General features: G+C 47.7%; 5 protein-coding genes and 1 long non-coding RNA gene across 7 annotated transcripts; 4 read left to right on the forward strand and 2 right to left on the reverse strand.

The window, feature by feature from the left end:
- Positions 1-4,754: 4,754 nt before the first annotated feature.
- Positions 4,755-11,567, forward strand: LOC135375781 (zinc finger protein 431-like). The gene is made up of 7 exons (XM_064608418.1): positions 4,755-4,893; positions 6,336-6,488; positions 7,843-9,142; positions 9,254-9,555; positions 10,963-11,106; positions 11,249-11,312; positions 11,420-11,567. Exons 1-7 carry the CDS (start codon positions 4,755-4,757, stop codon positions 11,565-11,567), a joined length of 2,250 nt encoding a protein of 749 aa, XP_064464488.1.
- A 2,803-nt stretch (positions 11,568-14,370) lies between these two features.
- LOC135375782 (zinc finger protein 239-like) lies at positions 14,371-15,210 on the forward strand. Its single transcript, XM_064608419.1, has one exon. It carries the CDS (start codon positions 14,371-14,373, stop codon positions 15,208-15,210), a length of 840 nt encoding a protein of 279 aa, XP_064464489.1.
- Positions 15,211-31,327: 16,117 nt separating this feature from the next.
- LOC135375799 (uncharacterized) lies at positions 31,328-31,772 on the reverse strand. The gene is made up of 2 exons (XR_010417394.1): positions 31,653-31,772; positions 31,328-31,570 (listed from the first exon to the last, which is right to left on the reverse strand). It is a non-coding gene; the product is annotated as an uncharacterized LOC135375799 (long non-coding RNA).
- A 27,482-nt stretch (positions 31,773-59,254) lies between these two features.
- Positions 59,255-60,343, reverse strand: LOC135375783 (uncharacterized). The gene has a single exon (XM_064608420.1). The coding sequence runs from the start codon at positions 60,341-60,343 to the stop codon at positions 59,255-59,257; it is 1,089 nt and encodes a 362-aa protein (XP_064464490.1).
- A 19,143-nt stretch (positions 60,344-79,486) lies between these two features.
- Positions 79,487-104,065, forward strand: LOC135375791 (NGFI-A-binding protein 1-like). 2 transcript variants are annotated; one of them, XM_064608437.1, is made up of 8 exons: positions 79,487-79,575; positions 97,715-97,852; positions 97,968-98,061; positions 98,874-98,975; positions 100,081-100,218; positions 100,646-100,747; positions 103,293-103,430; positions 103,932-104,065. In XM_064608437.1, the coding sequence occupies exons 4-8, from the start codon at positions 98,879-98,881 to the stop codon at positions 104,048-104,050; spliced, it is 594 nt and encodes a 197-aa protein (XP_064464507.1). In that variant the 5' UTR covers positions 79,487-79,575; positions 97,715-97,852; positions 97,968-98,061; positions 98,874-98,878; the 3' UTR covers positions 104,051-104,065. The 2 variants fall into 2 exon arrangements, with proteins under 2 accessions (XP_064464507.1, XP_064464506.1); XM_064608436.1 differs by lacking the exon at positions 79,487-79,575 and adding an exon at positions 96,339-96,498.
- Positions 104,066-104,888: 823 nt separating this feature from the next.
- Positions 104,889-121,544, forward strand: LOC135375765 (uncharacterized). The gene is made up of 6 exons (XM_064608405.1): positions 104,889-105,038; positions 106,512-106,613; positions 106,937-107,074; positions 108,771-108,875; positions 110,072-110,209; positions 115,070-121,544. The coding sequence occupies exons 1-6, from the start codon at positions 104,972-104,974 to the stop codon at positions 120,787-120,789; spliced, it is 6,270 nt and encodes a 2,089-aa protein (XP_064464475.1). The 5' UTR covers positions 104,889-104,971; the 3' UTR covers positions 120,790-121,544.
- Positions 121,545-135,252: the final 13,708 nt, after the last annotated feature.

Here is a 135,252-nt window from a genome sequence, read left to right on the forward strand (position 1 = left end):
CTTGCCATTACTAGAAGCATACTAGAAGCTTTAAAGTTTGTACCGATCATGTTTACATGCTTACTTACCGCCATTGAAGAAAGGAGGAAAGAGTGGTGTCCATATCGTTGCATGAGTAAAAAAAGGGATTAAATATAATGATACGCCTAAGAACGATAAAATTGCTGTCTTTAGAACCTATTTTGAAGAATTTAATTTCCAATACATTAAAATCGCGTTAATTTTTATGCACGCAACAAAACAAAAACGTGTTGATCACCTAAGTTTATTTTAATTTAATTGGTTCTTGGACGTTGAATACAGCTAAAAGTCAAGCTTGGGTTCTTTTTTATGTGTGCTATAAATAAAGATCTGATTAATCTGGAACAATGTTTCTATATTTTACGGCATTTTACAGTTAGCGCCATCCAACACCGTCGGCGGCAGCAGCATTTCGCATCTCTATGCCGGGCCGGCCGGGCCCTTGGTTGCGAAAAGTTTGAATACGGAAATGGGAAACAAAGCGCAGTTTACTTTTCTGCATGATTTGGTGCATTCAAGAGGTAGGCTGTGAATGACACGGTGACTATCGGAGCGAAAAGATGACTTTCTACTGATTGAAACCCCAGAGACTGGTTGAGTTTGTTGTCGTGTGCAAATGAAGCGCGAAACAACGAAACACTCTAACGGGCTCAGACGCGCAACCTAAAAAAGTTTGGAATCACATGAAGCCGGAGTTAGACAGGTGCTTATGCCCGACAAGGTAAGGCTTAAACCGTCGACAAAAGTTTCAAAATTACGACACATAATAAAAAATGATCAATATAACGTTGTTTATATTGCGCTATGTTACGTTAGTCAACGCTTTCATGAACACGCTACACGTGAAATTTCATGCGGATCTTTGTGACTGTGAGGATGTTCTGGAATGTCTGGGAAGTTGTCAATGAAAAAATGGTTGCAAGCAAGCGAGCTGGTGAAGATGATGCATAATGTAAAACCTCGAGACCAGGGAACACGAGACTTCGTGTTGTGTCCGTCCTTTCGTGTTCCCTAGTCTCGGAAGTTGCGTTCTTCTCTCAGGAGTCAGGGTCCCTTCGCCGCAATAATGCATTTTCTCTTTCTTTCTTTCTTTCTCTCTCTCTCTTTCTCTCTCTCTCTCTCCTGTCCTGACTTGTTGTGTCCCATGTGATGCTCTACTGAATGTCACAATGTCGCCATGTGACACTACATTCTCATGTGATTTGACATTATTGCCAGAGTGTGACAATTAAAAAGCGATTTAAAAAACTGCTGTTTGGCGGTCTATTTTAAAAAGCGATAAAACCCCAGTGCAGGGGTGCTTTGTGTGTGTGTCTTCCTTTTGTATCTCCAGCACTGGGGTTTTATCGCTTTTAAATTGTGGCAGTTATCCAGCCACAGTAACAATGACGGCAACAACGATTTTTTAAAAAAGTTTGTTATTAATATACGGTATGTACCGAGTGACATCGGCTGGGCACGTTGGCGTCACCATTCCGCAAGTCGCCTTTATTCACGCAGTGTCGTAGTTCTTATAGGTTAAGTTAGTTTAGGTTTCGTTAGTGCAAGTTAGCTTGGTTTGCAACATGAGACAGTAATTGATGTTCCGAGGCTGGAACAACATCGAAAGGACAAATACATACAAAGCCTAAAGTGCCTGAGAAATTAACGATGAAAGATGGATAAGCCACTGAAGAGGTTAGTCTGCTGTAGGACTCGAACCCAGGGCAAATCCAGAAGATGTCTGTTTTTTTATTTGTTTATGGTTTGAGTCCTGCAGCTGGCTAGCCTTTTCAGTGACCTGCATTTTTCGTCGTTACTTTCCAAATCATGTAGCAAGTTAGTACATCTCTAGGTCATAGGTTCCGTTAGTTGAGGTAATTGCGTGTAGTTTCTCATATCACGGACTGTCCGGCGGACATCTAGCCACAGCGGGTGTTGCAACATGCCCCACATGAGGAGGGTTCCATCTTTCTTGCTCATTTTCAAAATTGCTGTCAAGAGTGAACATATCGTCCCTCACCACTCCTGTGTCCCATAATAGCTGGGTCATTCCATGCCAAACGTCCCAGACATTGCGCTCGACCATCCCCGATTTCTTTCAAATAAATTGTGGTTGATTGTTCCCGTGCAGCCAATGTACTCCCAGCTTATTTTTGCAGCAAATTTTCTTTTCGCGCCATGGCCGCCTCTTGAAGATTGTGATTTTATATGTAACCTACCCGGCAAAAAAAAAAAAATCTAACAAAATAGCTTTTGCGCGAATTCCAACCAAATCTTTTCTGAGTGAAGGCAAAGCATAATACTTTCGTGCCAAGACCAGTTGAAGGTTGATGGACACTTTTTATCGAGAGTTTATGGCCCGAGAAAACTGAAAAATTTCGGGAACTTTTGGAATTTTTTAGGGAACTCCGCAATGTTTTCAGAGCTAGTTAAACTGTTCAGCTCTGTGGTGTAGGAGGCATGGAACGTGTTAAAAATATTTTGCGGCGCGCAGACTCGGAAGAGTATGCAGAAAGAAATCGTAAATTTCGGAAATATCGCTTTTTACCACATATTCAGCCGTCAATTGCGCACTGAGGTGGTCCCGATAAAAATATGAGACAAATTGCATTTCATAGTGTGCCCCTGAGTGCGGGGGTGGTCAAGTTCAAATTTTTTTTTTCGCTGCTAAAACAGAAAGTGTTTCAATGATACTGTGTAAAATAAATGTTCAAGGGGCACACAATCAAATGCAATTTGTCTCATATTTTTATCGGGACCACCTCAGTGCGCAATTGACGGCTGAATACGTGGTAAAAAGCAATATTTCAGAAATTCATGATTTCTTTCTGCGTACTCTTCCAAGTCTGCGCGCCTCAAGATATTTTTAACACGTTCTATGCCTCCTACACTGCAGAGCTGAACAGTTTAAATAGCTCTGAAAATATTGTAGAATTGCGTGGAAAAATCCAAAAGTTCCCAAAATTTTTCAGTTTTCTCGGGGCATAAACTCGCGATGAAAAGTGTCCATCAACCTTCAACTGGTCTTGGCACGAAAGTATTATGCTTTGTCTTCACTCAGAAGAGATTTGGTTGAAATTCGCGCAAACGCTATTTTGTTAGAATTTTTTTTCGCCAGGTAGCTTACATGTCAAATCACAATCTTCAAGAGGCGGCCATGACGCGAAAAAAAATTTTGCGGCAAAAATAAGCTGGGAGTACATTGGCTGCATGGGAACAATCAACCACAATTTATTTGAAAGAAATCGGGGATGGTCAAGCGCAATGTCTGGGATGTTTGGCATGGAATGACCCAGCTGTTTTTCTTTTAACCGGTGCAAGGACTAATTTTAATCGCCGATGATCCAGAGCACAGGAACATCAGTTCCCTGACAAGAACTTGAAGAACTATCCATGTGTGCCAGGATAGATGATATCCCCCTCAGCAACGTCAATTTCGCAGAGCTCATCCGAAGACTTTTGTGGGTATTTGCAGTGTTCTTGCGTAATCCGCGGTACCTCCCCAAACGCACGCGGCCTCATCTTCATGAAACTGCTGAAAACAACGTGTTATGAACGCAACGCCAGACAACATGCTCATGAATCCAGGGTGGGTCAGGGACCAAGCAATTTTGTGGGAGAGGAGGGGGACGGGAGTCTAGCTCATTGAGGGATGCGGATAGTAGGGTTCGGGAAGGTTCCTCAAAAAGTTACCACTGTGCAAAAGTACCAAGTCAAGTTACAAGTTACCAAAAAAAAGAACTTCGTTACAGTAACAAGTTACGTCGAGCATCGAGTATCATATTTCTTCAGAATGAGAAAAGTCTAAGCAAGATTCTGCCAAGAACTTCTCACTGACACCTTTTCTGTCTGAACTGGGATCCCATCCGGACATAGTCGACCCTCTGAGAAACAGTGAGTCGAAGCTTCCATCAGTACCCCGTTAATGGCAGTGATGGCCAGTATTTAACAACATGTAGTTAAACTACCTGATTGTAGTTAAAAAGTAGTTATCAACTACTTGCAGAAATGTAGTGTGCAACTACTAGTTAAACTACTATTTCGAGTAGTTAACTACAGTAGTTAGGTTACTGAAAGCGCCAACTACTTCCGATTTTCCCACAAGCTTTACGGCACTATTGTGCTTCCGACTTTTACCTCGAGCTACTTGTTTGACGAGAATGGAGGTACAGAGCAATTGTGTTTTGAATGTGTACTAAATCTTCACTTCTAATGCTTGTCTAGTGAAGCCTCATTTGCTGCGAAATAATTCTGCAACTTAGTTTATAGCGTAGGCACAGAAAGAATCCCGCCGCAGCCTTTGTATTTGACGATCGTAGCAATGGCCTGAGCCAAAGTTTATCATTGCTCGTGGCTCATATTTAGGTGTCCCAGAACACTACAAGGGATTGCAGTTCATGGACAATGTTAAGTAGTTATAGATGTAGTTAAGCTACGTTGCAGTAGTTAAAAAAGGTAGTTTTAACTACTCCCCTGAAAAGTAGTTGAACTGCTAGTTAAACTACTTAGTCGCAAAGTAGTTAGTAGTTATAGTTAAACTATTGTAGAAGTAGTTAGTGGCCATCACTGATTGGTGGTTTTCATGTTCTGTGAGCGTACGAAAACCGTCGTTGTATTTGTTTCAATCCCGGACTCAATTTTCTCTTCCCTGTAATTTATACGGGATAAGGACAGCAATAAAGAGGAAGCAAGAGGTACTTGTGCCTACGAGCCATCACCTGCCAGCCCCTTTGGAATCAGGACTCCAAGAAATGCAGCTCTCCCCAGAGTTCAGCGGTCAGCCCGTGAGGGTGAAATCAGAACCACCTGATGTAGCATCATGCCTACCAGAAGAGGGCCAGGTACATCAACAGCACTGCAAAGAGTATCCATCAGGAGGTGATGCATATGGTAAAGTCCTGGTACATTATACAGTCAAGTGGGGAATGCTTTATAGATAAAGTATGACTGTTTTGGGTTAAAGGCCTGAAACGAATTCGAGATGCAAAAAAAAAAAAAAAATGTCCGCTCTCACGGTTCCCACTGGTCCTTGAAACCCTTCAACGGTCTAGAATTTGAAAATGCAGTTTTGAAGGTTTAGAAAACCCTGGCTTTCTCACCCTTTTATTCTCGCGGAGCTGGTTGGGCAAATTCCACTTATCTGCGGTTTTGAACTATGCGTGGTTTCAAACCCACAGGCGCTAGCACTTCTTGCAATAGGAATCTAAGCATTCAAAACAAAACAATTCAAAATAAATTAATTCGCACAACGCTACCGTGTAGAAGTAAACCACACTGAAAACACACAGCCATGACTGGTGCACTCATATTATACGCGTGCCACATCTCTGCACTCTACGGTCGTAGCCGTTCCCAAACGGGATGATGGCACGCTGCTCCACGTACCGTCCATAGCTTACTGCTTCTGTGTTCTGAAGATCGATGTGCTTACGGTAGACGCGATGCAGCAGGCCGCATACAGGCAACACCGCAGAGTGTGCTGCGAGCCCTGGGAGAAGTGCCCACTCCTCCCACTAGGGGATTCGCTTGTGATGCCCCCTATAGGTGCTGCACGAGGCCCATGACCGTTCCAAGTCCAAAACCCTTTCATCCAACAGCCCTTTCCCACGCTTCATCTCCTGCACTATTGGCTGTGGAGGCTCCCCTACTTTTCGTTACTGGCGACAGGGCACACCACTAGCTGGAATATAGTTAAGAGGGCATACCAGCTCTCCGTCCCAATGTATTTCCTACGGAACAGCTTTTATGCTTTTTCTTGGTAACCACCGCTCAGATTTTGACGCGAGTGGTTTCATCATCAAGAGGAAGACGAGATGAAGATATTTACGCTACTAGATTTCTCATACATGTCGTATGTATTTTACGGCGATGTCACGACTGCGAAAAAAATACCCAATTTTTCTCCTCCCTCTTTGAACAGGTTTTATTAAACTTCTATAGCCGTTTCGAAAAAAACTTTCAATTTACTTTCACTGGAAATGTTTCAGGAATCGATAGACATCAAATTTATATGTGTATCACTTTCCGTTTTTATAAAAAAGCATGAAACGTGAGTACGGATAAATACCGTCTCAAAGCTCCGTAAACCGCGTCATTCTGTGTCGCCCTCTAGCCGTAGCACAGGAAAAACCGTGCAGAACATTTTGACCGTATCCATCCGCCGAACATGCGGCGCATATGCGCACCGTAGTGGTGGCTGTTACGAATGGTGTGGGAGTGTGGATGCTCATTTTGCAACCTACTTTCGAGTTGGGTTGGGTACAGATGGGGTCATCATGTGACTTGATGATTTGCAGTGTGGCTTACTTCTCTCCTTTCTTGTTTTACTACAGGAGTGACAGCTGGGACGCGTGACGTTAAAGAAGAACCTCGAGAGGAATCCTCGATGGAACATCCGGTTACGGAAGTGAAAACGGAGCCTTACAATGTTGCAATCTCGACAGAACAGGACCAAATGGGACACAACTGTGATTCAACATCAGAAGGTAAATACAAAATGGTCGAGGACTTTTAATCAACACCAAACTCGATAGCTTGACAAAAAGAGGGATACAACAGAAATGCATTTTAGTTTTCTGGCAGACATGCATCGACTTTCTAGCACACGCCCTGTTCTACGAAAGATTCTGAAAGTGGGCAAAGTAGACACGGAGATTCTTGATCCAGTTTTGCATCACTGTTGAACCTAAGGAAATAGAAAATGACCAAGTTGCTGTTTCCACAAAAAGGACAGATGTTTTCTGGAGAAAGCAACATGCTCCTGTATGGGCCTCGACTAGTCTTATTCTGTATGTTGTACCTGATCCCCCAGGGGTACACGACCCAAATCACGCTAGTGTATTTGCTTTCGTGATTTGGCTCTGACGACTTTTGATTTGACTGCTAACATAACTCAGAAAAGTTGTAGGTAATGCGATAATCGCAGCTCTGAATTATGAAAGCTCTCGGCGCATTTCCGGGTTGTCACCCAGAGGTTCGCGAGAGGGGGGGGGGAGTCGCCCCTTAAAGTTTTTCGTTAGCAGTTTTATAGAAAGAAAATGTCATAAAGATTAAGCCTGAAAAAAAGTTCGGCCTCATCCACAGATCGTCAAGAATGCCATTTTGTCTACCACAAAGAAAAGAAACACAGCAGCTGATATGGGCCAAAGAACATGCAAAGTGCTCTGACCATGAACACACATAGGTACACAAAAAATCGAAAATAGGTTTTCGGTTTCCCTCCGAATCACGTAATTTTGTTTCCGTTTTCATTTCGTTCCGGTTCGCCCAGAAATGAAGCTTTCTTTTTGTTTTCGGTTCAGGTTTCAGTTTTGCTCGGTTTTTGTAACCCCGCTCTTAGCTCAGTACCTTAGGAAGAAGCCCTTCAACGGAGTTGCGTCAGCTCAGGTAGCAGATCTTGAGCGGCTTCTTCAAGACACTTAAGAAAGCCTCGATCGATTACAACCATATGAGCCCACCCAGCTGAGATGTTGAATGTTCATCTTCCCAGTTGTTTCTAAGCCTCCATTACCAGGATGGTCGTGTGCCAGAGTAAGGGCCGTGCACACCTGGGCTGCCAGGCAGCATTTACCCTAAGGAGACTGGTGCACTCTAAGAAAAAAAAGCAGTTAAATTGGGAGTAATTGCAGCTTCTAGTCACCAAGAGTGCAATTAGTCCTGATGTTGCACACACACACCAACACATTAGCCATGTGCACCTCCGTACACATCCATAGACAGCCTGAAACAGCACATGTTTGCACAGTGTCACAGCGAGTCTGAAAAGTGTCCCATTACTTCTCCACCAGAATGATAAGATGGAAGAGAAGGGTCTTACGTACGACATCTGTCCCCCTGCAGTCTTACCATCTGGGAGTGACGAGAGCCACGTGTCAAAGCGTACTGACGAGAAGCCAAGCAAGTCCGATCTCTGCCAGAGCACGAGTCTGGGGTGTCACAGGCGAACATATATAAACAAGAAACCGCACAAGTGTGACCTCTGCCTGGCAGAGTTCAGCTGGATTGCGCACCTGCGACTTCACAAGCGAGCGCACACTGGCAAAAAGCCACACAAGTGCGACGGCAGCCCGTCAGAGTTGAGCCAGAGCTTCCAGCTACAGCGTCACAAAGAGAGAAACTCGGGCGAGAAGCCGTACAAGTGCCATCTCTGTCCTGCAAAGTACAGCCATAGTAGGAGCCTGAGATATCACAAGCAAACACACACGGGCAAAAAGCCACACAAGTGCGACGTCTGCCCTGCGGAGTTCATCCGGAACGATCAACTGCTGCTTCACAAGCGAACGCACACGGACGAGAAGCCATACAAGTGCGATGTCTGCCCTGCAGTGTTCAGCAGGGGCGGGAATCTACAGCAGCACATGCGGATGCACACGAGTGAGAAGCAGTACAAGTGTGACCTCTGTCCTGCAGAGTTCAGGCACAGCTCGAGCCTGTCATATCACAGGCGGACACACACGGACGAGAAGCCCTACAAGTGTGATGTCTGTCCAGCAGTGTTCAGACAGAGTGGGAACCTAAAGCAGCACAAGAGGGTACACACGGGTGAGAAGCCATACAAGTGCGATGTCTGCCCTGCAGTGTTCAGCCAGGGCAGGAACCTACAGCGGCACAAGAGGGTACACACGGGTGAGAAGCCATACAAGTGTGTTGTCTGCCCTGCGGAGTTCAGCCAGAGTGAGAGTCTACAGCTGCACAAGAGGGTACACACGGGTGAGACGCCATACAAGTGTGTTGTCTGCCCTGCGGAGTTCAGCCAGAGTGGGAGTCTACAGCTGCACAAGAGGGTACACACGGGTGAGACGCCATACAAGTGTGTTGTCTGCCCTGCGGAGTTCAGCCAGAGTGAGAGTCTACAGCTGCACAAGAGGGTACACACGGGTGAGACGCCATACAAGTGTGTTGTCTGCCCTGCGGAGTTCAGCCAGAGTGGGAGTCTACAGCTGCACAAGAGGGTACACACGGGTGAGAAGCCATGCAAGTGTGATGTCTGCCCTGCGGAGTTCAGTCAGAGAGGGCACTTACAACAGCACAAGCGGACACACACAGGCGAGAAGCCTTACAAGTGCGATCTCTGTCCTGCAAAGTTCACCCGCAACACGACCCTGAGAAAGCACAAGCAGAAGCGCACGGGCAAGGAGCCGTAGAAGTGCAATTTCTGTCCTGCAGAGTTAAACCTGGAGTAAGCACCTGCAGGTCTGTAATTGGATACACAGAGGCAAAAAGCGATAAAAGTGCGATGTCTGCCCTGCAGTGTTCAGCTAGAGAGGGACGCTAAAGCTTTACAAGTCGACACCTACGGGCACGAAGCCATGCAAGTGCGATGGGAGTTCAGCCGGGGCGGGAGCTTACAGCAGCACAAGCAGACATACACAGATGAGAAGCCGTACAAGTGCGATCTCCGTCCTGCACAGTTGAGGCACAGCCCGGGCCTGTCGAATAACAGGCAGACACACACGGGCGAGAAGACAAATGCGATGTCCACCCAGCAGTGTTCAGCCAGAGCAGGAACCTACAGCTTTGCAAGCAGTCACAAACGGTTGAAAAGCCATACAAGTGCGATCTTCTGTGCTGCAGTGTTTAGCCATAGTGTGAGCCTGTTGAATCCATCGGTTGTCATTTTGGGCTGCAGAATTGACAACCACAACGATCTGATAAGTGAGGCGTGAGGCCAGCCGCGGGCTATGAACTGTCGCAGGGGCCCACATAGCCTACTCACCATCGTGCTACTCGTTAGCGCACTCACAGGATAACATCATACTTGCCACCAAAGCCTGAGTAAATTTTATTATTGCCCATAGCTGGTCACAAGCGTAACGTCATCTGATGGGCTTGCTAATATGTGGCATGATCGAGCTCAGTAATGCGCCACGTGGGCCTTCATATCAGTCGCACACGGCTGCACTCATGGCTTATTAGATGATTGCAATCGTGAGTTCGGCAGCCTAAAATGTTGAGCTATGGTCATACAGTTGAACCTCTATATAACGAATTTGTAAATGCTGACTCTTTGTTTCGTTAAGTCGAGATATTCGTTAAATGGAACACGCTAAGTTAAACGAAGATGGCCGCCGCACTACCAGCGCCGTGCGTTCCGCAAAATGTCATTTGTCATGAAACAGGTACTAAGGTAAGAAGGGCACAAAATATCAAGCTTTATTCATTACATAATGCTAGGTAACAAGTAATTTGTGCACAGTGTCGCTCTGAGCGTTCATTACCTTCGTAACTCCGGATGAACCTCGACTGCTTTTTCCTACGCGCTCGCGTATCGAAGTTTCTTTGGTTCACTTTCATTCATGACGTCCGGAAAGAACAATAGTACGCCGCTGAAAAGAACGAGAAATGGGTACATGTCGCGTAGACGCCTGCGCCGATGGAACCTTGAACGGCAGCGGCATCATGCCCATTTTACCACCGTCAGCATTAGCGGCGCGAACAAAAAAAAAGTAATGAAAAGGCACAAAACCACAACGTACTGTCGTCGTCATCAACACAAGCATATAAGACTTCGCGAGGCGTGAGCAAAAAATGTCAGCAATGCGTGTTTTCTTGTCCGAAAACGGGTGCGAAGAGAGCCTCGCGCCGGCGCGACGCACTGTCGTGGCGCACAGCATCGGCGCACCGATTACCGGCAGAGGCGAAGCACACGTCTGCACGTTCGCGCCCCCAGCACGTGACAACCGAAGTAACCAACGAAAACTCGCGTAAAACCAACGGAGAATGAAAGTTTCTCCTCCTTTTCTTTGTGGTTAGGGGCAAAGACACGCGCAGGAGAGCCCGGGGACTTCGTTAAATAGAGGTGACCAAACGAACGTATTTCGTTAAATCGAGCTCAAAAATACATTGGCGTCTATGGGGACGCGCTCGTGCAACGGAAATTTTTCGTTAAACGGAGGATTTCGTTAAATGGACGTTCGTTATTGAGAGGTTCAACTGTATATCACCAGCGGATACACACAGGCGAGAAGCAGTACAAGTATGATCTCTGTCCTGCCGAGTTCAACAAGAGCAGGAAGCTGTGGAATCAGAGCAATAGGTGGAGACACGAGGGCGTGAAGCCGTACAAGTGCGATATCTGTCCTGCGGACCTCAGCCAGAGCAAGGGTCTGTCGTATTACGTGTGAAAACACTTGCGCAAAAAGTCCTACAAGCGTGAACTCTGTCCTGCAAGGATGAGCCATGGCACAAACCCACAGCACTGCATGCGGGCTAGAAGCTATACACCAGTGCTATATCTGCCGCGCAGAGTTCGGCCAGGTGACGAACCTGAACAATCGTAACTGGACGCACATGGCTGAGAAGCCGAATAGGTGAGCCTCCTCTGCTGTAGGGTGTGCTTAAAGAATGGATTGTGTCGTCACAAGCAGATGCGTTCGACTGAGGACCTCTATAAGTCGGATGTGTGTGTGTCCTGCAGAATTCAGCCACAGTGTGTGCCTGGGACATCACATGTAGACTCGAACAGGTGCAAGGCCATACTGGAGCATTCTCTGTGCTGCAGCCTCGAAGGACAGCACAAACCTGCAGTGTTACCAGAGGGTGTGCATGGGTGTGAAGCCATATAAACGCAACATCTGTCGTGCAGAGTTCATTCACTTGATGAACAGACACAGGCCAGAGAACAAAACAGCTGCAGGAAACCGGGGGCCTGTGGCTTCGCACGTAGCCACGAGAGACAATGAAACCATGAAAGTACAGAGGCCATGTACCCGTACATGTGAAAGAGTTTGTTCAGTTAAGTGTCAGTTCTGTTGTGTCGCATATGTCCTCGTGTCCAGGAAAAAAAGGTCCCGGAAAACCCCAACTCAAGATCATTGTTTTCATTGATGTCGATCAAGTGAACAAGTGAAACAAATACGAGACAATAATTATTTCGAGCAATCATTTTCTAAGACAGGCGAGAAATATTTAAATCTTCTCCACAGAGGAAATCAATGGACACAACTCATACATCCTGCATACATAGTTCCCAACTCGGAGAATACTTTTATTAATACCAATCGAGTGAAAACCTGAAACAAAGTCTAAACAACAATTAATTCGGGCAGTCAACTTCTAAGCAAGCAGCATGAATACACCACAGAGTCAGTTAAGAAACTTGTCTTATCTAGTTAACAAACAGGATGAACTAGTAGATTCGAACGGTAAATTGAGAGAGGAAAGACGCCGACCAATAAACCTCCCATACACTCCCATCAAGTCTATGCCTATATAAGGAAGGGGGAGATCGTCGCATGGTGATAGAACAATTTAAAGCACACGTTTTTTCATACAGGTCATATATTTTTTGTAATTGCGTTGTGATAATTCTCATGGCGTCATGGGCAGGATATTAATAGCATTCTAAACCTGACAGCATAACAGGTTTTTAAACGATAAAATGGGCACATGTATGCTTTAATGAAGTGTAGAACCACACTAGAAAACAGAACAAACAAGGAGTCATCATTGAAGAGATGGACAGATTTCGCATTTGATACCACAAGTCGTGGGAGGATGTGGTAATGGCTGAAGATAAAGCAATGTATTTAAATCAAACGAAAGAGCAAAGAATGATCTTTCTGCTCATGCAAAGAACATCACATTCGGAGATCCAAGGCCTCGGCCATGACCTTCCAAACGTGCGGGAAGAAGGCTCTCTGTTGCGTTTTCGGGATTTTTTTTCGTATACTTCTCTCTTGACCATATAAATTTCATAGCCACAGTGGAACGTGCGTCACCCACTCTGTCAGCAAAAAAAAATTTCGTTCAAATGGGACATCTTGTTCAAGAGATACAAGGTCACAAATTTGGAAAAACATTTAAGCCGCGAAATTGCGCCGGTTGCTTCGAAGCGCCGTGGACGGAGAAGAAAAGATCACAGAGACCTGTGATCAGGAACCTTTTGCATCTCTTTGTGGGTGGGATAACATATATTTTTTTCGAGAAAAAAAAAAGTGACCGGCGGGCATCATTCGATTATAAATGAAACTACCGTAGTTTGAAAATGAAGACCTTTGAAATGATTCCGTTGTATTGCATTTCATTGCATTGCATTTCGATATGTCAAACACATGGTTGTCAGAGATATGGTAGAAATTACAGAATTGAAGATGTAAGAATTTGTATGCCGAATCTACAACAGTTATAAAAATATCTGCTGTAAATATCTTCTGTAAATTAGGCTGCATTCGTGGATGCTAAATGAAAGAATTTCTGCTGCATAAGTATTGGTCATCTACAGATTCTGCAGGATTAGCACGGGCTTCGTGTTATTACGAAAGTCAAAACAACAGTTGTAGCTGGTGCTTTATTTCTAAGTTGACTATAGTTACTCTTGCCATCTGTCGCTTAGTCCTCTGACCGTAATACTTCATTTAAATTTTAACCTGTCGATTGTTTATTACGCCGTTCGAACAGAGTCTACTCTCAGGAACTTGCATGAATTGGGCTCGTCACGAAGCGCACGCTGTGGTTCCTGTTTCTTTGTGTTTTCTTTGCATTTGTGTGAAATCCACTGTCTGTTGAATTTAGTGAGGATGGCTGTTGCAAGCATCTGAGAATGAAGGATCCCTTTCGACATTGGAAAAGACTGTTCACTTTTGGGAGGGCAAATCCAGCTGAAAAAGACAATCCTTGTTATTCATTTTCTTCTTACAAAAACAGAAGTCACTCCTGACCAGGATGTCGAAGCGTAGAAGGTGTTTTCGGTTCGAAGAAAACGGTTCGGTTCTTGTCGAGCTCCTAAGTAAAAATAAATGTTTGAAACTGGTTCAGTGTCACGTGGTGTACTGAGAATTGATTGGAGCAAAAATAATCCCCAACAGAGAGAGAGACAGGGAGTACAGCTTTCAGGTGTCCCAACAATACGAAGATTTACGAAAAATTTCAGCAAAAAGGAATGAAAGACAAGGTTGTGACTGTCCTGACTCTACCTCTGGGCCTTCCGTGTCAAAGTCCGACACTTTAACTCGCAGGAAGTGCCAGAGTAAGGGGGCAAGCAACTTTAAACACGGGGCCTCAGTAGTGCACAAGGTGGGCTATTTGCGCAGTCGGAAGCGAGCAGCGTGACAGGGAATGCAGCGCGATCAAGTTTTTCCAAAAATCGTCAATCAGAGATGCGCCTGTACTGGTATGCCCTCTTAATTTCCGATTTCCGAAATTCCAGGAGCAAGAGCAAGCGCTGGTTTGCTCCACGTAAAGGACCAACCCAGAGGCATTTGTGATCAAGACTCTTCGGGTTGTACTTCTTCAGAGGCACAGTTCTACAACGCACCACTAGTCACTACGGAAGGTCGACCCGCTGAGCGACTTTCAGACCAGAGCAAGCCATGTGCACTTACATACACATTGAAAGACGTGTTTGCACAGTGTCACAGTGAGTCTGAAATGTGTGCCGTTACTTCACCACCGAATGATCAGATGGGAGATGAGAGTCTTGCGTATGACATCTGTCGCCCTGCATTCGCACCGACTGGGAGTGATGAAAGCCACGTGTCAAAGCGTACTAACAAGAAGTCATGTAAGCCCGATCTCTGTCCTGGACACCTGAGGAGGAGCCTGCGGTGCCACAAGCGAGCACAAACGGGAGACAAGCCGGACAAGAGTGGTATCTGCCCCGCGAAGCTCAGCCAGATTACGCACCGGCGGCTTCACAAGCGCACACAGACAAGCGAGAAGCTGTACAAGTGCAATGTGTGCCCTGCGGAGTTCAGTCTGAAAGGGAAACTGCAGCAGCACAAACGGACACACACAGGCGAGAAGCCATACAAGTGCGATGTCTGCCCAGCACAGTTTAGGCAGAGCACTAACCTACGGAAGCACAAGCGGATACACACAGGCGAGAAGCCATACAAGTGCGATGTCTGCCCTGCTAAGTTCAGCCAGAGCAGTAACCTAAGGCGACACAAGCGGACACACACGGGCGAGAAGCCGCACAAGTGCTGTGTTTGCCATGCTAAGTTCAGTGAAATTGTGACCCTACAGCGTCATGAACGAACACACACAGGCGAGAAGCCATACAAGTGTGATGTCTGTCCTGCTAAGTTCAGCCAGAGCAGTAACCTAAGGCGACACAAGCGGACACACACGGGCGAGAAGCCGCACAAGTGCTGTGTTTGCCATGCTAAGTTCGGTGAAATTTCGACCCTACAGCATCATGAACGGACACACACAGGAGCACCAGGAAACGATCTTATGAAGGTCATCTTGGAAGGCAATTTGTTCTGACGAACTTGATACATGACGATAAATGACGCTATCATCAGCAAATATGCGAATACGAGATGTCAATCCAGATGGAAGGTCATTAATTTAAATGAGAAATAACAGGGCGCCAATAACCGAACCCTGGAAGATTTTGGAAGTTACTCGGTCTAATCAGGGCGGGAAATCGTTAACAAACACGAACTGCTTTCTGTTACTTAAAAAGTTCCGTATCCATGTAAGAATCCATAAGGTATCCATATCCTCCTCCTTTTTCATCGTCATGCCTCTATCATTCCTGTTACTACTGTCACTCACACGCTCTTCACTTTTTTATTTATTTTATCTATTTATTTAATTACTTACCTCATATACTCGAGGGCTTTACATGATAGGTGGGAAAATAAAGCGACACAGAATTACATTTTTATGAAATTCTGTGCCGGTTTATTTCTATTATTATTAGAACTAACGACCGACTACCGGAACTACCGACATATTCATTCGACATATTCATCACTAGAGAGACTTTTGAGCACCTCAAACTTTCTTGATGTCCACCCTACTACACCCTTCCAAATACTGCCTCCGGTTCCTCCTCTAACCTGGCTTTCGTCATCTTCAGCATCCTGCTTGTTCTCATGATGAACCTGATGAAAGACTGCACTTTCTTCCTCAAGTGCCCGCTCATTTCCTTATCTGCTTTTCCCGCAATATTCTCCCGCATTTCTACCGAATTTTTATCGCCACCATGCGCATCCGCCGAATCTTTCACATCCTCAGCGACACCGTCGTTCCCCTCCATGTCCGTGTTTCCAAAACAAGGAAAATTCTCGTCGGAAATCCACGGAGTGTGAGCAGGATCAGAAGCTCCTCCCCACGCCGAAACTCTAAGGTCGGCAGGGACGTTCCGTTTCCTCTCCTTTTCTGCCGTACACTTCCCACATTCTCCTTCATAGAAGGAGAGATACCACCGTCATCTAAGGGTCTTACAGTCACACTCAGCACACCTTCGTGTAACCCCGTGGTAGAGACATTCAACGCGTGTCCCTCTCACCGTCAAAAAGCTGGGTAGTTCCCCTCTAAGCTCCATGAGAAGGAATTCCGTACCCATCTCGCAGTCCTCGTGGTCACCACTGTACTTCTCCTTCTGTGTTTGAATTACAACTCTGTATTGCCTCAGTTCCTTCTCTAAGTCTGTGTGAGGATAACCAATCGGGTACCTGAACACCGTGACCCTCTTCGTCTTTACTCCCAAATCAAAGACATCAACTTTACTCCCCCCAATCACAACCGATCCCTCCTCCTTAAGCAACCTCACTGCTTCCAAATCATTCATTACCACCTCATAATAACCGTACCTTTTATTCTGCCCACCACGAACTTTACCAGGCGCGGCAAGTTTAAATTCATCCAATACATCTTTTCCAAAGTAACGCTGAGGTGCTCGCACTTTGAACACCAACACACATTTGTTGTCGCACAATTTATCATAGCCCGTTCTCTCAAACTGAAGACACGGCTTCGCACCCTGTTATTCAACAAAACAGTTGCAGTTACAAGGAACGAACGTGAAAAAAATTAAAGGAAATAGTTCCACTAGGCCTAACAGAGCAGCGACAGTGCATGCCTTCGTATTGCCAACTGTAGGATGGGACAAATGAAAGCTTGTTCACATCACATTTCAAAAACAGTACTGCTCTCGCCCTAAAGCGAAGAGCAGTGCACGTCTTGCCACCTCGTCGTATTCATATACCGTTGTATTCTCATCAAGCAGGAGAATTACCTATGGAGGCTCTTTCGTGTATTGTCATCAAACAGCAGACCTACGTATGGAGGTAGTCCCCTTTGGACAGACACTAACTTTACGTTGCAGTCCCACAAGCTAGATAACAACATTCTCTAGGAGAGTTCGCTTTTCGTACTGAGCATATACCAAGCCAACAATCCAAACACTGAGGTGTCGCTGTGGAGTGCAGTACAGTCCTACGAGCTGGCTAGAACATGATATGCAACTCACCCTGAACGTGGCGGAGAAGACGAGTACACATCAGCCAGCGGCGAGAGCACTCCACAAGACAATACAGTGCTTCCTCACGGACAATGTTGCTACGAGGACAGCCCTGCCCTGACAGCCTGAAATATAGCTGCGTCTCCGAACTCTGGGCCACCGAATGCAGACTTGTACGTATTTGGAGTATTGTATTTAAAATACTGTATTTTAAATACAATTTGTGGTATTTTGGTACTCTACTCAATACTTTTTGTTTTGTGTATTTGTACTCCATTTAAAATACATTTTATGGTATTTTCTACTCAATACTCTAGTTACATATTTTGGATCTCCCTCTCAAACTTTCTGTGTCTCGTTTTTCCATATTCTGCTTGTTCAGTGGAAATTTCCTGAGTCCTTCAGACTTCACCCGGATATTGGCCCTTCGTGGAAGTCTCCATTTAGAGATCTTGCCCCGTGTGTACTAATCCTTGGCGAGTAAGGGTTCTATTACGTATGTGTGCCCTGACGTGGTGACGCCAAATTCTGACCTCGCACAGCAAGGACCTGCTAGAAGTTTGCTTTGTTCTAGGTTACATATACTTAGTGGAGTTACGTGGTATCTCTTTGTCATCTTTTTGGGACTTGAGTTAAGATGACTCCTACCACACAGGGACTGCTTGCGTAGTAGCCGGGGTTTAGGTGATTCATATCACATAGCGGCGACTTGCCGCATTGGCCAGTGACCGGTGACTTTCTGCGTTCAAGGTTAAATAGTATCTTAATTGTATTTCAAATACTTTTTGAAGTATTTCGTACTCTACCTTAATTATTTTTGTTTTCACGTGTACTCTATCTTAATTACATTATAACGTCAGTATTTATTATCTTATCCTAAATACAATTTTGAGTATCTTGTGCATGTCTGACCGAAAGCCAGCCGGCAACGACGGATCCAGATTTGAAAGTTGATCTCGGTAACTAATAAAGCCAATTGTTCACGCTGAACGCACGGAACAGGCAACGGTTGCATGAACTGTACGGTGGCCCGGGCGACAGTCGACAGCTCAAATATCTGGGTTACTCTACGCCACAGCAAAAGAGTAACATGACAACGCCTGAAACAGCGCTCTGCTGTTTCACACATCCCGGAAGACGGGCAACCGTCAGAGCGAGAGATGTGAAAACGGTGTAGTCGCTCACGAAGAGGACAGCGTGGGCCAACTTCCATTGAAGACTGGCACGGCGGGCGTCTAGCCAGCCCGCGGTGATTCGACGCAAAGACAGCTTCGTCGGCACCGAAGGAACTGGGGGACGAGACTCCAACTCCCGGATAGCTGTATGAAAATCGCTGACAGCCCATAACTGGATGTCAGCATCCGGAAGCTGGAGTCGCAAACGCCGTACAACGTCAACACAGGCACTGTAGTGATGAGGCAGGACTTCGGACCTAGGCCCGGACCTAAGGCTCTCAACGAACCACCTGGTAGCACATCCCAGGGAGTATACTGCACTAATGCGCACGCTGGGTGTTGGGGAGTGTGCAATGCCTCGAAATAAACGTGCGACTGAAGTGCAAGGCACTTGTCGAGCACCACTAGCAAGGCTAAGCCGCCCTGGTCACGTGTACGGTGCAAGCGGGACTTCGCGACCCACTCCACTGAACCGCCCCAGAGGAAACGGAACGCGTGCCTAGTGATGGCAGTACGAATTAGTGGTGGCGGCGTGGCAGCAACTCCCAGAAACCACAAGCGACTGTAGTACCAGGCCACTAGCAGATGAGCGCGAAAAGTGATGGGTAAATCAACAAACTTAAGCTGCCGGTGGACAGCACTGCAACGGTTAAACACTCGTGGCCAATTTACGGTAGATATGCCAGTGCAATCAAAACTAACACCAAGAATTTTGGCTTCTGGCCTCACTGGAACACAGAAAGGAGCACCGCAGGAAGGCTGGAGGTTCAGAAACAGTGCTGCACTTTTTGATCTATTCAGTGTTGCCCCTGAAATGGCTCCGTAATCCCCAAAGGCCTTCAAAACAGTCCCTAGGGAACACTCGCGAGAAAGGATCACAGAGATGTCGTCCGCGAACGCAAAGACAGGTGGGGGCATCCATTGGGCAGTGGCAATGTAACAGGAAGCGAGCACAGTCTCTCGAGTAGAGGGTCGATGGCAATGGCGTACAAGGCGGGAGAGAGAGGACACCCTTGACGGACCCCACAAGTTACGTCAAAGGGGGACGGCAGTCCGCCACCGACAGAGACAACGCTTCTAGCGCCCCTATACAACGTTTCCACATACCTGCCCCAAGCAACGGCGAACCCATATGACCTTAGCCGAAAGAACAGGTATGCGTGTCGCACACGATCAAATGCCTTGCACTGATCGAATGACGCCAGCACAGCGGGGGCATGACCACTGTTAATCCAGTTTGTATAGCCAACTGTACGATGGGACAAGTGTTAGCTTGCCCACACCACGCTTCAAAAATAGGCCACAAAACAGCAACCGCCTGAGGTCCCTCAGAAGCCTTCATTGAGATCGCAAGCACCACGTGTTTGCAAAGAAACAGATACTAATACAACAGTTAATCCAGTTGTATTGTTGACTGATTAGATGAGTCACAAAATTAGTGAGCCCATCTTATCTTCCTTATCTTTGAGCCTACCACTCCCAATATCCTTTATTTACTGATTTGCTTTATTTTCCCCAACCAAGTCAACAACTGAGGCCAGTTCTAAAACTCTGCCCCATTGCTTTTGTACTTGAGTGTAACGCTGTATCGTGTGCTTCAGAACAGCGTCAATACTCCTGTGCTTTACGGTTAACTCACCCCAAAATTCCGATAGATCTCCTCCTTGTGTTGCGGCGTTAGTATATTCTAAATTGATTTAACTAATCTGCCAATTTAAATTTAATAATACCCTCCACTACTCTGAACCCTTTACACTGCCACAGTTTCGAGAAGTTTTCTGCTCCTAACCTTAGCCGCTCCCTCCCAAGCCAAGTTCGTACGTAGTAACTGATTATATTTCTCATTCGTTCTTTACCCCAGCAGTCACCACCATGCACTACTCTACACCTGTTTACCCAAGCTTGATATGCGGTTTCGACTGCTACTAACATGTAAAATTTCTGTTGTCTTTTGGTTACTTTCCCGACATGTATTCCCACGTCTTCTTCAAATGTCAAGTTACCTAATCCAAAATATTTCTTAAAACAGGACCACAGGTACATCGGTACATTACACTCGAAGACGGCGTGCCTCACCGTTTCTATTTGACCGCAAATCTCGCAGTTCCTTCAGCTGCTTTTACCCCACCGATAAAACTTGTCCCTCACTGGTACGACCACATGCGCCATTTTCCACAGGAATGTAACTAAGAATTCTTTTCCAAGCTTCCGCTGTTATTGTAGATGGATATTTCTCTATTTCTTTCCCCCTCAGATCTCTGTATAATTCAGCGACTGAGCTTCCGCTGTACTCTCTGCTCTTGTCTAATCGTTTCAATTGCAGCAAAGTGTGCTCGAGTGCGTTCCGTCTAGGAACGCGTGCCTCGCGGTGGCAGTTTGAATCAGTGGTGTCGTCATGGCAACGACTCCTAGGAACCACAAGCCACTGTAGCACCAGGCCACTACCAGGTAAGCGGGAAAGTGATGGGCAAATCAATGAACTTAAAGGGACCATGATGATTTGCGTGAATAGCGAGTCCTCCGCAGGACAACCTTCTCATCATCCTTGACTATCGAGTAGACACATCGACCTCTAACTGTATTCAGTACAACTGGGGCGGAGTTATCGGACAAAAATAGCAGGGGGCGTGACTGCTGGATAGTTGCCTTTGAAATGGGCTTACGTCATAGCCATCTAATCCTCTCACTCAACTGCGAACGACGAGGAGGACAGACGCCGCGGGACCATGTGGGTGCATGGTTTTGGTTTGGACAACAACGACGTGGTTTATCTGCCGTGGAAATCACTCGAAATACGGCGAAAGGCAATTATCAGAAACGGAGGAAGAGATTACGCGACACACACAGCGTCTATGGATCGTTCGGTACTCAGCAGCTCGGGAAAGAGAGTGAATTGGCATCAAATGGAAGGCCGGCCACAGGCTTCCTGTAGCATCTCAAACAGACTCGAACAACGTTCTGAATACCAACTCTCGCCCAGCGACTAAGGCTGTTTAGAGATTGCTATACGTGTCCGTTTCGCCATGCAACAGTCCATGACACTGGAAAGCTGCAAGTGGGAGAAGAACACGAGGATGTGGACACTCATAGGTTATCATGGAACTTGCCATTCTCCACCCTGAAGAGGGTGTCAGAGGTCATCCAGCGACGGTAAAACTCAACTGCTCCAAGCACCGCACGCTCCCTGCAAAGAACTTTGCGGATACCGGCGTTAAATAGCAGAATCATCTCCTGCACACTGCGGCTCTGCTGCGCGTGCACTCGTCGATAGCGTGAAATCCATACTTGGTAATTGACGATGAAAGATGAAAGTCACTGAAAAGGTTAGCTGGCTGTAGGGATCGAACCCACATCTTCTAGATTACCGGTCCAGGGCTCTACCAATTGAGCTAAGCTAACACGCCTCTCCGGCGACTTTCGGGGTGCGTCATCTGAAGGGACGACAATCCAGCCACTCACTCTCACTCACCCTCCTTTCACTCTTACATTTTTTGCTCACTCATACACACATTCATACGACGGAAATCGACGCAAGCGGCACCTGTTGAACAAGAGAGAAACTGATTTCTTAGGCAATTTGAGGCTTTGTTTGTATCTGTTCCTTCTATGTTGTCCCAGCCTCAGAACATCAGTTTCTCTCTTGGTAATTGATTTCGGCTACCGAGAGCACAAAATGCCGCCTATCCCGCTGCGAGACAGGGAGGGAGTACAGACCACGAACTGTGCTCCACTCAACATCCATCATGCTATAGAGGCCTGCTACACGATGCCACAGGGCACCCGGCAACAAACATAAACTGAAAGCATGTGCTGACTCCCTGTACTCGCAGAAAGGACAGCCGGGTGACGTTATAAGAAAAAGGGAAAAACGCTCACGCAGCGGCAAAACGTCATGCGCTAAGCGCCACTGAAGACTGGCCCGACGGGCGTCCAGCCAGCCAGCAGTGGTCGTACGCCACGCTATGTGGCGCTGAATACGCGTCGAGTTCGGGGGTGGCCGATTAAGCGCAAGAAGTGCCATATAAAGGCGCCGCACAGGCCATGATGTTATATCATCATCAGGGAAAGAAGCTCGCAGGCTGCGCATTGCCACGACGTATGCCTTCAGGTGGGGAGCCACGCACTCTGAGCGCGAGCGAGTGTGTGTCAGCTCAGAAAAAAAAAAAAAAAAAACGAATGTCGGGTCCTAACAGAAAAATCAAGAAAAGATCTTCCCGGAACAGCACCGCAAGCAGTACTGCCCCGACGACCTTGTTATCGGCCGCGCGTTCAAAGAAAACAGAAAAGTCGTATTGCCAACTGTAGGATGGGACAAGCGAAAGCTTGCCCACATCACATTTCAAAAATAGTACTGCTCTCGCCCTAAAACGAAGAGCAGGAAACCAGAAAAGTGTGTATTGTCATCAAGTAGGAGAGCTACCTATGGAGGTAGTCCCCTTTGGACAGACACTAACATTACGAAAAACAGAAAACGCGGTAAAGTTTCTGAATTGTTACCGCGGCGATCACCGCTAACGCGAAATTCGGGTCCGGCGACTGCTATCATCAACGCCAGTCATTCAACTTTGCTGGTGTGACGGATGCGTTCATAATAAAAATGTTAGTCACTGCTGCACCCATAGCGGAACGCGATGACGGCGACGCCTGAGTTAACTGGTGCCGGTGACACAATTCTGTGAAATATTCTGGCTAAGATCATTCTGCCTAGGAACGCGATCATGTGAGTCCGACAACGGCGAGCCCTTTTACCACCACCATCTAGGAACGCGTGCCTTGCGGTGGCAGTTTGAATCAGTGGTGTCGTCATGGCACCGACTCCTAGGAACCACAAGTCACTGTAGTACCAGGCCACTACCAGGTAAGCGAGAAAGTGATGGGCAAATTAACGAACTTAAAGGGACCATGATGATTTCCGTGAATAGCGAGTACTCTGCAGGACAACTTTCTCATGATCCTTCACTATCGAGTACACACATCGACCTCTAACTGTATTCAGTACAACTGGGGAGGAGTTATCGGACAAAAATAGCAGGACGTGACTGCTGGATAATTGGCTTTGAAATGGGCTTACGCCATAGCTATCCAATTCTCTGAGCCAACTGTGAACGACGAGGATGAGAGACGCCGCGGGACCATGTGGGTGCATGGTTTTGATTTGGACAGCAACGACGTGGTATATCTGCCCGTCGAAATCACACGAAATACGGCGAAAGGCAAGCATCAGAAACGGAGGAAGAGATTATGCGACAGACACAGTGTCTATGGATCGTTCGGTACTCAGCAGCTCGTAAAATGTCCCAGATGTATGTCATGTATGTTCTGACGAAGAAGTTCAGAGAGAAAAACGTGTTCCGGTAACCATGCTGACAGTCAACGGCTATATTATAGTTGTCTTAGGATTTATGTCCAACCTTTCGTCGTGGAGCTTCGCTTAAAGGCAGTTACTCAAGCATTCCATCGTAGCATCATTTATTTGCGACCATGTCTCGCGATACTCGAACCAAGAATGCACAATGCGGCATAGTCCTCTCTCCGTGAGAGGAACCGTCGTAGGGCCTGTAGAAAACTCTTGCTGGACATGCCCTTGGAGAACTCGAGTTTTCTACGGGCCCTACGACGTAGTTGAAGGACGTCGCCTTTGGCATTATACCTCATTCATAGCTGCGGAACTCTACGCCATACTTTTCTTTCTGAAGTACATCGTTCCCTTCACCCCACGGAATTGGGTGGTCTTTACTGACTCAACCTCTGCGCTGCAAGCAACTGAAAATTCTGGCATAGGAGGCTCTTCCGCACCAGTGGTTATGGATGTGCTAACGTCTTACAAACTTGTCTACGATGCAGGGCACAGTGTCGTTTTCCAATGGGTTCCAGCCCATTGCTGTGTCGAAGGCAATGAACAAGCTGACAGCGCCGCCGAAGCAGCTCTCTCGTCTCGGGGACGGACGCGTATTACGCTGTTGAGAGGAGATCGGCGATCCATACTTCGACGCCTCGTGACTCCTCTGGCTACCCGCCAACGCACCGCTGACATTCTACCCCCCGCCATGCTGAGCAGAGGTGACCCAGCGCTCGCTTTCCGCATGCCAGCACATATCTCTCGGCGAGATGCCGCATCGAATGCGCCTCGTCGTGGCTTTCACAGCACAGTGGCACTACCGCTTGAGACAAGTCGCCTCTCCCCCCTGCCGCCACTGCGGTGCTGTTGAAGATCTCGAGCACATTCTTCTCCACTGCCCACATTACCAATCTTCCCGATCCCCACTCTCCGCATCCCTCAACGAGCTATACTCCCACCCCCATCTCTCACAAAATTGCTTGACCCCTGGCCCCATTCAGCTCACCAACGCTCTGCCCTCAAGGCACTCTTCGCCTTTCTGGACGCCACAAGATTTCGTCACTTATTGAGATGGGACTCATTATTTCATTCCCCACTTCACCTGCAACAACGGGGTAGAGTGTCGCCCCCTGGCGATGAAACTCCCCATCGGTCATCCCGAAATAAAGTTGCTCTTGTTTGTCTTTGAATCCTGTGTCAAAGGTTAGATACGATCTAGGTGAAATTAAAACACATTTCATGGTAAAGTATGCAAGCTTGTTTGCAAATTTTGCAGTTTGTTCTCAAAAGCCCGTCCAGGAGTCGTCAACACGTTCTGTGTATGGTGTCACGCCCAGTTCACATCGAAGGCGGGCCGTAACACCTACCGTTCCCACCCGTGGTTAATATACAATATATTTTCTGTTTGAACCATTTTAAACTTCGTATTTCACAGAGTGAATTATCTTTCTTAATTACTATCTTACTAATTACTAATTACTATCTTACTAATACAGGGGAACCAATTCGAAATGATCGTGGGATCGGTCCTTTCAAGATTCTGCAGGACAGCTCTAAAAACATGTGGTCAATTTACTCTAGATATGCCAGTGCAATTAAAAGTCACGTCAATAGTCTTGACGTCTGGTCTCACTGGAACACGTAAAGGAGCCCCGCAGGAAGGCTGCAGATTCAAAAACAGTGCTACACTTTTTTATCTTTTCAGTCTGGCCGGTAATCTTCAAACGCCTTCTAAACAGGCTCTAGGGAACACTCGCCAGAAGGTATCACAGAGATGTCATCCACGTACAGAAAGAGAAGAGGTGGGGGCATCCATTGGGCAGTTTCAGAGTAACAGGAATCCAGCACAGTCTCTCGAATAGAGTGTTGATGACGATGGCGTACAAAAGAGGACAGAGAGGGCATCCTTGACGGACCCCACAAGTTATATTAAAGGGCAGCGACAGGCCGCCAGCAACAGTGAAAACGCTCCTAGTGCCTCCTATACAACGTTTCCACATACCTTATACATACAAGCAATGGCGAACCATAACACCTTCTCCAACAGAGGTGAAACGCGCAACAGAAGAGTTGTAGCTAGGATCTTATAATCGCTCGTCAGTAAAATAATCGGGCGATAAGAACCTGGGTCCAGTTTTCGAGACTTACCTTTGCACAGGAGGAAAACAACACGAATCTGCATGCTAGGGCATAGCAACCCCTGAACAAAGCCGATGTTAAATATCCGAGTCATGCAAGAGCTTATTATGTTCTGGAAGCACTTGTAGAACTCAACTGAGAGGTCGTCGATGCCGGGGCACCTTTCCGCTCGTCATTGAGGAGACAGGCGCAAATGCTTCATTTTGGGTGAGCAACCCTGAGCCAACATGCTCCATTTGTTATGCCGGCAGCGGACACTCTCGGCTGACAACAGGCTCGTCGTGAGGTGACCCTGATAAAGGGCACCGTGCAGAGAGTCGCTTACAAAGGCCTTTCGAGACATTAAAGGAGCCGTAAACAGGCATAAAAGGTGCTCATTTCTCTGGTGTATTATTGCAACGTCGGCAGTGAAAGCTCCTCGTAATTACTAGCTTTCAAAACCAAGAGGAACTCGCATGCGGATGAAATTAGGGCCTGGCCATTTTAGCTCCCCCCTGCGCTCTAACTTCACGTGGTGGTGGTGGTGGTGGTGGTGAAAGGGCTTGCCGTTGTCGGCCTCACGTATGTGGGCAACGTCACGACTGACGCCCTGGGGAAATGTGCGTCCTGGGCCAACTTCACGTCATTTTGATGTGGCACTTTCCTCACCAATTACGGTCAAGGGTTCCACGTATAATTTTGTTCCACTTTGCGAAATGGACTAGATGAAAGGGAATCTTCTATTCAATATCAAAACAGTTACAGTCTCGTATTTAAAATCAAAGGCATTCAATTTACGTATCATACGCGCACTACGGTTTTCCGCGCAGTAGCACGCAGCACGCCGTGAGTGCGCATGGATATCCGTCACTACAGTTCCGGAATCTTAGGTAGGAGGGTGATGGGCCGTCTTCGTCATCTTCGAATGGTTCCGACGAGGGCGCTGCTGTACTTTGGTTGGAGTCACGCGGCATCGCGTCTCCAGCTCGCCTGGTACAGTGGTTAGCGTGCTCGCCATGTCACCCAGGACCATGTCACATTGTCACACGGTTCGAACCGCGTCCAACGACAACAGGCCATCTGCTGACGTTTGCTCCAGGCGAAAATGTTGGAGATATCATGACGCTCAATTTCACAACCGCGGAGCGCATACTCAAGTTCCATAGAAAACAAACGAAGCACTTCACCTTACAGCCATAGAAATCATAAGGAGAGAGGCTAGAAGAAAAGCTGGGAGAGAGAGTGATGGGGGAGAGCAAAGGTATTTGTACGGGGCCGAGACCCTCTCCCAATGTCCAAGTCCGGGAGGCGCCATGATCGACATTCTTGATTTGGCCGGATTTGCCGCCGGATTTGCCACAGCATTTCCAAATGTGAAGACACGGTGCGTTCGGTGCAATGATATCCAATCCAATGCAAGTCACTTCCGCTGGGCTCCGTGTGCCACGCCCTGTGCGAAGTGTATTTGTTTTGTCTGTCATCACCCGTGCGTTTGAATTGTTTAGGGAACGAGTGTCGTACAGTTTAAACCCTGCGCTGCGACATGAAAGAGCGGCGCAGAGATCTTGTAGGAGTCACCGTTAGTAAGACGCTAGGCCTACCGTATCGATCACGGCGGTCCACATGTTGACATACTCCTCTCCGCTGGCTTGGTTTCTAGTTATTATGTGAGCCCTATGCTCACATGTGATAATGAAGCGTGTTTATTGGCTGGTAGTTTGAAACGTCATGTTCGAAGCTCGGCCCCGCGATTGGACGGCATCAGGCTACGTAGCCATGTGACGTATGCGTGATGGAAAGAGGCGCGCTGGTTACTCATCTTTGAAAGTTCAGTTATATGGGTCACTGCGAGCTGGTATGAGCCGAACGAAATGTATATTTGCGTATTGTGACCAGAGTTTTTTTTTTTTTTTTTTTTCACAGAGTCCAATTAGATGCGAAATGCTCGGCGGCCTGGTTATGGTCGATCCCTTTAAGAAATGGAGATTAATTCGTAGTTTCTGCATTCTTCCGAGGAGATAAATGTCTTGAAGCAATTGAGACAGGAGAGAGGCCGAAACATTTGTTTTTTTTTGTTTTGTTTTTTGTATTGTTGACTGATTAGATGAGTCACAAAATTAGCGAGCCCATCTTCCTTATCTTTTAGCCCACCACTCGCTATATCCTGTTGTACAGTTTTGTATTTCTAGAACGTGTTCGCCACTCCCGACGCTTAGCCATCCGTTGGTCATGGACAGTGTTAGTGGACGAATTTCTGCCCCCTAACTACTGCGGAGCTGCTCCATTTGTTGCCAACCCTGTGTAATCACGTGCAGAATGCGTGGGATAACAAACGGGGAAACTAGCCGATGGAGAAAACAACGTCCAGCGTAAGAAGCGAGGCAACCCGTGTAATTACGTTGAGTATCTACAAACCTTCGCAACACGTGCAGAATTCAGTAGTGCTACCGGAATCGCAAGGTAAACATTGTCATATCAAACGTGAATCATATTTTATCTATGAGATTACATGCGACACCGCCATCCTTTTGCTTTCGACTAACACATATGAAGATGTTTACCACCTATGACGTCTTGAAGTGGCGTTTGTATCCTTTGCGTGCGAAATCAATAAATCGTTATTCATCGTAACAAATGTAGGCACGTATTTCCGAAGACAACAATAATCCAAAGTTGAATACACACAGTAAACAGTCATCTGCATGCTGCTCTGTGAACCAACGGGAACCGGAAATGGCAAAAACGAAACCACCCGCCATTCAATGGTCTGGTCTGTCGAGTTTCGTGATAATAATGTGACGAACGAACGACAGCACACAAGCGAGTGATGTAGTAGGAAAATATTCACTGCTTATTTGTTTAACAAACACATAGGAGATACCCACATAGTACGCCGAACTTAGATAGCAAGTGATGAATTTAGGAAAACGAACACGGCAAGTTTAGCGGAATGAAGAAGCCAACAGAACGCAACGTCTTCCATGACCAATGGATGGCAGCTGCCTTGTGGTCACGCTTTTTTTGAGCGAGTCCAACCCACCTGTTTAAAACCGAAATAAATGTCGACGATGGTGATATCACATTGTAATGGCGTATTATCAGTCAACTGCTGAACTATTGATACTCTGAAGCTGTTAATTATGTAGACAACCAGTTTAACTCCGCTTCGCAGTAAAATGGCGTAAAAGTCTACAGGGTGTCCCAGGAAACGTGTCATTGAATTATAATAAAAAAACTACGCCATCTAGAATCATGCGGTCAACAGCATTTGTTCTTATTAGGTTTTTGCCACCTCCTAATGTGAATGTCATGTACTCCAAGTTTAATTATGTAAATATTTGCGAACTGAACTCGGAAATTTGCCAAGTAAAGGTAACTTTTTTACCCCACCAATATGAAGTGCGTGCCGAATTCACTCAAATTCATGATAATTCACAGTGATACTCACGAGCTATCCCATCGGAAAAAATAGCCGAATATCATGCTTTTCGGAGCACCGGACCATAGCGCGCGACGACTTTTTGAGCGGAATCGCCCGCAGTGCGACGAAAGGAGGTTCCGAAGCCAGCCCACAGAGTGATAGTAGAAAAAGTAACAGTTCCTAAAGTTGGGAGAGGGAAAGCATTATCCCAGCGAAAGTCGGACGTGATAAGCCGTGCCTGTTTTATCTCTTTCTGCGATGTCGGGGAGGGCTGGGTTTCCAACCTCCTTTCGTCGGACTGACAAAGATTGCGCTGAAAAATTCATCGTGCGCTATTCTGTGCGACCTCCGTAGAGCATGATATTCGGCTATTTTTTCCGATGGGACAGCTTCTGAATATCCCTGTCAATTATCATTAATTTGACTAAATTAGACACGCTCTTCACATTGGTGGCGTAAAAAAGTGACCTTTACTAGGCAAATTTCCGACCTAAGCTCGCAAAAATTTACATAATTAAATTTACATTACACGACATTCACACGAGGAGGTGGCAAAAACACAGTAAGAACAAATGTCATTGACCTCATGACTCTAGGTGGTGTAGTTTTTCTGTTATAATTCAATGACAGGTTTTCTGGGACACCCTGCATAATGCGCACCCAAACAGAGATCTTCCGAGCGCGCGCGCCGGTGGCGACAGTATTTTGGAGGCGGTGCGTTTCGCTTTAGAGCCGGCGGCTGCCATAATGCCGTTCACGGATTGGCTTGGATATTGCGCTTCTAAAGCACCGTCCGTCACACTTCCGGAAAGCCCTTCCGGCTACAGCTGCTGCAATATGGCCGCCGCCTCACGTTGCCGTTGAGGAGGAAAGCACCTCCGTTCATCCGCTTTGCTCTCCCTCTTTGGCGCTCCTCCAGCTTTTCTTTTAGTCTCTCACCTTGTGATTTCTATGTGACTGGGAGGTGATGGGTTCGAATCCTACCACCGGCTGTGCTGTCTCAGTTTTTTTCCCTGTGTTTTCCGAAGCCTTTCCTGTCGGCACAGTTCCCCTTGAAGTCGGCCCAGGACGCATACTAATCCCCCTGTCCCCCCACTCCTTCCTGCTGTCCTCTCTCCGTCTGTCCACATCTGTACGCCGCTCATAGCCGCAGTTGCTCCGCGGCGCTAACAGTGAATTAAAAAAGACGGAAAGCAGAACCTAAAGGAGGAAAGTAGTGCGAGAAGAACGCGCTCCACGTCATTCTACGTCATTGGCGACATATTCAAACAAAGAAAAAGAAAAGGTAGCTAGCCCTCAGTCATTGGTCCCGCGCCGGAGGTCACGTGGGTTTTCCTCTACAATAGACTTGTTGGCAGCTTCGTACCCGTGGAGACAACGGTGCCCTACGAGGCGACGGTACGGCGGATAAGGCTCCATCTCCAGCGTCGTCGACGAGCAACCATCTTCCATAAACTCTTCGACACCCAAAAAGACCTAATAAAGCTTTGTCTCGCATTCATAATGCGCAGACGAGGTGAGTATAGACCTCTACCTGTTCACAAAACAAATGACGTCGACACAACACCGCCGCCAACTTGGTGGACTGGAACTATTTAGAAAAATAAATAAATAAGTCAAAATAAAGAAATTTTTCACAAGCCTCTACGTTTATTCCGGCGTGATAAAATGTTCGTAAGGTATCTACACGGTACACTTTGGGGACATAACATCATCGCTTAGGGCGTTCAGGATCACCGTTATTCAGAATGATATAATCCCGTTTCCAGATTTGTTCTTTTTCGAGACTTGCGCACGGCGTCTCGTGACAATCTGGATGTATACGATAATTCCGAGAAAAAGGCCCAACTCTTTCCTCATGTGTGAACCGATAAATCTATCATTTGGCACAATGATTGACGGAGAGTGTGTTACGCAGTAAAGTTGTGTTTTCAGACTGCATAGGGTACGTATAACGTGTTGTTATCTCTGCACGGCGTGCGATTGTACAGGCGCACGGGATCCGATGTAAATCAAGTTTATGCAGTCGTTAAACCCAAAAACGCAAAAACCAAAGACAAATAAACGTACTCAATATCTGCTACTTAGTACCATTTATTTCGCTCAAAAGTTCCCGCCACCTATGATCATTCAGAAAAGAAAATACCGGGTCCGTTGCTCAATACGTGCAAATTGATCATTTCGTAGTTAAGGTTTGTCGGTCAGCGATGTTGTTCATCCCACGATCCCGGAGCATTTCTTACACTGGCTTATCGCTGTGCAATGGCCGCTAGGGCACGTAATATCAATACAAGCGCAGAGATCAGTGTCACCACCACGACCTGCAAAGGGACACGAAAAAGTCGTCACAATGATGGCTACGGTAACATCTCTAATAACTCCAAACACTCCAAAAGCCCTTACGTTCAAGTTTGTGCCCTTCCGGTGCAGCTCCACTCACGATGAATGCACCTTAAAAAGAAAGGTAAATATTGAGTTTCTCACACACTCAAGTTCCCTGCTCTTCGAGCCCACACGTCAGCTGCTGCGTCACGCGCTGGCGCTTTCGACAGCTTGTTACGTGTCCTGAGCACCTGTTTGCGTGACAGTATCGTGCATCTAAACATGCTGTCGAATGACAAGGAAAGCCTTCGCGAAGAAAGCTTTCTGCTATCTTAGCGCGGGTTATATATTAAAAGAAAACAAAAAAAAAGATAGAGGAAAGGTTAGGGAATGTGTATGACGGCGTTTTTCATTCGGTTCGCCATAATTGTCCACCTAAATAAAGCTGAATCATCTTGGAGCGATCCGCTAAGAGCAAAAGATGGAAACAAAAGTCCCATGCAGTTCGGTAGCCGCCGATGTTTCCTACACTGTCTGTTCTTCTACTAGGCGTAGGACATCTTCTTCTACTGGTTATAGTAGAAGAAATTTCTGTTGGAAACGACAGCGGCTCTCGAGGTGTAGCTTTTGGGTTTATCAAACGTTCACAACATCCTATTAGATCATATTAGTGTTACCAAAGAGGAGGACGAAGACAACAGCGAAACGTAGAGGCGTCATTGTGTCCACGGAGAGATCGTTGAAACTTTCCTGGGGAAGAGAATAAAAGAGCTTGTTTGTTTGAAGTCCTCAGAAACAGTTTTGGTAAAAACCTCATTTAATCAGATACCACGATGTGTAGTTTGCACGAAACTTAAAATTGAGTTGCGCGTTTCGCATCTAAGGTTAGTTTTCTAAAACTTTGACCTGTGCGCAGACTTGTGCGTAACGCGTTACTAGTAATTGCGTTACTTGTAATCAATTACCTTTTTGGGGCTGTTGTGCTTTTGTGATGATAAATGGATGTCTGGAAAAGTCTTCTACTACTTGAGTCTCTTTTCCCATGCCCTTGTTTTTCAAAGTTAACATTGAGTCGAGATATTTCAAGTGAGGGAATTATCAACAGACCGGCGTCTTATCTCACAAACGCGGTAGACCGAACCGTGCCAGGAGCCATGGTTATGAAGTAATTAGACGTATTCGAGTGCATGACACCACATAATAGCCAAAGCATAGAACAGCACTGCTAACAGAAAACTATGCTAGTGCAGTATAGGACCGGTTATCTCTCAAATAAGTGCTTACCTGTATAGAGAGGATATTTTAGATGTGTAGACTATAGGAACTGCCATAGCTTTTATAGGACACCCCATGCAGGCGTACGTGATTCTTTTGTCCTTCGTAACACCCTGTTCCTGAAGCCTTCCAGCAAGCTTTTAATGAGATTTCTGAAAAACCATCGACGAGAATTGACTTTGCCAGAAAGCACCGTGCACGTGGCATTCATTTCCCGGTATTGAAGCTGCAGAGAGAACCCACGTACACCCGTGTTCATTGTAGCAGTCGTATAATCCCGGACACGCACGCTGCGAATGAGGCAGCTTTCACTGTCATTTAGAGTGTCAAGGTTGTGTGAGATGATGTTTCCGCAAATTATTTGGAGACCGAAAGCGCCTCTCACAGGAGATGCGTACTTCCACTGCAAGCACGTGTTCGCAGCCACATGTGCGCGTAGCATATAAAAAAAAATGACAAGGTTATGACCATGAACCAGACGGGGATTCAGAGCCTGGAAACTGTTGTGGTGCATGAATTCGCAGAATATCCAGTCAGACATGTGTTGTAGGGGACACGGCTGTCTAAAATCGGCACTCTATGGTTTATCTAATCTCAAATCTTCACGTATTGCAAGACTATATCTTTCGAGTAATAAACACGAGCAGCACATGGTCTATCTTCAAATAAAATATTGGCACAATACCTTCAAGTGCAACAAAGGTAATATGGGACCGCGAAGTACTGACAGCCGATTTTAGCTGGGGTGCGGACAAAAATCACCGGACAAACACTCACCCGACAAAACCTCACCGTTTACTTTCCTGTTCTTTTGCAACTGCTTTATTTATTATATTCGTGAGCCATATGGTCAGCTAAAATGGCTCCCGGATACAAGCTCACCGGGGGCGGAAAAAAGCACACCGCACCGTCCGCCTCTTTTTAAAATGGAACATTTATTTCCGTGGCCACAAATACGTAAAAGGCTCTCCTGACCTAACCTTGGTGAGTCTCAACGGGTGCCTATTCTACATGAACTGACCCACTCCCCAACGTGTGAAATACGTAAAAGGCTCTCCTGACCTAACCTTGGTGAGTCTCAACGGGTGCCTACTCTACATGAACTGACCCACTCCCCAACGTGTGAAATACGTAAAAGGCTCTCCTGACCTAACCTTGGCCAGTCTCAACGGGTGCATATTCTACATGAACTGACCCACTCCCCAACGTGTGAAATACGTAAAAGGCTCTCCTGACCTAACCTTGGCCAGTCTCAACGGGTGCATATTCTACATGAACTGACCCACTCCCCAACGTGTGAAATACGTAAAAGGCTCTCCTGACCTAACCTTGGTGAGTCTCAACGGGTGCCTATTCTACATGAACTGACCCACTCCCCAACGTGTGAAATACGTAAAAGGCTCTCCTGACCTAACCTTGGTGAGTCTCAACGGGTGCCTATTCTACATGAACTGACCCACTCCCCAACGTGTGAAATACGTAAAAGGCTCTCCTGACCTAACCTTGGTGAGTCTCAACGGGTGCCTATTCTACATGAACTGACCCACTCCCCAACGTGTGAAATACGTAAAAGGCTCTCCTGACCTAACCTTGGCCAGTCTCAACGGGTGCATATTCTACATGAACTGACCCACTCCCCAACGTGTGAAATACGTAAAAGGCTCTCCTGACCTAACCTTGGCCAGTCTCAACGGGTGCATATTCTACATGAACTGACCCACTCCCCAACGTGTGAAATACGTAAAAGGCTCTCCTGACCTAACCTTGGTGAGTCTCAACGGGTGCCTATTCTACATGAACTGACCCACTCCCCAACGTGTGAAATACGTAAAAGGCTCTCCTGACCTAACCTTGGTGAGTCTCAACGGGTGCCTATTCTACATGAACTGACCCACTCCCCAACGTGTGAAATACGTAAAAGGCTCTCCTGACCTAACCTTGGTGAGTCTCAACGGGTGCCTATTCTACATGAACTGACCCACTCCCCAACGTGTGAAATACGTAAAAGGCTCTCCTGACCTAACCTTGGTGAGTCTCAACGGGTGCCTATTCTACATGAACTGACCCACTCCCCAACGTGTGAAATACGTAAAAGGCTCTCCTGACCTAACCTTGGTGAGTCTCAACGGGTGCCTATTCTACATGAACTGACCCACTCCCCAACGTGTGAAATACGTAAAAGGCTCTCCTGACCTAACCTTGGTGAGTCTCAACGGGTGCCTATTCTACATGAACTGACCCACTCCCCAACGTGTGAAATACGTAAAAGGCTCTCCTGACCTAACCTTGGCCAGTCTCAACGGGTGCATATTCTACATGAACTGACCCACTCCCCAACGTGTGAAATACGTAAAAGGCTCTCCTGACCTAACCTTGGCCAGTCTCAACGGGTGCATATTCTACATGAACTGACCCACTCCCCAACGTGTGAAATACGTAAAAGGCTCTCCTGACCTAACCTTGGTGAGTCTCAACGGGTGCCTATTCTACATGAACTGACCCACTCCCCAACGTGTGAAATACGTAAAAGGCTCTCCTGACCTAACCTTGGTGAGTCTCAACGGGTGCCTATTCTACATGAACTGACCCACTCCCCAACGTGTGAAATACGTAAAAGGCTCTCCTGACCTAACCTTGGTGAGTCTCAACGGGTGCCTATTCTACATGAACTGACCCACTCCCCAACGTGTGAAATACGTAAAAGGCTCTCCTGACCTAACCTTGGCCAGTCTCAACGGGTGCATATTCTACATGAACTGACCCACTCCCCCACGTGTGAAATACGTAAAAGGCTCTCCTGACCTAACCTTGGCCAGTCTCAACGGGTGCATATTCTACATGAACTGACCCACTCCCCAACGTGTGAAATACGTAAAAGGCTCTCCTGACCTAACCTTGGTGAGTCTCAACGGGTGCCTATTCTACGTGAACTGACCCACTCCCCAACGTGTGAAATACGTAAAAGGCTCTCCTGACCTAACCTTGGTGAGTCTCAACGGGTGCCTATTCTACATGAACTGACCCACTCCCCAACGTGTGAAATACGTAAAAGGCTCTCCTGACCTAACCTTGGTGAGTCTCAACGGGTGCCTATTCTACATGAACTGACCCACTCCCCAACGTGTGAAATACGTAAAAGGCTCTCCTGACCTAACCTTGGTGAGTCTCAACGGGTGCCTATTCTACATGAACTGACCCACTCCCCAACGTGTGAAATACGTAAAAGGCTCTCCTGACCTAACCTTGGCCAGTCTCAACGGGTGCATATTCTACATGAACTGACCCACTCCCCAACGTGTGAAATACGTAAAAGGCTCTCCTGACCTAACCTTGGTGAGTCTCAACGGGTGCCTATTCTACATGAACTGACCCACTCCCCAACGTGTGAAATACGTAAAAGGCTCTCCTGACCTAACCTTGGTGAGTCTCAACGGGTGCCTATTCTACATGAACTGACCCACTCCCCAACGTGTGAAATACGTAAAAGGCTCTCCTGACCTAACCTTGGTGAGTCTCAACGGGTGCCTATTCTACATGAACTGACCCACTCCCCAACGTGTGAAATACGTAAAAGGCTCTCCTGACCTAACCTTGGTGAGTCTCAACGGGTGCCTATTCTACATGAACTGACCCACTCCCCAACGTGTGAAATACGTAAAAGGCTCTCCTGACCTAACCTTGGTGAGTCTCAACGGGTGCCTATTCTACATGAACTGACCCACTCCCCAACGTGTGAAATACGTAAAAGGCTCTCCTGACCTAACCTTGGCCAGTCTCAACGGGTGCATATTCTACATGAACTGACCCACTCCCCCAACGTGTGAAATACGTAAAAGGCTCTCCTGACCTAACCTTGGCCAGTCTCAACGGGTGCATATTCTACATGAACTGACCCACTCCCCAACGTGTGAAATACGTAAAAGGCTCTCCTGACCTAACCTTGGTGAGTCTCAACGGGTGCCTATTCTACATGAACTGACCCACTCCCCAACGTGTGAAATACGTAAAAGGCTCTCCTGACCTAACCTTGGTGAGTCTCAACGGGTGCCTATTCTACATGAACTGACCCACTCCCCAACGTGTGAAATACGTAAAAGGCTCTCCTGACCTAACCTTGGCCAGTCTCAACGGATGCATATTCTACATCAACTGACCCACTCCCCAACGTGTGAAATACGTAAAAGGCTCTCCTGACCTAACCTTGGCCAGTCTCAACGGATGCATATTCTACATCAACTGACCCACTCCCCAACGTGTGAAATACGTAAAAGGCTCTCCTGACCTAACCTTGGTGAGTCTCAACGGGTGCCTATTCTACATGAACTGACCCACTCCCCAACGTGTGAAATACGTAAAAGGCTCTCCTGACCTAACCTTGGTGAGTCTCAACGGGTGCCTATTCTACATGAACTGACCCACTCCCCAACGTGTGAAATACGTAAAAGGCTCTCCTGACCTAACCTTGGTGAGTCTCAACGGGTGCCTATTCTACATGAACTGACCCACTCCCCAACGTGTGAAATACGTAAAAGGCTCTCCTGACCTAACCTTGGCCAGTCTCGACGGGTGCATATTCTACATGAACTGACCCACTCCCCAACGTGTGAAATTCGTAAAAGGCTCTCCTGACCTAACCTTGGTGAGTCTCGACGGGTGCCTATTCTACATGAACTGACCCACTCCCCAACGTGTGAAATACGTAAAAGGCTCTCCTGACCTAACCTTGGTGAGTCTCAACGGGTGCCTATTCTACATGAACTGACCCACTCCCCAACGTGTGAAATACGTAAAAGGCTCTCCTGACCTAACCTTGGTGAGTCTCAACGGGTGCCTATTCTACATGAACTGACCCACTCCCCAACGTGTGAAATACGTAAAAGGCTCTCCTGACCTAACCTTGGTGAGTCTCAACGGGTGCCTATTCTACATGAACTGACCCACTCCCCAACGTGTGAAATACGTAAAAGGCTCTCCTGACCTAACCTTGGTGAGTCTCAACGGGTGCCTATTCTACATGAACTGACCCACTCCCCAACGTGTGAAATACGTAAAAGGCTCTCCTGACCTAACCTTGGTGAGTCTCAACGGGTGCCTATTCTACATGAACTGACCCACTCCCCAACGTGTGAAATACGTAAAAGGCTCTCCTGACCTAACCTTGGTGAGTCTCAACGGGTGCCTATTCTACATGAACTGACCCACTCCCCAACGTGTGAAATACGTAAAAGGCTCTCCTGACCTAACCTTGGCCAGTCTCAACGGGTGCATATTCTACATGAACTGACCCACTCCCCCAACGTGTGAAATACGTAAAAGGCTCTCCTGACCTAACCTTGGCCAGTCTCAACGGGTGCATATTCTACATGAACTGACCCACTCCCCAACGTGTGAAATACGTAAAAGGCTCTCCTGACCTAACCTTGGTGAGTCTCAACGGGTGCCTATTCTACATGAACTGACCCACTCCCCAACGTGTGAAATACGTAAAAGGCTCTCCTGACCTAACCTTGGTGAGTCTCAACGGGTGCCTATTCTACATGAACTGACCCACTCCCCAACGTGTGAAATACGTAAAAGGCTCTCCTGACCTAACCTTGGTGAGTCTCAACGGGTGCCTATTCTACATGAACTGACCCACTCCCCAACGTGTGAAATACGTAAAAGGCTCTCCTGACCTAACCTTGGCCAGTCTCAACGGGTGCATATTCTACATGAACTGACCCACTCCCCCACGTGTGAAATACGTAAAAGGCTCTCCTGACCTAACCTTGGCCAGTCTCAACGGGTGCATATTCTACATGAACTGACCCACTCCCCAACGTGTGAAATACGTAAAAGGCTCTCCTGACCTAACCTTGGTGAGTCTCAACGGGTGCCTATTCTACATGAACTGACCCACTCCCCAACGTGTGAAATACGTAAAAGGCTCTCCTGACCTAACCTTGGTGAGTCTCAACGGGTGCCTATTCTACATGAACTGACCCACTCCCCAACGTGTGAAATACGTAAAAGGCTCTCCTGACCTAACCTTGGTGAGTCTCAACGGGTGCCTATTCTACATGAACTGACCCACTCCCCAACGTGTGAAATACGTAAAAGGCTCTCCTGACCTAACCTTGGTGAGTCTCAACGGGTGCCTATTCTACATGAACTGACCCACTCCCCAACGTGTGAAATACGTAAAAGGCTCTCCTGACCTAACCTTGGCCAGTCTCAACGGGTGCATATTCTACATGAACTGACCCACTCCCCAACGTGTGAAATACGTAAAAGGCTCTCCTGACCTAACCTTGGTGAGTCTCAACGGGTGCCTATTCTACATGAACTGACCCACTCCCCAACGTGTGAAATACGTAAAAGGCTCTCCTGACCTAACCTAGGCCAGTCTCAACGGATGCATATTCTACATCAACTGACCCACTCCCCAACGTGTGAAATACGTAAAAGGCTCTCCTGACCTAACCTTGGTGAGTCTCAACGGGTGCCTATTCTACATGAACTGACCCACTCCCCAACGTGTGAAATACGTAAAAGGCTCTCCTGACCTAACCTTGGTGAGTCTCAACGGGTGCCTATTCTACATGAACTGACCCACTCCCCAACGTGTGAAATACGTAAAAGGCTCTCCTGACCTAACCTTGGTGAGTCTCAACGGGTGCCTATTCTACATGAACTGACCCACTCCCCAACGTGTGAAATACGTAAAAGGCTCTCCTGACCTAACCTTGGTGAGTCTCAACGGGTGCCTATTCTACATGAACTGACCCACTCCCCAACGTGTGAAATACGTAAAAGGCTCTCCTGACCTAACCTTGGTGAGTCTCAACGGGTGCCTATTCTACATGAACTGACCCACTCCCCAACGTGTGAAATACGTAAAAGGCTCTCCTGACCTAACCTTGGCCAGTCTCAACGGGTGCATATTCTACATGAACTGACCCACTCCCCAACGTGTGAAATTCGTAAAAGGCTCTCCTGACCTAACCTTGGTGAGTCTCGACGGGTGCCTATTCTACATGAACTGACCCACTCCCCAACGTGTGAAATACGTAAAAGGCTCTCCTGACCTAACCTTGGTGAGTCTCAACGGGTGCCTATTCTACATGAACTGACCCACTCCCCAACGTGTGAAATACGTAAAAGGCTCTCCTGACCTAACCTTGGTGAGTCTCAACGGGTGCCTATTCTACATGAACTGACCCACTCCCCAACGTGTGAAATACGTAAAAGGCTCTCCTGACCTAACCTTGGCCAGTCTCAACGGGTGCATATTCTACATGAACTGACCCACACCCCAACGTGTGAAATACGTAAAAGGCTCTCCTGACCTAACCTTGGTGAGTCTCGACGGGTGCCTATTCTACATGAACTGACCCACTCCCCAACGTGTGAAGTACGTAAAAGGCTCTCCTGACCTAACCTTGGTGAGTCTCAACGGGTGCCTATTCTACATGAACTGACCCACTCCCCAACGTGTGAAATACGTAAAAGGCTCTCCTGACCTAACCTTGGTGAGTCTCAACGGGTGCCTATTCTACATGAACTGACCCACTCCCCAACGTGTGAAATACGTAAAAGGCTCTCCTGACCTAACCTTGGTGAGTCTCAACGGGTGCCTATTCTACATGAACTGACCCACTCCCCAACGTGTGAAATACGTAAAAGGCTCTCCTGACCTAACCTTGGTGAGTCTCAACGGGTGCCTATTCTACATGAACTGACCCACTCCCCAACGTGTGAAATACGTAAAAGGCTCTCCTGACCTAACCTTGGCCAGTCTCAACGGGTGCATATTCTACATGAACTGACCCACACCCCAACGTGTGAAATACGTAAAAGGCTCTCCTGACCTAACCTTGGTGAGTCTCGACGGGTGCCTATTCTACATGAACTGACCCACTCCCCAACGTGTGAAGTACGTAAAAGGCTCTCCTGACCTAACCTTGGTGAGTCTCAACGGGTGCCTATTCTACATGAACTGACCCACTCCCCAACGTGTGAAATACGTAAAAGGCTCTCCTGACCTAACCTTGGTGAGTCTCAACGGGTGCCTATTCTACATGAACTGACCCACTCCCCAACGTGTGAAATACGTAAAAGGCTCTCCTGACCTAACCTTGGTGAGTCTCAACGGGTGCCTATTCTACATGAACTGACCCACTCCCCAACGTGTGAAATACGTAAAAGGCTCTCCTGACCTAACCTTGGCCAGTCTCAACGGGTGCATATTCTACATGAACTGACCCACTCCCCAACGTGTGAAATACGTAAAAGGCTCTCATGACGTAACCTTGGTGAGTCTCAACGGGTGCCTATTCTACATGAACTGACCCACTCCCCAACGTGTGAAATACGTAAAAGGCTCTCCTGACCTAACCTTGGTGAGTCTCAACGGGTGCCTATTCTACATGAACTGACCCACTCCCCAACGTGTGAAATACGTAAAAGGCTCTCCTGACCTAACCTTGGTGAGTCTCGACGGGTGCCTATTCTACATGAACTGACCCACTCCCCAACGTGTGAAATACGTAAAAGGCTCTCCTGACCTAACCTTGGTGAGTCTCAACGGGTGCCTATTCTACATGAACTGACCCACTCCCCAACGTGTGAAATACGTAAAAGGCTCTCCTGACCTAACCTTGGTGAGTCTCAACGGGTGCCTATTCTACATGAACTGACCCACTCCCCAACGTGTGAAATACGTAAAAGGCTCTCCTGACCTAACCTTGGCCAGTCTCAACGGGTGCATATTCTACATGAACTGACCCACTCCCCAACGTGTGAAATACGTAAAAGGCTCTCCTGACCTAACCTTGGCCAGTCTCAACGGGTGCATATTCTACATGAACTGACCCTCTCCCCAACGTGTGAAATACGTAAAAGGCTCTCCTGACCTAACCTTGGTGAGTCTCAACGGGTGCCTATTCTACATGAACTGACCCACTCCCCAACGTGTGAAATACGTAAAAGGCTCTCCTGACCTAACCTTGGGGAGTCTCAACGGGTGCCTATTCTACATGAACTGACCCACTCCCCAACGTGTGAAATACGTAAAAGGCTCTCCTGACCTAACCTTGGTGAGTCTCAACGGGTGCCTATTCTACATGAACTGACCCACTCCCCAACGTGTGAAATACGTAAAAGGCTCTCCTGACCTAACCTTGGCCAGTCTCAACGGGTGCATATTCTACATGAACTGACCCACTCCCCAACGTGTGAAATACGTAAAAGGCTCTCCTGACCTAACCTTGGTGAGTCTCGACGGGTGCCTATTCTACATGAACTGACCCACTCCCCAACGTGTGAAATACGTAAAAGGCTCTCCTGACCTAACCTTGGTGAGTCTCAACGGGTGCCTATTCTACATGAACTGACCCACTCCCCAACGTGTGAAATACGTAAAAGGCTCTCCTGACCTAACCTTGGTGAGTCTCAACGGGTGCCTATTCTACATGAACTGACCCACTCCCCAACGTGTGAAATACGTAAAAGGCTCTCCTGACCTAACCTTGGCCAGTCTCAACGGGTGCATATTCTACATGAACTGACCCACTCCCCAACGTGTGAAATACGTAAAAGGCTCTCCTGACCTAACCTTGGCCAGTCTCAACGGGTGCATATTCTACATGAACTGACCCACTCCCCAACGTGTGAAATACGTAAAAGGCTCTCCTGACCTAACCGTGGCCAGTCTCAACGGGTGCATATTCTACATGAACTGACCCACTCCCCAACGTGTGAAATACGTAAAAGGCTCTCCTGACCTAACCTTGGCCAGTCTCAACGGGTGCATATTCTACATGAACTGACCCACTCCCCAACGTGTGAAATACGTAAAAGGCTCTCCTGACCTAACCTTGGTCAGTCTCAACGGGTGCATATTCTACATGAACTGACCCACTCCCCAACGTGTGAAATACGTAAAAGGCTCTCCTGACCTAACCTTGGTCAGTCTCAACGGGTGCATATTCTACATGGACTGACCCACTCCCCAACGTGTGAAATACGTAAAAGGCTCTCCTGACCTAACCTTGGTCAGTCTCAACGGGTGCATATTCTACATGGACTGACCCACTCCCCAACGTGTGAAATACGTAAAAGGCTCTCCTGACCTAACCTTGGCCAGTCTCAACGGGTGCATATTGTACATGAACTGACCCACTCCCCAACGTGTGAAATACGTAAAAGGCTCTCCTGACCTAACCTTGGCCAGTCTCAGCGGGTGCATATTCTACATGAACTGACCCACTCCCCAACGTGTGAAATACGTAAAAGGCTCTCCTGACCTAACCTTGGTCAGTCTCGACGGGTGCATATTCTACATGAACTGACCCACTCCCCAACGTGTCAAATACGTAGGCCCAAGAATATAATAAATAAAGCAGTTGCAAAAGAAGAGGAAAGTAAGGCGGTGAGCTTTTGTCCACCCCCGGTGAGTTTTTGTCCGGTGAGCTTTTCTCCGCACCCCTTGGTCGAACGCTGTTCGATCGAAGGCGCTTGAATTAACGCCGCTTGGTCGAAAGCCGTTTGATCGAAAGCCGGTTGATCGGCGCCGTTTGTTCGAAGGGAGTTCAAAGCTCCATGCAATGTGTCGTCCGCACCGCTTTTTCTGTAACCTTTGACTCGAGCATACGCAGCAGGCAATCTTCTCCTCCTCCTCCTCTTTTTTTTTTTTTTGCTCTTTTCAGCCGAAGAGTTGAGACCACTGGTTATTTGCAGACATTTGTCATCCACGAACAGCACACTGGATAGAATAGTGCGAAAGAACACGGCGAACCTGTAGGACATATATTGAAGAAAATGGCCTCAGGTTGGGAGCAGCCGATAGTCTGTGCTTCTTCTGGGCTGCCCTCTCATTGCTGGCGACATATTTATTAAAAGGAATGATCTTAAATGGGATAGCCATAAGTGCGCGAAAGCCACTCGAAGTCTGTGGATGATAAGAAGGAAATTTCGCCATGGTACAACGAAAGATAATTGAGTTAACAGCCATATAAAACCGTAGTTCAAGCCTGTTTAGAGTCGCAGTCTGGGATCCCTACACATGCACGCTATCAGAAAAAATAAATAAATAAAATAAGACAAAGAAGTACAAGTATCTGCTCCCCGGCTCATATTGTTTAGGTTTCGAATGACTTCTTCGCATACATTTAAGTTGTAAGAATCAAATTTAGATTCACTTGGATATAGGCACGAAGCAAGTAAGCTAAAACTTAAGTTAAATACAAACATTAATAATACATTGTTAAAATCTGTCTATGTTCGACGCGAATAAATCATCCAAAAAATGTCATATATGTTGATTTAATTTATTTATTTTTCGAAAATATTTATTATTTGACATCAATGATTATTTGACAAAGTGTTGGGGGATTAGGGGTGAAAGACATGTATGGCATGTTTAGTCACTATCTGTCAGAGAGGAAAAACCTATCAAGTTGTCGAACGGGCTATAGGGTGAACAACCCAGGCCCTTGGACCGCTTTTTGGACGCGAAAAAGTAGGTTAGGATGAGGAATGTGTTTACGGCCAAGCAGACTACACACATTTAAATGTTCCTCAGGATAACGGCATTTACAACTGCAGCTTCGTTTTGTTGTTTTCTTTTTCTTTCTTTTGTTTCACCAACGGTCCAGGCGAAGCAACAAAAAAGTCGATCAAACGACCGCTGCCGTTTCGACCAAACGGTGTTCTATCAAATGGCTTTCGACCAAATGTCCCGCGTTCGATGGAGCGGCTTTCGACCAAACCGCGTTCGATCAAATGTCTCGGGGCCATTTTTTGTACGATGTCAGATGCGAGTAAAAGTATGTGACTGTAGCGCCTGTTTTTCGCTGGAGCAAAAGAGGACCCTCACCGCGTTCTGCAAAAAGGCATTCAGCACTTGGCTTGTCGTTTTCAGCAGACGACCACGAGAATGCAATACAGTAAATCAAGTAAGTAATAAATGTGTTTATTACTTGTCTCGTGTTTTCACCGGCCTTCATGAAAGCTTTTTCACCTGAAACACGGCACGCTGTAGAACTCTAGCTGAAGCTGGAGAACTCCTGGTGGAGGTCCTCCGAGAGCGGGAAACGGCTCGACACTTCCTACGTTTGCGTGTGAACGTTCCCCGTCATCCACTCCTCAGGAAAATTCGATGCCGCCCTGAAAGTGATTTCCATCACGTGGCGCAGAGCACACGCCACGCTCTCACCGGCTTCACACCTAGGACTGTCACACCGCTGAACGTCCACTGGTCTCTGTCTGTGCCACCCACCTTCGCACGTCTTCCCGACCTCCAGGTCCGCAGAGCTCAGGTTCCCCCTCAAGTTCTTCGAGCCCATTTTTATGCTCTCGCAGACGCGAAGTTCTCCACCTCTACCGCCGCTTACATCGATGGCGCATCTCGAAATGGCAAGTCCGCGATAGCATTTGTCATCCCCGACGAAGGCGTAGTTCAAGGACGTCGCCTTTGGCATTGTACATCATCCACAGCTGCGGAACTCTACGCCATACTTTACTTTTTGCAGCACATCCTTCCATCACCCCCCCCCCCCCCCGGAATCGGGTGGTCTTTACTGACTCAGCATCTGCGCTGCAAGCAATTGAAAATTCTGCCATCTGAGGCTCCTCCGCGCCGTTGGTTATGGATGTGTTAACCGCTTACAAACTTGTCTACGAAGCAGGACATAGGCTCGCTCTCCAACCCCATTCGCTCCCGCCCATTGCGGTGTCGAAGGCAATGAACTGGCGGACAGCGCCGCCGAAGCAGCTCTCTCGTCTCGGACACGGACGCGTATTGCACTGCTGAGAGGCGATCGGCGGTCCATACTTCGACGCCTCGTGACTCCTCTGGCTACCCGCCAACGGACCGCCGACATACTAACCCCGCCATGCTGAGCAGAGTTGACCCAGCGCTCGCTTTCCGCATGTCAGCACATATCTCTCGTCAAGACGCCGCATTAGTTCATCGAATGCGCCTCGACGTGGCCTTCACAGCACAGTGGTACCGCTTGAGACACGTTAACTCTCCCCACTGCAGTCACTGCGGTGCTGTTGAAGATGTCGAGCACATTCTTCTCCATTGCCCACATTACCACCCTTCCCGCTCCGTACTCTCCGCCTCCTTCAACGAGCTAGACTCCCGTCTCCTTCACAGAATTGCTTGGCCCCTGGCCGCATCCAGCTCATCGACGCTCTGTCCTCAAGGCTCTCTTCGCCTTTTTGGACGCCACAGGACTTCGACCATCTTTGTAACGGGACCCATTCCTTCATTCCCTGCTTCACCTCCAGCAATGGGGTAGAGTATCGCCCCCGGCGATGAAACTCCCCACCCATAATCCTGAAATAAAGTTGTTGTTGTTGTTTTCACCTGAAACGGGTATCTCACACCGTTCTCTTCAACCGTGTACGATGAGGGTAAGCTCGCATTCATGTAGCAAAACTACTGCCGATGAACCGGTTAAACCAGGACCGAAAAAGTAACGGTTCCAATCCCTATAAATGCTTCGACCGCTTTTTTTGTGTCTTTGTCTCTGAGCCGAGCTATAGGTGAAAAATTGGCGGTCTCCGTGTTGGTGCAACGAGGGTTAAAGCACGATATCAACTTGTAAGAAAATGCTGGAGTAATTTTAAATTGAGGGTTTACGGTTTGCAGATTTGGGTCAAATGTTGAAGGAGAACTGCAATGAGTTATCATGTAATGCTAGAGGAGAGGACAACGCGCTGTGCGGTTTGGCGTAAAGGGCTGTTTATACTCCGACGTAACGTCGACGAGCGAGCGCGTGCAACGAGGTTGAGTGCCGTCGGCCGCTGTTGGAGTGTTTGGTTGTGCCTACTAGCGCAGCGTCTCTGCCAGCGCTGCTAGCTAATGGCTAATTTCCGCCTACTAGGGCAGCGTGCTGCTTTGGTAGGGGTGGCAATCATAAGGTCGAAATTCATCGGGCCGAATCATCATAAGGCCGAAACTCAAAAGGCCGAAAAATCAAAAACATCGAACAATCATAAGGCCGAAATAATAATAATAGCGAACAAGCAGAAGGGCGAAAATTCAGAAACCCGAATTACCGAAAGGTCTAAAAATAAGGGACCCAAGATACGAAAACTGTTATTCCAACTGCGATAAAATATTAGCTCGGACAGACTTGTTGGCAATTAATACAGCAAATAAATCATTTCACCCAAATTCGCGTTAATTAACGTACTTTCGATCACTTAGGCGGAAAACAAAAAGGAAAAGTGAACATATGAACCACTGTATTACACCATGGCAATCACGTTCAGCCTCAGGTCACCAAATGTATAGAGCGACACCATCTTCTCTACAATTCATTCAGTGGGTGATACAGGTCATTCACTGCCATTCACCCACCTTTCTTTTTCTAGTGAACATGTTATAGATAGGGTTCCGCGCTTTCGGTTTTTATTTTTGGCCGGATTCGACGTATGTTTCTCGATTTTCACGAAATCGGCGTTTTTCGATGTTTTTCCTGACGTATACATGGTTTACCCGACAGTTGTGGGCGAATAGAAATCACCAATGTAATTTTCGCACGGCGCATACTCAACATAGCGTTGTTCGCTGCGGTGACGTTTTACGGCTAACTAAAACGTAAGCGGACAGTTTTCACAACCATCTTATTTCTGTATGGTTTTCTGATCTGCATTAACAACTTGCTCGGCATGTGCAGCAATTTATAGCAAAAGGGCAAGTGTGCAGGCCAGCTGTACATAGTGAAAAAACTTTGAGAACGTGTCGTGTCGTCCTTCCTCTGTCTGTTTCTCGGCCGCCATCTATCTCTGTCATGTCCTGGAATGTACCCCTGTATCCGGTGGTTTTCGATTAAACCCGAATGAGGGAAAATTTACCCGGCGTATGTTTTTCGGTGTTTTTCGATTACAACCGAAAACGCGGAACTCTTGTTATAGATTATTGTTTTTTTTTCTCTCTCTCTTTTTCTCTAGTGAGTTTATTTGCGAGCACGGAATGCTATGCATTCCAATTATTTGATTTCTAATAACACAGCCGCAAAACTGTTTCATAATCTTATGAAAAGAACAATCCCCTTCAGTTGTGGGGTGCTCACCCTAGGTGTTCTGTCTCTTTGGCCTTGTTATTTTGGGCCCTCTGATTGTTCGGTGTTCTGATTTTCGGCCTTTTGACTTTCGGTCTTCTGATTACTCGGCCTTACGACTTTTCGGCCTTTTGGCTTTCGGCATTATGATAGTTCTGCATTATGATTCTTCGGCTCGGCCTTCGAATTATGAGTTGACCTCTCATGTCATCTACACATCACGCCACCCTCATCATCTTATATTTGTTTTTACTTCATCTTTGTGATACATTTTGATTTAGGAATAGCAAGCCGACCTTCGGTCAAGCTGACCTTTCCGAAATAAACGTATACCCCCCCCCCTCTCTTCGGCCTTTTGGCTTTCGGCCTTCTGATAATTCGGCGTTATGATATTCGGTGTTTTGGTAGACAACCTGCTGCCGCCGCATCGCTGCTCTCGCTGGGCAGCACTGGCAGCAGGTCATGAGATGCTGGGGAACCGGACGTTTCGGTGCACGGACAACTCGGTGCGCATTCTATTCGGCGGTGCAAAAGGAAAAGAAAAATTACAGCAGAGGATATACTGTTTTCTCCGTTCCGTATTCACCATTAAGCCACCAGAATTAAGCACGCCTTCGCTGATGCCTTTCACGGATGCGTGCCTTTATTACACAAAAATCACGTTTTCTTTGCCTATATTACTGTGTTGTTCCGTGCACTTATCTCATTGAAAAAGCGCTTCGAATGCAGGGGCCTGTTGTTTTCGCATGCTATGTATCATGTCTGGTGACACAAATGGGGATGGTAAACATCAAATTTCTGCGTCATGTTTCAAACTACGAGCATGACTCATTAATAGTAAAATAATTCATAACACATTCACATGTGCTCAAGCATAGAAACATAGGACTCACGTGGTAGTGGGTTATGTCGGTAAACGTGGAGCGTGAGTGTAATAATCGTGGGCATTTATTGCTCATTCATTTACTTCCAAAAATATATTTAATAGTTGAGCAGCAGACTGATTTAACTAGCGAAAATTTCGCGTGCCTGACAAGAGCAAAAGCGTGTAAAAATAATCGGTATACGAAATACTGTGAGGGTAATATCGGGCTTTGTGATAGGTAGACTAATCCACCCACAGATTTTAACCCTGACTTCGCGAAATGCGTATAAGCCCTGTGGTCGTTAAAAATTTTGGGCCGCGTTTTTTATTTTTATTTTGCAATAGTATGTAGTATATGATGGGACGTTGAGAAGAGAGTTATCAGTGTATTCTGTCGGATGACTCCACAGCTATCTTGTACATGTATGACTGCATATTCTGCGAACGCATGCGCCACCACAGTTTCCAGGATCATGGTCAGGCTGGTTCATGGTCATAACCTCGTCATCTTTTTCTTTTTTTTCATACTCCACGGGCACATGTGGCTGCGAACGCGTGCTTGCAGAGGAAATACGCATCTCCTGTGAGAGGCGCTTTCGGTCTCCAAATAATTGTCGGAAACAACATCTCGCACAACCTTGACACTCTAAATGACAGTGAAAGCTGCCTCATTCGCACGTGCCTGTCCGCGATTATACCACTGCTACGATGAACACGGGTGTACGGGGGTTCTCTCTGAAGCTAAAATACCGGGAAATGAATGCCACGTGCACGGTGCTTTCTGGCAAAGTCAATTCTCGTCGATGGTTTTTCAGAAATCTCATTAAATACTTACTGGAAGGCTTCACGAATAGGGATTTACGAAGGACAAAAGAATCACGTACGCCTGCATGGAGTGTCCTATAAAAGCTATGACAGTTCCTATAGTCTACACATCTGAAATATTATCCCTGCAGGTAAGCACTTCTTTGAGAGATAACCGGTCTGTATACTTCCTATACTGCACTAGCATAGTTTTCTGTTAGCAGTGCTGTTCTATGTGGTGTCATGCAATTGAATACGTCTAATCACTTCATAACCATGGCTGCTGACACGGTTCTGTCTACCGCGTTTGTGACATCAGACGTCGGTCTCTTGAAAATTCCCTCCCTCGAAATATCTCGACTCAAAGTTGACTTTGCAAAACGAGGGTATGGGAAAAAAGACTCAAGTAGTGGTAGACTTTTCGAGACGTCCATTTATCATCACAAAAGCTGAGCACAACAGCCCAAAAGCGTTTTTTCGATGTCAACGTAGGTCAAGGTTTTAGAACCCTAACCTTAGATGCGAAACGCGCAACTCAATTTGAAGTGAGACAATTGATGTTCTGAGGCTGGAACACATAGAAAGGACAAATACTTTGTATGTGGGCTTTGTATGTATTTGTCCTTTCTATGTGTAATCCAGAAGATGTGGATTCGAGTCTTACAGCTGGCTAACCTTTTCAGTGACTTCCATCTTTAATCATTAATTTTAAGTTTCGTGCAAACTGCACATCGTGGTATCTTAGGAAACGAGGTCTTTACCAAAGCTGTTTCGGAGGACTTTCTGACAACTAAGCTCTTGTTTCTCTTCCCCAGGAAAGTTTCAACGATCTCTCCGCGGACACTATGACGCCTCTACGTTTCGCTGTTGTCTTCGTCCTCCTCTTTGGTAACACTAATAGAATCTAATAGGATGTTGTGAACGCTTGAACAAACCAAAAGCTACACTTGGAGAGTCGTGGTCATTTCCAACCGACATTTCTTCTACTAACCCGTAGAAGATGTCCTTCGCCTAGTAGAAGAACAGACAGTGTAGGAAACATCGGCGGCTACCGAAATGCATGGGACTTTTGTTTCCATCTTTTACTCTTAGCGGATCGCTCCAGGATGATTCAGCTTTATTTAGGTGGACAATTATGGCGAACCGAATGAAAAACGCCGTCATCCAAACTCCGAAACCTTTCCTCTTTTTTTTTTTTTTCATTTAATATATAACCCGCGCTAAGATAGCAGAAAGGTTTCTTCGCGAAGGCTTTCCTTGTCATTCGGTAGAAGCATGAGATTGTCACGCAAACAGGTGTTCAGAACACGTAACAAGCTGTCGAAAGCGCGTGACGCAACAGCTCACGTGGTGGGCTCGAATAGCGGGAAACTTGAGAGTGTGAGAAACTCAACATTTACTTTTCGTTTTAAGGTGCATTCGTCGTGACTGGAGCTACGCCGGAAGGGCACGAGCTTGAACGTAAGCACTTTTGGAGTTATTAGCGATGTTACCGTAGCCATCATTGTGACGACTCTTTCGTGTCCCTTTATAGGTCGTGACAGTGACACTGATCTCTGCGCTTGTATTGGTATTACGTGCCCTAGCGGTCATTGCACAGTGGTGACCCAGTGTAAGAAATGCTCCGAGGTCGTGGGATGAACAACATGGCTGACCGACAACCCTTATGTACGAAATGATCAATTTGCACGTGTTAAGTAACGGACCCTGACATTCTCTTTTCGGAACATGATCATAGGTGGCGGGATCTTTTGAGGGAAATAAATTGTACTAAGCAGCAGACATTGCGTACGTTCATTTGTCTTTCGATTTTTCTGTTTTGGGGTTTAACGATTGCGTGAGCTCTGTTTACATCGGATTCCTTGCGCCTGCACAACTGCACGCCGTGCAGCGATAACAACACGTTGCGTATCATATGCAGAGTGAAAACAGAACTTTACTGCGTAACACACTCCCCATCAACCATTTTGCCGAATGATAGATTTATCCGTTCACACACGAGAAAAGAGTTGCACCTTTTTCTAGCAACAAAGGTACATCCAGATTGTCATGGAAAGGCGTGCGCAAGTCTCGAAAAAGAACAAATCTGGAAAGAGGACGACATCATTCTGAACAACGGTGATCATGAGCATCCTAAGCGATGACGTTATGTCTTGGAGTTGGAGTTGGACGGACTAAAAATAATTATGTCTTGAAAGTGTACCCTGTAGGTCTTTACGAGCATTTATCACCTCGGATTATACGTATAAGCTTATAAAAAATCAGTATCATTTTTTCTTTGTTTTGCTGTAACACTTGCAGTCCACCAACTTGGCAGCGCTGTTGACGTCATCGTTGACATCAGCATGACGTCATTTATTTTGCGAACAGGGAGAGGTCTGTTCTCATCTCGTCTGCGCATTATGAATGCGACGCAATGGTTTATTATGTTTCTTTGTGGTGCTGAAGAGCTTATGAAAGACGGTTGCTCGTTGACGACGCTGGGGCGCCTTACCCAACGTACCGTCACCTCGTAACAGAGCATCAAGCCAAATTTTTTCCCGGTTCGGTTCCTGTTCAGCTCCAGGAGGACACAGACATCGGTTCCAAGCCGGTTCAATGCAAAAGTTATATGCTGTGAAAACCCGTGTTTCCACAACCTCGGGGTGTCAGTCCGTCCGTTCCGTCGCCGAGGAAGACACAGCAAGCAAAGAGGTTCTTACAACAACCGATAATTTATTTCATACCTTACTGAATAAACGTTTGGAAAGTTTCGAAAGCTTTGTCTGTCTTCATGTGTCCTAGCTTGGTGGTCGTAAAGCTGTGACAAGAACGCGTGTCCACAGCAAAACGAAATATATAGAGCGCGGTTGTCCGACGTTGCCTCCATCGATGCGGGCGACCAGCTATGTGTTACCGTTTGGATTGGAGACTCGGGTTGCAAAAAAATATGTCGCATGAGCCGGTCACTTTTGGAACAGGTTAGGGCAGTTAAGCCTTTAAAGGAGCGAAGAACTGTAGCTCCTCTAAAATCTAGCTAAATCCAAGTCTAGCTAAATTGCCGGTGCCACGTTGTTATCGTACGCTTCACAATTCTGCATGCAAGTTCCTACGCAATACTAATGTTTCGTAGACAAAATGTGACAAAACGAAGAGCGCACTCTTTTCTCATCCAAGTGCAACTACGACCACCGCCATCCCCATACCCCTATACGCTATGACGTCAAGTGAAGAACTTGTAGAATCCAATCAGACGTCGACGCGGAAGTACACACGACGTCGTCTGCTTTGGTACGACGTACGGTCGAAAAGAATGCGTGAACATACCGAACTGCGGACGATTTGGTATACTATACGCTGAGCATGTGTGTGCGCGGAGAGAAAATGTGGAACAGTGCAGCTATTCTCTTTGTCTCTTATTTTATAACATTCCTGCACAGCTTCTGGCCGCCATCGTTCATGTTTCTAAGTTTGTTTCTTACGTTGATGTTTCTACGACGTAGTGCTTGCTCAAAGTGCCGGACGAGCTCGCGCGATTTATACTTGCTTTTCTACTTCGTTCTCCGCTGCTTCAGCGTCAGTTTTCATTTAAAGAATAATAATCTGTTCGAGTGGTGTATGTTACATGTCCTAAAAATGCTTTCTAGAAACCCGTTTATGGGTCCCGCGCTGCATGTTTTCGCTCAGCAGTAACATTTCAAACAGCAATTAAGGTGAAGAATTGAAACCGTACCACGATATAACAAAGGCAAGATAAATACAGACAAGCTAACTACATTATGCGCCTCCTGTTATTAAATCATAGTGCCATGATGTTACACGTAAGGTATGACTGCGTCCTCCTCCTGCCAGCGTCTTGAGTAGCAGAACTGGTGCGCTAACAAGGCAGACGGCAGTGAGTTGCCGTCATGACCTGCAATTTTTTCAACGCCCTATCCGTGGACTTTCTTGTCCACGCTATGTAAGCAGCAAGGTCACCCTAACGTTGTTAAAAAAAAAGGCCGTATATTGGAAACCTTGATGGTTTTACAGACTTCTGCAATAGAACTATCCTTTTTCACGCAAAGTCCGAGGTTGTTTGCAAAATGCTCCTTCCTTACTGCGGTATAGGAATTCTTGATATGAATCGAAACACAATGTTGCACATTAGCTTGCAGAATGGAAATCTTGAGACAACACAGTTTTATCTCGCACATCTATCCATTAACGATAGAAATAGATACTTTCAAACTCCGTTGCACTTGGGTGAAGATCAGAGTTGTGCCTAACTCGTTACAAGTAACCCGTTACTGGGTAACGGTTACCTTTTCTGGTAACAAAGTAACGATTCCGTTACTTTTTAAAAAATGGTAATAGTAACGGAATCAGTTACAAAAATTGGTAACTGGTTACTGACTTTACTCGTTCCTCTTCTTCAGCGCGGGGGAGCACATTTCGGCACACCGTATGGCGCAATGCGTGCAGACTTGACCTACGTGACCCACGACCACGTATTATTGCAGTCCCTCGCTGGATGTGTTGTTGTCTTTTCTCTTGTTTCCGTAATCTCCGACCGTCACCGCGCGATTCGACTTCCAGCATTGTCTTGTCTTTGCTAAGCTTCTGAGCGCCCTAAATTATGACGCAGCCCGCTCGTGTGTTTTGGGAACCGGTGGTGATCGGTGGCACGAAAACCGGTGCTTTTTTTGTGTGTGTGTGTTTTCATAATCTCCGATCACCCCCGCTTCGGAAAGAAGGGAGAAGGTCCAGGCAAACTGATATAGACTCATGGTAATGGGCCGAGAGACACTGAACATGAATTCGGGTATCAGCTTCTTCTGAAGTGTAATTCCTCATTAATAAAGAGTTGAAGGCAAGTGACGGCATATTTGTTTGCTCCTTCAAATAAGCGGCGGTAACATAAAAGTAACCCGTTACCTGTGAGTAACGAGAACCCGTTACTTTTGTATGTTGGTAACGAGTAACGTATCTAGTTATCTTTTTCTGAAGTAACGGGTAACGGTATTTAGTTCCATTTTTTTGGTAACGGGCACAAGTCTGGTGAAGATGCAGAGACTGTGAAGCTACTTTTTCCTCTTTATCCCTCAGTGAATATTCTCGATTTTGAGCAATACGCTCCGATGGATAGATGTGCAAAGTTTGATCATTTGGAGGCCATGAAGTTGTTACTCCTACGCACTCGAATGTGTGACGCACATCACATCAGACTGAACACAGCGCTTCATGTGGCTTCGAGCTCTGGAAACCTTAAAGCTGTGACGTTTCTTCTACCTCACACAAATGCGCACATGTTTAACTACGAAGGAGAAACGGGCTTTGACGTTCCTTGGACAAGTTCGGAATATCTGTCGAGTTCGGATTCCAACGTTGTGAGGTGTCTCATCCCACACTCGATCGTGAACTCACCTGAAACGTTCGGCTCATTACCGTTGTACATCTGGGCGCAAGGTGGTGAAAGGGAAGGGATAAAAACTCTATGGCCTTATTTGCGACGCAGTAGTCCGAGGCATGCACGGAGGATCAGTAGAACCTCCGTGATTGCGTGGATGGACAGGGATTTCCAAGGAGAAATTTGGTGTCTCAAACATCTCTTGCTCCATTTAGATGTCATCGCTGGTGATCGTTGGTGCAGCAAACTGCTACATGATGTGGCCAAGCGCAAGCTATGCGCGATAAAAAAGTAAATTATATTAATTACATGAAGTTGTTACTGCCGCATTTAAATCTCAGTGAGCAGGATTATGTAGAATGTAGCGCAGCAAATAATGAGTGAGTGATTGAGGTTTTTCTGGCGCATGAGCGACTACGGCTATTATGCGCCAAGACAATGATAAAATGTTATCTATTTAAAAAGGGGAATAAATCAGTTAAAATTTAGTTTAAAGGTACTTGATGCACCCAACATCATTTAAAAAATTGTATACACAATTAAAAGTAACCAGGGGTTCATCACCCAGCAAAAGTGCGGGATGGAAGGGAATGTTATATTTATAAAAGACGGGAAAGTGGCGGCGACGGTGAGCTTCGTGCAGTGGGCACATTATCAGAATATGCAGAACAGAAAGCGGTTCCCTGCAAGGCACACACTGGGGTGGATCCTCCTCCCGTAAAAGGAATCCGTGTGTCATGTAGGTGTGGCCAATACGCAACCGAGCTGACAGAATTTCGTGAAGCCGGTTGCTGAAAGCATGTGTGGGCTTGCCTATGTCATGTTTGATTAGATGGAGTTTATTAGTGTTCTGTGTGTTCCATTGTTTTTGCCATCTCTCATTAATCGTCTTTCGTATGACTGAGCGCAAGTCTTCAGCTGCCACTTCTGTAAATGCGAGGTCGCCGGACAGTGCCTCGACAGCGACCTTGTCGGCTTGCTCGTTGCCACGTATACCTACGTGACTTGGCACCCAGCAGAGTGTTAGAGAGAAACCTTTGTTTGTAATTTGGCTGAATAAATGCTGGGCCTGTTGCACAAACGGGTTCTTTTGTTTCCGTAAGCTACATATAGCTTGTAGACAGCTCAGGGAATCAATGTACACGACTGACGTATCAGTGTGAGACTGTAACACATGATTAAAAGCAAGGATCACAGCATATACCTCTGCACTGAAAATGGAAAAAGTGTTTGGCAGACGGCGAGACACAACAGACGTGCCTGTGACCATTGCACAGGAAACCTTTGAGCCCGCTTTCGAGCCATCCGTGTAAAGGGCGACATGGTCTCCAAAACTGTCCTTTAATGATAAGAACTCCTGCTGGAGCACAACTGTAGAAGTTTCTTGCTTTTTATATTTTAATAACGATGTGTCGTGTGTTGGTGGTGGTTGCCATGGGGGAGGCTTCCCACCACTTGCTACTAGAGTCACCCTGCCCTGGTCAGGGAAGCCGTAAGCTTCCATTTCCAGGGACAGTCGCGTACTAAAAGGAGGGATGACAGAAGGTCTGTTCAGAAACAGCTGCTGGAAACGGGTTTCTGTGGCACAGGCTAGGGCAGGGTGCTGCGGGTAAGATCTCACCTTCATTGCATATGTAGAGGCAAGGTAAAATCTCCGTTTTTCCAGCGACCATTCATTGCACTCTGCATACAAGCTTTCAACTGGAGGTGTTCGAAAAGCTCCCAACACCAGAGGGAGACCCTGGTGGTGAACTGGGTCTAAAATCGCCAGGGCAGACCTCCGTGCAGAGCCATAAACCAAAGACCCGTAGTCAAGCTTTGAGCGAATGACGGAAATATAAATACGACGCAGGACTTCCCGGTCTGCACACCAAGACCTGTGCGACAAGATCTTGAGTATATTTAAGGCCTTCCTTGACTTGACTTTGAGATTTTTTATGTGAGACACGAAATTGAGCTTTTGGTCAAAGATGACACCAAGAAATTTGTGTTCAGGCATGACAGTAATATCCTGGCCATTCATTCTGTGTGTGGGCTCAGGAGCGACACCCCTCACTCTTGAGAATGGAACACAAACAGTTTTCTCAGGAGAAAACTTGAAACCGTTTTTGATGGACCAGTCTGAAAGTTTGTTTATGGTGAGCTGGAGCTGTCTCTCACACCTGGAAACGCTTGTGGAAGAACAGGATATTTGAATGTCATCCACATATAAGGAGTACGTGACAGACGGTGGAATTGCATGGACGACAGAGTTCATCTTTACAATAAAGAGTGTTACGCTTAGAACAGACCCCCGCGGGACTCCATTCTCTTGTGTGAACAGGCGGGACTGTACAGTTCCCAGCTGCACCCTAAATGTTCTCCCCTGAAGAAAGTTTGCAACGCAACGGAAGAGCCGACCACGTATCCTAAAAGAGTGTAGGTCACGAAGGATGCCATACCGCCAGGCGGTATCGTACGCCTTTTCGAGGTCGAAAAAGATGGATACACAATGCTGCCTTCTGACAAAGGCCTCTCTAATAACAGTCTCCAAACGCAATAGCTGGTCTGTTGTTCAGCATGTAGTTCTAAAGCCACACTGATATCGGTCTAGGCATTCATTTTCTTCAAGGTAGTACATAAGCCTGCAGATCACCATACGTTCAAAAGTTTTTCCTAAGCAACTGGTAAGGGCAATAGGCCTGTAACTGCTTGGACTGGAAGGACTTTTCCCTGGTTTTAGCAGTGGAATGATGATCGCCTCCTTCCAGCGGGACGGGAGGCAGCCCTCATTCCAGAGAGAGTTAAAGAAGCATAGAAGAGTTTCTAGCGATGAAGGTGTTAAATGCTGCAGCATAGAGTACGTGATGCGATCTGGCCCTGGAGCTGTCTGTTTTGAAACGCTCAGTGCTCTTAAAAGTTCTGTTATGGTAAAAGGCCTATTGTAAGCGTAGTTGTCACCAGTACCACATGACAGGGTGCACTTCTCGGCAGAATCCTTGATCTTCAAGAACTCCCGTGTGTAATGAGCAGAAGAGGAAACGTTTTGGAAATGTTCACCTAAGGCGTCAGCCTGGTCTTCGATGCTCTGACACGTGCTTCCATTTATTTGCAGAAGTGGAACAGAGAAGCTCCTGTAGTCGCCTCTGATTTTTTTCAGTCTGTCCCATACAAACTTGGATGGAGTGCTACTATTTAAGGTGGATACGAAATTTTCCCAAGATTGCCGTTTCGCTTGTTGCCGTGTCCACCTTGCTTTCGCACGGGCTCTTTTAAAAGCGAGTAAGTTTGCTGAGGTTGGGTATCGTCTAAACTTACCCCATGCACGGTTCTGCTCCCGTCTGGTGTTCGCACAATCACTCGTCCACCAGGGCTTGCAGCGTCTAGGGAGACGACCTGAAGATTGCGGAATGGATTTAGTGGCTGCGTTAATAATAATGTCTGTAATAGTGTCATTTGCTTCATTAATGCCGAGTCCATGAAGTGATTCTGCTGACAGAATGGCTTCTTGTTTAAAGGAGCCCCAATCGGCAAATTGTGTTTTCCAACGGGGTGGTCGGGTAGTGAGGGTAGCTGCCAGTTGATTGAGTTTTAATACAAGAGGGAAGTGGTCGCTACTGTAAGGACTGTCGGCAACTGTCCATGAAATGCCTTGGAATACAGATTGACTACATAGTGAAATGTCAATAGCTGAGAAAGTCTGTGAAGCCGAATTGACATGTGTTGCACTCCCTGTGTTGAGAAGGCAGATTGGCAAAGATGTTAGCAGTTTCTCTAACATCCTACCTCGTGTGTCAACTTTTGAGCAACCCCACAGGGGATGGTGTGCACTAAAATCTCCAAGCAGCAGAAAAGGCTGTGGCAGCTGTCTGAGAAGGTCTTGAAGTTGCTTTTCTTCGACCTTAGCTGATGGTGGCAGGTACAGAGAACACACCGTCATCACACGGTCAGTGCAAATCTGCACTGCAACAGCCTCAAGATTTGTAGAAAGTGGGACATCTCTCGTGGGGAGTGTTCTCGCCGTGAGGATGGCCACACCTCCAGAAGCACGTGCAGCATTCGTTCGGTCTTTTCTGTATACGTTCCACCGTCGGAGGTGGCATGGATTTTCAAAGTTCAGATTAGTTTCTTGAAGACAGAAACAGACACCACTGTGTCTGTCTGATATATCATCGATGTCATCAAGATTCCCCAGAAGACCACGACAGTTCCACTGAACGATACTCTTGCAACTGGAACTCATTAGGAGTAAGCAGAAGAAGGGGATCACCAAGGACTGAAATGCAACCTGAAAACGTGAAGACCCCGTGAAATGTGGAAACATGAATGTAGAGAATCAAAGAGCTTGTATCCTTGGTGGAGGGGCCTTTTGCTGTTCTTTGCCTTTCAGACCCCGTCCTCTACCGGTGTTTTTCTTTCTCTGCTCTTTGCCCAAGGACGAAGTAGTAGTACTTGGAAGACTCGATGACGACTTCTGCGATAAGCAGTCGTCATCATCGACATTCATGTCTTGGCTTGTACTTTGGGACAGGCCCTTGGCAATCCCGTCCCAAACGGAGGGAGATACAACAACCTCCTTTGAGGCTGTGGCGGCCTCTCCCTGGGTGATTGGCTGTGTGGCCACTGGAGGAAGCACCTCTGTGACCCTCTCTTTGAGTTGGGGAGTGTGGTGTGGGGGCCCAGAGGTCTGGGTCTCCACTGAAACTCTGAGTGGTGCCACTCCCCTGCGCACCACATCAGAGAAAGTTCCTTTCTTCTGGAACTGTAGCTGGGCTCTCGCCGCTCGGTACGTGACGTTTTGCTCAAACTTTATTTTGAGAACCTGTTTCTCCTCCTGCCAGAAAGGCCAGGATCTGGAGTACGCGGGGTGGCTACCTTCACAGTTGGTGCAACGGATATCATTTGAGCATGTCTCTGACGAGTGGTCTTTGCCAGCACACCTTGCACAGACAGCCTGTCCACGACACACATGCGAACCGTGGCCAAACTTCTGGCACTTGTAGCAGCGTCTTGGATTGGGGATATATGCCCTCACATGACAGTTTAGATAGCCAGCTTTGATTGTTGATGGAAGACTGTGGAGCTTGAAAGACAGGACTACGTGTTTCGTGGGAATCTCTTTCCCATCTCTGCGCATCACGATTCGTTTTGCTGAGACTACACCCTCGTCAGCCAGCCCTTCTTCAAGCTCGGAGTCTGAGCACTCAAGTAGTTCACTCTCAGATATCACACCTCTTACGATGTTCAAACTGCGGTGAGAGGTTACGGTTACAGCTGTTTCTCGGGTGTGGGTGAGGGAATACAGTGCATTACTTTGTTTTCGATTCTCCACTTGGACTTGAATGTCACCACTGCTCAGCTTCTTGGCGCTGTAGATCTTGCAAACTACACTTTCCAATGCTTTAGCAACTGCAAATGGTGACATTTTCGAAAGTGGTTTTGTTTCGTCTTTGGAGTGTACCACGAGAAACTTTGCATACCATGGTTCAGGTTCGGGTCTGTATAGGAAAGCATTCTTATGCTCGGTGCGGGACCTTTTCAGGCTCCGATCATTGGGTGATAAAGAATTAGAAGCCATACATATAATGTAACTATTCGGTGCAAAAGTGCTGCCGCCCACCACGGAGCCCAACCAGGGGACCGCGCTTAGCGCCGTAGCAGGTACGTTCACGTTCCGAAATCTCGTGATGTGTAAGGGAAAAACCAGAATAGTATCGCTAAAATTTAACTCGCGCTCCCGCGAAGTATTCTGGCAACAACTATTTCTTACTTTTTTTGGTCGATATGTTCTCAGTGATGGGTAGTTCTGTAGGACTACTCGAATCCCAGACAGAGCGAGATCCTACTATCTCACCACCGCGTGCCACCCATGGCAGAGTTTCAGTATCTACAAAGATAAATATAAGAAAAAAGCAGAAAGAAAAAAAATAATGCATTGTACCGTGATGCCTTCCAGTTGTCGTGCTGCCATTCAAACCAATTAAAACTAGATCGGAGTGGCAGTTACTATAGCTACAGAGCATTCGTATTCTTCATTGGCTCACCAGGGGCTTGCAACATTGGACCAATATTGGCAGTTTCATTGGCGTATTACGAGACCCTTGTTGCACGGCCTATATACTGGACTAACATAACTTATATTGGCTGCCGATTTTGTACCGATATGGGACCAATGATGGCGTGCGGTTTTTAGAGTTATGTTTAGAGTTACCAAATTAAATCTTCGCAGCCATCTTGTGCTTGCACCACATCACTTTCATAACTGCTTTCATATCGTGCATTCGTGCTGCCCAAACTCGAATACGCATCGGCCATATGGGATTCCCATCAAGAGTTCTTAATTCAAGCATTAGAGTCAGTTCAAAATGCGCTTCACTACAACTAACTATTCCAGAGACGCGAGTGTCTCACGTATAAAGAAAAACCTCGACGTTGATCTTCTCTCGTCAAGACAGTTGAGAGCCAGGTTGTTCCTCTTCCATAAAATGTATCACGACACCAACGTCGCGATCGTGTCCTAGTCCCTGCTAACTAGATTTCTAAAAGCGATAAAACCAGAGTGCAGGGGTCACAGACAGACAAAACAGACGACACAAGTTCTATCGCTTCTTAACTACATTTCATCTCGTCTGAACGACATCCATGTGATTAAGCTTCCCCATTGTAATATCACTTCCTTTCGTAAAACAACTAGCGATTGGAATCTTCAGCCTGAACATGTTGCTTGTACACTCGACGCTGCTTGTTGCATAACTTAGAGGAGGACGATGGGCGACCAGGTGCGTGGGATTGCGATGAGCGCGCGGCGCCTGGCTCGAGTTGAGATTCTGGGCACTTGTTGATTAAAGCTTGTTGGGGTTAGTCATCTGGAGCCTCGGTCCGTCTGTCTCATTTACGTAACATATTTTGGTGCCGAAACCCGGGATTCGGACCGCGCTCCGGATGTCAAGCGAAGCACTCGACGGCCTACTGCGTACTCGGGCAGGAACCCGCGACGGGGTCACCCATGCCACCGAACATCTCGCCGTACTTCTGTCTCGACCGGTAAAAGTTAAGGCAGCAATTGAAGCAGACCTCCGATGCCTGATTTCCGGGAAGGCAGCCCTTGCGAAGCTGGATGCCCAGGTCATGGGTTTGATAAGTGGTGAGAGATTCGATAACGAACTGCAAGATATACTGGAGCAAGAATGGCAAATGGAACTGGCAATTTCGAAACCGAGAAGCACACTCCGCCTGGCTCACTTGCCTACCTTGCCTACTGGGACGTTCACTGTGTGGACCAGCGGAACAGTCCATCTCACTTTAGCTGGTCAGCTCGGAAGTCAAGTCTCGGTCAGGCAGCCTCCTGCTTCGCCATCTGGCGCAATTGAAGGTCAATCAAATTTGACAGAGAGTGACACAATGCAAGAACGCTCGATGTCGCGCCATCCGCACCAGTCGGACCTCACAGCAAACATTGAGGCATCTTTCGAGGAATGCGATGGGAGCGTACGGACAGCACGAACACAGAACACCAGGAAACCGCTGAGGGTCAGTGTGATGCAAAAGTATTGCCACAGGACTGCAACCTCAGTAAGCAACCAGGGAAAGACTGCACTGACTGTAAGGATTCGCTAGTTCAAACCAGGTTGTCGGAAGGCCTACCTCCCGTCTACACGAGCAACATGGCACAAAAATCGTCAAACTCCGAATGTGATTCGCACGACGTTGTACAAAGGCACCAACGATCTTCGCAGATCTTCGCTGAAAGAGACATAATCCCTCCAGCTCATTTTGAAGCCAGCTCTAAGATAGAGAGAATGTCGTCGAACGACGGCAGCAGAATCAAGGCTCAACCGGAATCTGCGGAGGATCTTGGCAGCGCATTTAGAAGCCACACCTTTGCACACAGTCGTCCACGTTTGCACGAGTCAGCAGACACCCGCATCGGTCTCCTTTATGACACTCAGCGACCCAGCGACAGCAGCCACAGACCACAGACGGTTCGCCAAGGACTACTGTACAGCACACCACACCCTGTGCCGCACCGCGAGGATGTTTCGGATGTTTTGGGGTCTTCACGTCAGACGACGACGCGGACGATTGAAATATTGCAAATCTTCGTAAACCCAGACCGTGAGGACACCTGCCTCGATCGGCCACGTCCCCAACTGACGTCACTTGGACACTGCACGGATATGATCGCCGCCACCGCGGTCACCCTGTCGGCGCGGGGGTGTGTTGCATAACTTAGAGGAGGACGATGGGCGACCAGGTGCATAGGATTGTGATGAGCGCGCGGTGCCTGGCTCGAGTTGGGATTCTGGGCACTTGTTGATTAAAGCTCGTTGGGGTTAGTCATCTGGAGCCTCGGTCCGTCTGTCTCATTTACGTAATACATTTTGGTGCCGAAACCCGGGATGTGTCGTAGCGACCGACGTGCTCGTGCGATGGCCTCTTCGAGGTTCTGTTCGTATTCCAACGCGCCGCTGAGTTCTGCGTCCAACTCGTCTTCTGGGGTTGCCTCCAAGATGGAGCGATAAAGGTCGTAGAGAGCTTGTCGTTTCGTGATGAGATATTAGAGGACAGCTTCGATGTCTTCGCCCGATGGATTGGGCTGAGCCAACAGGTCGGTCAGGCGAACCATGGTCCTTGTTAAGAAACCACGGGTTCCGCCTCGGGTTCGTTTAAGGCGTTCCATGGCTGGCTGCTGGAGCTTTCGGAGCAATCTGGCTTCGATGTGGAGGGCCTTACTCACTCGGTCTGACCCATTACGTAATAATGTATGTTTATCTGAACCTCCCTTATGACGTGTCATCGCCTTGCGCCAGATAGCTAATAGCTTTTTAATAAAAACCTGTTGTATTGTTTCCGTTTGGAAATGACCATTGTAAAGTACTTTGTTCTGAGCAGTTCTAGCCAACAAGACTAGTCCGAACGTACAATAAACAACAAGTTGTTACCTCCGGCATATGTTCGTGTGTGATATTCTCTGATGAAACCGTAGTTGTAGCCCTATGTGGCAGACCCGTCACGGCTACTTGTTTCCGATTGGAGACCCTACTGAGTCCACCTGGACCATTTGGTGTAACCATTTGGATTGAGTTGGTTAGCTAGCGTGGGACCAATTGGTAAGCCTGAGCTTGCCAGTTCTTTGTAATGGGGGGACGAATTGATTTCAACTGGTTTCAGTCCAATGGGTGACAAAACGACAACTGGAATTCCAATTGATTTGAATGGGAAAATGTCCAATTGGACCAATTCCCTTTTTTCGACTGGGAAGCTTGCCCACATCACGCTTCAAAAAGGCGGGGAAAAATTATTTCCCGGAACAGCATCGCAAGCGGTACTGCCCCGTCGACCTTTTTATCGGCCGTACCAGTCGAAGACACGGCCCACCCTGCGGCGGACCGCGTTATCAAGGGGCCCTTCTCCAAATATGAAGGACCAAAGGTGTATTGTCATCAAGTAGGAGAGCCACCTATGGAGGTAGTCCCCTTTGGACAGACACTAACTTTACGTTACAGTCCTACAAGCTAGATAACAACACTCTCTGGGAGAGTTTGCTTTTCGTACTGACCATACCAAGCGAACAATCCAAACACGGGAGAGCCGCTGCAGAGTGCGATACGGTCCTAGCGAGCTGGCTAGAACATGATATGCCACTCACCCTGAACGTGGCGGAAAAGGCGAGTAGACGTCAGCCAGCGGCGAGAGCATCCCACAAGACCATACAGTGCTTGCTCACGGACAATGTGGCTACGAAGCCCTGCCCTGACAGCCTGAAATATAGCTGCGTCTCCAAAGTATGGGCCACCGAAAGCCAGCCGGCAACGACGGATCCAAATTTGAAAGTTGATCTCGGTAATTAATAAAGCCAATTGTTTACGCTGAACGCGCGGAACAGGCAATGGTTCCAGGAACTGTACGGTGGCCCAGGCGACAGTCGACAGCTGAAATATCTGGGTTACTCTGCGCCACAGCAAAATAGGAACACGACAACGCCGGAAACAGTGCTCTGCGGTTTCACACATCCCGCAAGACGGGCAACCGACGGAGCGAGAGATGTGAAAACGGTGTAGTCGCTCGCGAAGAGGAAGAACGTCGTGGGCCAACTTCCACTGAAGACTAGCGCGGCGGGCATCTAGCCAGCCCGCAGTGATTCGACGCCAAGACAGCTTCGTCGGCACCGAAGGAACTGGGGCACCAGACTCCAACTCCCGGATAGCTGCATAAAAATCGCTGACAGCCCATAACTGGATGTCAGCGTCCGGAAGCTGGAATCGCAAACGCCGTACAACATCAACACAAGCACTGTATTGATGAGGCAGCACTTCGGACCTAGGCCGAAACCTAGGGCTCTCAACGAACCACCTGGTAGCACATCCCAGAGAGTACTGCACTAATGCGCACGCCGGGTGTTCGGGAGTGTGCAATGCCTCGAAATAAACGCGCGGCTGAAGTGCAAGGCACTTGTCGAGCACCACCGGCAAGGCTAAGCCGCCCTGGTCACGTGTACGGTGCAAGCGGGCTCTCGCGACCCACTCCACCGAACCGCCCCAGAGGAAACGGAACGCGTGCCTCGTGATGGCAGTACGGATTAGTGGTGGCGGCGTGGTAACGACTCCTAAAAACCACAAGCGACTGTAGTACCAGGCCAGTAGCAGATGAGCACGAAACGTGATGGGCAAATCAACAAACTTAAAGGGACCATGAAATGATTTTCGAGAATTCCGAGTACTCTGCAGGAAACCGTTCTCATGATCCATCACTATCGTACACACATCGACTTTTAATCGTATTCAGTACAACGGGGGCGCAGCTATCAGACAAAAATAGCAGGGCGTGACCGCTGAATATATGCCTTCGAAGTGGGCTTACGTCATCGCCATCCAATCCTCTCAGCCAACTGTGAACGACGAGGAAGACACACCCCGCCGGACCACGTGGATGCATGGTTTCGGTTTGGACAACAACGACGTCGTATATCCCCGTCGAAATCACTTGAAATATGGCGAAAGGCAAATTATCAGCAATTGAGGAAGAGGTTATGCGACACATACAGCGTCTATGGGTCGTTCGGTACGCAGCAGCTCGTAAAATGTCACCGACGAACGTATGATCTGACGAAGAAGAAGTTCAAAGAGGAAAACGTGCTCCGGTAACCATGCTGACAGTCAACGGCTATATTACATTTCTCGTAGGATTCTGTGTCAACGGTTGTTTGCATTCGTGTCTTCAAGTCAAATTAATACATATTTCATGACAAAGTATGCAAGCTTATTTGAAAATTTTGCACTTTGCTCGCAAAATCCCGTCCGCGGATCGGCAACATGTTCTGTGTATGATGTCACGGCCAGTTCGCTTCGGAGGCGGGCCGTAGCAGCTGCCGTTCACGCCTGTGGTAAATATAGAATATTTTCACTATTTGTACGATTTTCAACCTCATCTTTCACAGAGTGAATGCTTTGGTACAGGGGAACTAATTAAAAAGGTCGTGGGCGTGTCAAAAATCCTTTCATGGTCCCTTTAAGCTGCCGAAGGACAGCTCTGCAACGATTAAACACTCGTGGCCAATTTACGGTAGATATGCCAGTGCAATCAAAAATCACGTTGTAACTGTTACTGCGGCGATCACCGCAAACGCGAAATTCTGGTCTGGCGACTGTTACATATCTTCAGCGCCAGTCCTTCAACTTTGCTGGTGTGGCGGATGCGTTTATAATAAAATTGTTCGTCACGGGTGCTCGCCTAGCTGAAGGCGATGACGACGACTCATGAGTTAACTGGTGCCGGTGACACAATGCCGGCGACCATGTGAGTCCGACAACGGCAAGCCCTTTTACCACCACCGCCACCACCTTCTAGGAACTCGTGCCTTGCGGTGGCAGTTTGAATCAGTGGTGTCGGCGTGGCAACGACTCTTAGCAAACACAAGACACTGTAGCACCAGGCCACTACCAGGTAAGCCGGAAAGTGATGGGAAAATCAACGAACTTAAAGGGACCATGATGATTTCCGTGAATAGCGAGTACTCTGCAGGACAACTTTCTCATCCTCCTTCACTACCGAGTAGACACATCGACCTCTAACTGTATTCAGTACAACTGGGGCGGAGCTATCGGGCAAAAATTGCAGGGCGTGACTGCTGGATAATTGGCTTTGAAAAGGGCTTACGTCATAGCTATCCAATTCTCTGAGCCAACTGTGAACGACGAGGATGACCGCGGGACCATGTGGGTGCGTGGTTTTGGTTAGTGCAACAACGACGTGGTATATCTGCCGTCGAAATCACTCGAAATACGGCGAAAGGCAAATATCAGAACCGGAGGAAGAGATTATGCGACACACACAGCGTCTATGAATCGTTCGGTACTCAGCAGCTCGTGAAATGTCACCGACGTATGCATGTATATCCTGACGAAGAAGTAGTTCAGGGAGAGAAATGTGCTACAGTAACCATGCTGACATTTAGGGGCTGCATTATAGGGTGTTTTCACATGACGTCAAACAAACGCGTTTGGCTGCCATAGTGGTGGTCACTTTTTCGGCGCAGCTGCCGGTATAATCTAACATTTGCTCGAAAACGATGCCTTGAATGGTGTTTGTGAAATCCGGGAGCGTCCGTACCCTTCTTTTATCCCGAAGACACTTCGTCATTGTCGTTCTCATATTTTCTTTTATGAAAACTATGGTTCTCGCATTGAAAAATAGCGCACTTTGTCATGTTTCAATGCCGCTAGCACAAAAAGTGACCACCAGTGGGAGGAGCTTACGAGCATGCACGTCACTGCGACGTCACAATGTCACATAGATGAAAACTTGCCGCATTTGTCTTAGGATTTATGTGCAATCGTTCGTCGGGGAGCTTCGCTGAAAGGCAGGAACTCAAGCATTCCATCGCAGCATCACGTATTTGCGACCATGTCTCGCGGTATTCGAACCAAGAATGCACAATGCGGCAGGCCTCTCTCCGTGAGAGGAACCATCGTAGGGCCTGTAGAAAACGCTTGCTGGAAATGTCCTCGGACAGCTCGAGTTTTCTACTGGACCTACGACGAAGTTGAAAGGGACTCTGACCAGAAGTTCGACAAATATTTCGTTTGCATCTATTACGAAGGTATAATATGCCTCCAAGCCACACGCGAAATATTTTGGCTGTGCGCGGCGGCAAAGTTTGCCAAACGGCGAGCTGAAAACCGGCTTCGCTTTTCCTCCTCAACTCGCGCAATCGGGGCCGAAATCTAGCCTCTTTGTAGTGGACATCCTCCAATTTCCGTGTGCGTGACGAAAGCACGAGGTCCACGTTTCATTGGGCGCCCGGACCGGAAGTTCTGTTGTTAGTGAGTTTGTGAGAGCGCCGGCATCCGTTCGGAAAGCGATCTTCAATATGGACGTCGAAGGAAGAAATGCGGAGACTTCGAGCCCCGAACTCCTTTCTGACAATTCTGCGATCGAGAAGAAAATTGTGCGTGCTGAACACCTCGGTAGGCTTTCGAAACGTCGCCGATGCGATGCCGCGAATGCAAGACGAAGTAAGAGCTCTACGAACATCGGTCACAGATGGAGCAAACAGCATGAGTCGCCTGTCTTCAGGTAAGCGATGAGCTTTTTAACGCACACTGTGATCGAACACGTAAACGTTCTCTGAAATTTCGTGTTCTGATATTTAATGTGCACTTGCTGTTCATGGTGCTGGTGTGGCTGGTGTGTCATAATGCCGAAGGAGATCGAATACTTTTGCTGCCAGGAGCTCGAAAACACTGCCGAATGACTACAGTATGAGTGCATTACAACTCACGAAGATTTCCAACTTCTATGCTTCAATATGACTGTCCTGAAGGTCGCATATTGAACTCCGTGGGCAGCGCGAACCCATGAGCGACTATATTCACAAGTAAGTCACATGTGTCCTTGTCGAACGATGTTAAAATTTGGGCGCCCAAAACTGGTTTGGTCCTGCATTAAAGTAGTTAAAAACTCCAGTACAGGGCGCAGCACGTAAAAAGACTGTGCAGTACACAACTCTGAACTGGAGAAAACCAATAGTTTGTAATTGTCAGTGTGCTGTGTCCTGAGTCACGTTTTTATGTATTGCCCTGTGCATAAGGTTTTAGCGTAGGTTTTTAGCGATATTGAGTGTTCTTGATTGTCGATTCAGTGAAAAGTAAAACAATGTTGGTTTCGAAAAGACCACAGCATGTGTAGTAATGTACAGGGTGTGGGCAGGTAAACTGCAGTTGCTCTCAGGTACATGTAGAAATGGCACTGCACACACACTGTACTGTAACCGGTTACCTATTTGCCTAAACTATATTTTATGTACATCTGTGTAGACGATGCAGGTACACTGCGTATCGCCAGTTTGCAAGGTGAGTATGGCACAAGCTTGGGAAAAACAAGAGCATGGTCATCCCAGCCTGTGCAGTGAAGAGAGTCTGGCAAGCCTTTCCCACAGAAAATGCCACAGGCTTCAAGTACCCAAGATCCTAACTGGAGGTACCTCTTCGCACAGCTCGTCTATCGCGTTTAAAATAATTCAGCATCTGTATTTGGGATGATTTATAGCTCTCAGGATGATGCATGGTTCATGAGTTCAATATGTTGTGTTGAAACACAACACTAGTCCTTTTTAATGAGTCTTGCGGAACGATAGATGAGCACTCCTTTCGTGACATTGTGTACCATTGCTACAGTGAACAATTTCTTGAGCAAGACTGATGAACGAACGAAAAACAGAGTCTGTCTTCCAAATATGTATGTTCCTTGTAACTTCCGTATTTGTTAAGTGACCCATGTTGATGTCCCCCCTCATGTAATGCCTGTGAGGGCCTTTGAGATATATTCATAAATAAATAAATATCAAAATCGGAAAAAGATGTAACACCTATCCTCTCTTTGTGTGAATGATACATAAACATTTTCAGAAGATCCATGACTTGAAAACCCGAGACGAGGTAGGGACGATAACAGACAAACACAAACACGGTGTTTGTGTTTGTCTGTTATTGTCCCTACTTCGTCTCGGGTTTTCAAGTCATGGATCGTCACCACCAGCTCACTTGCTACCTAACTTTCCTTTCGTTATCATTCTCAGAAGATTTGTACATAGTCACACTTTGCCTCATTTTGCCTCATTTTGCCCAAAGCCTAGTTCCACCTCTTACATCATCTCCACATCTTCACTCCCCAAAGCAGTACAAGGCTAAAGTAATTCAGCTACTACATAAAAAGAAGGAGGGGGAGGAAAACAAAAGCTGGCACATCTAAAATTCGAAAAAACCCTGGTGCTTTCACCGGGCTACTCACGGCTCAGTCCTGGATCAGATCCCAATGGAAAACAGCTTTTCTGAGCCTCAGTGATAGATTCCCTTGATTGCACTGACTGTGAGGCACAACTCATTGGCTTGGTGGCAAGTGGGCTTGCGTCTGATAGTACAATTTGGAATAAAGGGAGCAAGGAACAGCTCTCTACGGTCTTAAGAAGGATATCAACATTACCTGTCAAGGTACAACATTTCATGTTGCTTTCAGTAAGCTCACAAAATTAACTGATTACGTTAAAAAATTACTAAGAAAAGTGATTGAATACTAGTAACGCAATTACTAGTAACCCGTTATGTACAACTCTGCTAGAAGCGTACTAGAAACTTTAAAGTTTGTACCGATAATGTTTACATGCTTACTTATCGCCATTGAAGAAAGGAGGAAAGAGTGGTGTCGATATCGTTGCATGAGTAAAAAAAAAAGAGAATGAAATATAATGGTACGCCTGAGAACAATAAAATTGCTGTTTCTGTAACGTATCTTGAAGAATTCCAGATGTAATTGAACTCGCGTTATTTTTCGTGTACGCAACAAAACAAAAACGTGTTGATCACGGCGGTTAACGTAGTCTGCTATAGCGATGTGCTGGATTAAATAAATAGCGCGAGTTCAGTGATATCGGGAAATAAATTCAATATACGTGCTAGAAAACGTATCATCATATTTTATTCCCTTTTCGTTACCCATGCAACGACATCGGCACCATTTTTTTCCTTTCCTCTGTGGCGGCGGTACGTGTTTTTAGTATATGTCATTAATTAGAAGCAGCCTTTAATTTTCGCTTCGAGGCATTAGAAATGTGGTGCTCTGTCAATGTAAACGATATTCGGATCTTCAGTGTTTCCATACCAGGGATGCATAGGGATGTACTTGAAGGAGAAAGTGGGTCAAAGTGTAATCACTTGGCCGGCAAAACGCTTCGAAATATAACCGTTTTTGTGTGTGTGTGTGTTTTTTTTTTTTTTTTTTCAAATGGCGTCCACTTCGAAGTCAGAGTGGGCTTGGCCAGGGCATTGTGGGTAAAACTGGGACCACTTTGAAAGTCAGAGTAGCAGTGATTTCCCCAGAAATTCACTGCTGGGTGGGGGTATGGTTGGTGAAGGTTGCGCTTACGGAATTTTTTTTTAGACACGAAAAGACTCATGACATAATGGTGACGTATTTGCACAGCGTTCCCGCTTTATTTGTACATGTTATTACGTTAGAACACAGTACATTAGAATATAGATTCACAATGAACGGCGTTTCAACATTAAGATGCATAATCGCACGACCGACAATGCAAGAGGACTAACACCATGTCTCATGAATCTCACTGAATACCTAATGAACCAAATGTGAAAACCTGCACAAACAAAACAAAAAAGCAGAATACCCTGCTTGATTGAGTTGGGCGCAAATGGTTCTTGATGATCCACATTGAGTTTGCGTGCCCGCACGCATTTTTGCTCGTATATGCGCGTAATATATGCATTGAACAGTCACTTTCAAATGATTTTGGACAAATGCATGGAACGATCATCTGCATGACTGTGGTCGTACAGCATAAGTGGTTGATATGGGTGGGGTTACGTGAGAAATCTCAGGGGGGGTTGCAAAAATGCAGGGGGGGTTGAGGGAAATCCCTGCAGAGTAGGTTACACTGGGTCCATTTGGCAGTATCACATCAGGAACGCTCAAGAGGAAAATGAAGGGAATCCAATCCAATCCATGTATTCGTATCATTCCAACGATTTCAGCGTTGCGTCGGTTGCATGGAGCAATGCAATGCAGCTGCTGTACCCGCCTAGCATCGTATCCCAATTTCCGTGTAGGTGCTGAAACTTAATGCCTCGTCACGAAACCGCCATCCGTAGTTGCAACAGAGAAGGCATTCCACGAATTGCGTAGTGGAAAGGAGGGAGACAACGGGGCACGTTTGTGAGAAAGTGACACCATGCAGCAGTTAGATGTATGCAGGGGCATTTGCCACTCGTCACGCCAGCATTGAATTAGAGCAACATTAGAGCAAGGTCGCTTTGTAAGGGTAGTTGGTCAGTAGGAGTGTTGATTTCCCTGTAGTCAACGCAGTCAATAGTCGAATAGCGTGATATGCATGAAGGATGGTCGTTAATATATGAAATTGAAGGGACCAAGAACTGCACCCTGTGGAACACCCGAAAGGACAGGAACAGTTGAAGGACAGACAACGGAAGAGACTGGAAACGAAAGCTTGGAAAGAAATTCAGTTCTGCAATGGTCGATATACGGGTCGAGAGCGATTTCGTACACAAGTCTCGGGTGAGCCACCATATGGAAGGCTTTGCGGAAATCTAAGAAGACGGCCTCGGTCTGATGGTTATCATCAGCTTGGGTAAAGACGTCATCAACGAAACAACGCAGTTGCGTTTCGCAAGAAAAGTACTTTTCGAAAACCGTGCTGCAGCGGGTGGAAAAACTATTTTTCCTCAAGCAACTTGACTAAGCTCGAGAAGTTAATGTGTTTGCGAATTTTGCATGCGATGACAGTGATAAAAATGGAGCCATACCCAGTAAACCAGATACATCCAGTAAATGTCCGTAAGGTATCTCGCCTGGGACGTTTGGATATCCAGTGGAGTTTGCCACAGATCCGTTTTACGTCCATGCGATATCCCAGCGACTAGCATTTCTGCCGTGTTTGTAGATCCACTGAGAGTCCTGCGACGTCTGTCATGGAAATTGAGATATGTATTTTGTAATACTATATATGATAATGTAAAAATTTTGTGCATCATATATTCAGTGTTTGTAGAGTGCGTAGAGACCACTGCAACTGTGTACCAGCAAATAATATTTATTGTGTGTTTTTAACCATTTCGTACTAGTCTTCCCATTTGGGAACAAAAACATTACCTTAGCCTAACAGGATTCATCACAGTACAGCAACACCGTGGGACCTGCCAGCATAAGTGCCAAACCCTGCCCCCCTCACTTGGACCACTTGGGAAAACCCGCGGTAACCTCTATTTGCGAGCTGGATGGAACATATACTGAAATACAAATCATTACACACACGTTCGGTAGCGGTAGCATGAGGTAAATCATTTGTAAAGGTGACGAGGATGTATCTTCGCACTTCCTGTGTTTCTGTATCAACTCACAGTATACCTAACAACATTTCTGGCATCCTTTCCTATCAACTACTGTGTTTTTAATTCAGGTTACTGTCTCTATAAGAACAAACAAATCTTTCCTGGATATCCCATAGACATCCCTAGGATCTGCAGGCTGCCTGCCATGGGACATTCAAACATCCAGAGCGCGATATCCTTCCAACATACCGGGGACATCTGTTGTTTACTGGAGTAAGCCCAAAACGCAATGAAATTGTGCGATGTCCCATAGATATCCTGTGAATGTCAAGATATTCAGGACGTTCGCGACCTTGTAGGGATGTGACGGGGATATTAATGGTTTGCTGGGTAGTTGTTAACGTACTGATTGTTACCGGACTTGACGACTGTCACAGGGAAACAAGTTTCGCGAGTTTTTCTTTAAACATTTTTGTTTAAACAAGTTAATTTAGAGAAGAGGAGTTATAAAAATGGCACTGGTTCGGCAGGCCATGACAGCTCGGGGATTCCAAAATTTCCCGCCACGAGATGTTTTGTAAGACGCGTTCGAGTAAAGACCTTGGACACTTCGACGCAACAATGTATGTGTACTCGGGTCGTTCTCGATCCCCTGCGGCGAGACGAGGCATCCCATTTAGGGTGTTTTCGTACCAGAGTTGTACGTAACGCGTTACTAGTAATTGCGTTACAAGTAATCAGTTACTTTTTCAGTATTCTTTCAACGTAATCAGTTAGTTTTGTGAGCGAGTAATTTTCCAAGTAATCTGACTACAATTTTCAGTAATCGATTACTTTTTGAACTAATAATTATAATTGGGGGATTACGTCGCGAGATAACTGAGATCAAGAGCGACGCCACAGCGGTCGGTCTGTTGATTACTTTTGCCCATCTGAGGGTTCTTTAACGTGCGATGAAAGCTCATCACACGGCACCCCGTATTTAACGTCCCTCGCGGAAGATCTAAGCAACTTGTACCCTGCCACTAACTTGCTGGCGTCCTCGGCCTACTTTTTTAGCCTTCTGTCAACAATGGCAACCATTTTCAGCAGGCCAACCTGTTCTTCTGTGCCACCACGAGTAAGCTCATTTCGTCCGAAAAAATGTTCGGAGGTTCTGGGCTTTCGGTTAATCTGGGCACGCGAGTGGCAGTGACCCATATCCCCCAAATGCTCTTTTCATCCGAGCGCCCAGAACCACCGAAAGCGGGATACTTGAAAGGACACGCTTCCCCCGTTTGTCACGAAGAGGAGGAAGGGTGAGCAGTTTTTGGGTGTGCGGGAATCCAATCCTGCAACTGAGTCAGAAGTGAAGTTTGCAAAGGAGAGACTATTGATATCGATCGCGTTCAAGAAATGATCCGATCCGAACAGAGAGATATTTTCCATATGAGTGACCGGGCTCCAGGCACTGTGTAGGTCATCATAGTGGAAAGCAAATAGTAACAAACCGCCCACTTCACAAGTCTCGAAGAAGGTTACAAAAAGGACCTCCTCCTTTACTTTCCTTTTAAGCGTTCTGTTAATACAGTTCAGACGTTCAGAAAACACGCCATTAACCGGCTGAAATAACCCCTAGAAAAAGCTTGCAAACAGTATGAGTGCATGAAACCAACATATCGTCTGAACTGTCGATCTCCTCTGAAGGCGCTTGAGGTTTGTGTGTTTTCCGCCGTCCCGCTAAACGTTCCAGTCACAGAACATACCACTAACAATAGGGTTATGCCAGTATGCCAGAGAGCAAAACCTCGTGGTGGTTTACCCCCTGGGCGCTTACAGCCTATTCAGAGCAATAGGCACTGGCAAATAGTTGCTTGTGATGTGATGGGACCGTTTCCACGTAGTCCTAGAGGTAACCAGTATTTGTTTGTTGTTACTGATCATTTCACGAAATGGGTTGAGCTGTTTCCTCTCAGGACGCTGACTTCCCAGAGAGTGTGGGAAAGACTACTCGACACCTTTTCCCGGTTCGGGTTTCCTGCTCAGCTCATCACAGATAACGCTACCTACTTTACAAGTAAGGTGTTCTTAGATTCTTGCGCTGTCTTAGGCATTCGGCACAAGAAGACTTCCCCATATCACCCTCAGGCTAACATTACCGAACGTGTTAATCGGAACCTGAAAATGATGTTGGTTGCTTTTACTAGTCAGCACCACCGTGATTGGGATCTTCGCCTAGCTGAACTGGCGTTCGCTACACGGACAACAGTAAACAGATCAACAGGCTTCACCCCGGCGTTCCTGAACTTGGGATGAGAGGCACCTTTTCCAGTGGAGAATGCACTGGGCCTCCGGGATGGCAGTACCCAGCCTCCTTATTCAAGGTTCGCTGAGGAACTCCGGAGTCGACTGGACGATGCAGCTCGGACGGCTCGGGAGAATCTGGACGTCGCACGCTTGGACCAGGCTCGCCAGTACAACCGAGGTCGACGGAACCTCACCTACAGCGTCGGTGACCTCGTCCTTCGACGAGCCCACCCGCTAAGTGATGCCGCACGCGGCTTTGCAGCCTCACTTGCAGATAGGTGGGATGGCCCCTTCGAGGTAAGTGCGTGCTCCTCCGGCCTCACTTACAGGCTTCGTCGCTGTGACACTGGCGAAGAAACTGGGCCAGTACATATCTCGGACCTGAAGCCTTACCACCTCCGAGACCCGGAGAGCTCTCACGATGTGGAGATAACCTCTCAGCGTATTCCCTTTTTCTCCTCTCGGCAGATACCATGCCACGACCCTCCCGGCAGAGATCCGACGTCCTTACCGCCTGGAACCAACCCGGAACCAGTCGACGCCTAGAGCTCCTCCGGGGCCCTCTCAAGGCTCTGCGGCAACGTGGACCGTGGTCCATGAGCAACGTCCCTTAGGATGGGCATCACATGCCAGGTGGACCACCCAGGCTCGGCTGCTCAGAGGCGCTCCCTCCTCGAGGATTCCTCTTCCATTCAGAGGCCTCACATTGTCTGATCGACATCCCGCGGATCCACCTATACCCCTGACGCCCGAGGAGCAACGGATCCTTTGTCCCCAGTGTGGGGTGCCGGAAATACACGGGACCACTCATCAACGGGGAGCCCTGCACCGCTCCCGGATTCAGTCAGCCCGCTCTCCAGAGATCGCCTTATCGACAGCTCTAGATACGGTGAGGCGTCTACGACCAGATCTCCTTCGGCAAGACCCCCCGCGCATCCCGGTACCACCTGCGGACGAGGTTATCATCGAGATGCCGGACATTTCGGATGAGGACTTATGAGAAACGTCGTGGTGCAAGGTGTTGGGGTGGGGGGAGTGTGGGAGCTTATCAGCCACGTGAACTTCAATAAGCAACCGGCCTGACAGGTGCAAAACACGTAACTGGTCTGATGGCGCTACAGTCGGGGCAAGCTCCTCAAAAAGGACGGTCATTCTGGAAAGCGGGGTCACTTCTGGCTTGTACGCGATCAAGAGATCGGCGGGGTTGCCTGTACTGAAGGTAATAAACCTTTCTATTCATTGTTCATTTGACTGAGATGCGTTTTCCTTGGTCGCTGAACGGACGGGCCGACGCCCGTCACGGACGGGCCGACAGAAGACATATTGTAGGGAGAAGCAAATACCCGGGAGGTTTCAACGCAGTTCCATTATAATACCCAATCTACAAACATATTTACCTCGAACATCATCACTTAATCATCATTTCAGTAACATATCCGTCGTAAATAATACAGAGACAAGGCAAATATGGCGTCACCATTTCAAACGTTCTCCATTGGAGCATTCTACAAACGAATAACCTTCGTGTGGTTAGCGTTAACTTTAAAATTTATAATCTCCTTCGCATTACCGTCTACTTCGGACTTGTGCCTAATGCGAACTTCGTCTCGAGATTTTATCGACCAAATCGAGCACATCGACTCGCTCCAATCTTCCCTATAACGCCAGAGGAGCCACTAAGCTGTTTGCCTTCTATAGTCCAGGAATGGGTAGAACAGAGTTGGTCTGGGAAGTCAACAGGGATTGTAACAAAGATATTACGTAATATCTTCAACGCAGAAGTCTAAAGGAAAAGCCTTAAAAGGGGATCGTGTTGAATCTCGCCCTCAGTGTGAGGAAAAGTGGCAACAATATCCTCTCCTATATTAAATTTATTCCGTATTACACGATTTACTAAGATACTTCCCTCGAAGCAACCACACGCGATGACGTCATCTCTGCTTTCCCAATCATAGCATATACTATGAATGTGAGTTCACCACATTCTATACTACATTTACTTTAAATATATCATATACCAAAGCATACTATAGTATACTAGTTTACTACTTAAGCCACACATTCAACATTTACGTGCTGCTTGTACGCACTGGTGTAGCTCTATTCCTTCAGTCTTACTCTAAACCCACATTCCCACACCAGGAGGCGACACTTACTCGGACGACAAACAAAGGCGCGGTGAAGGTAACGCCAGGCTCCCACAGCTCCCCATAGAGCCCATAGTTTGAGATAATTCAGGCAACACTGGGCATGCAACCAATGAAAATGAACTATGATGCCTACCATTCGGCCAATCAGGAGTCTCTCAGTTTGGCTCGCCTTTCGGCTCCGTACTGGCTACCATCGGCTTTTACTTTTACTGGTTTTCAACGAGCCCGACGCTCGTTATTCCGTATTCCAGAACTACAAGGCAAATTTTGGACAAACAACACATTTATTTGAAACATCGTACTGACTCAATAGTCTGACACAAATATTCACCGTGCGTACAGAGGGAAATCGTTGCGTTCGTTGACCAAGTTCGAACTCGCAAAGCACACGCACACTCTACTTCCTGAAGCGAGAGACGCTCGCACGAGTGCGTACGATTTCACATTGAGCATCTCCTTTCGTTGGTCGCAGTGCGAAGGTTTCAACGAAGAGGGAAATGCTTGTCGCACGGACACCGAATCCTGTCTCCGTTGTGACTGCATTTGAAAATGCGACGGCGCTCACAAGTGTTCCTCAGGCGTCAGCTCACCACTACATTCCGGTTCTGAACTCGAGAGACTGTTCGTCCTTAGGATACTTGTGTCGGGAAACATCACAACACGCGCTGAGTTACTTTGACACACTAAGGGCCGTATTCCCAAACCACCCGCAACTTCGCCCTAAGGGCGCCCGTAGCCCAGGGACCCTTGAGGGCGAACATCCCCTCAGGGCAGCATGCGTTTCTCAAACGTAAACGTGCACGCGCTCAGCGAAGTGCTGGCCATCGGGAGGCTCGAAGGGGATTCGGCCCGATTCCTCGTAGAACGAAGCAGAAGCGCATGCGCACGACCGCGCTTCATTTCCGCTTCCGACGGCTGTCGTCTGCTACTTTGGCATCTGCTGGTGTTTGTCTTGCAAACTTCATGTCAGTATTGTGTTCAGATGTTGTATAACTCTTGGGTATTGCGAATATGAATTGTACCCATCTCATCGTCGTCTCTTTATGTGTGTATGTGTCTTGCGCTAAAATGGCAAGATTGTAACAATCACTGGATGGGCGGACAAGGGAACCCGCGATTGTCCATGCCCCTCATGATGTTGAGACGTTGGTACAATGCACAGACGACTTCGATAAGCAGTATTTTTCTTTGAATTCATATTCGTCGTACCGCTCAAGATGGTTTTTCCCATTCCCGAATTCGTCGCACTGTCGGCATAAAACCGTTATGGAATCGCTCGACGTGATTCATGAATTAAATCGCACATGTCCTCCATGTTTGTTTCGAGGCGAGCGTCCCTCAGGGAGCGCACACGGAGCTCGCGAGCTTGCTTGGCTGGCGCGCGCCCTTAGGCCGCCACTTGCAGATACGGCAGCTTTGGGAAACGAAATTCTCCTCCCTCAGGGCCGGCGCCTACATAGGGAGCCCTCAGGGTTGTCTGGGAATACGGGGGTAACAAATCTGCGACTTCTCTTTGAACAATGCGGTCATATGGTGCTCTCAACTGACATCGTCGAGACGCGAGACGACGCTGCCACTTCTCTCCCTTCTGTTCTCGTAACTTCCCGCCGGACAGGCAGCCCGCTCAAGAATGCTCTTTTGAAACTTTGCCAACCAATAGCGGAGCGCGCAATGTCCTTCGGCCAATAGGTATCAACTATGATGCCTGACGGAGCCGCGAAGATGGGGAGCTATGGGGGCCGGGTAACGCCTTATCAGCCTTCCACATAAGCCGGGATCCCGTAAGTGTCCCTCCAGACCCCGCCAGGTTGCCGATGGATATCCAACTCTTCAAGTGAACATCACTGGAAGTCCAGAGTAAGGTGAGATCCCCAATGCGTATATCTTTCACTATTATTTATGCTGTGTTGTAGCGTTTCACTGTGTGGTTTCGATTTTTTTTACTGTTCTCACTGTGTTTGTAAATTGTTCTTTACCAACTGCATAGCGTATTTTTAGAAGCGGGATTTTCTTGCGTTTATCTTCGCTGATCCTGTAACTCCTCTGCTACTCATAGTGTATTAATCTGTATCGTCACAGTAAATAACGTACGCTGCATCCGGGAGGTGGTTACTTAAAACCCCCAGGGATCACCGCGTAGCGTGCCCTTGCTTCTCCTTGGATTAATATAAAGCGTCAATCTTACCGATGGTTGCTCAGAATTCCCACCTATTTGTGCCGTCTGCCTTTTTTTACTTTTTCGGCGGATGTGTTACGGTTAATTCGAATGTTCGTCATTGATGCTAATATCCTTAAATATCTATTTAGTTCGCCCATCATTGCCCTCTTATCGTCCCGCGCGATCTGTAGCATCCGCAGTGGGGAACAGTTAATCTCACTTGCCATCCCTTCTCGTGTCAGGTGGTGTCTTTCTGAACAATTGCTGTCGGCTTTTTTCTCATAGTTCGTTAAATCAAGTGTAAGTTTAATGATGTCCTCGCTAGGAAAGGTCACCTTGGGTGGCCTGCAGGCGCCAAAAACAACTGATAAGACAAGAAGAACCCTTCAAGGCATGACGTCAAGTACCCACTCGAACCTTATCTCTCCCTTAGCGACCGTGAGGTGACTGTCCCCCGTATTCCCAACCAACGCTGAGGGCTCCCTATGTAAGCGCTAGCCCTGAGGGAGGAGAATTTCGTTTCCCAAAGCGCCCGTATCTGCAAGGGGCGCCCCAAGGGCTCGCGCCAGCCAAGTAAGCTCGCGAGCTCCCTGAGGGACGCTTGCCTCGAAGCAAACATGGAGGACATGCCCCCGTATTCCCAACCAACCCTGAGGGCTCCCTATGTAACCTCTAGCCCTGAGGGAGACGAATTTTGTTTCCCAAAGCGCCCGTATCTGCAAGGGGCGCCCTAAGGGCACGCGCCAGCCAAGTGAGCTCGCGAGCTCCCTGAGGGACGCTTGCCTCGAAGCAAACATGGAGGACATCCCCCGTATTCCCAACCAACCCTGAGGGCTCCCTATGTAACCTCTAGCCCTGAGGGAGACGAATTTTGTTTCCCAAAACGCCCGTATCTGCAAGGGGCGCCCTAAGGGTACGCGCCAGCCAAGTGAGCTCGCGAGCTCCCTGAGGGACGCTTGCCTCGAAGCAAACATGGAGGACATCCCCCGTATTCCCAACCAACCCTGAGGGCTCCCTATGTAACCTCTAGCCCTGAGCCAGACGAATTTTGTTTCCCAAAGCGCCCGTATCTGCAAGGGGCGCCCTAAGGGCACGCGCCAGCCAAGTGAGCTCGCGAGCTCCCTGAGGGACGCTTGCCTCGAAGCAAACATGGAGGACATCCCCCGTATTCCCAACCAACCCTGAGGGCTCCCTATGTAACGTCTAGCCCTGAGGGAGACGAATTTTGTTTCCCAAAGCGCCCGTATCTGCAAGGGGCGCCCTAAGGGCACGCGCCAGCCAAGTGAGCTCGCGAGCTCCCTGAGGGACGCTTGCCTCGAAGCAAACATGGAGGACATCCCCCGTATTCCCAACCAACCCTGAGGGCTCCCTATGTAACCTCTAGCCCTGAGGGAGACGAATTTTGTTTCCCAAAGCGCCCGTATCTGCAAGGGGCGCCCTAAGGGCACGCGCCATCCAAGTGAGCTCGCGAGCTCCCTGAGGGACGCTTGCCTCGAAGCAAACATGGAGGACATCCCCCGTATTCCCAACCAACCCTGAGGGCTCCCTATGTAACCTCTAGCCCTGAGGGAGACGAATTTTGTTTCCCAAAGCGCCCGTATCTGCAAGGGGCGCCCTAAGGGCACGCGCCAACCAAGTGAGCTCGCGAGCTCCCTGAGGGACGCTTGCCTCGAAGCAAACATGGAGGACATCCCCCGTATTCCCAACCAACCCTGACGGCTCCCTATGTAACCTCTAGCCCTGAGGGAGACGAATTTTGTTTCCCAAAGCGCCCGTATCTGCAAGGGGCGCCCTAAGGGCACGCGCCAGCCAAGTGAGCTCGCGAGCTCCCTGAGGGACGCTTGCCTCGAAGCAAACATGGAGGACATCCCCCGTATTCCCAACCAACCCTGAGGGCTCCCTATGTAACCTCTAGCCCTGAGGGAGACGAATTTTGTTTCCCAAAGCGCCCGTATCTGCAAGGGGCGCCCTAAGGGCACGCGCCAGCCAAGTGAGCTCGCGAGCTCCCTGAGGGACGCTTGCCTCGAAGCAAACATGGAGGACATCCCCCGTATTCCCAACCAACCCTGAGGGCTCCCTATGTAACCTCTAGCCCTGAGGGAGACGAATTTTGTTTCCCAAAGCGCCCGTATCTGCAAGGGGCGCCCTAAGGGCACGCGCCAGCCAAGTGAGCTCGCGAGCTCCCTGAGGGACGCTTGCCTCGAAGCAAACATGGAGGACATCCCCCGTATTCCCAACCAACCCTGAGGGCTCCCTATGTAACCTCTAGCCCTGAGGGAGGAGAATTTCGTTTCCCAAAGCGCCCGTATCTGCAAGGGGCGCCCCAAGGGCTCGCGCCAGCCAAGTAAGCTCGCGAGCTCCCTGAGGGACGCTTGCCTCGAAGCAAAGATGGAGGACATGAACCCGTATTCCCAACCAACCCTGAGGGCTCCCTATGTAACCTCTAGCCCTGAGGGAGACGAATTTTGTTTCCCAAAGCGCCCGTATCTGCAAGGGGCGCCCTAAGGGCACGCGCCAGCCAAGTGAGCTCGCGAGCTCCCTGAGGGACGCTTGCCTCGAAGCAAAGATGGAGGACATGAACCCGTATTCCCAACCAACCCTGAGGGCTCCCTATGTAACCTCTAGCCCTGAGGGAGACGAATTTTGTTTCCCAAAGCGCCCGTATCTGCAAGGGGCGCCCTAAGGGCACGCGCCAGCCAAGTGAGCTCGCGAGCTCCCTGAGGGACGCTTGCCTCGAAGCAAACATGGAGGACATCCCCCGTATTCCCAACCAACCCTGACGGCTCCCTATGTAACCTCTAGCCCTGAGGGAGACGAATTTTGTTTCCCAAAGCGCCCGTATCTGCAAGGGGCGCCCTAAGGGCACGCGCCAGCCAAGTGAGCTCGCGAGCTCCCTGAGGGACGCTTGCCTCGAAGCAAACATGGAGGACATCCCCCGTATTCCCAACCAACCCTGAGGGCTCCCTATGTAACCTCTAGCCCTGAGGGAGACGAATTTTGTTTCCCAAAGCGCCCGTATCTGCAAGGGGCGCCCTAAGGGCACGCGCCAGCCAAGTGAGCTCGCGAGCTCCCTGAGGGACGCTTGCCTCGAAGCAAACATGGAGGACATCCCCCGTATTCCCAACCAACCCTGAGGGCTCCCTATGTAACCTCTAGCCCTGAGGGAGACGAATTTTGTTTCCCAAAGCGCTCGTATCTGCAAGGGGCGCCCTAAGGGCACGCGCCAGCCAAGTGAGCTCGCGAGCTCCCTGAGGGACGCTTGTCTCGAAGCAAACATGGAGGACATCCCCCGTATTCCCAACCAACCCTGAGGGATCCCTATGTAACCTCTAGCCCTGAGGGAGACGAATTTTGTTTCCCAAAGCGCCCGTATCTGCAAGGGGCGCCCTAAAGGCACGCGCCAGCCAAGTGAGCTCGCGAGCTCCCTGAGGGACGCTTGCCTCGAAGCAAACATGGAGGACATCCCCCGTATTCCCAACCAACCCTGAGGGCTCCCTATGTAACCTCTAGCCCTGAGGGAGGAGAATTTCGTTTCCCAAAGCGCCCGTATCTGCAAGGGGCGCCCCAAGGGCTCGCGCCAGCCAAGTAAGCTCGCGAGCTCCCTGAGGGACGCTTGCCTCGAAGCAAACATGGAGGACATGCCCCCGTATTCCCAACCAACCCTGAGGGCTCCCTATGTAACCTCTAGCCCTGAGGGAGACGAATTTTGTTTCCCAAAGCGCCCGTATCTGCAAGGGGCGCCCTAAGGGCACGCGCCAGCCAAGTGAGCTCGCGAGCTCCCTGAGGGACGCTTGCCTCGAAGCAAACATGGAGGACATCCCCGTATTCTCAACCAACCCTGAGGGCTCCCTATGTAACCTCTAGCCCTGAGGGAGACGAATTTTGTTTCCCAAAGCGCCCGTATCTGCAAGGGGCGCCCTAAGGGCACGCGCCAGCCAAGTGAGCTCGCGAGCTCCCTGAGGGACGCTTGCCTCGAAGCAAACATGGAGGACATCCCCGTATTCCCAACCAACCCTGAGGGCTCCCTATGTAACCTCTAGCCCTGAGGGAGACGAATTTTGTTTCCCAAAGCGCCCGTATCTGCAAGGGGCGCCCTAAGGGCACGCGCCAGCCAAGTGAGCTCGCGAGCTCCCTGAGGGACGCTTGCCTCGAAGCAAACATGGAGGACATCCCCCGTATTCCCAACCAACCCTGAGGGCTCCCTATGTAACCTCTAGCCCTGAGGGAGACGAATTTTGTTTCCCAAAGCGCCCGTATCTGCAAGGGGCGCCCTAAGGGCACGCGCCAGCCAAGTGAGCTCGCGAGCTCCCTGAGGGACGCTTGCCTCGAAGCAAACATGGAGGACATCCCCGTATTCCCAACCAACCCTGAGGGCTCCCTATGTAACCTCTAGCCCTGAGGGAGACGAATTTTGTTTCCCAAAGCGCCCGTATCTGCAAGGGGCGCCCTAAGGGCACGCGCCAGCCAAGTGAGCTCGCGAGCTCCCTGAGGGACGCTTGCCTCGAAGCAAACATGGAGGACATCCCCCGTATTCCCAACCAACCCTGACGGCTCCCTATGTAACCTCTAGCCCTGAGGGAGACGAATTTTGTTTCCCAAAGCGCCCGTATCTGCAAGGGGCGCCCTAAGGGCACGCGCCAGCCAAGTGAGCTCGCGAGCTCCCTGAGGGACGCTTGCCTCGAAGCAAACATGGAGGACATCCCCCGTATTCCCAACCAACCCTGAGGGCTCCCTATGTAACCTGTAGCCCTGAGGGAGACGAATTTTGTTTCCCAAAGCGCCCGTATCTGCAAGGGGCGCCCTAAGGGCACGCGCCAGCCAAGTGAGCTCGCGAGCTCCCTGAGGGACGCTTGCCTCGAAGCAAACATGGAGGACATCCCCCGTATTCCCAACCAACCCTGACGGCTCCCTATGTAACCTCTAGCCCTGAGGGAGACGAATTTTGTTTCCCAAAGCGCCCGTATCTGCAAGGGGCGCCCTAAGGGCACGCGCCAGCCAAGTGAGCTCGCGAGCTCCCTGAGGGACGCTTGCCTCGAAGCAAACATGGAGGACATCCCCCGTATTCCCAACCAACCCTGAGGGCTCCCTATGTAACCTCTAGCCCTGAGGGAGACGAATTTTGTTTCCCAAAGCGCTCGTATCTGCAAGGGGCGCCCTAAGGGCACGCGCCAGCCAAGTGAGCTCGCGAGCTCCCTGAGGGACGCTTGTCTCGAAGCAAACATGGAGGACATCCCCCGTATTCCCAACCAACCCTGAGGGATCCCTATGTAACCTCTAGCCCTGAGGGAGACGAATTTTGTTTCCCAAAGCGCCCGTATCTGCAAGGGGCGCCCCAAGGGCTCGCGCCAGCCAAGTAAGCTCGCGAGCTCCCTGAGGGACGCTTGCCTCGAAGCAAACATGGAGGACATGCCCCCGTATTCCCAACCAACCCTGAGGGCTCCCTATGTAACCTCTAGCCCTGAGGGAGACGAATTTTGTTTCCCAAAGCGCCCGTATCTGCAAGGGGCGCCCTAAGGGCACGCGCCAGTCAAGTGAGCTCGCGAGCTCCCTGAGGGACGCTTGTCTCGAAGCAAACATGGAGGACATCCCCCGTATTCCCAACCAACCCTGAGGGCTCCCTATGTAACCTCTAGCCCTGAGGGAGACGAATTTTGTTTCCCAAAGCGCCCGTATCTGCAAGGGGCGCCCTAAGGGCACGCGCCAGCCAAGTGAGCTCGCGAGCTCCCTGAGGGACGCTTGCCTCGAAGCAAACATGGAGGACATCCCCCGTATTCCCAACCAACCCTGACGGCTCCCTATGTAACCTCTAGCCCTGAGGGAGACGAATTTTGTTTCCCAAAGCGCCCGTATCTGCAAGGGGCGCCCCAAGGGCTCGCGCCAGCCAAGTAAGCTCGCGAGCTCCCTGAGGGACGCTTGCCTCGAAGCAAACATGGAGGACATGCCCCCGTATTCCCAACCAACCCTGAGGGCTCCCTATGTAACCTCTAGCCCTGAGGGAGACGAATTTTGTTTCCCAAAGCGCCCGTATCTGCAAGGGGCGCCCTAAGGGCACGCGCCAGTCAAGTGAGCTCGCGAGCTCCCTGAGGGACGCTTGTCTCGAAGCAAACATGGAGGACATCCCCCGTATTCCCAACCAACCCTGAGGGCTCCCTATGTAACCTCTAGCCCTGAGGGAGACGAATTTTGTTTCCCAAAGCGCCCGTATCTGCAAGGGGCGCCCTAAGGGCACGCGCCAGCCAAGTGAGCTCGCGAGCTCCCTGAGGGACGCTTGCCTCGAAGCAAACATGGAGGACATCCCCCGTATTCCCAACCAACCCTGACGGCTCCCTATGTAACCTCTAGCCCTGAGGGAGACGAATTTTGTTTCCCAAAGCGCCCGTATCTGCAAGGGGCGCCCTAAGGGCACGCGCCAGCCAAGTGAGCTCGCGAGCTCCCTGAGGGACGCTTGCCTCGAAGCAAACATGGAGGACATCCCCCGTATTCCCAACCAACCCTGAGGGCTCCCTATGTAACCTCTAGCCCTGAGGGAGACGAATTTTGTTTCCCAAAGCGCCCGTATCTGCAAGGGGCGCCCTAAGGGCACGCGCCAGCCAAGTGAGCTCGCGAGCTCACTGTACGCTCCCTGAGGGACGCTCGCCTCGAAACAAACATGGATGACATGTGCATTTGTGGATCGCGTCGTGCAATTCGAGCGTTATACCCTCACGGTGGTATTGCCGTAGTGACGGTTCGACGAATTCGTGACTGGGAAAACTACCTTGTGCGGTACCACGAATATGAATCGAAAGAAAGATAAGTTGGGCGTGTGCATGAACACTACAGACTATAGTGAACATCAGGAGGGGCCACGGACAATCCTGGCTTCCCTTGTCCGCCAATTCAGTGATTGTTACAATCTGGCCGTTTAATACAACACACACACACACATAAGGAGACGATGGTGAGATGTGTACATATCATATCCGCAATATCCAACAGTTGTACAACATCTGAATACTGACATGAAGTAGCCCACCATACATGAAGTTTGCAAGTCGAACGCGAACAGAACAGGAGAGATACCAAAGTAGCAGACGACAGCCATCGGAAGCGGAAATCAAGCGCGGTCCTGCGCATGGGCTTCTGCTTCGTTCTACGAGGAATCGGGCCGAATCCCCTTCGAGCCTCCCGACGGCCAGCCCTTCGCTGAGGGTGTGCACGTTTGAGAAACGCATGCTGCCCTCAGGGGATGTTTGCCCTCAAGGGACCCTGGGCTACGGGCGCCCTGAGGGCAAAGTTGCGGGTGGTTTGGGAATACGGCCCATGTGCATCTGTGGATCGCGTCGCGCGGTTCAAGCGTTACCCTCACGTTGTTATTCCCGTAGTGACGGCGCGACGAATTCGGGACTGGGATCACCACCTTGAGCTGTACGACGTATGAATTCAAAGAAAGATACTGCTTGTCGAAGTTATGTGCGCATGAACACTACAGACTATACTGAACATCGGGAGGAGCACGGACAATCCTGGCTTCCCTTGTCCACCCACCCAGTGATTGTTACAATCTGGCCGTTTTAGTACAACACGTACACACATAGGGAGACGATGATGAGATGGGTACAAATCATATCCGCAGTACCCGAGAGTTTAACAACATCGGAGCACAATATTGACACGAAGTTCGGAAGCCAAACGCAAGCAGAACAAAAGATACCAAAGTAGCAGACGACAGCCGCCGGAAGCGGAAAGGACGCGCGGTCCTGCGCATGCGCTTTTGCCTCGTTCTACGAGGAATCGGGCCGAATCCCCTTCGAGCCTCCCTACGGCCAGCCCTTTGCTTAGCGCGTGCACGTTTACGTTCGAGAAATGCATGCTGCCCTGAGGGGATGTTCGCCCTCAAGGGACCCTGGGCTACGGGCGCCCTGAGGGAGAAGTTGCGGGTGGTTTGGGAATACGGGCCAGTGTAAGTGTTGCTCACATAGGGCACAGAGACGTTGCAATATATAATATTTTTCCCTTCTAGCTTAATTGATACCACGGAGTAAGAAGACTAGGAGATGAAACTTGACTCTCTCCCGCGACCAGAGAATGTACGAGGAGCGCGTGCTCCGCTGCCCGGCCCGCAGTGCCATCTGTTGCACGAGGACGCAGAATTTCCGAAGCATGCGGTCACGTGATACTGTCACTTGTCCGGCGGCGTGACTAAAACACGTGAAAGCACGTGAATTAAACACTAGAAAAGAAGAAGATGAAACGCTTACTCGATCATCGTGCTCCTATCGTCTGCTCAACAGAACCGAGAGGCAAGAGAATGAAATTGTTTTCCGTTGGTTTCGCTAAACAGGAAGCGCTATGTAGTTGACAAGCGCGACCTTTATTGCCAAGACAAACATCGTTCACGTTCATCAGTTTGTCTTCGTCCGTAGAAGCTAGCGTACGACTCGCGAAAAGAACTGCTTTCCCCATAGCCTTCCATGCAAAAGCGCAAAATAGAAGACAGTGCCGCCGTGCCATCTGTCGCGTAAAGTCAGCAACTGCCTTTTTTTCTCTCCCCCAACGTGACAGTCTCGCGCCGGCGCTTGCTTCTATGGGCAGTTTCACCTCCTAGCCTTCTTACTCCGTGATTGATACATATTATAATACACATTTTTATTTTTGTGCGGTTTTGAAACCTATAGCTCCCATTGATGGTCCTCTATTCGGCAGAAAAGTTTTCGTTATGTTAAACCTGTAGGGCCCTGCTGTAGGTGAGATTAACCCTCAATGACATTACTAACATGCCATTTAAAAGTCAGACTACGCACAGTTTATGAATACGTTGTGGATGCGATCTTCAATACAACGCAGCATGAATTTATGAAAACCAATTGTTGTTAAAAAGCATGCAGCAAGCCCTGTATGGAATCTTTGAGCGTAGGGTACAAAGACTGACACGTGATCGACCTGGTGTTTCAAAGAAGTGCTGAAGAAAACGGTTTGTAAGACTCGAACACTATTATACGCTCCATTGTGTGGTATTGCATTCAGCCAGATAACATAGTTGACGGGGACTATAGCCCGCATTGCGTTGACGTTTCCTTTTTTTTTATCGTAGCCAGAACTCGTTCAACCACCCGTCAACACGTGCCAACACAGCGAGGGCTCCCAGGGAGGTCACCTTCTTGCACACGGTTGTAAAGTGCAATAAGGTAAGTCCCGTCAGAGCCTCCCACTTACCAGAAACGACCAACTGACAAACGAACGCGTTGGCCGGAATCTGTTCCGGATAGTCTCACGCTAGATAAACATCTTGAACGTAGAACAGATTCCTTAAAAGGGTAGGAACACATTCATAATTCTGAAAGATGGAAGCCACTCAGAAGTTCAGAAAAGTCACTGAAGCTTTGTATGTACTTGCCCCTTCTATGTTGTTTCAGCCTCAGAACATCAATTGTCTCTTGTTTACGCTCATAATGCGTTTCACGTTGTCATGAACGCATTGTACGGCACGCCAGAATACTGCTACGAAAAGGAAAAAAGAAAGAAAAAAAAATTCTTCTTCGTGTTGTAAGCCCTCTGACACACTCCCGAGCGAAGCGGTGACGTCGAAGAGTTCAGAGTCCCTTCCATTTCGACTGGCAGCCCGGCTTTAATAGTATCCATTTATCATCAGAAAAGCACAACAGCCGAACAGCGTATTTTCAACGTCAACGTCAAAGTTTTAGAACCCTAACCTTCGATGCGAAACTCGCAACTCATTTTTCACACAAGACAATTCATGTTCTGAGGCTGGAACGCATATGTAGAAGGACAAACACATACGTGTTTAATATTTCTTTCATCATTTTTCACTTTCGTTCAAACTACACATGGCTGTATCGGAGGAAGTGAGGTTTCTACCAAAACTATTTCTGAGGACTTGAAACAAACAAGTTCTTTTATTCTCTTTCTCCAGGAAAGTTTCAACGATCTCTTCGTGGACATAATGACGCCTCTACGTTTCGCTGTTGTCTTCGTCCTCCTCTTTGGTAATACTAATATGGGATCTAATATAGGCTGTTGTGAAAGTTTGATCAAACCAAAAGCTCAGTTTCGAGAGCTGCGGTTGTTTCAAACCGACAATTATTCTACTATAGCCGGAGGAGATGTCCTAGGATAGTACAAGAAACACTAATTTATCTTGACCCTCTACACCCCCCAAATGTTCTGTGACACCCCCTACATTTTCGACCTGTGTATCCCCTGCACGGGGTGCCCTTAGGATTCTGGTTTAGATACATCACACTGATAATATGTTATAATAACGTGACTATAATAATGACGCACCCCCATTTTTTCCAACACCCCTCCACGCTTAGAATTATGCGTAAACGACTGAAAAGAACACACGGTTTTGGAAACATTGGCGGGTTCCGAACCATGGTTTTTGTCCCCGTCTTTTACCACTAGTGGATCGCTCCAGGATAATTGAGCTTTAGTTAGATTGAAGCTTGTGGCGAACCGACTGAAAAACGGCGATGTACACACCCCCTATCCTTTCCTTTTTCCTTGAACATGTCCTTCGCCCTAAGACAGCAGAAAGTTTTCTGCACGAAGGCTGTCCTCGTTATTCGGTAACACGTTTAGAGAGATGAGGTAGTCAAGTGAACAGGTGCTCAGGACGCGTAGTAAGCTGTCGAAAGCGCGTGACGTAACAGCTCACATGGTGCGATCCAAGTTGCGGGGAACTTGAGAGTGCGAGAAACTAAAAAAATTCCCTTTCTTTTTAAGGTGTATTTGTCGCCAGTGAAGCTGCACCTGAAGGACACGAGCTTGAACGTAAGGACCTTTGGAATTATTAACGATGTTACCGTATAGCCATCATTGTGAGGACGTTTCCTTTTGCAGGTCGTGACGTTGACATGGAGGTCTGCCCTTGTGTTCTGGGTATTACATGCCCTAATAACGTCCTTTGCACAAAGTACAGCGAGTGTAAGAAATGCTTCCTTCTCGGTGGATGAAAAACATGGCTGACCGGCAACCCTTAACAACGAAACGATCAATTGCACGTATATGAAATAAGAGTCCCTGGCATTCTCTTTCACCAACATGATCATGGGTGGGGGGAACTTTTGAGGGCAATAAATTGTACTAAGCAGCAGACGTTGCGTTCGTTTATTTCTCTTTCGATTTTCTGTAGGACTGCATTTACATCGGATCCCGCGCACCTGCACGCCGTGCAGCGATAACAACACATGCAGTCTGAAAACCCAACTTAACTGCGTAACACTCTCACCATCAACCATTCAGCCGAACGATACATTTATCGGTTCACAGAAGAGCGGATCCTTTTTCTAGGAGTTATCGTATACATCCAGCTTGTCACGGAAAGGGGTGCGCAAATCTCGAAAAAGAACAAATCTACTGGAAAGAGGACAATATCATATTCTGAACAACGATGATCCTGAGCGTACTAAGGGCCAGTTTTCACTTGGCGACACGGCGCATCCGTCGAGACTGACAATGTTAGGTAAGGAGTGTCTTTTATCTATTTCACAAATTGGGGTGTACGCCGGTTCATGTAGAATGTGCAGCCCTGAAGGCTGACAAAGGTTAGGTCAGGAAAATCTTCACCTGACCTAACCTTGGTCAGTCTCTACGTGTTCATATCCATTCATAAACTGATCCACTCGCGATAGTGTAAAAATCATAAAAGGCAGTCCTTACCTGACCCTGGCCAGTCTCGACGGGTGCATGTTCTACATGAACCGACCGACCCCCAGAGTGTGAAATACGTAAAAGGGTGTACAGGCCTAAACTTGGTCAGTCTCAACGGGTGCATATCCCACATGAAGTGACCCACTCGACAACGCATGAAAAATAGAGAAGGCTCTCCTAACCTACCCTTGGTCAGTCTAGACGGGTGCAACGTGAACTGACCATCTCCACGACGTCTGAAATACACAAAAAGCTCTTAAAGGCTCTACACGAACTGACCCACTACCACACGTATAACTAACGACCCAGCACACCATTAATCAGATTCCTACAGCTTGGGACAAAACTTTACGCAACACCGGTGGGCAGAATTTCTCCAATGGAGCGACAACCAAGCAGCAAGCAGGAGTAGGCACACATACTGAGAGATGGAAGGAATAGCCGGCCACCCGTTTCTTATTCGATCTCTTCGTTCTCCTATGAAGAAATGGGCAGGCGCCGTGTTCCGTAAACTTTGACCCCAAGCTGTACAACAACAGAGGATATGAAATGAATCTGCGGCAGTGCCAGGTCCCAAACAAACGATTCAACATGACTCGAAAACACACAGGAGACTAAAATAGCTGATCTGCTGACTAAATAGCTGACTAAAGAGCTGCTTTCTGTTCGGCGAGAGCCGCAGGCGGGACAGAAACACATTACCATACGTCGTTTGCACGATGTGGTGCTCACATTTCCACAATAAATGGCTTTCGAAAAGCGAAATCACACGGTGAGCAGCGCGAGAAACAAAGTCTCGCAAAACCGAAACTTTAGAGAGGATCACGTGGTGGACAGGACGTAATGGCGATTTTGACCCGAGCGACCGCTAGAGGGCGGCTATGCCAGTCTGGAAGGAAGAGCCGCTCCTTGCATTTCCTTCTTCGATGGATACTGCCCCAGCGTTAAAGAGATGTAGACGCCTGAAACTCAACTGGAACTCGAGTCCTGATCGGCGATGATGGAATAGAAGCGTCAGATGTGCTGGAGAGCTCGTGGGTCCAGGAGTAAAGATCCACCAGGACAATCACATGAACAACATCCTAAAGAAGCATTTGGTCCCTCGGATCAGTTTCCATTTTCGGTAACGAACCATACGTGTTTCAACGAGACTCGGCGCTAGCTCACAAAGCAACGATAGTGCGCAGCTGGAGCAGGGGAAGTCTCAGTGATTTGATCTAGGCACAGGAGTGATACCCATACAGTCCTCATCTCAATCACTCTTATCTGCAGAGTATAATAAGCAAGGACATGTTGCACTCCTGACTGCAGACTCCTTCGAGTCTCATTCGACGAAGGCGTGGGACAAAATGGATGACTACTACCTGCGACACATACTGTCAACTCCTTCCTGCATCGTCATCTGCGAGTGCATCCCTAACAGAGGCGATGCAGTTAACAGGTCTGATTTATTTCGAGTAAATGCATTACGTTGAGCTGAAAATATTAGAAAATACGAATTATACAACTGAGGAGTCATTATTGAGGACAATCCGGATACAGCTTCACCACGCGACACACGCAAGGCCAATCACTGCACAGATCTGAGGATAATCCAATAACGTCAAGTAAGAGGGGAGTAATTGTGGTGTCCAGTCACTCCCTCGCATAAAAAGCGTTCCCCCGAGACTGAGGACACCAGCGATAGAACGTCGGACAGCCCCATCGGCGGCTGTATCATTGCACCGTTTCTCAAGAAACCCCTTCTCCTCGCAAGGCGGGACTAGTTGTAACTGCCGTAACGAACGTTTCTCAACTGTACCTGAAGCGTCAGTCACGAGAACATTTATTCATTAATTAAGCCAGCGCTGTCTCATGTAACAAATATCACAACCACATGTAGTCTCTCATACAACACACAACTGCCTCACAGTGATCGCTCCATAGTACCGAACGATTCATAGACGCAGTGTGTGTCACATAGTCTCTTCCTCCGTTTCTGATATTTGCCTTTCGCCGTATTTCGAGTGGTTTCGACGGCAGATATACCACGTCGTTGTTGTCCGAAACAAAACCATGCACCCACATGGTCCCGCGGTCATCCTCGTCGTTCACATTTGGCTCAGAGGATTGGATAGCTGTGACGTAAGCCCTTTTCAAAGCCAATTATACAGCAGTCACGCCCTGCTATTTTTGCCCGATAACTCTGCCCCAGTTGAACTGAATACAGTTTGAGGTCGATGTATCTACTCGATAGTAAAGCATCGTGAGAACGTTGTCCTGCAGAGTATTCACTATTCACGGAAATCATCATGGTCCCTTTAAGTTCATTGATTTTCCCATCACTTTCCCGCTTACCTGGTAGTGACCTGGTGCACCAGTGTCTTGTGGTTCCTAGGAGTGGTGGTCACGCCGACACCACGGATTCAAACTGCTACCGTAAGGCACGCGTTCCTAGATGGTGGTGGTGGTGGTAAAAGGGCTTGCCGTTGTCGCCCTCACATGGTCGCGTTCCTTCCTAGGTATGATCCTAGGCAGAATATTTCACAGAATTGTGTCACCGGCACCAGTTAACTTCATGCGTCGTCGTCATCGCCTTCAGCTAGGGGAGCACCCGTGACGAACATTTTTAATTATAAACGCATCCGCCACACCAGTAAAGTTGAACGACTGGCGCTGAGGTTGTGTAACAGTCGCCAAACTCGGATCTCGCGTTTGCGGTGATCGCCGCGGTAACAGTTGCAATGTGGGTAAGCTTACACTCTTAAAAATGAACTTCACCTCATAGCACGCTCATAGCCAACCATAATCTCGAATGATATCGTTATCTGACCTGATTGGTTGAAAACGGGAGGCGTACACCTTTTTTGTGACAATTATGAACAGCATAAGTGTCACAAAAAGGCGTACCCTCCCGTTTTCAACAAATCAGGGTAGAGAACGATATCATTCGAGATGATGGTTGGCTAGGAGCGTGCTATGAGGTGAAGTTCATTTTTAAGAGTGTACACTCTTAAAAATGAACTTCACCGCATAGCACGCTCCTAGCGAACCATTATCTCGAATGTTATCGTTATCTGCCCTGATTTGTTGAAAACACGGGGCGTACGCCTTTTCTGTAACACTTATGCTGTTCATAATTGTCACAAAAAAGGCGTCCGCCCCCCTGTTTTCAACAAATCAGGGCAGATAACGATATCATTTGAGATTATCGTTGGATAGGAGCGTGCTCGGTGAAGTTCATTTTTAAGAGTGTATGTCTGCCACCTACAGTCATTCGGGTCGCCATAACTCGCAACACGTCAGGGCTGGTTGAGTTGAATGGGTCAGGAGGTCACAGCTGTATCTCACGCGTGATCGGGGCGGTTTAGCCGTGCCGGCTATCACGGAGCGCTCTCTAGCACTGCAGATCCGGGCTCTCTTTGAGGCGCTTCTCAATCCCGATCATCCAGCGTGACCACGCCCCCCTCCCTTGACTCCGCCCCCTCTCCCGGCCCCGCCTCCCCTTGGGTGCCGCGCGCCTTCACGCCCGTAAGTTCCGGTCCTACAGCTGGCTAACCTTTTCAGTGACTTTCTTCGTTTACTCCACTCTTAGAAATGAACTTCACCACATAGCACGCTCCTAGCCAACCATCACCGCGAATGACAACGTTCTCGTCATAGATTTGTTGAAAACGGGAGGAGGAGCCTAGTTTGTGCCGGCCTCTCCTGTGGTTTTAAACAAATCAGGGTCGAGAACGTTGTCATTCGGGATTATGGTTGGCTAGGAGCGTGCTATGTGGTGAAGTTCATTTCTACGAGTGTAGGGTACTTGCTCCGAAGCAACCATACGCGATGACGTCATCTCTGCTCTTGCAACCAATGCACAAAGTATGAATGTGAGTTCACTACATGCCATACAACATTTACTTAAATGTTATCATATACAGGGTGTTTCAGTTAAATCCCCGGGCTAAATAATTCGCGAACCGGTGCACCAATCGAATAACTTTCTTTTTTACAAGTATCTGTCCAATACCGCCTACAAGATGCGCACCGCGTGAATGAGCGGGAGGCGCTCATTATTTAAATAAAAATGCAAATGAGTTTCGTAAAAAAGCGTAACTTCTAAAGCAGGGCGCTGTCGGTATTAAAATGGGTACTACCCCTTTTGGGACCTTCAGTGGACACCTTTCAGAGAAAAATCTGCCACCGAAGCGGGTCATTTGTTGCAGTAATTAATTCGTTTCGGTTTACGTATTTTTGTCGCGGCTGGTCGCGGCGAAGCGCAAAAAGACGCTCTTTCACTCCCTTATCCATCAATGAATTACGTCCTTACACCAATGAATTACACCAATGAATTACGTCCTTTTGCGCTTCGCCGCGACCAGCCGCGACAAAAATACGTAAACCGAAACCAATTAATTACTGCAAGAAATGACCCGCTTCGGTGGCAGATTTTTCTCTGAAAGGTGTCCACTGAAGGTCCCAAAAGTGGTAGTACCCATTTTAATACCGACAGCGCCCTGCTTTAGAAGTTACGCTTTTTTACGAAACTCATTTGCATTTTTATTTAAATAATGAGCACCTCCCGCTCATTCACGCGGTGCGCATCTTGTAGGCGGTATTGGACAGATACTTGTAAAAAAGAAAGTTATTCGATTGGTGCACCGGTTCGCGAATTATTTAGCCCGGGGATTTAACTGAAACACCCTGTATAGTAAACTATGTCGTACTTCTATACTATACTACCCTACCAGTTAAGCGACGATTTATGATTTACGTGCTTCTTGCACTTACTGGTGTAACTCTATTCCTTCAGTGCTACTCTAAACCCACATTCCCACACCAGGAGGTGACACTTACTCGCACGACAAACAAAGGCGCGGTGAAAGATAACGCCTTATCTGCCTTCCACATAAGCAGGTTTCCCATATGCGTCGCTTCAGACTCCGCCAGGTGATCGATGGATCTCCATCTCTTCAACTGAACATCACTGGAAGTCTAAAGTGAGGTGAGGTCCCCAATACGTATATTTTTCACTATTATTTATGCTGCGTTGTAGCGATTCACTGTGTGGTTGCGATTATTTTTACTGTTCTCACTGTGTTGGTAAATTGTTTTTTATTAGCTGTATAGCGTATTTTTAGAAGCGGGATTTTCTTGCGTCTGTCTTTGCTGATCCTGCTACTCCTCTGCGACTCATTATCTATTAATCTGTATCGTCACAGTAAATAACGTACGCTGCATCCGGAAAGGTGGTTCGTTAAATTCCCCAAGCATCACCGAAGCGTGTCCTTGCTTCTCCGTCTATAAACTATAAACTAAATATAAACTATAAAGCGTCACTCTCACCGATGGTCGCTCAGAATTCCCACCTATTTGTGCCATCTGCTTTTTTTTTTCCTTTCTCGGTGGTTGTGCTGCGGTTAATTGGAACGCTCGTCATTAATGCTACCATCCCTAAATAACTGCGTACATCGCCCATCATTGTCACCTTGTCGTCTCAACACCATTTTTGTTGCATCCGCAGTGGGAAACAATCTCCCTGCGCCATCCCTTCTCGTGTCTGGTGGTGTCTTTCTGAACAATTGCTGGCGACTTTTGCTCATAGTTTGTTATATAAAGTGTAAGTTTAATTATGTCCTCGCTAGGAAAGGTCACCTTGGGTGGTCCGCAGGCAGAAAAACAACTGATAAGACGATAAGAACCCATGAAGGCATCACGTGAAGTACCCTCTCGAGCCTAGGAAAGAGATAATTATCTCTTTCCTAGTCACGGTGATGTGACTAGCTCACATAGGGCACATAGACGTTGTAATATATAATCTTTTCCCCTTCTAGCTTAATTGACACATATTATAATACACATTTTTATATTTGTGCAGTTTTGAAACCTATAGCTCCCCTTGATGGTCCTCTATTCGACAGAAAATAATTTTTTTTTGTTATGTTAAACCGGTAGGGCCCTGCTGTAGGTGAAACTAACCCTGAATGACATTACTGACATGCCATTTAAAAGTCAGACTACGGACACTTTATGAATACGTTGTGGAGGCGATCTTCAACACAACGCAGTGTCGAGCATGAATTTATGAACGCCAATCGTTGTTAGAAAGCATGCAGCAAGCCCTGTATGGAATGTGAGACAACACAGTTTACACCACACTTGTGACCACACCATGCAAGATCACCATGAGAATGTCTCGTAAGTCACATCGCACATTGCAGGTGGGCCATGGGTCCGGCGTGGGAACATCGACGACGATCGTAACTGAAGTGTTCGGCGGAGCCAGGGCACGATGAGCACAGGGTACAAAGACTGACAAGTGATCTACCTGGTGCTTGAAAAAAGTACTGAAGGAAAAGGTTTGTAAGACTCGAATACTATTATACGCTCCATTGTGTGGTATTGCATTCAGCCAGATAACATAGTTGACGAGGACCATAGCCCGCATTGCCTTGACGTTTTCTTTTACCGTAGCAGGTATTCGATCAACCACCCGTCAACACGTGCCATCACAGCGAGGGCTCCCAGGGAGGTCACCTTCTTGCACACGGTTGTAACGCGCAATAAGGTAAGTCCCGTCAGAGCCTCCCACTTACCAGAAACGACCGACTGACAAAAAAAAAAAAAAAAAAACGGAAAAAAGAAAAGTAAAAACGCGTATGCTGGAATACGTTGCGTATAATTTGACGCTAGATAAACATTTTGAACATAGAACAGATTCCTTAAAGGGACTGTCTGGACTCCAGATGTGAAGTAAATAGGCCTCATCAGATGATAGTCATTCGTGTAGTAGTTTTCTTTATTTTTTACGAATCCAAGCGGAAAATATTTTACTCGTTGGATATGTTACTCGCAAATCGTTTATTTCAAGTTACTTCGGTTATGTGACTGGTTGTTTGACATAATATTCTGAGAGATGTTCGAATATGTTTATTCGCGTCATCTTCAGCAAACTGTTTCGATCCCTGCCATCTGGGAAGTGAGAGCTTCGGCAACGCTGATTGGTTTTCGCAAGCACGTGACCTTACCGGAAATAGATGCAAACACGTCTTCGAAGGTGTCTTCAGTGATGTCACGGCTGGTTTAGTTGCGGTATTCTCAGTGCGAATTTTCCACGCGCAATTACTTTTACTTTCATATTGTTATTATTTTTTACAACTTGATGGAAAGAGAGATACATAACAAACGTAAATATATAGTGTAACACACTAGTGCGTAAATAACGCAGTATAGGCAGTACAAAGACTCGTTTCCTTCTATAGATTAACTGCAGACGGCTTCATCATTTGCAATGCTCATCTTACCTCAGATATGCGATCTTCTGAATCGCTATGTTTCCCGTGTGTGAACCACACTCTGAAAAACCTTCCTACTTTGCAGAGACGATGACGACCGTTACGACAAATAAATCAGAGCTGGAGCTTCACAAACTCCTTGAACGAGCAGTCCTTCTCTCCTACTACGACAAATTCATCGAGATAGGTGAGCCAAAACGGAACTTCATATCACCGGGCATGTCATCCAGGGACGTGACACTTTCGCCGTCAACCACGCAGCGCCAACAGGTCGGGAGTGACCGCTGCCGGGGTCATGGGTTCGAAACCATGTACCATGCGAGCAGGAGTCGCTCACGTCCTCCTCTGAGACTGTAGCCAAATACGCTCTTCCGTGCGATGAGGTTTAGTGAAAGTGAAAGTAACTCACCATATAGGAGGAATTATAAGGTGCTCCTTGAACAGAGTTCCCTTTCGAGGCAAACCCCGATGTTACTAGAATGCCTATTTCCTTTCTACGACCGCGAAGACGCAAAAGTTCCCAGTACAAAATATCGCGTGCCAAGGTTGTCTACACTGAGAGATGTGTTTATATCGACGCAGTTCGTTTGCAGAAATATGTTTCAACGACAACTTTCACCTTGGAACCGAAGACCCGCTTAAATGGGTTGTCGGGTCCGGAAGGGCGTGCATAAGATCGATGGTGTAATTTTCCGCACCGCTTTGTAGCTTCCTTTGGTGACGTTCCCCTCCCGACAACAACTTATATATTAAATAAACGGGATTTAAAAACTCGCACACTCTCAGAAGTACTGAAAAAAATCACCCCAGATATAAATAGCCTTGATCCCATAACCTTTGGGGAAATATGTTTTTCGTACGATTTTTTTTTTCATGTTAGGTTAAACACCCTACAACAGAAGTCTCAAGCCCTGAGAACAAGTACTTTATATTACTTAGAGCAGCTACTTTACAGGACACTTTGCATATTCGCAAGCTCAACGATGGTCGCGTCATGATGTAAAAAATAGGAATTAGAGGAAAATCTGTTGGAATATAGATAATTACCTCAATACTATGCACGTTGGAGTACGGATCCACATGTCAGTGCATTGACAAAACGCAAGGCGACTGTTCCGTCCACAAAAAAAAAAAAGAAAAAAGAAGAGAAAAACACCGGTCCAGATAAATAAATCTTTGATATTGAAGACGAAGGCTGCAAACAATGACACTGGTACGTCCACAACGCATGGAGTTACTTGTCTTGATAAGGCATTTGTCCACCCTAACCTCACTTACGGATTTGCCCTTAGGTGGGGACAATGTGCAGCAGCTTCGTGACTCCATCGGACACGATTTCCAGGAGTTGATCAACATGGTAGACATGGCCAGAAAGCCACCTCATGTCAAGAGGTTCAAGAAAGCACTGGCAGAGTGGAAACCAGACACAGGTAAATCGACAACCAAATTTGGAGAAAGGGCTCGATCGTCATGTACCGCGTGTTGGCACGCGTGCGCGGTACATAATGGTCGTACAGAAAGCCGGCGTTTCGTTGAACTAGGCGTCAAAGTCCGGCCTCACAAGCAGATCAGTTAACGAGCTATTTTCTGCAATCTCCGCAAGTCTTTCTAATGATTCTAATTGCGTGCACGAATCTCCTACATGGAAGCAACGATCGCGTAGGCCTTTGTGGGAACGCCCGGCTCTCCGTATATGCCTAACTTGGCAGAAGTCGAGGACAGTTAGGTAGAATTGCAAGCGGCTGCGTTCCTCTCTAAAGAACTTACTCAACCGACAGTTACGTTACCGCCACATTAGCCCTTCAGTCGTTTCCGACAATGAAAAAGTGCGTCTGAATCTAAGAATAAAAACCACAGTTGCAGCAACGTCCACTCCAGCGGATGGATCAGAAGGGGAGCTTCACAAGCTACTTCGAGGAGCGGATCTTCTCTCCTACCACGACAAGTTCATGGAGATAGGTGAGTCAGGATAGGCCGTGTCGATGCATACACGGAATACTAACGGAAGCTAGTCGTGCGTGTACAACTGCGGGCAAGAGACGGTGCCGCATGATTCAGAGCGTACCCGCGATCAATTAAGCCTGTTTGGAGAAGAGAAAGATACGGGATAAATTTAAGAAAAAGGAAATCCGCTTAGCACGCAATACATATTCTGACTCCCACCTGGTTCGTAGGAGACGCCGCGCGACATGTCGTCACTGTTAGCGTTGCGTCCAGTGTAATAATGGCGACACAGAACACAATTGTCAGGTTCTCACTGTAAAGGTCGACTTGCATTCTGAATAGTGACTCCTGGTGGACAGCTTGACAGACGAAGCAGGATTTCGAGCGACGTCAAATGTCGCTGGATTGCTTCTCTAAAGGGACGCTAAAATTCAAAATGAAGTTGCTCTCATATGAAAGTCAGCGTTTGAATTGGTGTAATGCAAACACAGTGCGCACAGCGCTAGCGCTACAGGAGAGAGCCACCAAATTGGAGTACCGACGAAATAAGCAACGCAGTTAAGATGTTTAATTGAGAAGGAAGATTTTCATTTAGGGAAGGAACCAGAAAGGTCGTCCTACTTACAGAACACCACGATGGTCGCAACAGTTACTTCCCTCTAGTTTTGAAAGCCGTACTGTTCCACAAATTGGGAGGACTGCTTTTGCATACTACTGTCTATACATGTCTATACATGAAACACGTTATACAGGATGTTTGCTGTAACGTGTCCCTAAATTATATTTAAAAAAAAAATACGGGAATGTCGCTCGCTGCATTCGTCTTTGCGGCACTTTTTTCGCCAGGGAAGACTGATTTTGTCGTATTTCAACTGCGATAAATTGAATTTTTAAAATTGATCTCGCTAATTTACCGAGTTAACCCCACGTTTTTCCAACGGAAATGGAATGCGCGTGTTCGATTTACCGCGAAACATCACTGAAGGCGTCCAGCACCACAGCGGGAACACATGAAAAAAAGAAAGAAAGAAGACATGCAAAAAGGCGCCGTTTTGGGACTCCCAAGTCGCTGGGCGCGAGTAGTTCAGCGCTATGTGGGCCGTCGTTGCTCCGCCCCCTTCACAGTCCCTCGCCGCACAAGATTTGCTGCGTCACGCCTTCAGCTTCCCCTGACGCTTCCTGTCGTTCCACGCATATCTCTTCTTGCCGAGTCCCAAAACGGTGCTTTTTGCATTTTTTTAATGTGTTCCCGCTGTGGTGCTGGATTCCTCAGCTATGTTTCGGGGTAAATCGAACATACGCTTTCCATTTGCATTGGAAAAACGTGAGGTTGACTCGGCAGATTTGCGAGATCAACTTTAAAAACTCAATTTAATGCTGTTGAAATTTGACTGGTGAAAAAAAACTGAAAAAAAAAGCTGGTGTCTTCCTCGTGAAAAAAGTGCCGCAAAGACCAATGCAATAAGCTGCATCCTTGTACAGTGTCTAGGTTATTTTATATAGTTCATAGGCACTCTATAGGAAACATTCTGTATATTTACAGTCTCCTGACCTGAACCTGACCCCATTGATGCCAGATAAAGTATTCGTAGCGGATTTTGAGCCCTGTTTGTCTTCCTGTTCTTGTGGATATTTCGTTCCCATGGAGTTGAGATGACTACAGGTGTTTTGTCGACACTCCTAAATGATGTTTATCTTTCTTTTTCTTTTTTTGGTGACCGCCACGTTTCAGTTGTTGATCTTCTATGTACAGGCCCCGACAAATATTTACGGAACACGCAGCAGGTGTATTTTCTCCTGTGCGCGACAGCCCATATCCCCAAGCAGCACAATGTACTGAAAGTCGGGTGCAATAGGGGTGGACGGGTAGGTGGAAGGCCTTGAACAGGCTTGTGAAACTAAAGAACATTGATGAAACACATACCGGCCACCCCTATTGCACTCGACTTTCAGTACATTGTGCTGCTTGGGTCAGCATGCACGTGGCACTAGTCCATAGGGACCCCCCTCCCTTTGGGAAATTCCTAGATCCGCCCCTGCTCGAAACATGGTTTGAATTGGTGTCGCTGCCGTCTCACTCCTCTCCCCCTCTGAACGAGTGAACAATCCCTCTTCCGCTTGCCGCTAGGGTGTCGCACCGAGGTGGAAATATACCGGTGGCGTTTTCCGTAAACTTTTGCGGGGCCTGTACTTCTACTCTCTCGACTAAGAACGCCGTGAGCGGCACCGAAGGCCAAGCATCGCCGACGATGGCCAAGGAACCGTCGAGAAATCACCGTGTGCAGGTGGGCTCAGCGGTTTTCTGACAGGCTGGCGTCACCACCGCGGAACTCGGTGTCTTTCCGTCGAGAAAACGATGTACGCGGGTCTCATTTTATAGCGCGGTCACCGCCATGTATCACAGTCGGCGCTACTCTTTCGGATATTTCTAGGGTTCACTCACCATTCAACGTCTACTCTCCACCCGTAGCCGCCCTTTCAGTTTGTTTTAATGTTACTTCTGTAATGCATGGAGTCACGTGTCTTGGGACCTTAACCTCCGTTTTGGAATTGTCTTTAGGCGGGGACAATGTTCAGCAGCTTCGTGACTCCGTGGGGAACGATTTCCAGGAAGTGATTGACCTCGTTGATATGGCCAGAAAGCCATATCACGTCAAGAGACTAAGGAAAGCACTGAGCCAGTGGACAGGACCGTCAGGTAAATGAAGAACCAAACGGGGAGAAAGAACTCCATCTTCCTGTATGCCGTATTGGCGTCCAGTATACCGGTGTATAATGGCACACTGAATGCCACGAAGGTATTCTTTGTTGGCTCATAAATCCAGCATTAGAAGCCAAGTAGTTGACGACCTTCTTTCTGCCATCTCCTCAATATACGTAATCGATGTAAGATCTAATTGCATGGAAGAACATTTCAAATTGAAGCAGATGATCACGTAGGTCATTTGGGGGTACCGGACTTCCGCATGCATGATTGTAAAGAAATGTAGAATTGAGAGATAGAGGTACCGACAACCTACCCACAACTGACTCGATTCTCACATGCGCTGTCGCCACATCAATCACTCTGTAGTCTTATCTCTGAGTATCGTTAAATGAAGATAGTGACAGGAGTTTCACATTATCTTACAATGAAGATTTCAATAATGATTTTGTGTGGATGTCGCTCGATGGCTTAACAGTCGACATTGGTTTACAGTCGCGGTAGCGTCCAGTGCGGCTGACGAATCAGAAGAGGAACTTCACGTATTACTTCGACTAGCGGATCTTCTCTCCTACCACGACAAGTTCATCCAACAAGGTGAGTTAAAAAAATGAAGTGTGTCTTTGTGTATCGAATACAAGCGGAATCCAGGCAGGTTGTTGCATTTGCAAAGGCGTGTGTATCTGTGGGGCCGGTGGTGGTGAAAGGCGAAATATGAGATAGAGGAGAGTATTAAGATAGAGTTAAGCCGTCATCTAACGCTGTCCCGAATGCTAGGTCTTCTTCCTGCGCTGAAGAAGCGCTAAATTTCAGCTCGTAGACCTGTGTGAGCGCGCCACAAAAATTCTTCGCTTCGCTAATTGGCAGAGGGCGCGGCATGGTGGGTGGACGCCCCCAGCCAAAACGGGCCATCGGGGTGTTTTTCATATACGTACTTTTACCATATAGCCGTGTGGATGCAACTAAACATTAAAAAGGCTAGCTCTCTATACAGTTACAATTATTATTACGAATAAATCTCCTTTGACAGATTGATAATTTCGGAATGCTGAGCTAAGACTGAAGATGTTAAGTGATGGGCTGGTTGTGTTGAAACTCTAAAATCGCCAGCGGAGGGGAACACGGAAAAAAAATGTTTAGTCCTGTCGTTTCGTACTCCCTTGTATGGTTTTTCTTGCCATTCTAAGAGTTAATTTAAGAATGCTTATTTTAGGATGGGTTTAAATGTTTGCTGCTTCCCCTGGAGAGAAAGAACGAAAAAAGACTGAAAATGCGGTCATTGGGATTGCAGAGGTTAACGATCCCTATAGTATAAGTCATCATGAAAGTATTTAATGCGAGACAAAGGCAAAAATTCGTATTCCAGGTCAGGTAGGGTCTTCTGCGTTAGGGATGTGTCTAATGTGTCTGAGCCTCTGAGGACACGTTACAGATGTTTAACCGCGGTATTGGATTTGTTCTCAGGCGAAGACAATGTGCAACAGCTTTGTGACTCAACGGACGAAGAGTTTCAGACACTTACCGAGCACGTAGGCATGGCCAGAAAGCCCCTTCACGTGAAAAGATTGAAGAACGTACTCAAACAGTGGTCAAGAAATGCAGGTAATTGAAGAAATTTTTGTTCTGAAAATGGCTACGATATCAGGTGGCCGAAAGGAACAGATGTTCTCATTGGGACAACTTTGTAACTTTTATAATTAAAAAGTTAATTATTGAAAGTTAATTAAGACATTGCCTTAGGAGTCTGTCAATGCCCCCCTAGGGAGTGCCCTTCAGCATATGCTATATTGAAATTGATTTCATCTCGGAAAAAGTCATTGATATATTTTTAAAAACTCTGTTCACACTTAGCGTGGACACCCTGTCTACATAGTAGCAAGGTGTTACGTAGCACTGTAAATCAGTTGTATTTTGCTTTACGTTTCCTTTACTTCAATTTCCGCTGTTATGCCTCTAATTATTCCTGTCGTTCTCACGAACAATCCGCGATCGACAAAAGATGTTACGGCCCCTTCGGAGCACGTACAGGTTCAGGTTATTAAAGGCATGTGCCTCAGCAAGGATTCTCAACTCGGGAGGGGAAATTTGGGAATTGAAATGGGGGAAGGACACCACGCGGCACTCACTTTCGGTTGTCACTTTGCAGGACATCTCCCTCGCCAGAGACGCACCAAGGGTAGGTCATGGCAGTTTCTAGATGCGCGTGTCTTATCGCCGCTAGCGGTAGGGTCGCTCGCGAGGAGCAATACAGCCTCAAAAAACTCGAAAGAAGCAATAAGATACCTCTGAACTGATGCGCCTATTGCTTTGGAGTTATTATGAGTAGCGGTCCCAGGGGATAGCGCCTGGGTGAACGGCAAAACGGGTGCATTGCGGTGATCGAAAAGGTGTTGAGAGCCGATCACGTAGAGAGGCACCAAGGGTGTTGCAGTCCTATGTCTCAAACCTATACGCACGACTCCCTTGTCAAGGGGGCTCTAGTGACATCAGTCATTGTGTCCTTTTATGACCGAGTGCTTCTCTGGAGCTTGCAAAAGAAATTCAGTGAAGGTAATAAAGTAAGTGAAACGGTGGCCCCAGATGTTTCCTCATCCATTTCTCATGTCAGGGGAGCAAAATCCTCAGTCCCTCCTATGGTTTCATTATCTCGTCAATGAACAGCGCGATGGCCGTAGGTTGCTATAGGTCTGGTTCCCTTAAGGACGTGGACGTCAGCCGCGAGAGATATGCACGATGGCTCACAAACCCTATTGACTGACATGTCTCCCGCATTTCAGAGCCAGCTGCGTTTCGAGATTCGCACAAACGATGTAATACGCGTCTATTGCCCTTTGTTGTGAAACTCTGTATACAGGCCCTCATCGTATCGGAGAACCTTCGCTGAAATATGAACCGCGTAACAGGGGGTCAAGTGTTACATCCCCTTCTAATTATGTTCTTCCTCTTCCTGATCCAGTATAGCTTACGTATTCCTTTATGCTAGCGAGTCCATTTTATCTTATCTTAGCTGAAAATTTAAAATCTCACTACTCGGACATATGTGCCTGTACCGCCTACATTGAACTTCCTTTGCAGCCGTAATGACGTCCATTCCTTCAAACGAGTCGGAGCGTGAAGTTCACGAACTGCTTCAGCGAGCGGATCTCCTCGCCTACTACGACAAGTTCATCGAGAAAGGTGAGCCAGAATGCGTCTTCGCGTCAACCAAATATAGCGAGCTCACAGGTACTTCTGTTGTTTTTTTAACTATTAAGATCAATATTTTTCGACGTGCTCGCTGAACGATTTTTCTGAAGTCATCCGCGGTGGATCAGTGGTATACTGCGGCCAAGTGCCTCGGATTTGAAATGGCGCGAATAATAATAAAAATAGATAAATATATCGAAAGGGCAATTTCTCTCACTCATAGAGCAGCGCCTTGCGTGGTCTACAGTGCATTTAGTAAATCGTCTTCGTGAGACTTCGAACGTGTTTAACTTACGTGTCCAACTTGACCCCAGGCGTAGACAATGTGCAGCAGCTTTTTGACTCGACGGAAGAAGAGTTCCTGGAGTTCATGGATCTTGTTGGCATGGCCGGATTCCCTTTTCACGTGATGAGGTTCCAGAACGAACTGGAACAGTGGACAGGACACCCAGGTGAGCTACACACCACTGCACTGAGGCACAGCACTCGTACCTCGTGTACTCCACCTTGGCATTCCTGCGCGGAACATAATGACTCGGGGAACGTCGATACATTTTTCTTCGTTGATTCAGAATTTACACGCTCACCATTTATTTTTTAAATCTCCGCAATGCACCTAGTGTCCTACTGACTAACGACATAGACTGAAAGAACGAACGAGCGTATGGACCGCATGATGAACACGCCTATACCCTAATGCGCTGTTCAGTTTTTTCTCAATTTACACGCTGTGTAGTACGTCGTGTGCGCAATGCAGACTAACAACGTCTATCGAGGTCTCGCAACCCGTTTAGATACGCAGATCAACAATCCACTGCTGTGTTTGTACTTACGAGAGTGGTTCCATAAGTTTCCGGCCCGAGGTAGAAAATGCGCGCAAATTTCAAAATGCGATTAAGGACGCATGGCGCCATCTGTTGGAGCGCCGGAGCACCACCCTCAACCCTCTCCGTGCTTTTGTCGGTTGGAGAGCGGCATTTCAAAAAGCCAGGGTGCACTCTTCAGTTAAAATGGAAAATATCGAGTACCGCTCTGTGATAAAATTATTGACAAAAGAGGGACTTTTGCCTAAAGAAATTAAAGCACGACTGGACAAAACTGTACAGGGAAGCGTCTCCGTCGTACACAACGGTAAAAGACTGGGCTAAGCAGTTTCGACTGGGGCGAGAGTCCATTGAAGATGATCCACGCGATGGTCATCCAGTGGAAGTGGTGACACAAGAAAAATTGTCTCTAATCGAGGAGGAAGTGTTGAGCGACAGGCGTCTGAAGGTGAAGGAAATCTCAGAAAGGCTGGGGCTTTCCAAAACAACCGTTTTTCGCATCATCGGCGAGGGCGTTCGCATGAAAGAGGTCAGTGCGAGATGGGTGCCATGACTATGACTTCTCTCGTCAGTTCAAAAGCAACAGCGCGTCGTCTGTGCCAAAGAGTTCAAAATATTGAAGTCAATTGTCACAGGGGACGAGACTATGATGCTCTACTATATGATCCCCTTTCGAAAAAGGAGTCGATGGAATGGCGCAAACCAGGAGAAGCACCCCCAAGAAAAGCCAAGGTCACACAATCCACAAAGAAGATCATGGCAACAATATTTTGGGATTGTCACGGGATCCTCCTCATCGACTTCAAAGAGAGGAACACCACAGTGAATGCGACTTATTATGCTTCACTCCTGCACCGACTGCGAGACGCCATCAAGGAAAAGAGGCGCGGCAGGTTGAGTCGAGGTGTCCGGTTGCTCCAGGACAATGCCCCTGTCCACACGGGTTCTGTTGCCAAGGCTGCACTGAAGGCTTCGGAGAAATCCACCACCCACCCTACAGTCCAAACTTGGCACCGTGTGACTACTTCCTGTTCTCAAACTTGAAGAGGGATGTCAGAGGATGGAGATTTCGAAACGATAGTGAGGTGCAAGAGGCAGTTTTCCAGCGTTTTGCGGACAAAACTTCGGACTATTTTTTCGAGGGTATAAGAATGCTGGTTGAAAGGTGTCAAAAGTGCATCGAAGTTTAGGGTGACTATGTCGAAAAGTGACATACTTGTTTCGTCTCTATGACTATTAAAAGTTGGTCGGGCCGGTAACTTATGGAACCACCCTCGTATGTACCACATAATAGCCCCCGTATTTTTTTTCTTCTTTTTTTCAGTGACAATGATGCCCATTCCGGCAAAGAAACCGAGACTATCGGAGATTCACCACCTCCTTGAACCAGCGGGTCTCCTCTCTTACTGCGAAAAATTTGAGGAAATAGGTGAGTCTAAACGATTAGCACAGCTTGCACAGCATACAACACACAGGGCGGTTGTTGGTCTGTGCAGGCTATGGTAAGTGCATACTGAAAACCCTGTCTTTCCGTTCGAGGCAAAACGCACTCTGTCGCCTCATGCCATGGAACAACCGCATGAGTCAGTCAGAAGGGAAATACGCGAGTCGTTATGGGTAATGATGATGAGTCCTTTCACTGAGTACATAGTATTCCCAAATATTAGTCTTGGTATTTTTCGAGTAACGGATACTCCCACAACATCGGGAACTTTATTTTAAGATGATGAATGGGGAGTTCCATCGCCACGTCACATACTCTACCTGGTGGAGATGTGGGAAATGAAATAATGAGCCCCTTGAGGTATAAGGATCGAAGTCCTACGGTGTCCAGAAAGGTGCAGAGAGCTTGGAGGGCAGAGCGTTGGTGGGCTGCCGATGTGGCCAGGGACCAAGCAGTTTTCTGTGGAGAGGGGAGGATGGGCGAGAGTCCGAGTGGGGGACATGGGGGTTAGTGTGCGTCCTGGGCGGACTTCAGGGGGAACTGTGGGGGACATTCGTCTGGAAAGTTTTCGGAAAACCCAGGGAAATCCTCAGACAGCACAGCCGGTGACAGGATTCCAACCCGTGTCACCTCCCAGTCTCGGCGTAGCGAAGCGATCATCCTAACCACTATGCCACGAGAGGTGGTACCAGACAGAAATATATTACAGTTTAAGACTGGAGATTTCAGAATGACCCCTATGACTAGTACACTCAAGGGGGAAAAAGGAGTGGAACAGAGATCAATAGCGGCTCCTTATAGTCCCTTAGACTGCTATTCCCTCCCCATTTTGGTCCCCTAACCCCGACGTTTAGTCCCTAGGACTGCAAATTGTTACTGACCTTCGTAAAATGACCTCCGGAATGCAACATTCTACGTAAATATGTGCTGTTGGCCAGTTTGGTGGTATAAGACTTTATAGTTGAGCCAACTTAGCGATATTCCACCTAGAGAGAGTAAGGAACTGTTAGCGCATCTTTCTTCTCAAATTGTACCCTATGTATGCCACGAGATTTTAGATCACTCCATTTTTTCTGTAACATGTACGAAGGTGGGTATAACAACCTCCTGCGACGCATTCGTATAAACTGTGTTCATAAATCCTCGGACGATTTTAACCCCAGTGCTGAAATTTCCCTTAGGCATGGACAATGTGCAGCAGCTTCGCGACTTGACTGACGAAGAGTTCCACGAGGTCATCAACCGGGTAGACATGGCCAGGAAGCCGTTTCATGTAAAGAAACTCAAGAAGGTACTCGAAGAATGGACGGGGCCCACAGGTAACCGAAAGGACACCAAATCTGGGGGAAGAGATCCATTTTCTTGCACATGGTGTTACACACACTCCACGTTCTTATTCTCTGTAGACTCACTTCAGTGCTTGACGTCATGGCGATGCGGCGGCTCTGCTATCGTGCTTGGCGGACGAAAACCGCGCGATCAGTAATTGTGTGTTTTCGGTCATTACTAAGGGCATGCCGCAAAGTGGTGTAGCCATTGCATGTCCTTCGCGGTACAGAATGGACAAATAAGTCACATACACCATGCGATTTCCTACTCCGTGTTGTCTACTAGCGACGTCTACTCCATGCGCGTGAGCGGACGCACCCTCTTGTTCACAAACTGAAGTGGGTCTATGCATTACATAATGCCAAATATATTTTCGTCTAGAGCTTGTTAGTTGATTGGCAGATCCCCTGCTAGGCTTCCAACTAGCATCTCTCGTGCGTTGTTTTCTTTCTTCGTTTTATTTCTAATCTCCCTAATTGCTGTCAAGGATTCTATCCCTGATCACAGCCAACAGTCACATATTCGCTGATGGGCAGCCCATTGGGTCAGCGTGCATAAATTTCTAGTAAGGCAGGTGATGAGCAAGTTGAGAAAGAAGCGACGTGGGGGCACTGCATGCCAGACTCACTGTGAGGCCATTACATCGGTCTTTGTGTTTTCTAAAAAGGAGCTGTAAAGTAAATGGCACGCATGTAGAACCTCTGTGCTTTCCTCAAAGCTCGTAGCTTGGACGCTTCAGATGCCTAAAGTCTCTGCTGCAAATCCTCCTGCTTTTTCAGCAATTGAATTTCAAAAATTGCTTGCCAAGCAAAGGATGCCGATTCCGCGGGCTACTCAGACGCGACAACCCTTAGTCGACTAGAACGCCGTCTACCGAAAAGGCAAGCAAACACACAAGCGAGTTCGTGGCCGTATTCGCGAGTGCAGTGCACGCCTCATCATCGAAGATGCCCTATTTGTGTTTCTCAGAATACAAGCATGTAAGCCTGGTATCCGTATGAACTATGAAGTGCTTGGATGCGAGTTTTCGGAGGCAGCAGGGCGATTCCACGCAAAATGATGCAGCGGACCTGCTCGGCCCCCACAAGACGATCCCGAATTTTTACGAATTTTTTTTAGCAGTCCCTAATAGTGCAAAACGACACACCACGAAACATTTCTTTCCAAATCTCAATGTGGCGGGTGCTGGGCACGAGCAAAGTTCGCAGCGCTGGCGAAAACCGTGCCTGGCGTGAACGGCAGCTGCGGCTCATAGAAAGCACCTAGAACTGTGCGGTTTTCTTTTGCGTATAGAGGAAGCCATGCTTTACGCAGCGTTCAAATCTTGGTTGTCGTGGCCGGAAGTTTCGCAATTTTCCTCCTGCTTCACGATTTTTTTGTGGAAAACCAAACCATTAAATTTTAATGAATATTTTTCCGTGACAGGGCCTCGAGGAATACTTCAACAGGAAAAATCGCAAGACACGTAACTTTTATAGTCATTGCAGGAAAAAAATGGGAAGTTTGCGATTTTTCCAAAATTCGCTGCAATCGAGCGTAAAACACGCAATGAAGAGGTCGGAAGACCATGCAGTTTTCCAACGCAGTTTTATAGAACGAGCCTTCCTCTACAACATATTAAAAAATCTCGCGGGTGTTTTTTCGTATACAGGAGATTTTTTTTTTTTTTGTAGTAGAGGGCATTACGACCACAGTGACCCACGTTGCATGTGTCCAGTGGGGTGCTATATTTGTTTCTTGGGCTCCTGTTTTAATCATTTTTTATTTTCAAATTTTCTCTGGTCTGGTTGGGCTTTAATGAGCAAGCAATATGCTGTGACACAGACTTCTGCGAGGTTACCATAGTCTTTCTTTCATTAGCATAATACGCGTATTGCAATCCTGGGTGGTTAAGTTAATGGCATTGTTTCCGGTGTGCACGGTGCCGGCAACGGACATTGGGGATTAGCGGGATGGCCAGGTCTAAGTAATATTTTTTGTCGTATGAGCTAAAGCCCTGTGCGGATGAACTTTTTGACATCCGCATCCTATCCGAAAGATCCGCGGCTCCCACGGCACGCAGCAATTGTTCAGTTTCTATGCTCGATATATCAGGCCAATTTTCCAGGAAATAAACGTTATTTCCCGTCAGCACAAAACAGCAAAAAAAAAAAAAAGAAAAGGAAAAAGCCAACAAAACAAGCTGTCACCAAACTTCATCCACACGGGCGACTTCCTCCTCTCTTGTTCCGACAGTGAAAACCCCTGAGCGCCATAGCTTTTGTAGCGAGCACAGGTCCTGAGCGTCCATGATGCTACCAAAGGATACACGACGGCAAGTACAGATTTAGCTTCCACGAAAGATTATACGGCACCAAGCACAGCAACACATTTTGCACCAAACGGAATAAGTAGAGTTTATTGCAAGTGAAACGCAATATCGGCGCCGAACGCGCACCTCGACTCGAGACGCCAGAGATCTCTCTCAGATGCGCTTTCGTACACCTTGTACTCTATGTTCTGTGGGAAGCAAACTGATGGCGCAATCTCGCGGTTTATCCGAGTCTGATCCCGTGCCATCCGCGTCCGATCCGCAGATCACAACATGCGTCCATATTTCATCCGAACCCAGAAGTTTCTTGCAGATATCCGCGGGTATACGCCTCCATACGCGAGTGGTGCAAGGCTTTATACAGGGTGTTCAAAATTAAGCTTTCACGAGCGCTACGCAAACACAGCGATGACAGGAAACCGGATGACAACTTTACGCTACTTGTGTAAGGTGCTGCTAATTATGTAGCACCTGTTTCTTACTCAGGGAACAGAAAAATTTGCACGAGTTTTCATTTCGCCTATTTATAAAGTGCTAGTGAAAGCTTAATTTTGAACACCCTGTATAGCTGTGAGCCTCACTGGAACCTAGGACAGCATGGACGATGAACCACCACCACGAGATTCCGTCGTTTCCAGTACTGCCATGTAAATGACTTTTTTGCACGTTCGCCTTTTCCTCTAGCGTTATAATTTGTTAGACTTTTCGTGGTTAATATTTTTGCTGAATTGTTCAGCATTTAAACGTGACAGTTAAAGGGAACTTTCATCAACTGAACATGCATCTACGCGCCTATAATATTCATACTGGTGAATTTGAAATCCACAGCGTTCAACTGGAGCCATGTTCGTTTGGTCCGGGTGGTTGTCATATTTAAAAACCAACCACAAAAAAAATCGGAAATATGAAGCGTTAAAACGGGAGCCCAAGAAACAAATATAGCACCCCACCGGGTACATGTAACGTGGGTCAGTGTGGCCGTAATACCCTCTACTACAAAAAAAAAAAAAAAAAAAAAAAATATTTTCTCCCGTATACAAAAAAAACGACCTCGAGATTTTTTATATGTTGTAGAGGAAGGCTCGTTCTATAAAACTGCCTTGGTTTCAGGCATCTCTTCGGACCTCTTCATTGTGTGTTTTACGCTCGATTGTAGCGAATTTTGTAGCATACTTCAACAAACATACATACTTCAGCATACAAAGTAGCATACTTCCTCTTTTTTTTTCCTGCAATGACTACAGGAGTTATGTGTCTAACGATTTTTCCTGTTGAAGTATTCCACGAGGCCTTGCCAGGGAAAAATATTCATTAAAATTTAATGGTTTGATTTTCCACAAAAAAATCGCGAAGTAGGAGGAAAATTGCGAAACTTCCGGCCTTTGTATACCAGCACCCATTACAGCACGACAACCGGGATTTGAACGCTGTGTAAAGCATGGTTTCCTCTATACGCAAAAGAAAACCGCACAGCTCTAGGCGCTTTGTATGAGCCGCAGCTGCCGTTCACGCCAGGCACGGTTTTCGCCAGCGTTGCGAACTTTGCTCGTGCCTAGCACCCGCCACATTGAGATTTGGGAAGAAATGTTTCGTGATGTGTCGTTTTGCACTATTAGGGACTGCTAAAAAAAATTCGTAAAAATTCGCGATAGTTTTGTGAGGGCCGAGCAGGTCCGCTGGATCATTTCGCGTGGAATCGCCCAGCAGCGATGCAGCGACACAGAGACGCGGGGAGAGAGAAAGACCAACAGAGGGAGCGGACCGCGCACATACTCGAAAACTTCTGTTGCTACACTCGTATTCTGTTCTAGCATTGCTCTGAGTTCATTAATCATTTGTACCGATCTTTTATCACAATGTTATCGTTGCTTCGTATCACATATTATCGTTTCAATATTTGATCGTTCATATCGGCTTCCTCGTGCTGTTCCCATGCTCCTATTTTTTCATTAAGAAACTCACGTTACATACATGGCATTCCCTATCCACGAGACGTCCACGTGTATTTTTTCGCGTTATTCTGGTTCTGTGTTTTCCTCGCAATAAGTGTACTAATGCTACGTTGCTTGTTTGTATCTAGTCCTTTGTACTCGCATTTGTCTACTTCTTCTGTGTCTACTTTTTGTCTACCTCTGTCTTCTTGCAAGGATATGATATTGTCCATGGCTATAAGGCAGCCGCACACCTTCCACCCCACTGTCTCCTGCTATATGTCCGATGAAACAAACCCTGTTCCCGTGAAATGACCGTCGTGGTCTCCAGAGTCAAATAAGGAAATAAGCAGAGGTATCGATAAACACTGAAAACTCAAAGGCGCTAGACAACAACCTAAAACATAGCGGCGACGACACATCATTGCTGCTTTTATTATACAACATGATCCCAGAGCAAAAAACAAGAGCCCCTGTAGCCATTGTTGCTTCGCGGCGCAAACACGGAAAAACGAGAGTCGCAGTCTAGATACATTACCGCACTTGATCTGTTTCTTGTATTCCAATTAGTGTTGCTTAGGTTCCTAAATTCCTCGTTAAAATTACAGGAATTTCTCGCTTCATCTCCAAGGACATGGCTTCGACACCTGAATTTGATCTCGACTTGGAAAGGTCGCCACAGTGGGAAGACGTCAGGAAGGAAATACACGAAGCCATTGCGGAGGAAGACGAGGCTTGTGTTCTAAAGTGCCTGGATGCTGCACCTGCTTTGAAACTTTGGCTGGATCCTGTTAAAAAAAAGTCAGCTCGTTACAGAGCTGTTAAAATGAAAGCCGTCCGTATACATGGCCTCTTAGTCTCGCGTGGATGTGGACTCAAGAACGACAAAGAAGCATCGTATTATCGATATCTGACAGGCGTTCATCGAGCTGAAATTCGACGGCAACGATACTACACCAAAGAATGCAAAGAATCCTACATCTATTACTTGAAAAGCAAATCAAGGAGCCACGTCAGATGTGATGACCTCGAGGGGCGATTGGAGAAGATGTTCAGGGAACTCTCAACCGACCAGTTAAACGAGGAAATATTGAAAGTTGTTGCCACAGCACCGCATCTGGATATACTATTCGACTACAACAGTGAAAACGTTCAGGGGATCACGGGGTGCAGTGACAGCGGCGTCCTCGGACTTGCTGATTACGAAAAGCAAAGAATTTCTATCGGAGGCGGAGCAACGGAAGCCGAAGTCCGGGGCACGTTTATTCACGAATCCTGTCATTTGGCACTTCATCTGGTGTATAGAAATGATGGCAAGCCATATTCCCGCGAAGATACAGAAAAGGAACAGAGATACAGAGCCATTCTGGATGACATAAAACGAAGAAAAGACGATGTGCATGACTTGATCCGACTAGGTTTGATGAAAAATGAAGAACAAGAAGCGATTGTTCGTATCCCACACATACTAACTCAATATGGCAGCGATCACGGAAATAGGGTTCTCGAAAAGGAAGTACCGGAACTACGAAAGTTCTTCGAGGATACTGTCATCCCGGACATGCAGAAATACATTCAAAATGGAATCCCGTCGATAGATGCGACAATGATAGAAAAGGTAAACGAGAGACTCAACAAAGCTTTCAACATTGGCAAACTGAATGTGAAATTCGAGAACCAACTGAAGAACAGTGTCTGGGAAGACTGGTTGCTTCATGTAGTTACGGGTCCAGAACTGAGGCTTCTCGAAATAATGGTTCACAACGCTGTGCAATCTACGGGACTTCCGTACATGTTTTTCGATGCAAAACAGCTGGACTCCGCACTGAAGGATGTGTTACTAGACTACAAATATGCTTTTGTTCTTGTAACGGTCCATCCAAAGGAAGACGTCCAAAAGATGATTCAGCTTTTCAGTGAAGCATCCTGTGTCACTGGATCAAAAGTCATCTTGCTTGTGGAAGACAGTGGTAAAGACTACTTGGTGAAACAAGTGCAAGAAGATGCATTCTTTGGAGAGAGGCACAAAGTTCACAGGATCGACGAAGCAAGTTTTGAGCACGTTACGTATAGCTGCAAAAAAGAATTTTTCGAAAATTCCCGCGTAAAACTTCAGGACCAAGACCTTTCTAAGCTTTCGGACGCAACGACTATAGATACCTTCTTACGTTGCGTAGACACTGCGGTTTTTTTAAAGCTATGCGAATCGAAGAGCATTGACCTGGGACCTCCTCTTCATGAACTAGAAGAATGTGTTCAGAACTATTATGTGGAACGAGAATGTAGAAGAGCCGTGGAAATTCACTTGAAAAAATGCAATCTAAAAGACAACAGTGAGGCATTCGCACTCCTGGGCTGTACACACAATCACGCCGCAACACTTCTACCTCACGGTTGTGTGGCAAAGGCCAAGGAGGAATTAACGAAGTTCGAGAAATTTGTACTCCTCCAAGAGCCACGTGACTACGAAGATCTCCTGGAAGATGGTAATTTCCGAAAGAAAGTAGTGCACCTGCTAAAGTTCGACGAACCTCGTAAGAGACTCTTGTGGACCAAATCAAATGGTCCTCTCAGTCACCTTCCAATGACGGGAAGTGAGAGTTACACTGAGGACGCGTTGTTGAACGTAGGCGAGAAGGTGGTCATAGTGTCTGGTGCACCAGGTATGGGAAAGAGTGTGTTGGCATCTCGGTTGTGCAGAGAATTAAAAACTGAAGAAAAGAAGAGGTGGGTGCTCTACGTCGACCTTCCTCAGAGAATGGCATTAGTGAAAACTTCATCGCCTAGTCTGGGATATCTCGCGGATCTGTGCGAAGTACAAAAAGATGGGTTGGAGTTTGTCTTGTTCGAGGAAACCTTGAACAATGGAAGCCCTTTCGAAGTTGCTCTCATCTTAGATGCGTTCGACGAAATCAACAAGAAATGTCGCAAGTGCGTGCTGGATCTTATACTGTTTGTGGCTAAGACCAAAGTGTACAAGATATACGTTTTTACTCGCACTGTGTTTCAACGTCAAGCACAAGATAACTTGCACACTGTGCGATATGAACTTGATCCTTTTTCTGATAACAACCAGGATGACTTCCTCGCAAAATATAGGGGCGAGAGAGAAACTTCAGGCACCAGGAATGATGAATTTTTGCGTATGTTTCAACAAATGTATAACTCTTTGCAGAAGAAAAACAAACCAATCCTAGGAAACCCTCTCCTACTTCGTATGATGGCTGAGATGAGGAATGGAGAATTTGCAGAGTCTGACGATTGCTCTTCGCTTCTTAATACTGCTGGCATTTCTGGTGACAGGAGTATATACGTTATACACGTGTACAAGATGTTTGTCGAGTACAAGCACCTTGTACACAGAAAAGAAAAAATGAAGGAAAACATCTCCCTAAGTGCTGTGCGAGGGGAGAACCATGACGCGAAGTCTTCATTCTACGCAAACCATTGTCTCCTCGCTATGAAGTGTATATTTCCTCAGTATATATTGAAGGACTTATTGAATGAAGAGGAATTAAGGAAGGTAGATCCTGATGGAAGATTGATCAAGGGCGCTGGTGACAGTTGTCTGAAAGAAGGTTTTGTGAATGGAATTAACGACGCAGGAATTCCTGAGTTCGCTCACAAGACTTTCGCCGAATTTTTCGTAGCTCACTATCTCCTGGAGAAGGCAAAGATAACAAAATCGAGCTACTGGAACAAAGTCCTAGAATTGTATCGTAAAGAAGACTACGAGGATGTAATGCAGTTGTTCGATGGACTGGCGTCGGCGTCCTGTCCACTTCACTCTGCTGTAATAAACAACGACGCTTCATATTTTGAGCAACCCGGTGTCAAAAGCGAGGACATGTCGAAGGTGGATAAGCTCGAAAGGACGCCATTGCACGTAGCAGCCCTGCATGCTGATAAAGCAACATTGAAGAGGCTTACAATGGATGATAAACTAGTCAAGAATGATTTGTTTCAACTGTTACCGTTTGGGTACGCGGAGCTGAGTTGTCCATGGGACGAGAAATGCAATGGAGTGTGGAGGGACTGTTTGCGGACTGGGACTTCAGCTGTGAGAGAGAGACTCAACATATTGTACACTCGATACAGTGAGCAAGCAGTGAAACATTCTACCGAAAATCTGCGCACATGTGAAACCTTCGAGCAAAAAAGACTTTTTCTTGAGCGAGTTATATTCACGGCTGTGATACACGACCTACGAGGCGTTTTGGACGTGTATCTGAGCTATGTGTCCCCGAGAGAGAGTACAGTAGATCTAGACAGAGACATCATGGACCAAATAGAATCACGCAAGGAACGAAGCTTGAGATGTTCTGCAGAGCCTTCAGTAATTGGAAACCTTGATGACTTTGCAGACCATGGCTTTAAAACTGCCCCTTTTTACGCAAAGTCGGAGGTTGTTTGCAAAATGCTCCTTCCTTACTGCGATATGGGAATTCGTGACGAGTTTGGAGACACAATGTTGCACATTAGCACGAATGAGGGAAATCTGGAGACAACACAGTTTTACCTCGCACGTATATCCATTAACGAAACAAATAGACTCTTTCAAACTCCTTTGCACTTGGCTGGAGATGCAGAGATTGTGAAGCTACTTCTTCCTCTTTATCCCTCAGTGAATGCTCTCGATTGTAACCAACAAACTTCTATGGATAGGTGTGCAGAGAGAGATGATTTGGAGGCCATGAAGTTGTTACTCCTTCGCACTCGGACATATGACGAACATCACATCAGGCTGAACACAACGCTTCATGAGGCTTCGAGCTCTGATTCCCTTAAAGCTGTGACGTTTCTTGTACCTCACACAAATGCGCACGTGCTTAACTGCAAAGGAAAAACGTGCTTAGACGTTGCTAGGACAAGTTCGAAATATCTGTCGAGTTCGGAGCCCAACGTTGTCAGGTGTCTCGTCCCACACTCGCTCGTGAACTCACCTGAAACGTTCGGCTCATCACCGTTGTACGTCTGGGCGAGACGTGGTGGAAGGGAAAGGATGCAAACTCTATGGCCTTATTTGCGACACAGTGACCCTAGGCATGCACAGAGGATCAGCAGAAGCTATGCGTTTGTGCGGATGGACAGGGATTTCCAACAAGAAATTTGGTGTCTGAAACTTCTCTTCCTCCATTTAGATGACATCGCTGATGATCGTTATAGCCGTAAACTGCTACATGATGTGGCCAAGGACAAGCTACGTGAGATAAAAGAAGAAAATCTCATTAATTACATGAAGCTGTTACTGCCGCATTTAAATCTCAGTGAGCAGGATTATGTAGAACGTGGAGTAAAAAATGAGGACATTGTTACCTTATATCGGGGATGGTCGCACATGAATAACACCGATGATCTCCACATTGACGATGTCAACGCGGAAATGATCGACGACGATGGCAATATCAAGTTGCTAATAGAAGCAGAGGAAGGAAATGTGGAAGCTGTTAAGATCCACCTCTCCCATTCATCCGTATGCTTTACAGATGAAGAAGAGAACACTGCATTGCACTTGAGCGCGTGGAAGGGACACGCGAATGTGGTGAAGCTTCTCATTCCTCTTTATACATCAGTGGAAGTGATCAATGTGTATCGAGAAACGCCCATGCATGTGTGCGCCTCAAATGGACACCTGGCTGTTGTGAAGTTAATATTACTCCGCTCTAGAATGAGTTCCCGTGACGAGGATCGATCGACACCTCTTCACTTGGCCTGTGTAAATGATGAAGTTGATATCGTGAACTTCCTTCTTCCACACTCATTCCCTAATATGCGCGACGAGGGTGGATACACGTGCTGCGCTGTTTCCGCTGAAGGAAGGAACATGAATGTTCTGAGATGCCTCATCCCTCACTCTCTTATGAACTGTCCTGATGAAGAAGGCGATTCACCAACGCGAATCTGTGCAAGTTGTTATATGAGAGAACAGCTGGTGACATTATTGCCATATTATTGTGATTATGACGCAGCGAGTTTATTGACTAATCTCGAGCTGCCATCTTGTGAGGACGATATGAGTATCGAAGCTAAGCCTTGTTTGAAACTGATGGTACTACACTCAGATGTCAAGGCAGTAGATAAGTGTTTCTGTGCAACACTCAGCCGCATTCGAGAGTATTATGTAGAGAGTGATTCATTCTGGCGTCCAACAGAGACTGAGATATCACTACTCCTGAATTATATTTCTCTCTTGCTTCCACATACAAATGTTTCTGCTAAGGACGATGAAGACAAGAAACTATTACAAGAAGCCCTTCGAAGTAGCCAAGATCCCGAATTGGGTAGCTTCCTTCAGAAATGGACTCGCTTGAGGGACTTTCATTCATGATGCTGACGATTGTTGGCAACGGTTGTGGTTAAGCACCAAGTGGCACTGAGCTGTCAATGGACACGAGCTCTGAAGATGATATAGCAGTTTTAATAGAGGTATCAACAGCAGTATACTGAGTCCTTGCCTTCACCCGAGAAAGCACAAATATTCATCCAGTGTCAAAAATGAAAGAAAAAGAATCACTCCTGTGATTTTTTGTGATTCTGATTATGACTAATGCATTTTGTTTCTTCTTGTTCCTTATGTTACAAAGTACCGTTTCGTAGTAGGTTCATAAGGTGATTTGAAAATGTGTAAAAAATGTGTCTATTCCTAATGTGCTAGTTATATGGTTAGCTATGATATGCCACAGTATTAGAATACGGCTGCGTGCGATTATGTTTATATAGTGAATCTCACGTAGACTGGAGATAACTATAATACAGCTGTTATACTTTTTAGAGTGGTAATGGCTTGTCAGCAATGTTAGTCGAAAGATGTGTGAAGTTTAATCCATCTAGCAGGGTGATACGCTTCAACACTGGAGATATATGGGTCCTAAGTTTACCGCCCTTGGTGTCAAATGTATATACCCAAATGTAAATGAAATGAAGTGTTTTTCGCACATTGGAGAAGGCTTAATTCAAATTATTTTGGAACTCTCGCTCACTTCGCTGCAGAGTTGTGTAAAGTAAATATTGTCGATCAAAACACATGTGTGATACAGTCGTACTTTTATTACGACCGAATAAATGTGTGGGTTCCAAATTGGATTTGTGTACGTGTGATTAAATGATTATATGCAGTTCTCCTTGGAAGTAATGTGTTCACTTAGATGTCATCAAGAGATGCAGATGGGGAGAAAATTTAGTGAACCGGTAAGCAAAGATGAAGGGAAGTGTCCCAGGAGGAGAGCCGCCCATATATTTCGAACAGAGACTGCTATTCCTCTTCATCATGAGAGAGAATCAGAATTAGCGGCTCACACACAGCGCAGGACATGTCCTAGGGCCTCATAGCAGCCACAAGGACACGTGTTTCGAGGGGACGCAAGTTATAGTTATGGCCAGCTTGTGAAAGCTCGGGATGCGTGTTTTAGTTGTTATTACAGTTACTTTTGCGGATTCCAACTACCCGAGCAGCGCACAATATTGGTCCAATATTGGCACTGTCTCGATTTTAGTGAGCCTAATGAGGGCCAATCAAGCAAATCAAGAGCAATAAGTGGTGTTATCTTGGCTCCTCCTACTCTTACCACCGTGCTACCCATGGCAGTGTTTCAGTACCTACCCAGGTAAATACAAGAAAAAAGACGAAAGAGAGAGAGAAAAAAATGCATTGTACTGTGATGCCTTCCCGTTGTCGTGCTGCCATTCAAACCAATTAAAACTAGACCGGAGTGGCAGTTGCTATACCTACAGGGCATTCGTATTCTTCATTGGCTCACCACGGGCTTGCAACATTGGACCAATATTGGCAGTTCCAGTGGCGTATTACCAGACCTTTGTTGCACGGCCTATATACTGGACCAACGTAACTTATATTGGCTGCCAATTTCGGACCGATATGGGACCATTGATGGCGTGCTGTTTTCAGAGTTATGTTTAGAGTTACCAAATTAAATCTTCGCAGCCATCTTGTGCTCCCACCACATCACTTTCATGGCTGCTTTCATATCGTGCATTCGTGCTGCCCAAACTCGAATACGCATCGGCCATATGGGATCCCCATCAAGAGTACTTAATTCAAGCATTAGAGTCAGTTCAAAATGTGCTTCATTACATCTAACTATTCCAGACACGCGAGTGGATCCAGACACGCGAAAGGATCGTGTTTTTTTTTCGCCAACCAGTGTACTGATCCTTATATATCATTTTTCTATATATCTTGTTCGTAATCCATGTCTCGGGCATTGTCCTGATCCTTTCCTCGTACGTAATTTTGGCGTTTGCTTCCGTCGCACCAAAGCCAGACCAGCCAAAATCCCCTTGTATAGCTGCATTGGGCGCTGATCTGCGGGTATTAAGTGCTATACGGCCGACTTCTCTTTGTTTTCTCTCGAGGAATCCGGTTGTGGCCGACGAAAAGCATAATATCGCGTTCCCATAGGTGAGCCCGGGCATTGCCACTGCCTTCCACAACTCCCTTGTCACCTCAAAACGATTGAAAGACCACAGTGTTCGCGCCCGTAGCATTCCGACGTATTTCGTCGCCTTCTTTCGCATCTGGTCTTCATGTTCCTTTAGGTATTTTTCCTCTGTCGAGATGGTCACTCCGAGGTACAGGGTCGGACACACATAAGCGTACCGCGGGAGCGCATGACCTGCAAGTATGCCAGCGCCGCGCAACGGATGCTCCTGGGTTTGAGACCTCGCGCGTAGCGAACATTCGCCACCTCTCGGTTGGGTCCGTCATTGCTCTCGTGGCGCCGGCGGGCGGGGAGACCCACCTGCTGTTGCTATTCAATTACCAGTTCTAACGAATGGTACTTACCGGAAGTTGGAGCTGGAATATACGATGTATAGGGAGACCACTGATCTCTATCTATAGGGACTGTGCGATAAACTGGTGGCGCCGCGATGCGGCCTCCGGAGAAGGTACCTTGCGTGATAGCCGCCGGGTAGCCAGCTTTGTTTACATGTGAAGTGCGGGTATCTTTTTTTGCCACAGCATCGCTAACTGTACCAGCACCTAAAAGAACTCTTCATTAGGGACCAGATGCTTCATTTCTCGTGATTTGTACGCTTCCAATACCACCGAGGTCACAAGACTCGCAGCGAATAGCGTTTGTGACGCGCGTTCGGCCATTGCATGAGGTGTGCATAACATGAGCGAATATATTCTATTTCTTTTGTTCTAGGTTCAATGAAACTGAATGAGGACCTGCAAAATGATCAATGATTTACAGTTGCCACTTTCGTGACGGTGAAACGCCGCTGGATACTGTATCACCGTCAAATGCACCGACCAAACGGCAACCTATTTCGAGATAATGATTGAGGTGTTTCATCGCCGGTGCCCAGAGCCGATATTGCTCCGGTATGACGAGTCTCACAGTGAGAACAGAAGTTCTACGTTGTCCAAAAGGTTTAGTATTTACTCACCGACCATGTCACAGCTGTCGTCCCGCAAGCTTACGGCGGTAGCCGAGGTAAAAACTCATATATTTTCTTCTTTGAGGATCTCTTTAGAGTTATTGTATCTGAAGATACTGGAAAAACTGCAGTACAAGTTCAGGCAATAAGTAGTGACCCAACGTGTTTATTTGTATGGATAAAACGGACGCACGATGTAAATTTCAGTGACGATGCTGTGTGTGTGCAAAGACTACGAAAGGAATACAAGACTCAGTCAAATACATATTAGAAATGGCTGGAGTCAGAGGAATACACGTATATAGCCATCGCTAGCAAGCCATTTTGTGAGGAGTCAAATAACCATCCTCTCGACGTATCACTTACAGGTGTTTTGACCGGGCAGACGCGAGTGGCTGTTCTCCTTCCGTACTGTTAGATGCATTATAAATACGGTGGTTGCTTCTGTGCAGTTTGTCTCCATTCTCTTCGTTCGTGCCCCAGAAAGGTTCCACATTATTTTCACTTCGAAAATTAGCCCTTCTAATTACTGAGGTCGCCACGCAAGCTACGGTTCCACTTGAGAATGCATAGAACGGGCGGCGTGGTATCACGTCGGATACGTTCAAGACCGCCACTGGCGGCGCTGTCGCGACGGAGCAGCGCCCCCCCCCCCCTTTAGGTGTCGCACGATCCCTATTGTCATCAAGCAGCAGACCTACGTATGGAGGTAGTCATCTTTCGACAGACACTAACTTTACGTTACAGTCTCACAAGCTAGATAAGAACACTCTCTAGGAGAGTTTGCTTTTCGTAATGTGAGAAAGCAGTAAACCTGGGAGGCAGCAACAGTGCGTGTGCACGGGACGGGTTTATTCCGAAAGTGGGGAGGTGCGCCAGAATGGGTGCGCACGCAACGAGGTTAGCAATGTCGACTTCTTCTAAACCCCCCCTCGACAGGTTATCCCTCGATGAGCCCATCCGTTGCCTTAAAGCCTCCAGTCTCGGTCGTGGTAAAGGTTTCGTCAACGAGTCCGCGATGTTGTCAGCGGACTCGCGGTACTGAAGTGATGATGTTTCGTGCTACTAGATCACGTAAGTGATGGTGGACGGACATCGATGTGCATTGTCCTGGCGTTGATCCCTTCACTAAGGGCAAGCTTAATGCAGCCCTGATTATCCCTCGAACATAGGTGTCGGTTTTGATCAATGACTAGTGCGAAATCTTCAACAATGGACGCAGCACAAAACTTCCTGTGAAGCATAAGCCGCGGAAATGTACTCTGCTTCGGTGCTCGACAGAGCAACAGATGACTGTTTTCTGCTTGACCAAGTGACCGGGCTGTCTCCAAGCAGGATGATGTAGCCACTTGTTGACTTGCGGTCAGTGACGTTGCCGGCCCAGTCTGCGTCGACATATCCTGTCAAATCCAAGCTTTGTCGACCTGTAAGGGTCAGCTTAAAGTCCCGAGTATGCATCAGGTACCTGAACAGCTTCTTCACGGCCCCCCAAACTCGCTGACGCGGACTGCTCACTCGACGACAAAGTATGCCAGTTGCGCAGGCGATATCAGGCCGTGTCGTCGTGCTCAGATACAGCAGCTCTCCGACTGCTTTCCGATACAGATCGTTGCTGGGCAGTAGGTCTTCTTCCCCGTAAACTTCAGATAGTCTGGATCCATTGGTGTGAAGCTGATCTTAGCAGTACTGAGGTTATATTTCTCCAGCAATGCATCTATTTTGTTCTTCTGATGTAGCAGGAAACAGTCGTGACGTGGTCTCTCTATCTCGATACCAAGGTAGTGGCAGACATGTCCAAGGTCCTTCAGCTCAAAGTGCCTATTCAACTGATGCCAAATTCCTGTTATGGTAGGATTGTCTCGATGGCAAATTAACATGTCGTCCACGTATACAAGTACGTATAGCCGGGATCCGTTCACTACTTGGGTGTACAAACAGGGGTCTGCCTGGCTCCGTGTGAAGCCCGCTCCAAGTAGTACTTGATTGGCTTTGATGTTCCATGCCCTGGCAGCCTGTTTAAGTGCATACAACGACTTCTGAAGGTTACACACGAGATGTTCCTCCCCTGAAGCGATGAACCCTTCCGGTTGCTGCATATAAATGTCTGCTTCGATTTCGCCATTCAAAAATGCGGTTTTTACGTCGAAATGACGAACTCTCAGGTTCTCGGCAGCTGCCACTGTTAAAAGAATCCGCAGTGTGGTGAGCTTCGCGACTGGAGCAAACGTGGCATCATAGTCCTCTCCAAACCGCTGGGAGAACCCCTGAGCGACCAGTCTTGCCTTGTAACGCTCAACGTTGCCATCTTTGTCCCGTTTAGTTTTAAAAATCCACTTGCAGCCGAAGGGCTGCTTGCCCTCCGGTAACTGTGCAAGAACCCAGGTGTTGAGCTGGTGAAGCGAATCGATCTCATCGACAGCAGCCTTTATCCATTTGTCCTTGTCAGCAGCTGGCAACTTCTGCATGTCCTTCCAGCTAACTGGATCGGGCGCGGATGCCGCGCAGGCTACATAAGAAAGACGGTCCGGAGGTACTCCTTTGTTGCTCCGACTCGAGCGCCGTGGTTGAACGGGACCATCCCCATCAGCTGCGGGAGCAACTCCATCTGCCATCTGAACATCCGCACCGGACCCTGGTACAACTCTGTCAGTCACCGGAACATCTCCAACGCTGTCACCGCGCAAGGGCAAGCTAGGAGGGCGAAAGCTAGGCAGCTCCACTTCAACGTCACCAGAAGACGACTGCTCCGAACGCTGTGTGCCCGGACGCCGGAAAGCGGGTGATTCTCCACAGAACGCTTCCATGATCGGGCTTTCGTCAACGATCACACTGCGTGTCACTTTGACACTGTGACTACCTTTAAGAAGCACCCGGTACCCTTCTGCGTCTCGCTGAAGCCCACTAGCACACCCTCAAGAGCCCGAGCGTCCCATTTGTCTCGCTTCTCCTTAGGAACATGAAGATAGGCCGTGCTCCCAAACATGCGCAAGTGTTCCAGGTGGGGCTTCTTGCCAGTCCAGATTTCGTAAGGAGTTTTCGATACCGCTTTGCTAGGCAGCCGGTTCTGAAGGTAGCAGGCAGTCGTAACAGCTTCGCCCCAATATAACTTTGGAAGGCCTGCCCCGAAAAGCATACTCCTTGCGCTCTCACAGAGTGTCCTGTTCTTTCTCTCGGCGACCCCATTCTGCTCTGGGTTGTACGGAACTGATGTCTGGAATGTTACACCGTACTTGCGCAGAAGGGCCTGTGTCTTGCCACTGGTGTACTCTGTCCCATTATCGGCGCGAATTATCTGCGGATGACGCCCAAACTTCGTGTTCATCAGGGCCAAGTACTCCTCCAGCTTTGCAGATACCTCGTCCTTAGATTTCAGCAGGTACAGGACAGTGTATCGTGAAAAATCGTCGATGAAAGTGAGGAAGTACTTGTTTTTGCTAGGCGTTAGAGTCCTCATGGGGCCGCAGACATCCGTGTGGACAAGCTGCAGAACAGCTCCCGCTCGCGACGAAGTCTCTTTAGGAAAGGATGCCCTCTTCATCTTTCCTTTGATACAGCTGTTACATTTTACCAAGTGGTCGCAGTCACCGATCAGGATCCCATCTGCCAAATCCTCCTGCTGTAAACGCTTGACTGCTACTGCGTCTCTATGCCCGAGACGAAGGTGCCATACGTGTACGCACTCTCGGTGACTAGACGTCCGAGAGACATTGGCAGCCGTAGTACTCAAAGTGGACAAGCGATAGAGGCCATTTTCCACTCTTGCCTTAGCCAACACCTCCTGCCTCCTAGTGACGATACAGTGGTCCCTTGAAATGTCACCACGTTGCCTTGTTGCGTGAGGCGCTTGACAGACAGAAGATTACTCTCGAGGGAGGGTACGTAGAGTACATTCTTCACCTTGACCGACTTGCACTTGGAGTCAGAAATGCGACACTGTAGAATGCCATCACCGATTCCATGTGAAGAAATTCTCTGACCATTCGCCACGGTAACAGTTTCTGCTGACTGACGATAATTCTCCGTGAAGAAATCCTTGTCGTTACACATGTGGCTGGTAGCGCCAGAGTCAACGTACCATGGTCTACCTGGCAATTCGGGAGCGGCGAGAAATGCAGTTTCGGACGATGACGAGCGGTCGGACGCTGCTACCTTAGCGCGCTGCCGAGGCTTCCTGCGCCCCTTCAAACGGGGGCAGTTCCACTTCAAGTGGCCTACCTCCTTGCAGTAGTAGCAATGCCTCTCGCCGGACGAAGGTTTCCTACTGTCGTCTCTCTTCGTTTGAAGGGCAGTTCCCGAACCAGACGTTGAACTACTTGATGCTCGCTTTTTCATATACTCGTCCACGAGTTTTCCTTTGACGTACTCCAGCGTCGTCGTCGGGCCGTGCGTCCAGGGCTGTCACGAGCGCCTCGTAGCTCTCCGGGAGACCACTGAGCAAAAGAGCCGCTACCTGGAAATCCGTGGTCTCCTGTCCGATCCCTCTCAGCCGCTCGACTAACTCCAAGGTACGCCTTATATAGCCTTGCATGTCTTCGTCCTCCGCTAACTTGGATTGGTAGAGCTTCCTTAGCAGGTAGAGCTTATTGCTAAGGTTAGCTCGCTCATGAACCTTGCGTAGCTCTTGCCACATCGCCTTCGCTGAGCCGCAATTACAGATGTGCACAATCTGGTTGTCCTCAACGCTGAGGCAAATCGTGCTCTGCGCTTTCTCATCGCCAGCCGTCCAGTCTCCAGAAGGTGTCTGTGGAGTAGGTCCGTCCACGTACGTCCACGTTCCTTCCCGGGTCAGCAACATCTTCATTTTGAACTTCCAGACCTGATAATTGCCGTCCGTGAGCTTTGCAACCGTAAACTTGCCGCTGTCTCCCATATCCACAGTTCTAGTGTTCTGGGCCCATAACCTGTGAGAAAGCAGTAAACCTGGGAGGCAGCAACAGTGCGTGTGCACGGGACGGGTTTATTCCGAAAGTGGGGCAGGTGCGCCAGAATGGGTGCGCACGCAACGAGGTTAGCATGTCGACTTCTTCTAACACGTACTGACCATACAAAGCGAGCAATCCAAACACTGGGGTGTCGATGCGGGGTGCAGTACAGTCCTAGCGAGCTGGCTAGAACATGATATGCCACTCACCCTGAACGTGGCGGAGAAGACGAGTAGACATCAGCCAGCGGCGAGAGCACTCCACAAGACCATACAGTGCATCCTCACGGACAATGTGGCTACGAAGACAGTCCTGCCCGGACAGCCTGATATATAGCTGCGTCTCCGAAGTCTGGGCCACCGGAAGCGAGCCGGCAACGACGGATCCAGAGTTGAAAGTTGAGCTCGGTAATTAATAGAGCCAATTGTTTACGCGGGACAGGCAGCGGTTCCAGGAATTGTACGGTGGCCCAGACGACAGTCGACAGCTGAAATATCTGGGTTGCTATGCGCCACAGCAAAAGAGGAACAGGACAACGCCTGAAATAGTGCTCTGCGGTTTCACACATCTCGCAAGACGGGCAACCGTCAGAGCGAGAGATGTGAAAACTGTGTAGTCACTCACGAAAAGGAAGAACATCGTGGGCCAACTTCCACTGAAGACTGGCGCGGCGGGCATCTAGCCAGCCCGCACTGATTCGACGCCAAGACAGCTACGTCGGAACCGAAGGAACGGGGGGACCAGTCTCCAACTCCCGGAGTGTGTATTGTTACTGCGGCGATCACCGCTAGTGGGCAACCTCCATGGAGCGAATTTTTGCAATGAAGTTCGCGCGGCAGACGGCCACGCGCGTTCCGCCGCCAGTTCTTCGCCGGCACCAGCTCCAGGGGGCGAAAAACCAGCGGACGGCGTCAGGAAGTCATGCATGTCATGCTTAGTTAATCAGTTGCTCGAAAAAGCGCATTTAATGACAAATTTTCAAATCGAACAATTGTGTGAAAAGATGCGCCCAGTAACGTACCGAATTGCATATTCACTACTGCGAAAGGAAAACATGTTTCTTGGCAGAGAATGCCTCACGTTCTAGCGATGCAGTTGGCGAAACAGCGAGCAGACGACAGCATCCAGTTGCAAGAAGAGGACGATGACGATGATTCACGTGCAGACGATCTGGCGTAGATTCGTAGCGGAAGAGCACTTTGATTGGTCCATCTGCAGTTGACGCTTCCGGAATCGCGGACACTGGGCGAAAATATCTGGCATGGGCAGATGGCGGCGGACGCTCACACTTTTGACGCCTCGCGCAGGGTGTCCGACGCTGAGCGAAGTTCGCGCTGTACATTCGCTCCATGGAGGTTGCGCATAACGCGAAATTCGGGTCAGGCGACTGTTACATATCATAAGCACTAGTCATCCACCTTTCCTGGTGTGGCGGATGCGTTTAGAACAAAATGCTGCTGCTCTCATAGCGGAACGCGATGACGGCGACGCCTGACTTAACTGGTGCCACAATTCTGTGAAATATTCTGCCTAGGATCATGTCTAGGAACACGACTATGTGAGTCCGACAACGGCGAGCTCTTTTACCACCACCACCACCATCTAGGGACGCGTGCCTTGCGGTGGCAGTTTGAATCAGTGGTGTCGGCGTGGCAACGACCCATAGGAAACACAAGCCACTGTAGCACCAGGCCACTACCAGGTAAGCGGGAAAGTGATGGGCAAATCAAGGGACCATGATGATTTCCGTGAATAGCGAGTACTCTGCAGGACAACTTTCTCATGATCCTTCACTATCGAGTAGACACATCGGCCTCTAACTGTATTCAGTACAACTGGGGCGGAGTAATCAGGCAAAAATAGCAGGGCGTGACTGTTGGATAATTGCCTTTGAAATGTGATTACGTCATAGCCATCTAATCCTCTCAGCCAACTGTGAACGACGAGGAGGACAGACGCCGCGGGTCCATATGGGTATACCATACGCCTTATTCTGGTCAAAAGACACCAGTACCGCGGGTTGCTTACGGTTGTGCGCCCAGTGGATGACGTCACGCAGGGCCTGTGTGTGCAAGTTGATTGACAGTCCAGGAAGGGCACAGACCTGACAGGGGGGAACTACAAGATACAGGACTAAGGAAATTACAACTATTACAGCGGCATTCACCGCGAATACGCAATTCGGGTCTGCCGACTGCTATATGTCATCAGTACCAGTAAGCCAACTTTGCTGGTGTGGCGGAGGCGTTCAGAAAATGTTCCTCACTCCTGATCCCCAAGCAGTACGAGGTGACCATGACGCCTCAGTTAACTGATGCTGATTCGTTGAAGATCGTGTACTCATCTTCCTAAACGTTCCCTAACCATTTACTCCGTTTGTTGTCCGTATCTTGCCTATTTCTCTCCTTGAAGCGTATTACCAAGTGTGTAGGATCGTACAAGCGAAGTCAACAGAGTGTATTGGCATCAAATGGAAGGGAGGCCAGAGGGGCCGGCTTCCTGTAGCATCTCAAACAGACTCGAACAACATTCTGAATACCAACTCTCTCCCCAGCGACTAAGGCTGTTTAGCAATTGCTATACGTGTCAGTTTCGCCATCCAACAGCCCATGACACTGTAAGACCGCAAGAGGGAGAACGACAAGAGGATGTGGACACCTCATAGGTTAACATCGAACTTGCCATTGTCCACCCGGAAGGGAATGTGAGAGGTCATCCAGAGGTGGTGAAACTCAACTGCTCCAAGCAGCGCTCGCTCCCTGCAACCAACTCTGCGAATACCCGCGTTAACAAGCTGAATCACCTCCTGCATACTGCGGCTCTGCTGCGCATGCGCTCGTCGGCAGCGTGAAATCGACTCCTGGTAATTTATTTCGACTACCAAGAGTACAATATGCCGCGTTTCCCGAGACACGGAGAGGGTAAACACCACGAACAGGGGTTCATTCAACAGCCGTCAGGCTATAGAGGCCTGCTACACGATGCCACAGTGCACTCGGCAACAAGCATTAACTAAAAGCATGTTCTGATGACTCCCTGTACTCGCAAAAGGGACAGCCGGGTGACGTTGCACCAAAACGCGTAAAACGCTCACGCAGCTGCAGGACATTATGCTCTAAGCGGCTCTGAAGACTGGCCCGGCGAGCGTCCAGCCAGCCGGCAGTGGTCGTATATGCACCGCTATGTGACGCTGAATACGCGTCGAGTTCGGGGGTGGCCGATCAAGCGCAAGAAGTGCCACGTAAAGGCGCCATACAGGCCATGATGTTATATCATCATCCGGGAAAGTAGCTCGCAGACTGCTCATTGCCACAACGTATGCCTTGAGGTGGGGAGCCCAAGCACTCTGAACGCGAGTGTGTCTCATCACAAAAAAAAAAGAAGAAGAAGAAGAAATGGAAGAAGATATCGGGCCCTGACAGAAAAGTTATTAGGCACCGAGCAGGATATGCTCCTGCTCTTGGATACCCTGAAAGGTCGCTCGCAGACGTAATGCAAGGAACTTCGCTTTGGAAGTAGGGCACCAATAGGCTATGCTATCTATGCTCTCTATGCTATCTAGGCTATGCTATGTATGCACCAATGCTATCTATGCGACGCTGATACATATATGACCTCTTGATACCTCTTCAGTTTTACGAGGGCTTCGAGCAAACAGCTTCCGAAGGCCAGTTAAGGATGTTGTTGAGATCCTGTGCAGGATAGGAAGGTTGTAAAGCACAGTTGCTCTCACCAACGTCGGTGCGACGAGCGAGAAGGGAACGCTGATCATATCCCCATTCTGAGCCACGAATATATTGAATTGCAGGGAGTCTTTGGTGCACTTTGCTTTCATACTCGAACGAAAATGCAGCGAGAGACGCGGATAGGTGGGTTAAAACAAATACGACGGGAGACCTGCAGACCCACCTGTTCGCTTCTCTGTTGCATTTTCACTCAAGTATGTACTTCAACCAACTACCCCGCTGCAACCCGCTTGTCCACTTTGCTTTCATTGTGCTTAATGTAGCGACCCGAGCGACGTCCGAGTCGATTACCGCGCCAAGGAAGCGATGGAAACCTACAGGTTCAAGTTTCTTGGCATAGACGCAAACAGGGAAATTTGTCATAATTTTGCGTGTGAAAGGCACCATGCGCGGCACCCTTTTCGTGCGAACGTCCATCCCAAGTTGTGTAAAGTACGATGTGCAGCGAGCTGCAAGCGACTCTGAGTGGCTGGGCACCATTTTCTTGTTGTCTAAAGCACAGCTTCAAGTAGTCTAACGTTCTATTTGCAGTGTTAACAATATTGTAATGACGAGCGTCTTCTGGGAGCTGCACAAAAGGAGATCACTCGGGGCAGTCAAAAACCACAGTTGGAAACACAGCGGGCGCTAAGATGTCCCTGACGATGAGGATGGAGATCCTCATCTTCGCATTATTATTACCTTCGCGGGGGTGGAGATCCAGCCGTCCTGGCGAGAGGATCGAGAGAGAAGGGGGGTGATAAGATGTACAGCTTTCGGCTAGAGGCGCGCCCGGTCTCCCGGCCGCGGCGCCGGTCGTGAAATGGGTCTGTGGGCTCCACGACATAGTTGACGTCAGATGATGTCCTCATAAAAACTACCATTACACTTATGTTGATCGCTCTGGAACAACAGCTGATACGCCTCTACCACCATGACAAAGGCAACATCACTTTTGCCAAACTTTTTTTCGTCACTTGAAAGAGATATGTCGCTCGGGAACCAGCGACCGTCATCTACCGCAGACTGACACAGTTATCATTGTGGCATTCATCCTCACTTGAGCCGCGCGGAAGAGGCACAGAAGCTACAGCGGATATCCCTGTCTCCTCCCCATCCACTGCGTTAGGAGCGACAACAGCGGCAGGCTCCAACGCCACAGAATCCGTGACCTCCGACACCACATCCGCAGAAGGCGCACTCTCTCTCAGCGCCACCGGTTTCCAGCACTGTATGATCACACATGTTTAGGGGATAGCTCTTTGCTGCACGTACAGCATATGTTTGGAAGTCAAACATCGCCATGCCAGTACTGGACAGCTGTTACGGCCTTCTTTGGCCTCATCAGCAGTTACTGCTGATGAGGCCATGCCAGTCGTCGCCATATGCCATGCTATGACGTCGCCATGCTAGTACTGGGCAGTTGTTTTCGGCCTTCTTGGGCCTCTTGGGCGACGTTTGACTTACAAATACAGGGGTGTCCACGCTAACTGTGAACATATTTTTAAAAAATAAGTATAACACTTTTTTCCCAAGATGAAATGATTGCAATATAGCATATGCTGAAGGGCACTCCCTAGCAGGGCATTAGCAAAGTCCAAAGGCAGTGTCTTAATTAACTGTCATTAATTAAGTTTTTAATTATAAAAGCTACAAAGTTGTCCCAATGAGAACATCTGTTCCTTTCGGTCACCTGATATCGTAGCCGTTTTCGGAACAAAAATCCGTTCGATAGATCGCCCGCAAAAAATTCGTGAAGGAACGCCATTTTTTCTTTATTTTGTTCATTGCGCTTCGTAGAAGACGCGTCTTTCTTTCACCCCCAATGTGAGAGGGAGAAAGAGCACACTATCGCCTCTCGCGTCCTCGAAAAATATTAAAAGGAAACAGAAAATGCAACCCAAGATAAGGCCAGTTCCGATAGAGTCACCCGATACATTTGTTTTTGTTTTGTTTCCGCAAGTTAAAGCTAATCTTCGACGCATGAGGCGGCACTGTGCTCCTTCCCACTCTTCCGTTGGGGATGAAGGGAATACGCGTCTCCGAAGATGCGCAATGAACAAAATAAAGCAAAAAAAGGCGTTCCTTCACTAACTTTTTGCGGGCGATCTATCGAACGGATTTTTGTTCTGAAAACGGCTACGATATCAGGTGACCGAAAGGAACAGATGTTCTTATTGGGACAACTTTGTAGCTTTTATAGTTAAAAACTTAATTAAATGAAAGTTAATGAAGACATTGCCTTTGACTTTGCTAATGCCCTGCTAGGGAGTGCCCTTCAGCATATGCTATATTGCAATGATTTCATCTTGGAAAAAAGTGTTATACATATTTTTAAAAAACATTTTCACAGTTAGCGTGGACATATACTATACGTGCAGCCAAAGAGCTCTGGCTATCTTTTTTTTTTTTCTATTATACTTCACTCGCTTCGCACTGGGTTTCAGTGGTGAACTAGCTTACCCTCACAGCACCAATCACGTATTACGCGACCTTCTGACGCCATCCAGTCAAACGTTGTCTGCCTGCGTACTGCCGATGAGGCCCACGAAGGCCAAAACAGCTGTCCGGTACCGGCATGGCGACGTTTGGCTTACAAACATATGTTAGGGGATGTTTATTATACACGTTCGTCATACACGTATGACGGGATGTTCGTGTATAATGTATAAACAGTGTGGCTCTGGCCTAACGCGGATGAAGTTTGGCACCCGAGTCTTCCTTTCCATAATCACATGG

This window comes from Ornithodoros turicata, unplaced genomic scaffold, assembly GCF_037126465.1.
Source record: "Ornithodoros turicata isolate Travis unplaced genomic scaffold, ASM3712646v1 ctg00000945.1, whole genome shotgun sequence".
NCBI classification, from domain to species: domain Eukaryota; kingdom Metazoa; phylum Arthropoda; class Arachnida; order Ixodida; family Argasidae; genus Ornithodoros; species Ornithodoros turicata.

Excerpts from the sequence above, each read along its gene's own strand:
- LOC135375791 (XM_064608437.1), top strand. The coding sequence starts at position 98,879 with ATGACGACCGTTACGACAAATAAATCAGAGCTGGAGCTTCACAAACTC. Across the intron at positions 98,976-100,080 it reads CGACAAATTCATCGAGATAG|GTGGGGACAATGTGCAGCAG; the intron begins GTGAGCCAAAAC and ends ATTTGCCCTTAG. Across the intron at positions 103,431-103,931 it reads CCAGTGGACAGGACCGTCAG|TCGCGGTAGCGTCCAGTGCG; the intron begins GTAAATGAAGAA and ends ATTGGTTTACAG.
- LOC135375783 (XM_064608420.1), bottom strand. The coding sequence starts at position 60,343 with ATGTCACCATTTGCAGTTGCTAAAGCATTGGAAAGTGTAGTTTGCAAG.
- LOC135375782 (XM_064608419.1), top strand. The coding sequence starts at position 14,371 with ATGTGTGCCGTTACTTCACCACCGAATGATCAGATGGGAGATGAGAGT.
- LOC135375781 (XM_064608418.1), top strand. The coding sequence starts at position 4,755 with ATGCAGCTCTCCCCAGAGTTCAGCGGTCAGCCCGTGAGGGTGAAATCA. Across the intron at positions 4,894-6,335 it reads ATCAGGAGGTGATGCATATG|GAGTGACAGCTGGGACGCGT; the intron begins GTAAAGTCCTGG and ends GTTTTACTACAG. Across the intron at positions 6,489-7,842 it reads CTGTGATTCAACATCAGAAG|TCTTACCATCTGGGAGTGAC; the intron begins GTAAATACAAAA and ends GTCCCCCTGCAG.
- LOC135375765 (XM_064608405.1), top strand. The coding sequence starts at position 104,972 with ATGGCCAGAAAGCCCCTTCACGTGAAAAGATTGAAGAACGTACTCAAA. Across the intron at positions 105,039-106,511 it reads ACAGTGGTCAAGAAATGCAG|CCGTAATGACGTCCATTCCT; the intron begins GTAATTGAAGAA and ends CTTCCTTTGCAG. Across the intron at positions 108,876-110,071 it reads CGAAAAATTTGAGGAAATAG|GCATGGACAATGTGCAGCAG; the intron begins GTGAGTCTAAAC and ends AATTTCCCTTAG.